Raw genomic sequence first — 129,130 nt, forward strand, 5'->3', positions numbered from 1 at the left:
GCATCTGCGATGAGTGCAGCCTGAACCAAGTCAAGGTGCAGGTCCTGACAAAAGGTCCTTCATCAAATTAGACTCTGCACACATGTCAAGTCTACGCCGGGGCCGCAGAGTATCCCAGGGACGTTGCTTATTTCTCGGTGGCAGCCCATCTTCAAAGACAGGGCATGGATCTTGGCGCCAGAGAGGCCTGGGTTTGAATCCTGGCTTTGCCATTCACTCTGTGAACTTAGGCAACTCACTATTGAGTTCCCTGATCCTGACATGGAGATAAAAGAGTTTCAGAAAATAAAACTGCTGTGTGGATTGAATGGGGAGTAACAAATACCCAGCCCAGAGCCTGTCCCTAAGTAGATATTCCATAAAGGGTATGATTCATCATTATTCCTGTCATTAGTAACTAATGACAACATTTAAAGGAGCTAGAAGAGGAGTTCCTATTATGGTAACAAACACAACTGGTATCCATGAGGATTCGGATGAATCCCTGGCCTTGCTCAGTGGGTTAGGATCTGGCGTCTCCATGAGCTGTGGTGTAGGTCGGCAGCTGCAGCTCCAATTCAACCCCTAGCCCGGGAACTTCCATGTGCTGCAGGTGCGGCCCTAAAAAAAAAACAAAAAGAGTTCCCTGGTGGTGCAGCAGGTTAAGAATCTGGCGTTGCCACCGCTGTGGCTCATGCGGCTGCTACAGCATGGGTTCAATCCCTGGCCTGGGAACTTCCACATGTTTTGGGCAAAGCCAAAACTAACAAGAACCACAACAGTTATTTTCATATTCTTAAGCATTAGCTTCTTTATGTAAAAAAAAAACAACAACAACAAACACCCTCCCAATTGATTGATTGATAGATGAACACATATCTACAATGGAAAACTATAAAGCCACTAAAAGGAATGAGGTAGCTCTCTAAGTGTGGCTATAGGAGGATCTTCAGGATACAGTGTTAAAAAAGCAACATGTAGAATAATTTGATTCCACCTGGGAACAACAACCAAAAAAAGGTGGTAGGTATAATATCTGTGCACAAATGTATAGAATTCCTCTGGAAAGATACCCAAGAAATGGGAAAGCAGAAGCTGTGCCCAGATTAAAGTGGGCAACCAGGGCCAGGGGGAGACAAAACTGCATGTTCCGCTGTTGGAGCCCCAGGACCCTATATTCACGGCTTACCTGAATGTCTTCCCTAATTGTCCTCACGCCCCTAAGGGCCACTAGGTCCCAAGCGGCCCAGAGCATCTTCCCTCTCCTGTTCCCCCTTCTTCCTCCTGGTTCCCCAGCGGGAACGACTCGTGTCCCCTGTTTCGGGGTCAGGGTTCTGGCTGTTGTACCTTCACCTCTGCCATCGCCGGCACCCCCCCTCGCATCCCCGGCCCCACCCCCCTCCTCTCTGGTCCCAGGGTCCTGGCCTCCTGCTCCGGCATCCTCTTCCCCAGCCCCCAGCAGCCTCTCCCGGCTCAACTCTCCCCCCACGGGCCCCAGAGGGGTCTTTCGGACACCCAGATCTGACCCTGCCCCTCGCCTCGCGCGCGACCCTTGGGTGAAAGTTCCCAGCCCGGCCTTCCCCGCGCGGGGGGACCTGGCCCCGCCCACCGCCTCGGCTGCTTCTTCCAGGCTCCTTGGCTCGCGTCCTCCTGGGCTCTCGTCGGCCTTGACTGCTGGGCTCTTCTCCCAGAATCGCCCCTCGCCCCTGCTTTCCTGCCTTTGAGCCTCAGCTTAGGCTGTGCGCTCTGCCCGGAACGCCGTTACTGCTGTCTGTCTGCCTGTCTGTCTGTCTCTCAACGATTCAGATCTAACGTCTCCCGCGTCTTGGAGGTCACGCCACAACCACCGCCTTCTCCGGAGGTCCTTTCGGCTGTCTCCAGCAGAAAGGATTCCTTCCACCCCCGGGCTCCCACGGCCGCTGGTCTCTCCCTCTGTCATACCCCGGTCGCCCCGGATTGGAACTGTCTGCATCTGGGGCCGTCTCCTCCATCAGACCGAGAGCTCCGTCTGCAAGGGCAGATACGGGTCTGATTCACCTTTGAGTCCCCGATGGGTGGGTGGGTGGAGAGACCCAAGCGTAGGGAGGAGAAGGAGGCTGGGAGAGCTGAAAAGGGGGTGGGGGGGGGCGAGGAGCAGACCCTGATGGGGGTGGGAGCGATGTAAGGAGAAGGAGAGAGGCGCGCAGCCCGAGTCGGAGAGCGAGGTGAACGTCCGGGGCCAGGAGGAGGCAGGCGGGCAGAGAGAAGGCAAGGGAGGCGAGGTGGAGGGGACGAGAGAAAGCAGAGAGAGAAGAGGGAGAGACGCGGCCCCGGCCCCGGGAGGAGGAGGGAGGGAGGGAGGGAGGAGTGGGAGCGCCGCCCGGCCCTGCCGCCTCCCGGCCCCTTTTGTCCCTTCCCTCCTCCCTGCGTCACGCTCCCCGGCCCGGCCTCCCCTCCCGGCTCCCTCCCCCGCCCCGCTCCTCCTCCCCGGGGCTGGATGGAATTTTTTCCCCTGGACCGGGGCCAGCTCCGGGGTAGGGGTGAGGGGGAAGCCAGGCCGGACTGGGCCGGGCGGTGGGGAGGGGCCGGGGCGGGGGCCCCCTGGGGAGGGGGCTGGTCCGGCGGGGTCCCGGGCGGGGGAGCCGGGCCCGCGGAGCCGCAAGGAGGCGCAGGCCGGAGGGAGTCGGGGTGGAGGGAAGGAGGATGGCGGGGACGCCGGGAGGAAGGGGAGAGGCCGTCGGGCGGCGGAGGCGGGGAGAGGATGGAGAGCTGGCGGCGGCGGCGGGGCCCGGCTCAGCCCGGCCCGTGGGGCTGCCCACCGAGACCCCTTCCCCTCGACGCGGGAGCGGCGGAGCCGTGAGTCTGCGGAGAGGGAGCGGGATGGGACCCGGGGCCCGGACTCCGGGGTCCCTAGGGTTGGAGGCAGCCCGGGGCCTGAATTGCTGGGTTCTCGGAGGAGGAGGGGGTTGGGAACCCAGACTCCTGAATCCTGGGAGGAGGGGACTGTGGGCCTGGATTCCGGGGTCCAGGAGGAGGAGCGGGCAGGGAACACCTCCTGAGTTCCACTGGGAGGAGAGAGGTGGGGCTGGGGTAGCTCGGTTCGGAGCTGGCAACTAAGGCTAGATGCCCTCCTGCGCCCTCAGGGGAGGTGGAGGGAGAGAGTCTGGCTTTGGAGGTGCCGCTGGCGGCGGAAGGGTTAAAGTCTGGCTAGAGGGGAGGGGGAGGGGCAGGGAAGGGGCTGCGGGGCTTTGAGGGGTCAAGGGTGAGCCGTGCAAGTGGGAGGGGGCCGCAGAGGAGGGGGGAGGTTGTCTGGGCTGCCAGACAGGCCAGGGTCAGCGGCGGGGGCAGGGGATGTCTGGCGGAGGAGAGGCCCAGCATCCAGGCTCCCTTGGGGACCCGGGATTCCAGGCCCCTGCGCCGCTCCTCCCTTAGACCTGGGAGTCCGCAACCCAGCCCCCTCCCCCAGAATTCCAGAATATGAACCCCTAGCCCTCTAAGGTCTAGGACCCAGGAGTCCCGGCCCCCAGCCTCGTCTGCCCTCAGACCTGGGGGACCACATTCCGGCCCCCCACTCTCCACGAAACCCCGGAGTTCGGGCCCTTAGCCCCTTCCTCCCCCGAACCCAGGAGTCCCCACCTCCTCTTTAGCCCCAGCTGGAGTCTAACCCTCTGGGGGCGGGGCCAGCTGGTTGCCATGGTGCCAGACTGTTTGGGTCTGCTCTCTGACCCTTGGGGGCTCCCCAGGGTCTGCAGTGAGGGGGAGGGGGCCCCAGACCTGGGGGAAGTCCAGCGCCAACCTTGTCCCCAAATCGGGCCTATGGGCGTCTCCACCCAAGGCCTTGTCCAGTGACCTTGAATAAGTCCTGACCCTTCTCCCTGGGTCTCAGTTTCCCCGAGGAGAAATTTACTGGCCGACTGGGGAGATGCTCAGGTCCTGCAAATCTTTAAGATTCTCCGCTTCCCCTCTCCTCTCACCCCCCTCCTCAGGCCCCAGGCAGCCCCGGGGCATGCTGGGAACCCAGCCTGGGCTCTGGGCCAGGTTGTTGGGGGGGCGGGGGCAGCCTCCTCCCTTCCCCTTCCTCCCCACCTTGGCCTGACTCTCGCCCCCGCCTGAGGGTCTGGGAGGTTGGGAAGGAGGGAAGGCGGATGAGAGCTGGGACCGTAGACCCGTCTCTGGCCCCCTCCCCCCCATTCAACCCCCACTCCCCCGCGCGCCTCCTCCGCCCCCTTCCCGCCTCTCCTCCCCCTCCTCAGCAGGTCGCTACCCCAGCCGTGGGCCCCTTCTCGAACCACCCCCACCCCACCCCCAGCTCCAGACCTGGCTCCGAGCTGCTGCGAGGGGGAGGGAGAGAGGGAAGGAGAAAAAGGGAAGGGGGGGGGAGGAGACCTGGGAGGGAGGGAAGGAGAGAGAAGGAGAAAAAAGGAGAGAGATCGAGAGATGGGGGGGAGAAGGAGAGCGACAGAAAAAAGGGCGAGTGGAGAGGGAGACGGGGAAATTGAGGGAGAGAGAGGAGAGGGACAAAGACGGAGGGAGGGGGGAGGAGAAGGCGAGGGTGCAAGACGGAAGGGAGAGGAAAAGAAGGAGAGAAGAGAGAGGAGAGGAAACCAGGAGATGGGGGAGAGGAGAGAGGGGTGGACTGGGAAAGGCAGCGCTCAGGAGGAGGCCGAGCGGAGGGCGCCGATGGGCAGGGCAGAGCCGGGGACCGGCTCACCGAGGCTGGAGGAGCTTGGAGCGGCCGCAGGAAGAGACAGCAGGCCGGGCAGAGAAGCAGAAAGATGGAGCTGGAGCGCTGGACTGAGGCGGAGGCTCTCAGGTGCATCGACCCAGCCCCGGGTGGGGTAGGGGACCGGCTGCCGCCCTGCAGGCCCGGCCCCTCCCACTCCGCGGCTGCCCCCGGGTGCGCGGGGGGGCTCAGCCTTCCTAGCTGCAAAATGGGGGTGCTAGCGGCCCCTGGCGCTCCTGCCTGCGAGATGTCAGAGGCCTGGGATGGGATGGTAGCCGTCAGGGCTGCCACTGGTGAGAGGCCGAAAGAAGGGTGGAGAAGGAAGGGGTCATGACCCAGGAAGGCTCTAAAGATTTTGCCTCCCCTGGGCGGCCTCCACCCAGGTCCTGGATTTCCGAACCTGACAGGTAGGTAGGGAGTCAAACTCCCAAACAAGTGAGGTTCCCTCTGACCCAGAGCCGGGGAAGCCAGGCTGGGCCCTCCCCAGGGAGGCAGGCCTGGCTGGACTCCCGGCTCTGAGGGAGGGGGCTGGGGGCTTGGCCTCCCTGGTTCCCTGTGGACCTGGACTTCTGAGTCTGAGGCAGGACGGGGCCTGGATCCCGGGGCCCTTGGGGGAGGAAGGGCCGAGGGCCTGATTCCTGGGTTCCCTGGGGAGGAGGGGGCCGGGGGCCCGGATTCCTGGGTCCTGGCACCCACCCGTAGAACCGACCTTGCGGGGCCTTCGCCGCACACAAGCTCGTGTCTGTGGGTCCGTGTCGGGGGCTCTCCATCGCGGCTGGGGCCTCCCCGGCCCTCCCCGCCCACCCTGGCCCCCTGTCTGTCCGTCTGTCTGTCCACCTGCCGCGCGCCCCGGGCTGAGGTAGGAGGTTGTATAGTTGAGGAGGACACCCACGGAGATCACTATACGGCCTCCTAGCTTTCCCCAGGCTGCGCCCTGCACGGGACGGCCCGGCGGGGACCCCCGGCCCCTGTCGCCGCCCCACCCCGCCGGGCTCAGGGGGCTGCTGGGAGGAGAAGCCGGGCTGTCCCTCCTGACCTCGTCCCTGCCTGCCTTCCTTCCTCCCCTTCCCTCAAAAAGTTTCTCTCCCAGCTAGAAATCTGGCTTTTTTCCTGTTCTTCTCTCTGTCTCTCCATCTCTGTCCCCGAGTCTCTGCACAGCGGCTGCTCAGACCCTGACTCCATCAGTCTCTTATGGTGCCTTCTGGGTCTCTGGCTCAGTTGCTGTCTTTCGGGCCCTCGCAGGGTCTATGTCCCTTTGTGCCGCAGCCCCCCAGGGCCTGGCGGGGGGTTCCCCCCACACCACACTGCCGGCCTCTGAGTCCCTGAGACCCTTTAACCTGTGAGGACGTCCAGGGTCACAGGTGAGGTTCTTGGGAGCCTGGCGTCCGGCCCAACCACCAGCCTGGGGACTGTCGGCCCAATGACCCCACACACCCTTCCTCCCCTGAAAACCCTAGAGCCTGACATTTGACGGGGGACACTGAAACCTGACCTCTGACCTCTGTCTCATGGGCCCCTCCCCCTCCCCACGGTGACCTCACAAAAGTCACTAGCTTCTCTCCAGGCTGAGAGCCTCCGTGATGGCCCTGCTGGTCCCAGCGAGCACCGTCTCGTCCGCCCTGGTGGCCCTCTCCGTCTTCGGGGCCTCCGCCTGGGCCTGTCTCCTCTGCTTCACGTCGTACAATGAGCGCCTCCAGATCTGCCAGATCTTCGACGGCCTGGAGAGGCCGGCCCTGGGGGAGTGTGAGGAGGCCTTCGCGGAGGCCTTTAAGGGCCTCCTGGACACTGAGATCCGTGAGGAGACCCCCCCATCCTCCAGCACCCCCCCAGGGCTGTGTGGAGGGAGGGACCAGAGAGGCCTGGAGAGACGGAGGGGGTCAGAGACTCAGGACACTGGGGACGTGGTGCTGGGGGGATCCGCGTCCCCCAGCTCCTGCCTCCCACCCCCAGACTACGATGAGAGAAGCCACCTGCACGATGCCTTCACCCAGATGACCCACTCCCTCCAGGAGGTGGCCGCCGCCCAGGGTGAGTGGTGCAGGGACGGCAGCGCTGGGAGGTGGGGGTGCGGAGTCCCCAGGAGATGGATGCTGGTGAGGGGAAGGCCCCGAACTTGACAGTGATCTCGGAGGAGGTGATCTGGGGAGCCACGTGAGCGGGGTGACCTTGTCAGGCAGAAGAGTCGGGCAGAGGCTGGTGCGGAGGTGAAGGTAGCGTAGAAATAACTGGGAGTCTGCAGCCAGCTGGGGTCAGGGCGATGGGGCTTCTGGCCATGGTCGCGGCCCCTACCCTGGGCCTCAGCTGACCCAGCCTGAGTGATGGGACGGCTGCCTTGCCTCGCAGGATGGGCTTGGAGCTCAGGGCGAGGGAGCCCCCCTGCCCCAGTGAGACTGGCCTCAGGAGGAGAGCTTCCTCCTGGGTAAAACGCACGTGTTCCCTATCGATCTAGTGATGCCGCGTTTTTGCCACGCGAGGCTGTGGGAGGCAGGAAGACAAGAGCAGGGAGAGGGCATCATTCAGGTGACCAGCATGGGCGAGGCGGGCCCGCGTGACAGCCTTGGGGTGGGGAGGGCACACGCTGAAGACACATAGGCACGTGACAGCGTGGAGGGGCGTCAGGGCTGGGGTGACCCTCACGGCCAAGGGGGCAGCCTGAGCAGTAGTCACGCCATGACACAGGACCCTTGCCCCCCCATGCGCTGGAGGCTGGAATTGGGAGGGAGGCCTGAGCGCTCCATCTTTTGCGGCCTAACCTCCACCGTCCAGGGCCTCAGGCGTCATTTCTGCACCTTCATTCTGTTACTTCTGCTCCCGGCTGTTGCCCACCGAGCTTTTTGACAAAGAGCCCCAAAGATGAGGAGTTCCCATCCATTCAGGGGACCAGCGTGGGGAAGACGTAGCTGGGGAGCCTCCCCAGAGGGAGAGGAATTCAGCTGGTTGGGGTGGAGAAGGGGGGGCAGCTCCTGACCTCAGGAGACACCCCTTCTTCCCCACGTAGGCCACTCTGCCACAGAAGGCTTTGAAAAGATGAGAAACAAGTCCAGCTCTGGGTGTAGGCAACCCTTGAGGGCTGTGTGTGAGACGGGGGAGGCTGGGAGGCCTGGGTGAAGGCTGTGGTGAAGGAGGCCTGAGCTGGGGTGACGGGGATTAGAAAGGTGGAGAAGGGAGCTCCCCGTCGTGGCTCAGTGGTTAACGACCCCGACTAGGATCCATGAGGACACGGGTTCGACCCCTGCCCTCACTCAGTGGTTTAGGAATCCGGCATTGCCGTGAGCTGTGGTGTAGGTCACAGATGCGGCTTGGATCCCACGTTGCTGTGGCTGTGGCGTAGGCCGGCGGCTACAGCTGTGATTGGACCCCTAGCCTGGGAACCTCCATATGTTGTGGGTGCGGCCCTAAGAAAACAAAAAAACCAAAAAAAAAAAAAAGGAAAGAAGGAAGAAAAGTAGAGAAGAGGGGATGGGGTGGAGAGAGTCAAGGGCAGGAGGACCTTGGGTTGGATAAGCTGTTCAGGGAGAAGGAAGAGGGTTGGGGACAGCGTTCAGGGTCTGGGTCCAGGCCTGCATGGGCAGTGGCTCGTCCTGAGATGGGGATCTGAGAAGGAAGAGCAGGCGTGGGGGGCAGATGGCCAGCTGGCCTCTGAAATGGTGACTGCAAGGGGCCCGGGAACATCCAGGGGGCAGCCTGAGCCACAGGTCCAGGGCTCAGCTGGTCTGTCCCGAAGGAGCAGGGCTGTGAGCCGGGGAAGGGCAGGGTCAGCTCTCGGTGTGGGAAGTGCCTCTGGGGCCGTAAGGAGGCCGGCCAGGAGGGAGAGGCTGGAAGCTGGGAGAAGCTGGTGCAATGCATTCCGTGGATATTTATTGAATGTGGCAAATTCAGGGAAACGCTGTGACCCAAACGCCAAGCCACCTGCCCTCAGATTGCTTCTCCGGGGGTAGGGGAGGACAGACAATAGACAAATCAGCGAAATGCTAGAGTGTATCAGTTGGTGAGCCCTGCTGTGGAGGGAAACGGAAGGAGAAGGGAGCAGGGCGGCCAGTGGGGCGATCATTTTAAATAGGTTGATCGGGGAGGCGCAAATGAGAAGGTCCGATGGAGCAAAGACCTGAACCAGGGGAGAGTGAGAGCCATGCAGATAATCCAGGGAGAGCCCTTCCAGGCAGAGGGAAGAGCCAGTGCAAAGGCCCTGGGGCCAGTGGGGCTGGAGTGGACCTGGTAGGCCAGTGCTTCCCCAGCCCCACAGTGTATGTCAGAATCTTCTGGGAGCCTATGAAAATGCAGACCCCTGGGCCCCACTCTCCGTTCCTGACCAGTAAGTCTGAGGTGGGGCCCAGCACCTGACATTTCCAGGTTCCCAGGGGCCAGGGCTGCTGTTGCAGGAACATACTTTTGAACCCCTGTGGGGGGCCCTCAGACCATCTTCAACCAAGGTGCCCCCTCTTTCCAGCTTCTACCCAGGGATCATCGCTTCGGCCAGTCTCTTTGGCTTTTGCCCGTGATATGGGGAAGCCATTGGAGGATTTTAAAGGAAGGGGGTGGTCGTGGATCCTACTAAGGCCTTATGGGTCAAGGGCAGAAGCAGAGAGACCAACAAGGAGGTTATCAGTGGTGGCTGGGACCAGTGGCAGTGGTTCAGGTGAGCCAAGATGAACCTGCCCCAAACATGGAAGATGCTCGGTCTGCAGAGAGCTGTTTATGTTCATTATCTGCCTGAAAGATATCTTTATACCAACCCTATAAAATGTGTGTGTGTGGCAGGGAGGGGTTATAGCCCCATTTTCCAGATGGGCAAGTTGGGACTCAGCTGGACAGGGAGAACAGGCCAGGAGATAATCTGGATCAGATGTATGTGGCGTGAGGATGCCTCGGTCTCTCCTGATTGGAGAACCCAAGAAATGGACATGCTGACTCAGAGCAGTCGGTGGTGGCAGCAGATACTGTGAGTGTCTCTTAACCATGGAGTGGATGGTGTGGTTTACAGGGAAGTGTGTGTACCACAGGTGGTGATCTCTCGTGGAGGCTCTGGAGTTTGGCCGCCTGGGTTCAAGTCTAGCTGTTTGACCTCGGGCCACCTTCTCACACTTGTGGATGGTTAACACTCGTAGTTGACCCTTTTGTAACCCTGTGTGCCAGGCACCGTTCGAAGGCATTACCCCAGCGATCGCTAAGTGGTACCCGGCACACAGTTTAGGAGGGGATGCTTTTCTGTCGTATGACAGTAAATCCTCCCTCTCATCCCCGCAAGGCAGACCCTGATATTGTCCCCATTTTATGAATGAGGAAACTGAGGATCAGGAAGGTGAAATACGTGGCCGGGGTCCCATGGGGAGGAGGACGTGAGATGGCTGGCTCAGGTGTGAGACAGATGTGCTCAGAGCTGGAAGAGCCAGGGCTGAAACCCAGCTGATCAGAAACAGTTGAAAGTCCTAATGGAGCATGTTTGGGGGGAGACTTTATAACATCCGCCCGCGCCCCCTTGTGGTTCACTTGATATAACCCCTGCCCCTTGGCCTCGCTGGACATTTCACTCCCATCCCTATTCCACTCTGTGGTTTCCTAGTTACGTGACATTCTCCCCCTGCCCTGTGGCTGACTTGGTATATCCCACAGTCACCGTCTCCTCCGTGAGTCGTTTGGTTTGGCCCATGGATATCCCTTGGATACCTCTTCCAACATCCTGGCCCTTCATTTGAGCATCCCACTCTGACCACATCCTCCTGACCCATCCTGCCATCTCCAGACCACATGCCCGCCTTGCGGCCAGGGAGATGCCTCTAAGTCCTTTACCCCTCATTTTGAACCCACTTCCTGGCTTCAGTGCCCCCTCTCTCCAGCGTCTACCCAGTGATCATCACTTTAACCAGCCTCTTCGATGCCCTCCCTTTTTGTATGGTTTTAAATTGCAGAGGAACCTGCCATGGCTTAAGCAAGCTAGGAGTTAGAAGTTAATTTCATCCATATCAAATAAGGCTAGTATGGCAGCTCCATTTTCCTGGGGGCCCAAGCCCCTTCCAGCTTTCTGCCTTACCATTCCAGGGTAACCTTCTTATCCTCATGGCCCTATATAACTGCTAGAGCACCAGCCATCAAATCTAAGTTTCAAGCAATAGGATGTAAGAAGGGGAAAGGGATCAATAAATGGCACCATTTCTCTTGTGAGGCTACCTTCTGTAGCTCACACATGACACTTGTGCTTACATCTCCATGATCAGAAATTGGTCATATGAGCACAGCCAGCTGCAAAGGAGGCTGGGAAATGTAGTCTTTTAGTTGGGGCGGGGCGGGGGGGCTATTGCTTTTCCAGCTGAAATGCAGGGTTATGTTACTAAAGAGAAAAGAGATTATTTTGAGGCAACTAGAAATCCTTGTGTATGTTTGCTAAGACTGCTGTAACAAAATACCATAGACCGGGTGGCTTAAATAACAGCAATTTCTTTGTTCACAATTCTGGAGGCTGGAAGTCCGAGATGAAGGTGTCACTGTTTGCAGGGCTCGTTTCTTCTGAGGCCTCTCTCCTTGGCTGTTGACCATCTTCCCTCTGTGTGTGCCTCTGTCTAAATTTTCTCCTCTTGTGAGGAAGTCAGTTATGTTCGATTTAGGCCCACCCTAATGACCTCATTTTAACTTAACTACCCCCTTGACACTCTATGTCCAGGGAGTTCCCCTTGCAGCTCAGTAGTTAATGAATCCGACTAGGAACATGAGGTTGCAGGTTCGATCCCTGGCCTCGCTCAGTGGGTTAAGGATCTGGCGTTGCCGTGAGCTGTGGTGTAGGTTGCAGACACAACTCGGATCCCGCGTTGCGGTGGCTGTGGTGTAGGCCAGTGGCTACATCTCCGATTCAACCCCTAGCCTGGGAACCTCCATGTGCCGCAGGAGCAGCCCTAGAAAAGGCAAAAGGAAAAAAAAAAAGACTCTATGTCCAAGTACAGTTATATTCGGAAGGACTAGGGGTTAGGACTTCAACATATGAACTTGGGAAGGACGCAGTTCAGCCCATCGCACCCTGCCACATTCCTGCTTTCCAGAACCAACTCTACCTGTAAATCATTCGAGCCACCTGCTTTGAAAAGGCCACAAAACCTTATAGTTTGGAGGCCATTACAATGGTCAAAACTCAAACATCCATAAGGACAGAGAACATCAAAACAATGAAAGGGGGATAGAAATGAAGAGGCTGGAGAATGGAAAATTTGTGGGTGTGTGCCCTGTCTAAAAGGAACTGTGGAGTTCCCTGGTGGCTCCACAGTGGGTTGAGGATCCAGTGTTGTCACTGCTCTGGCACAGGTTCAGTTCCTGGCCTGGGAACCTCCACATGCCAAAAAATAAAAAATATGAATAAATAGGTAGATAGCTAAATGAAAGGGGTGGCTGCTGTTCAGCTCCAGCTAATTGCTGCCTTGTGGACATAGTCTCTAAGTTTCTTAAAGGGATGCCAAACATTTTATGTGATTTTCCCCAGTTTTACATGATGGCAACTGATTCCTTTTTCAAAATACTTTCCAGGCCAAATGTAACACATTCAAAGGACGTGAACTGGGGCCACAGGCCTCCAGTTGTGATCTGCATTCCAGCTGGATCCTGGAATTCATTCTACACATACTTAGTGAGCACTTTCTAAGACTCAGAGCCCTACCGCTAAAGCAAGACATGTTTGCTTACTTAAGAGGCAGCCGTAAATGATGACGACGTATATTTAAATTATGTAATTGCAGACTGGCGATAGCTATGAATGGGCTGAATGGGGCACAGATTAGAGACAAACATGGACTGGATTAGATTAGATTTGCGGTCAGAGAAAAACCTCTAAGGAGGTGGCTCGAGCTATGACATGAAGGATGAGTAGGATTAGGGGGAAAGATGAACTTGAGACAGAAACCAGCATGTGCAAAGACCCTGAGATGCTAGCAACTATGGTTCTTTTCCTGTTGGGGGAAGCGAAAGGTGGGTAACAGGGATGGAATAGAGAGGGAGAGGAAACTAGGCCAGACCGCGTAGGGGCCTCGCGGGCCTTGGGAGAAATTTGGTCTTTATCCTCCCCTTCCCCAACAAGATAACACAGATGATGCCGAGGGGTTCCATCAGAGACAGGCCAGAGGCAGTGGAAGGAAGGAGACTTGGGGTTGTGTCAACCTTGGGGTGGACAGGCTAGGAGGAGGTGAGAAGCAGGGGTGGGTAGTATATACCAGGGACATGGGGGTGGAGAGGGGCTGGGGAAGGGGCGCAGACACGTGGCAGCGAGTCTTGCCAGGCTCCGCCCACCTTGGGGAAGGGTCTTTACTCCAAGAACTGCCTCCACTCCAGGGTCCTTTCGGGTTGCCTTCCCTCTTGCCGCCAGGAAAATGCGCAAGGTTATATCACAGCTTAAAGAAGGTAAAACAGACCGTCTCCTTCCCTGGGGCCCAGACAGAAAAACGCCACTCCCGAGACCCCCTTCCGCTCCCTGCAGCCCAATCCCCTGGCCAGATCTCTCAGCTGAGCTTCCCTAGGTGGGTCGCTCCTGACCCAAACTCTTAACTGTTCCCACTACTCTCCCGCGCCTTGGACGGAAGGTTTCTTCTAGCTAGGACCGCCGCTTAGCACGGTCCTGACCCAGATGAGCCTGGGCCTCTTCCTGGATCTCTGTGTCTAGCTTTGCGCCCTCTGTTCCTGATTTCCAGCCGGGACCCCTTAGTGGGCTACTTCTAGCCTGACAACACCTCTACCTGGGCTTCCCAATTAGGCCCTGTCTTCTCCGAGGATCGCCCGATCTAGGCCACCAGAGCTGGCTCGGTCTCCTGCTCTTGCGAGCCGCGGGCCTGCCGCCCTTCCCCACCACCCCGCCTTACATGCTAGCTGCAGACCTGTGGCTGACCTCTTAAAGGAATGCTGCAGGTCTGGCTGGGTCCCCAGGTGGAAGCCGGCAAGCCTGGCCCCGCCTACAGGTGGAATGCTGCGGGCTTGGCCCCGCCCCCTAGGTGGGCTGCGGCCGCGGGACGCCGTCCCCTCGAAGGAATGCATCCGGGGCAGTAACAGTTCCTCGAAGGGAACTTCAGGTGGGCGCCTGCCGCGATTTACAGGGTAGTAACGCTTCCTCTCTCTCCACAGTCCCGGCCTGCGTCCCTCCCTGCGGTAAGCACTTTATTCAAAGCTCAGAATTGCGGGGGAAGGGAGGTGGTGGGGCCGAAACCTGGGACTTGGAGTGGGAGAGCAGGAGTGAACCTCTGATCGGAGGGGGCCAAGAAGAGCCCCGGAGAAAAGTAAGTACACCAGGTATTATTCACACACCTGATAAAAGGCGGGTCCGAAAATCAATGCAAGCCAATGGGAATCCTAGAGGCCTGGAGAGTGGTGAGAGCCAGCCAATGAACGCAGGGAAGGCGGGACCCAGATTTTGTCTGGATGTTAGAACTCAGCTTAAACAGACCTTCAGATGACCGAAGGGTTGCGGACAGGGGGAAACGGATGGAGCCCAGGTCCAGCATTCCCGTCCCATAGGACTCCAGGAGGTCGCCCGGCGTTTCCACTGTCGCGGGTGCTACTCCACCGTCTGCGACCTCCCGTTGGACTGCCCAGGTGAGGGGCGTGGCCTTGAAGGGCTTGAAACCTGAAAAACTGGAGGAGTTGACCAAGGAGGGGGCGGGGCCGGACGTGTGCGGGCCCAGGTGGTAAGGTGGACCTGTCTTTTAGTTCAGGACGTGACGGTGACTCGGGGTCATCAGGCTATGTTCTCCTGCACTGTGAACTTCCAGCTGCCCAAGGAAGAGATCACCTATTCCTGGAAGTTCGCTGGAGGTGTGAGTCGGGGCGGAGCCAGCGTGAAGGGTCTGGGAGGCGGCTTTTGCTTCTCTAGAGGATGCGGAGTCAGGGCGCAGAAAGTGGGACTCGGGGAGCTCGGTCTAGATTCTTGATTCACGAAGCAAGGGGAGGGTCCAGGTATTTAGGGGAAAGGGTGAAAACTCACTGCAGGGCCAGAGCTCAGGGGCTGGTTAACCCGCAGGCGTTTTGGGCGGGAGAACGAACGCTAGGCCCACGGGGCGGAGTCAAGACTTAGGAGGCGGGGCTATAGGTGGAGGATCGGCGAATAAGGGCTAAGGGTGGGGCCAGGCTCGAGAAGGCGTGGTCTATCTCTGGGGTGGGGCTTGCACTCGGAGGTTGGGCGAGGCAGGCGGAGAGTCTGACTTGGGCAAGGGCGAGGCCCCCCTCCTGCCGCCTCAGTCCGGGCGTCGCGCAGCTCCGGACTCAGGACGTGTCCTACTTCCGAGACATTCCGCGGGCCGAAGGATACCTGGCGCGCATCCGGCCGGTGCAGCCCAAGCACCGCGGGACCTTCTCCTGCGTGATCACACACGACCAGCGCCCCCTGGCGCGGCTCTACTTCTTTCTTAACGGTGCGGGAGGGCTGGACTGCGCGACGGGAGGGCGGGGCTACGTGAGGGGTGGGGCTCACGCCTGGCCGACGTGCGCGCCCCCACAGTGACGGGTCCGCCGCCGCGCGGGGAGACTGAGCTCCAGCTCACTTTTCGGGAGGTCTTGCGCTGGGCGCCGCGGGAGGCGGAGATGATTGAACCCTGGAGCCCGAGCCTGGGCGAGTTGCTGGCCAGCCCCGAGGCTCTGACGTCGGGCAATCAGTGCCTGCTCGCGGCCCTTGTGGCCTTAGTATCAGTCTGTGTGACCGTGCTGGCGTGGTGAGTCCCCGGGACCCGGAGTCCCAGCGTCCGTCTTTCCCCTTCCCCAGATCCGCGATTCTGAATTCCCAGACTGTCCTCCCTCAGACCCAGAAGTCTGGGTCCCCCGCCTCCTATTCAGAAGTCCAGCCCCTACTCCCTCGGGTCCAAGAATCCAAGTCTTATCACCCACCTGTGGGACCCAGGCTCCAGGAACCAGATTCCTGGTCCCTAGCCTCCCCTACCCCCCAAACACCTCCTTGTTTTCCCCAGGATGTTCTTTCGATGGTACTTCAGCGGCAGCTAACAAAGGTATCTTTTCCTTCCTTATCCTACTTCCATCCCTAAAATAAAGAATATATTCCAAGAGTTCCCGTTGTGGCTCAGTGGTCAACAAATCCGACTAGGAACCATGAGGTTTCGGGTTCGATCCCTGGCCTTGCTCAGTGGGTTAAGGATCCGGCGTTGCCGTGAGCTGTGGTGTAGGTTGCAGATGCCGCTCGGATCCCATGTTGCTGTGGCTCTGGCGTAGGCCTGTGGCTACAGCTCCGATTTGACCCATAGCCTGGATATCTCCATGTGCCACAGGAGCAGGCCTAGAAAAGGCAAAAGACAAAAAAAAAAAAAAAAGAATATATTTCCGCTCTCTAGATTCCTTCATCTTTGAAGATGGTCACTAGTAATTTAAGTAAGAGGAAGAGCAGCATATGCCCAGGTGAGCAGGCCCCCATAAGGATGGTAGTAGACACAGCTGCTGTGCTGAGGGCTTTAGGTGCAAGCCCAGACCCCTCCCCAGATACCTGGCAGCATCGTGAACGTTTACACCTGCAGATGACACCCTGAAAGAGTCCTTGGTATCACTCTGTCAGCCTGTTCCTCCCTGACACTTTCCTGCTGTCGTAAAAGGCACCACGATCCATCCAGCTGCTCAACCAGAAACCTAAGTTGCTTTTAATTCCTCCTCCATGTCCAGTCTATTTCCAGGGCTCTGCTCTTGCAGTTCCTAAATCTCTCACGGAGTTGCTCCATCTGTGGTCCAACACCGTCTCTTGCCTGGGTCACTGCAGCAGTGTCCGCTCGGGCCTCCCTGGCTCCCCTAAGCCTTGTCCCACTGCAGTCCCTTCTTCCCAAAGCAGCCAGAGTGATATTTTGAAACGTGTCAGATCTGGTCACTTCTCTGCTCAAAATCCTTCAGTGGCTCCCCAGTGGCATTAGAATAAAATCCAGTTCTCTGTCAAGGCCTCCAAAGCACCCCCCTCTCCCGGCCCTTCAAAGTTCCCACCCCATGCTTACCTGAGCTTTTCCTGCCCTGCAGTTTCTCTGGTCTTTGCTCATGCCTTGTATTCATCTTGATCCTTATTCTCTCCAAGACCTGGGTACATGCTGTTTTCTGCCTTGAAGAGTATTTGTCCCTTTTTTGTTGTTTGTTTTTGTTTAGTTATTATTTGTTTTTTTAATAATATATTTTTTTATTACACAAATGAATTGATCACATCTATAGTTGTATAATGATCATCACAATCCAATTTCACAGGGTTTCCATCCCACAACCCAAGCACATCTCCCCACCCCCCAAACTGTCTCCTCCGGAGGCCATAAGTTTGTCAATGTCTGTGAGCCTTTTTTTTTTTTTTTTTTTGTCTAGCTAACTCAGTCATGGTTTCCCCGGAACAGCCCTTGCATGCATCGACTCTCCACAACTCTGTGAGAGCTGGCACTGTATTTGTGTGGCTGACTCCACCTCCCTTTCCTCTCCCTGTTTACTCTCTAGTCCCACGAGCCTTTTTTTTTTTTTTTTTTTGGCTGTGGCATGCAGAACTGCTGGGGACAGAGATGCAGAGATAGAACCTGTGCCATAGCAGTGACAACAGCAGATCCTTAACCCACTGAGCCACCAGGGAACTCCAGGCCTCTTTTTGTCGCTCTGAACATGCAAAGCTCAGTTCTGTCTCCGGGCCTTCGCACCTGCTATTCCTACTTGAAGTGACTTTACCTTGAACCTCACGAAGCCACCTCCCTCTCAAGGCACAGGTCCCAGCTCAGATGTCACCTTCTCCGCCTACATCCCTCCTCCCACGTACATCCCCCCATATTAGCTTGTGCATAACACACATTCAGACCTAATGTAAACTTATTTTTTAAAGCATGGTGTTGTGTCTTCCCCACGTAACAAGTAATCTTCTTCACATTCTTGTTCACTGATTTGTCCCCTTCGCTGGCTCATTCAATTGGCAAATATTTACTGAGCACTTACTATGTCCCAGGCATTTTCTCTCTTTTTTTGGGTGTGTGTGTGTGTGTGTGTGTGTGTGTGTGTCTTTTCCAGGGCCGCACCTGCAGCGTATGGAAGTTCCCAGGCTAGGGGTCGAATCGGAGCTGTGGCCGCCTGCCTACACCACAGCCACAGCAACGTGGGGTCCGAGCTGCATCTGTGACCTACACCACAGCTCATGGCAACACCGGATCCTTAACCCACTGAGCGAGGCCAGGAATCCCACCTGCAACCTCGTGGTTCCTAGTCGGATTCATTAACCACTGCGCCACGATGGGAACTCCTGTGCCAGGAATTTTCAAGTCACCGTAGAAATACCAGTGGAGGCATTCCCGACGTGGCTCAGCGGAAACAAATCTGACTAGCATCCAGGAGGATGCAGGTTTTTTTTGTTTTGCTTTGTTTTTGTTTTTGTTTTGTCTTTTTGCCTTTTCTAGGGCCGCTCCCACGGCATATGGAGGTTCCCAGGCTAGGGGTCGAATCGGAGCTGTAGCTGCCAGCCTACGCCAGAGCCACAGCAACGCGGGATCTGAGCCGCGTCTGCAACCCTACACCCCAGCTCACGGCAACACCGGATCCTTAACCCACTGAGCAAGGGCAGGGATCGAACCCGCAACCTCATGGTTCCTAGTCGGATTCATTAACCACTGCGCCACGATGGGAACTCCCCATAGTAACTTTAAGTGGAGTATAGTCTATGAAAATATTGAATCCCTGTGTTGTACACCTAGACATATGATATTGTACGTCAACTGTGCTTCAGTTGAAAAAAAATCTGCACCCTCATGGAGTTTGATTCCTGTCAAACAATGAACAAGAAAATTAAGCGAAAATAGGCACCAAGTCGTATGATAATACATGTGATAGAGAAAACAAAACAGAGAAACGGGTGGGTTGCCGAGGGGAGAGGGGTAGCAATAGGATCTTTGGTGATGGCGACACTGAAGTAAGACTTGGAGGGGGGAGTTCCCATCGTGGCTCAGTGGTAACAAACTTGACTAGTGCCCATGAGGACGCAGGTTCGATTCCTGGCCTCCTTAAGTGGATTAGGGATCTTGCATTGCTGTGAGCTGTGGTGTAGGTCGCAGAGACAGCTCAGATCCTCTGTTGCTGTGGCTGTGGTGTAGGCTGGCAGCTAAGGCTCCAAATGAGCCCCTAGCCTGGGAACCTCCATATGCCACAGGTGTGGCCCTAAAAAGAGTTGAAGGGGATGAATTATGAGCCAGGTGGATATTTCTGCTGTGGTGTTGGCACAGGTTGCAACTGCGGTGGCGTGGGTTCCATCCCTGGCCTGGGGAGTGTCCACATGCTGCAGGTCCAGCCCCAAACAAGTGCAAAAGAAACAGCAGGGGCCAAGGCCCAGAGGCAGGACTGTGCCTGGTGTGTGGAGAACAGCCAGGATGTCAGTACACCCAGAGCAAGGCTTTAGGAAAGGAGCCTGCGGCCAGGCGAGGTCACAGAGAACCCAGGAACCAGTTCATGCAGGACCTTGGCCACCATGAGGTCTTGGTTTTCCTTTGTATGAGATCATGGCCCGTCTTGAGCCAAGGAAGGTCATGATCTGACTTGACTGGCACAGCTCCTGCCTGAATCGCGGACCGTATCAAGGGAGGGGTGGGAGCAGGCATCACTGCGAGGTGATAATCTGGGCAATAATCTGGGCATGAGATAGCAGCTTCTTTTTTGGTCTTTTTAGGGCCACACCGCAACTTATGGAGGTTCCCAGGCTAGGGGTCCAATCGAAGCTACAGCTGCCGGCCCGCACCACAGCCATAGCAGCTCGGGATCCGAGCTGCATCTGCGACCTACCCCACAGCTCATGGCAGTACCAGATCCTTAACCCACTGAGTGAGGCCAGGGCTCGAACCTGTGTCCTCAGGAATACTAGTCAGATTTTGTTTCCCCTGAGCCACGACGGGAACACAGAGCAACTTGAATCAAGGAAAGACGTGCAGCTCAGGGACAAAGTGGTGATAGCGACAGTGAGGAGGGGGGTCCGAGATCTGACGTGAAGGTAGAACCAAAGGCATTTGCAGACTGTTGGGTAAGGAAGAAAAGAGAAGAGTTAGGAATCAGTAGTCAGGACAGAGGCAGTGGCTCGTGCCCTCTGCCTTAATGGAAGTGTTCTAGATCTGCCCTGTCCAATATGGAAGCCACCAGCCTTACATGGCCATGAAGCACGTGGAATGTGGCCAGAGCAATGAGGAACTGAACTTAATCTTATGTAGCTGTAATGACTTAAATCTGTATCGTCCCACCTCTGTGACAACAGAAGTCACGGAGGCGTATGTCTGGGTGTCCTTAACTGTGGGTCGCAGGCTCTTTGCTCAATTGGAGCCCCTGGAAGGCAGACTCTGCCTCGGTTGTTTGCAAACCTGGCAAAGCGTGTGGAATTCAGCAAGAACTTGGTAAGTGCTTTTGTGACTGATTGACTGAATCAAAAGATGAATGCAATGCAAAAAAAAAAGTAGTCCTATGTGGTAATGGCTACTATTGTTGATAAAGCTACTGTTGATATATACACGTAACTGAGTCACTTTGCAGTTGATAAAGCTGCTCTGGCTTTTTTTTTTTTTTTTTTTTGGCTGTGCCTGTGGCATATAGTAGTTGCCAGGCCAGGGATTGGACCCACACCACAGCAGTAACCAGAGCCACAGGAGTGACAACACCAGATCTTTACCCACTGGGCCACCAGGGAACTCCCTGCTCTAGGATTTTTGGGCCTGAACAGGTGGAAGGATGGAGTTATGTTTAATGAGATAAGGGAGGCAGTTGGAGGAGCAGGATTCACGGGGGTTAAAGAGGAGGAAAGGGAGGGCATGTTCGGAGTTGGATCTAGTTATTCGGTATCCAGGTGGAAACTTTTTGGAGGCAGTTGGGTATGGAAGTCTGGAATATAGGGAGAAGGTCTGATCTAAAGATAAGAGCTTTCAAGCCTTCTTCCAAAAGCCAAGTGAAGAAAGCATTTCAAGGAGAGAGGGGTCAACTGTCCCAGATGCTGTCAACTCATAGAATAGGCCTGAGAATTGGCCATTGGTTTTGTCAATGTGAATACCACTGGTGAACTTGACATGAGCAAGTTCTGTGGAGTAGTGGAGATGACCATCTGATTGGCCCATTGACCAATGGGAGTCATTGGTCATTAGAAAAATGCAAATCAAAACCACAGTGAGATGCAATCTCACAGCCACTAACTAGGATGGCTATAGTCAAAAAGTCAATAACAGGCAGTTCCTGTTTCAGTGCAGTGGAAACAAATCCAGCTAGTGTCCATGAGAATTCAGGTTCGATCCCCAGCCTCACTCCGTGGGTCAGGGATCCAGCGTTGCCGTGAACTGTGGTGTAGGTCTAAGAGTCGGCTTGGGTCCTGCATTGCTGTGGCTGTGGCATAGGCCGGCAGCTGTAGCTCCGATTCAACCCCTAGCCTGGGAACTTTTCTATATGTCGTGAGAGCGGCCCTAAAAAGCAAAAATAAATAAATAAATAATTCAACAGGTACACACTACTGTGTATAAAATAGATAACAAAGATGTACTGGATAGCACAGGGAACTATATTCAATATCTTGTAATAAACCTTTAATTGAAAAGAATCTGGGAGTTCCCGTTGTGGCTCAGTGGTTAATAAATCCGACTAGAAACCATGAGGTTGCAGGTTCGGTCCCTGGCCTTGCTCAGTGGGTTAAGGATCCGGCGTTGCTATGAGCTGTGGTGTAGGGTGCAGACGCCACTCGGATCCCGCGTTGCTGTGGCTCTGGCGTAGGCTGGTGGCTACAGCTCGGATTCAACCCCTAGCCTGGGAACCTCCATATGCCTCGGGAGCGGCCCCAGAAATAGCAAAAGAAGAAAAAGAAGAATCTGAAAAAGCATATATATATGTATATACATGTGTGCATATATACATAGCTGAATATATACACATAACTGAGTCACTTTGCTGTACACCTGAAAGGTTGTAAATGAACTATACTTCCATTTTAAAAATGTTTCTGAGCAATAACAAATGTTGGTGAGGATGTAGAGGGTTCAGAACCCTCCTGCTTTGCTGGTGGGAATGGAAAATGATGCAGCCACTGTGGAAAACCATCGGGCAGTTCCTCAATAAATTAAAGATACAATTGCCATATGACCCAGCAGTTCCACTCCTAGAGAATTCCACCCCAGGGAACTAAGCCTACATCCACACAAAAATTTGTATGTGAGCAGTCACAGCACTATTCACAATAGTTAAAAAATAAGAACGGGAGTTCCTGTCCTGGCTCAGCAGAAACGGAACTGACTAGCATCCATGAAGACACAGGTTTGATCCCTGGCCTCGCCCAGTGGCTTAAGGATCTGGCATTGCTGTGAGCTGTGGTGTAGGTCACAGATGTGGCTTGGATCCTGCATTGCTGGGGCTATGAGCTCCAATTTGACCCCTAGCCTGAGAACTTCCATATGCCACAGGTGTGGCCCTAAAAAGATAAAATAATAATACTGATAAAATAAAAACATCCCAAATGTCCATTAACGATGATAAATGGGTAAAATGTGCCACATCCCTAAAATGGTATATTACTTGGCAATGAAAAGGAGCCCATGGTACATGGATGAACCTTGAAAATATGCCAAATGAAAGAAATCAGTCAGGAAAAATGCACATACCACATGAATCCATTTAGGTGAAATGTCCAGAATAGGCAAATCTATGGAGACAAAAAGTAGGTCATGGTTGCCGTGGGGGTGAGGGGAGGGGTGAGGAATGAGAGTGACTGCCAATGGGTATGGGATTGCTGGGGGCGGGGGTGGTGGGGGTGAAAGTGTTCTAAAATTAGATTATGGTGATGGCTGCAGAGATCTATAAACTTGCTAAAGATTATGAAGCTACACACATTAAATGGGTGAACTTTTGGGGAGAGAAACTGCAGACAAATACAGACAGCTCTCAGGGAGTTTTGCTGTTAGAAATGGGACAGCCGCTCAGGGAGAAACAGGCTAAGACAGGGCATTTTAAAAATCAAAGAAGGGGAGTTCTCTCTGTGGCTCAGCAGTTGATGAACCCCACTAGGATCCACGAGGATATGGGTTCGATCCCTGGCCTCGCTCAGTGGATTAAGGATCTGGCCTGGCTGTGGCTGTGGTGTAGGCTGGTGGCTATAGCTCCGATTGGACCCCTAGCCTGGGAATTTGCATATGCCTCGGGTGCAGCCCCAAAATAGCAAAATAAAATACCAAAGAAGGGCTTTTGGAAGAAGGCTTGAAAGCTCTTATCTTCAGATCAGACTTTGTTCCTAAATTCTAGGCTTCTATACCCAAGCACCTCCGAGAAGTTTCCACCTGGATACCTAATAACTAGACCCAGTTACCAACCTGCCCTCCCTTTCCTCCTCCTGTTCCTGTCGTGGCTCAGCGGAAACAACTTGACTAGCATCCATGAGGATGTGGGTTTCCATCCTTGGCCCCGCTCAGTGGGTTGGGGATTTGGCGTGGCTGTGGCTGTGGGGCTGGCAGCTGCAGCTCTGATTTGACCCCTAGTCTGGGAACCTCCATAGGCCATGGGTGTGGCCTTAAAGGAAAAAAAAAAAAAAAAAGGCAAAGGACCATATATATATATATACACGTTTGGAGGCTGATGGGAAAGACCTCACTGGGAGGGAAGACTTGATGATGGAGGAGCTGGTGGGGTCTTGGAGACCAGAGGACTTGAGGTCTGGTGCCAAGTGGAAGGGGTTGGTGTTGGCTGGGAGCACCGGCAGTTCGCTTGCAGTGATGGGGGAAGGTGACCGTATGGGGACCGCTGCAGGGGAGTGGGAAGGAGGGAGGGGCTCTGAGTTTTCTTAGCACTTCTGTTTTCTCAGTGAGATGGAGGGCAAGCTCAGGGGGAGGTGCTGGGGGCTTATAGAGAGAGCCTCTATGTTACTTTTCTTCAGGAATAGATCAGGAAAACTCCCTCCACACTGCCCAACGTGCCCCCATGTAGCAAGTGTTCCATAAGGCTCTGAAGAGTTGAGAAATTCCACCCTCACGACAGCCCTGACCCATGGGATTCATAGACCTGTTTCCCAAAGAGGGAATCAACGGGAGTTCCCTGTGTGGCTCAGTGGTTAACAACCCTGACTAGCATCCATGAGGATGTGGGTTCAATCCCTCAACCCTCAGTGGGTTGAGGGCCCAGCGTTGCGGTGAACTGTGATGTAGGTTGCACAGGGGCTCGGATCTGGCATTGCTGTGGCGTGGTGTAGGCCAGGGGCTACAGCTCCAAGTCGACCCCTAAGGGCCTGGGAACTTCCATATGCCACTGGTGCGGCCCTAAAAAGCAAAAAAAAAAAAAGGGGGGGGGTTAAGGCTCGGAAGAAGGAGGTTATCCTGACTAGTTTCAGACATCTGGCATCCAGCACTAAGTCCCCAGTTCCCAACCATGAAACCCCCTTAGTTCTCAAATAAAGGGGGGGAGGCTCAGAAAATAAAATTCTTTATTATATCCTAATCACACAGTACAAATGGAGATTAAATAAGAACAGGGAGAAATCGGGAGCCCCAGGACAGCATGTGGGGGCCCCTTTCACCTCTGCCCCCCAGAATCCAGACCCTGATCAATAAATACCCCTCCCCAGAGAGAAGTCCCAGCTATGCCCCCCTCCAAAGAGTCCTGGCTGAAGAGTCTTGAGTCGACCCCCTCCCTCGCTTCACAGAGGAGGGTAACCAAGGCCCAGAGCAATCATCCAGCAAGTTCGTGGCTCCGGGGACCCCCCTCCCCCGGTAGGTCTCCTCTGGTGGCTCCCAGAGCCCCCTGAGCGGGCAGTCCGCACGCCCGGACTCACACTTGGACGCGGTAGCCCCCCGCCCGCCGCCGGCAGAGCCTCCGCACGCCCACCCAGTACAGGGTCAGCATGATCGCCCAGTAGCCCAGGTAGGCGCCGGCCCCCACGGCCAGGTGACGGGCCTCTGCAGCCCGGGAGGGGCCGCTCCAGTCGGCCCGGGCCTCGTGGACCACGCTGCGGACCAGCCCCCCGAGCAGCAGCAGCGCCCAGAGGGCCAGCGGCAGCACCGGGACGTAGTTGGCGGCCAGCTGGCGGCGGCCCGACGTGCCCCAGCCGCTCTGGTTCATGGTGGCGAGTGCCAGGAACTTGGCCGGCAGGAGGCCGCCCATGTAGAGGGGCGCGTAGAGCGAGAGCAGCAGCATCCGCAGGCAGCCCCGCAGCCAGGCCGCGAAGGCCGCCTTGGCCAGCGCCACGCCCTGCACGCACAGCAGCACCCAGAGCAGCGCCCACGGGCGGCCCGCGTAGAAGAGCCGCAGCACGGTGGCCGCCACGAAGAAGGGGAAGAGGCCTGAGACCACCGCCTCGTAGGTCATCCACGCGTGGTGCCGGTGCCACCACAGCGCGTTGTACAGCCACTCGCGGAAGTACGACTTGGACCAGCGCGTCTGCTGGCTCAGCCAGCGCAGGAAGGACGAGGGCGTCTCCGAGTAGCAGCGGGACCGCGAGGTGTACCTGACCGGGTGGGAGGAGACAGAGCCATTAGGATGCACGGGAATCGGGAGCCAGGAATGGCCACCGGGGGAAAGTTTTCTCAACTTCTCTGGCCCTCGGGGTTCTTGATAGGGACCCAGGTCCCCGGACTTTTTAAGCAACAGAAAGTGAAGAAGCCAGACAAGAAATTCAGGCAAGGCTTTAAGCGGTCCTCCTGCAAGTAACAGGCTCCCTGGCGCGCTCTATGAAGGTGGGTGAGCTGGTTCCTTAAATGGAGCGAGGGCAGGGGGTCCCGATCGGCGGGCGGGCTGGAGGCGTGGCTTAGGCAGCCTGCCAACCCCTTGGTTTTGCTCCCAGCAAAGTGGCCGCTGCCTTTGGGCCTTTTTGTATCTTATTTATAATTTGCCCCAACGGCAGGCGCGCAGTTATTTTTAGTCCCTTATAGTTGTGTATTCTGTCGCTGGGGGAGACATCTGTCCAGGTGCCAACACTGCAGTAAAAGGTCCCGAGTCCCCGCCTTTCTCATTCTCCTACATAAAATGGGGTCTATACTGGTTCCTACCTAATAGATGAGGATTGAATGAGGATTAAACGCCAAGCGCTGAGGACCAGTGTATAGAACTTGCTCAACAGATGGGAGCTGCTACTGCTATCTTTGCTATGACTAATGCAACTAGTGGCATTACTAATATCATTGCCCTGAGTGATGCTATTAGTAATACTATCAGAACTCTATTACGAATACGATTGCACTTACTCATTGGCAGGCCCGGTGGGGAGGAGTAAGCCAGGCATGCTTCTTACCTAGGGTAGCCCATGTGTTAGAGCTTCTCAAGGGAACCATTAAGCGCCCTTCCTGGAGCCCTAGCAGACATTACTAATCCATCCCTCCCCGACTGGCCGGAATCCCTCGTGTGGAAGGTCATTAGGTGGCCTCCCGCAGTTAATCTGAAACTGTTCTATTGCCACGGGCATTACTTGACAGTGTCCGGCCTCCTTCCCCTCTGTCATGTGGCCTCCTCCATGACCTCCCTGCTAATCCTCTTCCTCCCGGAGTCTGTACCCAAAAGAGCCGGGAGGGATCCTGTTACAATGACATGCCACCCCTCTGCTACCCCCCCCACACACACCATGGCTCCCTCATCTTAGTTCACATTCTCGCTGTGGCCCACACGGCTTTCATGCGTGGACCCTGATTCACTCTGTCGTCTCCTGACACTCTCTCCCTTGCTACTGGTCCAGCTGTACTGTTTTCAGCCGCCATCCCTCTTGGCCTCAGGCATCCTAATTTGACATTTCACTCCCTACCTGTAAGCTTCCTATCCTTCCTGGCCTTGCTTATCTCCTTGGCCTCTATCATTCCCTAACATGTGATATGTTCTGCTCACCTATCTTTTATCGTCTGTCTCCCCAATCAATGTAAACATGAATTTGCATCTCTTGTTTGCTTCTGCATCCCCAGAGCTTAAAAACACCAGAGGCACTTGGAGAATATTCCTCAAGTGAATGAATGCATGGGTTCCCTTGATAACTTCGTTTTTTGTTTTTGTTTTTCCACGGCATATGGAGGTTCCCAGGCTAGGGGTCTAATCGGAGCTGTAGCCGCCAGCCTACACCAGAGTCACAGCAACACAGGATCCGAGCCGCATCTGGACCCACACCACAGCTCACGGCAACGCCAGATCCTTAACCCACTGATTGAGGCCAGGGATGGAACCTGCAACCTCATGGTTCCTAGTTGGATTCATTAACCACTGAGCCACCACAGGAACTCCTCCCTTGATAACTCTGTAGAAATCCCTTTCCCCTGAACTTCAGCTGGTCTAGCCCATGCCCTTCCATGACATCCTTTCTTCCGAAAGCACTTACTAGAGTTTTCGTGCTCTCCTCTCCTCCCACGTGAACCTTCTCACTCACCCTCTGACTAGTTAGACCTCAATCTATTTCTCTCTTTCTCTCCCACCTCACTTGGAGTAGTTTGTGCTCCCTGTGGTAGAGCCATCTCACCCCATCTCATGCTGGAATTACCCCCCTCATCTTGCCCTGCTTGGTAGAGTCCATTGAGTCACGTGGTTCAATGCAAATACCACCACCCCACTGCGCGCGCCTATGATATCTTCCGCTTTCCTTTAACTTCTCACTTGGTATAGCCCATTGATTCAATGCAAATCCTCCTTTTGTTTCTTTGGGCCCATTGCCCTATAATTTACTTTAGGTTTGGAGAATTCCCCAAACACACACACACACACACACTCGCTGGGATCCTCACTGGCCTCTGCACACCCCCAAGCCCTTGGTCCCTTCCGCTTACTTGGTGGCGTAGCCCATGCTGAGCATGCGGTTGGTGAGGTGGCGGTCATCCCCAAAGGTACAGTGGGTGCCCAGGAACTTCTGATTGTACCAGGCCTCAAGGAATTGCTGCAGGAGGTTGTTCCTGTACAGACCTAGGTGGGGGGAGGGCGTACAGGACCAATAGCCTCTGCTTTTGTCAACACCATCCCCAATCCTACTTCCAACCCAACTCATCTCCAATCTCCAAATCCAACCCCATCTTTAACCATCTCAGGCCCATTCTCAGCTCTGTCTCCAATGACAACTCTAGCCCCGATCCTGTTCTCAACCTCAAATCCTTCCTCAACCCCACACCCATCCCACACCTGCCCCAGTCCTGTTTCTGACCCATATCCACCTGGACTGCAAACCCGTCCCCAACCTCACATCCATTCTCAGCACCATTCCCTACCCGTCCTCATCCAAAAGCCCATCTCCAACCCTGACCTTGACTCCAAATCCATCTCATCCTCTTTCCCAAGCCCTCCCCTATCCCCAGTCCCGATCCCCACACCAAACACTATCCCCACCTCCAAGTGCCAGTCTTGTCCCTGTTTCCAATTCCTGTCCCAGCCCCATGTTTATCTCCACTTCCAATCACATCTTCAGCCAACTCTGGCTCTCTTCTCCCTTCCCTCTCCGCCCTGTCCATCACCCTCCTAAGCCCTACCCCTGCTCACCTAGGGGACCACTGATGCAGGACACGCAGTGGAAGTAGCTCTGACAAGCCCGCTCCACATTGAAGGCCACCCAGTACCGCAGGCTGCTGAGGAAGCTGACCCAAGAGTCCAGAGGGTTAAGGATCCGCACGTCGCCCCCCACAGCCCCTACCCGGGGGTCCTCGTCCAGTACCCGCACCAGCTCCAGCAGCGCCAAAGGGTCCAGCCGTGTGTCTGAGTCACAGACCTGTCAGGTGGGTGGAAGGGGCAGGTGAGATTGCTGGTAATCCAGGGGAGGGCACCAAGGGGTGGGGGGAAGAGCTGGGCCAGTCTGCAGCCAATGCGAACATAACTTTGAATTGTTTAGTCATTTTCAACATCTAATCACATATTAAGATGACCTTCCCCCCAACATCCATGGTCTCTTCTGGGGTGTGGGCAAGAGCCATAATTTGCTTCCTACCAACAGAACATGGAAAAAGTGGTGACATATAACTCCCATGATGTATTATCTTATATGGCAATCGTGAAGGAGTTCTGCAATATAATTAAGGTCCCTAGTCTGTTGGTTTTAAGGTAAACACAGGCGGATTATCCTGGGTGGGCCGGACCTAATCAGGTGAGCCCTTTCAAAGAAGGTCTAGAAGTCAGAGACCTTCTCGTGAAGAGACAAGCTGTCATGAGTTCTCTGCCTGCAAAGAAACAAATTCTGCTTGGAAGAGGCCCTTGAGCCTTAGATAAGCCCCAGCTCCAGCTGACAGCATGACCGCAACCTCATGAGACCCTGGACAGAGGATCCAGTTAAGCTTTGTCCAGACTCCTGACCGATGGAAACTATGAGATAATAACTGTGTTTGCTTCAAGCTGCCAAATGTGTGGAAATTTGTTATGCAGAATAGACAGCTAATGCAATGCGTGAATGAATGAATCACTATGTCGAATGGATGAATGGATGACTAAATGCAGACATAGACCTCTATACTGATGAGATTGGTAAGTGGACGAATAAATGAGCAAGAAAATCCAATGCATGACGACAGGAAGGATCGGAAAGACCCAATCTCTACATTTAAGGAGTAAGTGAATAAAGGAATGTGTGGTCTCCATATTGGATGATAGATGGATGCATGAATGAATGAGTGATGGAAAGAGATTCTACACTGGATGAAAAAAGGATGGAGTCTCTACACTGAATGGACGAATAAAAGGAAGGAATGATTTCTTTTTTTTTTTTTTTGTCTTTTTGCTATTTCTTTGGGCCGCTCCTGCGGCATATGGAGGTTCCCAGGCTAGGGGTCGAATAGGAGCTGTAGCCACTGGCCTACGCCAGAGCCACAGCAACGCGGGATCCGAGCCGCGTCTGCAACCTACACCACAGCTCACGGCAACGCCGGATCGTTAACCCACTGAGCAAGGGCAGGGACCGAACTCGCAACCTCATGGTTCCTAGTCGGTTTACGTTAACCACTGCGCCACCACGGGAACTCCCGAAGGAATGATTTCTATTGGATGAAGAGATGGCTGCATGTGGAAAAGACTACAAGGAGAGAAAGAAGGGAAGGAGAGAGAAATTCTACACTGAAGGGATGAATAAATCCCTTTATGTGGAAAGGATGGATAGATGGATGGATGAGCGAACGAGTTCGTTAAGGACACAGCTTCAGTATCAACTGGATGCATGAATGAAGAAAGGACGAAATCCCTACCCTGCACAGATAAATGAAGGAGTAAAGTGAGTGCGCGACCTCCATCGTGGAGAGGTGGACGGATGGAGGTACGATGACTGAGGGAAGGAAAGACTCTCTCCATGAAATGGACGAGTGAATACAGGAAGAAAAGAAGTTCCTCCCCATCTCCAGACTGCGTCAAGGCTCCGAAGGAAGGGCGGTTCCGGGGGACGGGGTCACGGAGGGGGCGGGGGCGCCTTACGCTCACCTGCACGTAGTCCACCGAGTCGCCGAGCGCCTTGAAGGCGGTGTACATGACCTCGCGCTTGCCGCCCCAGCGCTGCGCCACGCACACGCACCGGCGCGTCCGCACCAGCGCCTCCACCGCCAGCCGCCCGGGGTCCTCTGCCTCCACCTCCCGGTAGGCGCCCGCCGCGCCCGCCGCCGCGGGTTCCCAGGGCTGGTGGTAGTTGCCGTCCCACACGTAGGTGGCGGGGTCCTCGTCGGCGAAGACCTCGCGGAACATGTCCACCATGTAGAGGTCCTCGGCGCGGTTGCCGTCCACCACCATGACGACGCGCAGCCGCGCGCGCGGGTACAGCAGGGCGCGGGCGGACACCAGGCACTGGCGCAGGTACGCGGGGTCCTCCTGGTACGCGGAGATGGTCAGTGCCACTCTGCGCGCCGTGGCCGCGTCCGGGGGGCCTCGCGCCGCCGCCCGCCGCGCCGCCGCCGCCACCCGCCGGTGCTCCAGGTACGCGAAGAGGCTCTGCGCCACCAGGTGCGCCGAGAGGAAGGCCCCATAGAGGCCGAAGGCGAGGAGGCCGTAGCGATCGGAGGCCAGGGGCACCCCGGCGGCGTAGGCCCAGGTCATGAGGCCCAGGATGAGCAGCGCGAAGGCGATGGTCAGCACCCGCCGGGCCAGGCCGGAGCAGTGGCGGGCTGCGGGGCTGGGCTTGGGCACGTCCTGCTGGAGCTGAGATAGGAAGGAAAAAAAAGAGTCCCGAAAGGCTCCTCCGGGAAGGGAAGCCCTCCTGGGTTTCATTCCCAGGCCCATGCTAATATCCCCCTTTTGTACAGCAAATCCTCTGGGCGCTGCACAGTTATTTTCATGAATGAAGAGAAATGGGGCAAACAGGGCTGAATGCCTGCTTCTGTTGATGCTAATAGATTTTTTTTTCCACGTTGTAACAGCTCTTAAATCCGTGAGGATTACACTCAGTGGAGTATCCCGGTTTAATTAAGAGGTTTCCCCGCCTCCTTTTTAATGGTACAAAAAAATAATGATTCATCTGACGGTCAAACATTCCTTAGTGTTGAGAATTATAATAACAATATACATCTAAAGAATGCAAGATGATACATGCCAGGCACTGCTCGAAGCCTCTTAAAACTTATTTTTTTAGTTTATTGTATTGAGGTGTAGTTGATTTACAATGCTGTGTTCATTCTACCGCACAGCAAAGTGATTCAGTTATACACATATTCTTTTTTTCTCTTAATATGGTTTTACTAACTCCAAACAATAATATCATTTTGGTCGTTTTGATCTTTTTTTATTCAAGCATAGTTGATTGAAAGCAATTCAGGTGTTCAGGAAGGTGATTCATTTTCAGATGTTTTATATATCTATTATATATATAATAGATATAGTTCCCTGTGCCATACAGCAGGTCTTTTTACTATTCTTTTCCGTTATGGTTTCTCACAGGATACTGAAGATAGTTCCCTGTGCTCTATAGTGGGACCTTGCTGTTTGTCCTTCTCTATATAATAGTTGGCATCTGCTCATCCCCAGCTTCCAAGTCATCCATCCCCCCACCCCCTACCCTTGGTACCCACAAGTCTAAGAACCTCTTTTAATCCTCACAACAGCCCTATGAATTAGGTACTTTTATCATCATCCCCATTTTACAGATGAGGGAACCGAGTCACACAGAGATGCCACCACCCGCCCAAGGTCTGCCTGGAACGTGCAGAAGCCAAGATTTGAACCCTGAATATCCAGTCACTAAACCACAACCTTGTATCCCGGCTTGACTCCTCAGGAGCCCCTGGCGGACAGGTAATGTTTACTGCCCCCACCATAGAGATGGCAAAATCCAGGACTGATGAGCCAGGAGGAGTGGCTGGTAGGGCCTGATGATGCCCAGTACATGCTGCTGGCAAAGCTTGGAATCAGAGGGGAAAGGGTGGGTTGCCTCTCTTTTCTCGTCTGTAAAATGGACGTTTAGCCCTTTCCATGTGCCAAGCGCTGGGGAGGTGGGTACTGTTACTCTCTCCTGTTAGAGATGGGGAAACTGAGGCACAGGGGGATATAGTCTCTCACTCAGGGTCACTCAGGCTCCATCATCCTCTGTGCTAAACTGCCTTCTCCATCACCAATAAGCTTGGAAGAGGCTCTTGAGCCTTAGATAAGCCCCAGCTCCAGCTGGCAGCATGACTGCAACTTCATGAGACCCTGAACGGAGGATACAGTTAACCTTTGATGAGTAAAATGAACCTCTAAGACACAGATCTGCACTACCCAGTACGGGAGCCACTGGCCACATGTGGCTAGAGAACACTTGAAATGCAGCCTTTACGACCGAAGAACTGACTTTTTAATTTTATTCAATGTAAATGTTTAATTTGGGGTTGTTTGTTTCTTTTTTGGCCATGCCAGAGGCCTGTGGATGTTCCCGGGGCAGGGATTGAACCTGTGCGACAGCAGGGACCCTGAGCCGCTGCACTGACAATGCTGGATCCTTAACCCACTGAGCCACAAGAGAACTCCTCCATGTAAATGTTTAAATTTAGAAACTGGTCCTTGATTCAGTCATTGGAAGGCTTTTAAACATGTCTGGAACGAGTAGGATCTGTGAAGCTTCAACTATAAATTTTACGAACTCTAAAAATACAGGTCCAGTGTCTCTAATGAAAAGATATTGTCTGCATGAGATGAGCTGCACATCTGGATTATGAAGCCTGAGTGCAGAAAAATGACAGGAAGATATCTCCTTACTATCTTTGCATTGATCACATACTGAAATGATAATATTTTTGATAATAGAGCTGCGGGTTGGCATACACGGGCCCCTTGGGCTGAAGCCTGGCTCCTTTTTCACTATAGCCCCACAAGCTAAGATTCGTTTTTAGTTTTTATTTTTGGTCTTTTTAGGGCCGCATCCATGGCATATGGACGTTCCCAGGCGAGGGGTCAAATTGGAGCTGTAGCTGCCGGCCTACACCACAGCTCATGGCAACCCCGGATCCTCAACCCACTAAGCAAGGCCAGGGATCGAACCTGCATCCTCATGGATACGAGTCGGTTTTGTTAACCACTGAGCCAGGATGGGAACTTCAGTTTTTTCGAAGTTCGAAAAAAAAAAAAAATCAAAAGAAAACGACTATTTTGTGGCATATGAAAACTGGATGAAGTTCACATTTTTGCATTCCTACATCATTTTCTCGGCATCCACACTCATCTGGTTACATACTGACCACAGCTGATTTCACACTATGCCAAGGAATAGAGACCATATGTCCCTCTAAACCCCTTTCTGGCCTTGTACAGAAAAAAACTGCTGACTCCCGACACACTGGGTTAAAGAAAATATTAATAAAGTTAATCACACCTGTTTCTCTTTCTGTAATGTGGCTACCAGAAATTTTTAATTTTTAAAATTTCTAAATTTTTTTTAAATTAAAAATTTTTTTTTTCGTTTTTTAGGGCTGCACCCTCAGCATATGGAAGTTCCCAGGCTAGGGGTCTAATCAGAGCAACAGCTGCCAGCCTACACCACAGCCACAGCAATGCGGGATCCAAGCCGTGTCTGTGACCTACACCATAGCTCATGGTAATGCCAGATCCCTGACCCATTGAAGGCCAGGGATCGAACCTGCAACCTCAGGGATATCAGTCGGATTTGTTTCCACTGTACTACAATGGGAACTCCTAGAAAAATTGAAATTATATATGTGGCTCATGTTATGTTTCTTGAGGGCAGAGCTAAGGTACAGCTTTTAGCCTGGTGCGAGCACTTGCTCAAAATTAACAATTATTATTATTTCTTCTGGACTCTTCCTTCTCTGTCCCTTTGCCCCAAACCTAGCCCTACCTGAGTTTCTGGGGGTGGCCCAATGCATGCTGGGGATCAGAGATGGCTGGGCATCCAGAGAGTTCTAATCCTGTCACTCAGGATCACATGTGTCGCCATGGACACACAACCCAAGACAGCCGATCCCAGACACCTGCCCTTGGAATTCAGTGATCCTGAGGCACATGCCCCCCCCACCCCAATAGCCACTCAGGTGAACCTGGAGATAGTTCACCTTCATCGGGAAGGAACACCACCACTGGCCGTGAACACACAGACACCCATTGGAGGGTCTGGAGCAACGGGACAGATGCAAGTTTCAGAAAAAACAAACAAACAAAAAACAGTTGAGATGGAACCATATGAAATTGCCGTTTTTACAGGTCAGAAGTGACCACAGAGTGGCGATTTCATTTGGTTCAACTTAATACTGACGACGTGAAAGTAGAAATCCAGACCCACAGGTCAAGCCCGGGGGGCACACACGGATTTACAGCCAGGTCAACAAGGCCACAAGGTTATGTCACATCTCACATAGGTACACACCCGATGGCACACACACTCACAAGGTCGCTGTCGCGCACAGACGGTCGCCTGTCATGCACAGGAGTGTACGTGACCACCCCAGCACTGGAGGTTCCCGCGCACACGTGGTCACACCTGGGCTGGCGGTCCCCCTACCCGGCCACAGTCATGCACACACCTGTCTCATCGCTGTGGGTCCGGCGGGCCTCGCTCCTCTCCTGCTCGCTGCTCAGCGCCTCTCTGTGGCCCGAGAGCTTGGGGGGGGGGGGTGATTTGAAGAGCAGCGCCAGGCGGGGGCGGGAGGAGGAGCTGACGTCAGGGCTGAGCTGGGCCAGGGGCTCTGAGGTCACGGCCGGCCGAGAGCCGGGCAGCCCCACCCGCTTCCCGCCATCACCCCCGCCTCCCCGCTCCAGACGGGCCTCCCTGCCCAGCTCCCCCTTTGCACCTGCCCTGCGTCCCTGCCGCCCTTCCTCCTCCCCTGAACCCCCCCCCCCCAATCGCAGCCCCTTCTTGCCCCGTCTCTCCCTCTACTTCTCCTCTCCCGGCGCTCGCTGCGGCATGTCTGCACTTCGCTCCATCCCTTCTTTCTCCCCACCTCCCTCGGCCTCTCGTCACGTCTCCTTCCCCCTCTCTCCCCTCCCCTGCCCGCTTCTTTCTCTTCCTCCCATTCCCAAGTCTCCTCGCCCCCCTCTTCGGCCCCAGCCCTGTGTCCCCCCCGCCCCCCCGCATCCCGCCCTTCCCCTCCCCTCCCCTTCTAGCCCTGGAATCCAGATGGGATTCCCTGGGGACCGGCCACTGGCAGATGGATTAAAGAGCACACACGTGCGTGCATGTGGGTGTGACTGTGTGTGCCCTGGCCCGGGAGGCCGGCTGTCTGGGAACAGGAGGGGACGTCTGTCGGCTCAGCGCCTAATTGCTTGGGGTCCACGTATGTGTGCTTGCGTGTGTGTGTGTGTGTGTCTGGGTGCGCGCGTGCATGCGTCTGTGCCAGGGTCCGGGGAGGGAGTGGAGCCCTGGGATTGGCCCCCCGGTGGGGGGGTGAGCTCAGAGTTATTGGTCAGCCGCCCCCAAGGAGTCTGGGAAACTGAGTCAGCGCAAAGGCGGAAGTGGGCCGAAGAGATGGGGTCCTGGCGTGTCCGCCTCCTCAGCCCCTCAGGACCAGAAGACTCCGTGATAAAGGTCATTGTTTCCCTGCCTTTTTTTTTTTTTTTTTTTAATCTTTTGTCTTTTCTAGGGCCGCACCGTGGCATATGGAGGTTCCCAGGCTAGGAATCGGAGCTATAGGCGCCGGGCTACACCACAGCCACAGCAACGCAGAATCCGAGCTGTGTCTGCAACCTACACCACAGGTCGTGGCCACACCGGATCCTTAACCCACTGAGCAAGGCCAGGGGTCGAACCTGCAACCTCATGGTTCCTAGTCGGATTCGTTTTCGCTGCGCCAGGACGGGAACTCGGCCTTCCTTTTCTTGATTTCAAAGCCCCAAATCTCTCTCCACAGCTTTGTCTCTGCTCTTCTTATTGACTCTCTTACTCTGCTTCTCTTTCCCTGACCCCTGCATCCTTTCTCTGTCTCGTGGTCCGTCCTTCCGTCTCTGGGTTTCTCTGCTGGTGTCTGTCTCCCAGTTTTTCTTTCTCTGCCTGTTTCTCCCTGTTCCCCTCCGTGGCTGCCTGTGCCTCCTTTCTCTGCTTCTGTCTGTTTGTCCGTGTCTCTCAATCTCTACCCTCTCTTGTTCTCTGCATCCCTGTGTATCTCCGAGGCTCTATTCTGTGTGTGTTTTTCTCTCATTCTGTTTCACTCTGTTTTTCTAAGTCCTCGTTTCCCACTGCTGCTGCATCTCATCCAGCCAAATCTTTACCCCCTGGGTGTCCCCGGAGAAGCATCGTGTGTGTGTGTGTGTGTGTGGGGGGGCAATGCCAGATTGGGCCTTTGCCAAAGCCTGGCTGTCAGGGAGAGGAGGCTAGTGCAAAGGCCCACGTCAGGGCACCCCGCCCACCTCACCAGGGCAAGGCTGGCTGTTTCTGAGACTCTGACACGCTGTTGCCAGGAGCCTGGGCCGCCGCCTGGTGTCTGACTGTGTCAGGATGATGGCTCCTCCGGGGGGAGCCAAGCCCAGAGCAGGAGGGAAGGGTGATTCCTCTACCCCAGGGTGGGGGTGCTGGGCAGCCCAGGCTCCACTCAGAAGCGGGGCATTTGGCTGCCCAGCCCCCACCCCGCCCTGCCGGGTGGAGCAGCTGTATAAAACCAAATGTTGCTAAAACCAGAGTGTGGATGAGGAAGGAGGGATCAGGCCTTTAAACCCCAAGGATTTCTTCCCCCAGGACCCAGGAGTCTGGGCCCCCAGCCCTTCCTCCCCCAGGACCCAGGATCCAGCCCCCAGCCCCTCCTTCCCCAGACCCAGGATCCAGGCCCCCAGCGCCCCCTCCCTCAGACCCAGGATCCAACCCCCAGCCCTCCTCCCTCAGACCCAGGATCCAGCCCCCAGCCCCTCCTCTCTCAGACCCAGGGGTCCAAGGCCCCAGTCCCCTCCTCCCTCGGACCAGGAATCCAGGACCCTAAGCCCCCCTCCCTCAGACCCAGATGTCCAGTCTCCCAGAATTCCTTGCAGGGAGAGATGACCAAGGCTGGGAGCAGCCAAGACAGGAGCTGAAAGACAAGGGCGGACCAAGCCGGGCACTTCCCTAGGAGGCAGGAACTGGTCATGGTAGGACCACCTCCGGCTCCCCTCACTAACAGCCATCTGTCCCAGAATCCTCTGCTCCAGTAGTGCCCAGTCTCGGGTCCCACCCTGGGTCCAGAGTGACCCTCCCAAGATTTCCGTCATCATCGCAAAACCTCAGGGTGTGGTTTACGGAACACAGGACAGAAGGAGCAACAGTGGGGAGATCATAAGGCCGAAATGGAGAGAAGTCAGGAGAAAGAACATTTATTCACCCTAGGGATATCTCCTCTGCGCTGGCGGGCTGGGCTCACAGCTGGGTGCTGCCGGGCACACAGAAATGACTCAGACCGCAGCCCTGCCCTTGAGGAGATGCCAATCTGCTGGAGGAGACAGCTGGGTAAACAGAGGATGGACCACCGACCAGTGCAAGGATGCCTGAGCCTGGCAGGAGAGTCCCGGAGGGCTTCCTGGAGGAGGTGATATCCCAAAGGAGCTGAGTTCTGCATGGTGAGGAGTCAGGATCCGGGAGGCAGGGCTGAGGGGTGAAAGGTGAAACTGAAAGGGCAGCCAAGGCAGGGAAGGGTTTCCTGACCCATCAGGAAAGTTCCGGGGAGTGGATGTTGTGGAAGCTTAAGGGGCAAAGCACAGGCGTGGCATGGGCTGCACAGCAGGGCCCACCCCAGGCAGGGTTTTGAATGCCAGATTCAGAGGCTGGGATTTTATCCTGGGCACAGGGAGGGCTGGGAGCAGGCGAGGGGCAGGGTCCGCCCCAGAGGTCTGATAGGGAGACCCTGGGGTCAGGGGGAGAGATGCGGGGGGTTCACATCAGGGTCTTTGCGGGGAGCAAGAGCAGACAGCATGAGCCTGGAGGCAGGCGGCAGCCGGGGACGGGAAGGGCGCTGGGGTCTGGGCACAGGGAGGCGGCGCAGGGCCTGTGAGGAGACCCTGGGTGTTGAGGGGCAGGAGGGGGACAGCAGACATGGGGGGAACCCCTGAGGCTTGCCTGACTTGATCGCGTATATTTACCTCCTCCCGGGTAGGTACCCACCTTCGTGAATGCTGGCTTCCTGGGGAACTAGGCCAGGTGAAGGGCCCTCCCGGGGAAGTCACTGGACGAAGCCTGCCTTTGGTTAAGGGCCTGAGTCCAGATGAGTGATTTCTCTGCCCAGCATCCTGGGTGGGAGGGATGTGCTTTGGGAGTCTCGAGACACGGAGAGTCAGGGGAGGGAGAAAAGGAGGAAGAGGATGGGGTTCCCCTTGTGCCTCAGCGTTTAGGAACCCGGCTAGTATCCATGAGGATGCAGGTTTGATCCCTGGCCTCACTCAGTGGGTTCAAGATCTGGCATTGCTGTGACTGTGGCCGCAGGTGCATGTGGAAAAAAAGAGAAAGTGGGGAAGGGGCAGGTAGGGAAGAGGGGTTGGGGGGGAGGAGGGAACAGAGGAGGAGGAGGAGTGGGAGCGGGAAGGATGGAGGAGGGGGGCGGAATAGGGCGGAAGATGGAGGTGGGAGGGAGAGAGGGAGCCCGAGCTGGGACCCCCCCCCCCCAGTCCTTCCCTGGAGCATGGGAGATTGGGGTGAGGGGTTCCCAGGGAGGTGGGACCCTCGGCGAGGCTTCCCAGGATCAGCTGAGATCTCACATCTGGAAGCAGATCGCCTCTGAACTTCTAGGAATTCCAGGAAGTTGGCTGCAGTTGGCTACAAGGGGCCATTCCCCCCCCCCACGTGTTCCGGAAAACTATGCCTCCAGATTCTGCCGAATCCTGGGGGGGAGGGAGGCAATGACTGTATGGGCAACTTGTGCCTTGGGGAGGGGGCTGGGGGGCATCTGAGGCCAGGAGGAGAGGACCGGCCCGTCTGGCCCTAAGCCCGAGGGAGGCAGAGCCAGAGCCAGGGAGAGACTTCCCTTTCAGCAGCTTTCTCCTCTCCCAGGGAAGCCAGAGAGAGGATCCCATTTCCAGAGAGGGAAACTGAGGCTGGAGAAGAGCTGTTTCCTGGCCAGAGTGATGCAGCACGGGGGCCCCAGGGGCAGGTAAGAAGGTCACTGTGGGAGGAGGGGGGAGGGGGCCTGGACCCCTGGGTCTGAGGGGGGAGGGGCTGGGGGCTGGATCCTGGGTCCTGGGGGAGGAGAAGCTGGGGCTGGATCCTGAGCCAGAGGGAGGAGGAGCTGGGGGCTGGATCCTGGGTCCGAGGGAAGAGGGGCTGGGGGCCTGGACTCCTGGTCTGAGGGAGGAGGCGTCTTTGATCTGCACCCCTGTGTGCTTAAGAGGAAGCCTGGCCCCTATAGATGCGGGTCCATCAGCTTCTCAGCTTTGACAGAAAAATGGTTCAAGACCAGGCTCCTCTTGCTTACGTGGCTCTGACTCCGTGCCTCTCCCACATCCTTCCCGAAGGTCTTGTCCACATTGAGTCCTGGGTCTGCCTCCACCTCAGACCAGGGCCTGAAGAGCCTCTGAGGGAGGAAGACGACTCTGAGTCAGAAGACAGATGGATAAGAGGTTGACGGGGAGCCAGAGGGCCGGGCTGGGCCGCAGGTGGGAGCCAGTTGCTTGCGTGTTCTTGTTCCCTTGAGGCTGTTTCCTCATCTGGAAAATGGGACTGTCTCAAGGTGTCCCTCACAGGGTCACCCTGCAGATTCGGAGAGAGTGGCGTTCCCGTTGTGGCTTGGCGGTAATGAACCTGACTAGCATCCCTGTGCGGATATGGGTTTGATCCCTGGCCTCTTTAGGGCCACACCTACAGCATATGGAAGTTCTCAAGCTAGGGCTTGAATCAGAGCTGCAGCTGCCGGCCTACACCACAGCCACAGCCACACAGAATCTGAGCCGTATCTGTGACCTACACCACAGCTCACCGCATCGTCAGATCCTTAACCCACAGAGCAAGGCTAGGGACCAAACCCGTGTCCTCATGGATACGGGTCAGGTTCATTTATCCCTGAGCCACAACGGGAACTCCAAATGGGACTTGTTCAATTGTAACTTTTTATGATTTTTTTTTTTGTCTTTTTGCTATTTCTTTGGGCTGCTCTTGCGGCATATGGAGGTTCCCAGGCTAGGGGTCTAATCGGAGCTATAGCCACTGGCCTACGCCAGAGCCACAGCAACTCGGGATCCGAGCCGCGTCTGCAACCTACACCACAGCTCACGGCAACGCCGGATTGTTAACCCACTGAGCGAGGGCAGGGACCGAACCCGCAACCTCCTGGTTCCTAGTCGGATTCGTTAACCACTGCGCCACGACGGGAACTCCTTTATGATTTTTTAAAGGGGAGTATAGTTGATTTACGACGCTGTGTGAGTTTCTGCCGCACAACAAAGTGATTCAGTGACACGTCTACCCACGTACCATTTTTCATATTCTTTTCCACTATGGTTTATTACAAGATACTGAATGTGTTCCCTGTGCTGTAAGGTAAGATCTTATGATCTGTTTTATTTATGTATATATTTATTTTTTAAAGTTATAATCCAAACTTTGTTTATTTATTTACTTTGTCGTTTTGCCTCCTTCCGGGGCTGCTCCCGTGGCATATGGAGGTTCCCAGGCTAGGGGTGAAATTGGAGCTATAGCTGCTGGCCTACACCACAGCCACAGCCACACCGGATCTGAGCCACATCTGCGACCTTCACCACAGCGCATGGCTTCACCCACTGAGCAAGGCCAGGGATCGAACCTGCAACCTCATGGTTCCTAGTCGGATTCGTTAACCACTGTGCCACAACGGGAACTCCCTATCTGTTTTATGTATAGTTGTTTCTATCTGCTAATCCAAGAAGACTCCTAATTTTTCGCTCCCCCACCCCCTTTCCCCTTTGGTAACCATAAATCTGTTTGGTGTGGCTGTGAGTCTGTTTCTGTTTGTTAATAAGTTCATCTGTATCATTTTTTTGATGCCACGTATAAGTGATATCATATGGTATTTGTCTTTCCTATTTCCAAGATATAAGTCCCCCCCCCCCCCCGCCCCCTGACACAGGCAATTCTCAGACACCAGCTGAGTGTTCCACAGTTCACTTTTTTTTCCTTTTTCTTTTTAGGGCCACACCCTCGGTGTATGGAAGTTCCCAGGCTAGGGGGCAAATTGGAGCTACAGCTGCAGCCACAGCAGCGCCGGATACCCACCCCACTGAGCGAGGCCAGGGATCGAACCTGCATCCTCGTGGACACTAGTTGTATTTGTTTCTGCTGCACCATAATGGGGACTCCTGCAATTCACTTCTGACACTCTTTGCTCAGACACAGCCAAAGGTTAAGGGCTCAGCCCCATAAGACTCACCACCCACTTCAGGTGTCAGTCTCCAGTCCAGGTCGTCACCTGTGCTTCTGACCAAGCGACTATAAATCAAAGGTTCCCATGACATCCCCTCCTTGGGTTTGATTAACGTGCTAGAGTGGCTCACAAAACTCAGGAGACCCGTGTATTCACTGCATTACTGGGTTATTACAAAGGATATTGAGGATGTGAAGCAAAAGCTAGGGACGCACAGGGCGAGCCCCTGAACAAAGGCTCTTCTGTCCTGTTAGACAACCAAAATTCAATTGAGTAATTTAAAGATCAAGTTGGCTTTATTGAACGATTCATGAGTCAGGCAACAGCTCATCCAGCAAATGGAGAAGAGCTTCAGGAGCTGCAGGAAAAGTTTCTAAAGGCGGAAGGTGACGGGGCGGGGGTGGGGGGTGGGGGGTTGGGGATTCTTAGGGAAGAATGCATTGTTTCCACAAGGTCACCCCCCAAGGGGAACAAAAAGGGTCTATCAGTGGATTACTTCCTGGTCCTGGGCAGAAAATTTTAGGCTGGCTGGTTAAGTGTCTTATATCCCTGTGTGTGGGGTGTGTATGTGTGTCTGTGTCTGTGTTGGGGGGGGTATGATAGGTCGAAACTGCAGTTAGGTTAGGTGTTAAGTCTTGGTTTGCTGGCCTAAGTGACTCCATTTGGATAGCCCGCTATCTCCTTTTTCACAAACTCAAGTTCCTGTTTTCCTCAACCTCCATCCTCTACAGGATGCAGAAGGTCAACCCTCTCAACATCAAGAGGTAAAGAATCTGAGTATCCAGGTCATCCATGTCCCATTCTCGCCCAAGGAATTAGGACAAAGAAAGAGGTGACTGTGGAGGTGAGAAGAATCAGAGATAATAATGAAAGGCAGGCGTTCCCTTGCCGCTCAGTGGGTTAAGGGCCTGGCATTGTTGCTCCTGAGGCCCTGGTGATGCTGTGGCATGGGTTTGATCCCTGGCTTGGGTACTTCTGCATGAAAGAAAGGAAGGGAGTGAGGAAGGGAGGGAGGGAGGCAGAGATGGGGATGGGAGGGACAGGAACCACAAAGAGAGCGTGCTCCCAGAGGGGAGGTGGGGGAGCAGCCAGTGGGACAAGACACTCCCCACCCAACCCTCCCCCCAAGATTAATTCCATCATCCTCTGCTCCTATGGAGGCTCACTAGTAGGTGTCTAGCCCAAAGAGGTGGCAGTCTTTCTGAAATTTCAAGAAAGTATCATCCAAAGGTATCAGGGTGATATGGGGAATTATGGGACAACAGAGGCAGGAGTAAGGGCAGTCATCCTTAGAACACTATTCCCAAGGTCTTGCATCCATTAGGGTGGCTTCAGTGGTGAGTCATTTGCAGTTTACAATGAAACCCAACCGTGGTTTAAGCCAAAACAACATTGATGGTTTACTTTACAAGAATTTTGGAGATGGGCAGTACTAGCTTAGGGTGTGTCGGAATAATACCATCAAAACCACATGTATTTTAATCCTTCCTCTTTCTCATCCCCCATATGGTGGCTTCCTTCCTGGAGATGGTTACCTCTTGGCTGCCAAAGAGCTGTCCTAGCTCCTGCCTTCGCACTAGAGATCCCAAGCCGAGAGGATGTGGACACAATGAGGAACCACTCTCAGAGGTGAGACGTTTTCAGATTTGTGTTTTGGAAAACTGCCTTTGGGGTCACCTATAGAAGACACCTTGTTAGAAGGTTCCCAAGAGAGGGAGGCTAACAAAGGCGGGGCAACCAAGAGTGGAAACCAAACTCTTTTGGGGAATTAAACTGAAGAGAATGGCAGCGGGTGCTACGATGCACAGAGGAGAAGGACCCAGATGCTGGGAGCAAATAAGAGACCCAGAACCCCCAGAGAGTAACTGTCAGACAAATTTCCAGATCTTTTGTGAAAGTGGGCTTCTTGTCATGCTCCTGCCTGTTTCCTACAAGCCCTCTATACTGAAGCTTAAACAGGGAGGAGAAGGAACGTCTCAAAGGGACTCCCGTCCCCCCCTTTTTTTTTTTGTCTTTTTGAGGGCTGCTCCCACAGCATATGGAGGTTCCCAGGCTAGGGGTCCAATCGGAGCTGTAGATGCCAAACCTATGCCAGAACCGCAGCAACACTGGATCTGAGCCGTGTCTGCGAACTAGACCACAGCTCACGGCAACGCCGGATCCTTAACCCACTGAGCAAGGCCAGGATCGAACCTGCAACCTCATGGTTCCTAGTCGGATTCATTAACCACTGCGCCACGACAGGAACTCCAGGACTCCCATCCCTGAGTGGCCCTATTGCCTAGTTTGGACAAAGTCAGAGGGGAAGTGACATTGGAGTTGACCTGGGTAGGGCAGAGTCCTGCCTGTGCTGCAGAACTGCACCAGGGAAGCCAATTGAGTCCTGGGCTTTCTTTCCGAGAAGGCTTTGGATGACGGGTTCGATCTCATCAGTAGTTACTGGACTCTTCAGTTTCTCTGATTCCTCTCCTGTCCGTTTTGGGGGACGGGGCTGTGACTTTCCAGGATTTTAGCCATGTCATCAAAACTGGCAGATGAATTGGCATGAAACATATAACCACTGTGTGTATCCCTTGGTGAGGTTTCCTTCACACAATGGTGACATAAGCTCTCTGAGGGCAGAGATTTTGATCTGTATTCTTCACTGATGGATCCCTGGACCCTAGGTTGTAAAATAATGCCTGATGTGTGATAGACAGTCAATAAATGGCTATTGACTTAATGAATCAGTGAACAATGGTATCACCTAGGTGTCAAGTGAGAACCTTTCATGTCTAGCTAAAACCATCTCTGACCCTCGTATCATGAATTAGGCCATGTCCAGCGAACACGCACCCCATGCCCACAAGTTTTACAAATTCTCCTGTGGTCTCCCTATTTAAGAACACCTCTGGCTTTAAATCTTGGCTTCAAGTGAAGTACCCTGGGCGAACTTGTTGCCTGATGACTTTGTTTCAAAATAAATCCGTCTACAAAAGCCCTCAGCCTTATTCCCCTGCTTTCTGCAAATAAGCACTCACAGATGGCCCTTCATCGGGTAATATACATTCCAGCTCCTGCACTGGCAAAAAAAGAATGCAAAATGAGTACGGCCTGGCCTTGTCATCAAGTCCTTCACCCGTTCCACTGTGCTTATTCAATGCTCCTTTTTCTCCCTCTCCCCCATGTCACCCCTGAAGTCTTTGCAGTTCCAATGCGGAGACATTTATGCGTTGCAGTTGCGCCCTTGACGCCTAGAGGTGCTTTCTAGTTCCCAAGAAGTGTACACTCTTCGATGCCCAGCCAAGATGTGGCCATGGCAAATATGGGACAAGCAATGAAGGCAAGAGGGCAAGGCCAGGAGCTCTGAAAGACGGTGTCCGTCCTCTAGGTAGGAGAACCAGTGCTTCTGAGGTGACTGCCCGGGCAGGGAATTCTTCCTGTTGCGGCCACTGGCCTTGGTTGATTGCAGCAGAAGAGCACCTACTACATCCTGTCCAGTTTTCTGTTCTTCATGGAAAGTTTTCTTTTTCTTTTTCTTTTCCTTTGTCTTTTTAGGGCTGCACCTGCAGCATATGGAGGTTCCTAGGCTAGGAGTTGAATCAGAACCGTAGCCACTGGCCTACGCCAGAGCCACAGCAACGGGGGACCCGAGCCACGTCTGCAACCTACACCACAGCTCACAGCAAGGCCAGAACCTTAACCCACTGAGCGAGGCCGTGGATCGAACCCACAACCTCACGGCTCCGAGCTGGATTCGTTTCCACTGCGCCATGACAGGAACTGCCATGGAAAGTTTTCATTGTGGATGCCCTGCTCGCCTTGGTATCCACTGGTATAACCCATGGTATTCGAGTCTCTGAGGATTCTAAGTTTATGGAAGGGTCACCACAAACGCTTCTAGACCTACTTTGGGGCTGTGGCCCTTGGGAAGAATGAGACTTTTTTCTTTCTTCATCCCTCCCTCCCTTCTTCTTCTTCTTTTTTGTTTTTGTTTTTGTTTTTAGGGCCACACTCACAGCATATGGAGGCTCCCAGGGTATGGGTGGAATCTGAGCTGCAGCCGCCATCCTATACCACAACCACAGCAACGTGAGATCAGAGCCACATCTGCAACCTACACCACAGCTCCCGGCAACGCCTGATCCTAAACCCTCTGAGTGAGGCCAGGGATCGAACCCGCATCCGCATGGATACTGGTCAGGTTCACAACCCGCTGAGCCACCATGGGAACTCCCAGGATGGGACTGCTTCTCTTTTGGGGAGGAGAGAGTACAGGATTGTTGAGGAGACAAAGGAACATAAGGTGGTGGAGACTGCCAGCTTCCCACTCAATATTCATGCCCCTCCTTCGTGGCCAAAAACGAGTGGAAATTCCGCTGTCTAAACAATCCTTTTCTCAACGCTCCTTCCAGCTAGATGAGAGCAAGCCCGGAGGTGCCACCGGTTGTATCACAGAGGACGGGGCGGTGCGGGGAGCTGAGGGGGCAACAAGCAGCAGCAGGGAACGGTCCTGGCTTCACTGGCTCAGGATCATTCCGTTGGGTGCAACCGCCGAGGAAAACGAACTCGTTGGGAATCGAGCTCCACCTCGCGGCTGCGAACGCGCACTGCAAGGAGGTGGGCGTCCTGCCTCGCCCTCCGCGGTGACGTCCCTGGGAGAACCGCTGGGAGAGCTTGAGTCGCTTCGTGCAAGCTTCCCCAGAGTGAATTGCTAAGTGCATCTGCACCAAGAGCTTTTTTCCCCCTTTCCATCATGGTTTATTATAGGATATTGAATATAGTTCTCTGTGCGATACAACAGGACCTTGTTTATCTAGGGATTTTTTTTTTTAAATCTTTTTAGGGCCGCACCTGCGGCACATGGAGGTTCCCAGGTGAGGGGTCGAATCGGAGGTGTAGCTGCCGGCCTACGCCACAGCCACAGCAAGGCAGGATCCGAGCCGCGTCTGTGACCTACACCACAGCTCAGGGCAATGCCGGATCCTCAACCCAATGATCGAGGCCAAGGATCGAACCTGCAACCTCGTGGTTCCTCCTAGTCTGATTCGTTTCCACTGCACCACAGCGGGAACTCTGGAATTATTGTTATTATTTTAATCCAGGAAGTCCCCTTTATTCCAGAGACTGCAGTCTGGAGATCTCTCCTGTATCCCATCCCACCCTAACACCTAGGAATTACCTCTGCTACTAGATAAAGAAAAGCCATGTAAATGTTTCATAACCTTGGGGCGCTGCGGAGGGGTCAACTGTGCTTTTTCCTCACATTCCCACATCGCATGCCTCTCCCAGCTCCAAATACCATCTAGGTTACTGTTTGCCAAATGCTGATCTACAGCTGAGGGTGTTCTTGCAGAATCACGTGGAGAGGTATTTTTTAAAATACAGGTTAGGGGAGTTCCCGTCGTGGCGCAGTGGTTAACGAATCCGACTAGGAACCAGGAGGTTGCGGGTTGGGTCCCTGCCCTTGCTCAGTGGGTTAACGATCTGGCGTTGCCGTGAGCTGTGGTGTAGGTTGCAGACGCGGCTCGGATCCCGCGTTGCTGTGGCTCTGGCATAGGCCAGTGGCTGCAGCTCCGATTCGACCCCTAGCCTGGGAACCTCCATGTGCCGAGGGAGCGGCCCAAGAAATAGCAAAAAAAAAAAAAGACAAAAAACAAAACAAAACAAAACAAAATACAGGTTAGGTTGGAGTTCCCATTGTGGCACACTGGAAACGAATCCGACTAGGAACCAGGAGGTTGCGGTTTGGATCCCTGGTCTCACTCAGTGGGTTAAGGATCCAGCGTTGCCATGAGCTCTGGTGTAGGTTGCAGACTTGGCTTGGATCCTATATTGCTGTGGCCTGGCTCTGGCATAGGCTGGCGGCTGTAGCTCCAATTGCGCCCCTAGCCTGGGAACTTCCCTATGCTTTGCGCCTGCAGCTCTAAAAATAAAGTATTGGTTAGGTCTCCGTAGCATCGAGGCATGTGATTAGTAAAATCTGGTGCAGAATGCGGGTATCTGTATTTATTCACAAAAGCCCCTGGTGATTTTCATGTACAGGCAGATTCTTCTGATTATTAGCAGTTGAATAAATGCTCTCTTAACCCTAGAATAGAGACTAATAGTAGATCTTGGAAACCCAGATATGTCTTTATAGCCCATGCCCAAGAACAAAAGCTCTTTTTCATATGGGATTCGGAGGGCAATGTGGGCAGAAGTTGGGTTAGCAAAATAAATCTTGACAGAAAGGCTATTGTCCCCATCTTGTTCAAGGCCCTTTGGAATTCCCTGGCCTTTTTTTTTTTTTTTTTTTTTTCTTTTTTGGCCAACCCACAGCACATGAGCTGCAGCTGATCTTTCACCCACTGCCGGGCTGGGGATTGAACCTGCATCCCAGCGCTCCAGAGACGCTACTGATTCCCTTGCGCCACAGCGGGAGCTCAGCTCCTCTGGTCTTGAAGTGGCCAATGGGAGCAAGTTCAGCTGTCAGTATACCATTCTTCAGAAAGAAGAGGTTCTCAGAACAGTTTCCAGAATTACTAATTGATCAGAAGGGGAGTTGCCTTTGTGACTCACTGGTAACGAATCCAACTAATATCCACGAGGATGTGGGTTCGATCCCTGGCCTTGCTCAGTGGGTTAAGTATCTGGTGTGAAGAAAAAAAAAAAAAAAGAGCCAAAAGCCAATGAAAAGTCAAATCAGAACACAATTTCCACCTAGTGGTTGCTTAGCAGCTAAGACACAATTAACTTGCTTTGTTTCCTTGTTGGCTTCTCTAGAGTGAGTTTTCGGGGTCCCAGAATAAATAACCATCCAAGAAATCTGGGATAGCCTCATCCACTCAGAATATGTGTCCCAGAGGCTCGCCCTCACCTCACCCCTCAATTGCTACTAGGCAGCAAAACATCGTTTTTATATTTGCTATGGTGATCTGTGATGTGGTGATCTACTCTTGTCCGCTTGAATTATGACTTGAAGTCTCAGGTGCTTGTTAGCATGTTTTAGTGAAAAAGCATTTTTTAACTGAAATATAGTTGATTTAAAACATTGTGTTAGTTTTGAGTTCCCGTGGTGGCGCAGTGGAAACGCATCTCACTAGGAACCATGAGGTTGCGGGTCCGATCCCTGGCCTCGCTCAGTGGGTTAAGGATCTGGCGTTGCCATGAACTGTGGTGTAGGTTGCAGATATGGCTCGGATCTGCTGTGGCTGTGGCGTAGGCCGGCAGCTGTAGCTCCAATTGGACCCTTAGCCTGGGAACTTCCATATGCCGCAGGTGTGGCCCTAAAAAGAAAAAAAAAAAAAAAAAAAGGCCCAAAAAACATTGTGTTAGTTTCGGTATACAACAAAATGATTCAGTTGTATTTATTTTTTCAGGTTAGCAAAAAAGCATTTTTTTCAAAAAATTTTATGGCCGTATTTGCAGCACAGAAGTTCCTGGGCCAGGGATAGAACCCATGCCACAGCTGTGACCAGAGCCACAGCAGTGACAACACCAGATCCTTAACCTCCTTAAAAGTTTTGTTTTATTGAATTATAGTTGATTTTTTTTTTCTTTTTGCCATTTCTTGGGCCGCTCCCGAGGCATATGGCGGTTCCCAGGCTAGGGGTCGAATTGGCTGGCCTACACCACAGCCACAGCAACTCGGTATCCAAGCTGTGTGTGCGACCTAGACCAGAGCTCACAGCAATGCTGGACCCTCAACTCACTGAGCAAGGCCAGGGATCTAACCTGCAACCTCATGGTTCCTAGTCGGGTTCGTTAACCACTGAGCCACGACGGGAACTCCAGAATTATTGTTGATTTTCAATGTTGTGTTAATTTCTACTTCCAGCAAAGTGATTCAGTTATACATACATATATATATTCTTTTTCATATTCTTTCCCATTGAATATAGTCTTCTGTGCTGTACAGTAGGAGCTTATTGTTTATCCATCTATAGATGTTTGTATCTGCTAATCCCAAACCCCCAATCCCTCCCCCACCTCCCCTTGCCCTTGGCAATCGCAAGGCTGTTCTCTATGTTGGTGAGTCTGTTTTCTGTTTTGTAGATAAGTTCATTTGTAGCACATTTTAGATTCTGCTTTTAAATGATATTGTATGGTATTTGTCTTTCTCTTCCTGACTTACTTCGCTTAGTAGAATCTCTAGGTCCATCCATGTTGGGGCAAATGGTATAATTTCTTCTTTTTTTATGACTGAGTAGTATTCCATTGTGTATGTGTACCACGTCTTCTTTATCCATTCATCCATTGATGGACACTTAGGTTGTTTCCATAAACATCCATTCTTAGCAACATCCAAAGTTATGCAATAACTTTATATTTCTTCATGAAAAGAGAAATACTTTTTTTGTGTGTGTTTTTGCCATTTCTAGGGCCGCTCCCATGGCATATGGAGGTTCCCAGGCTAGGGGTCGAATCGGAGCTGTAGCTGCTAGCCCTACACCACAGCCACAGCAACTCGGGATCCGAGCCACGTCTGCAACCTACACCACAGCTCACAGCAATGCCGGATCCTTAACCCACTGAGCAAGGGCAGGGACCGAACCCACAACCTCATGGTTCCTAGTTGGATTCGTTAACCACTGAGCCACGACAGGAACTCCCGAAAAGAGAACTACTTTAGAACACTTTAATTCAGGGATACTTCTTGTGATTTATATGCAGCTGTTGTCATATTGTTCAATGCTATGTGATCTAAAAAACTCAAAGCAACAGGAGTTCCCTTGTGGTGCAGCGGGTGAAGAATCCTGTGTTGTCACCGTAGCAGCCCTGGCTGATATTACAGTGTGGGTTCAATCCCTGGCCAGGGAACTTCCAAGAGGCATGGGCATGGCCAAAAAAAACCCCAAAAAACGGAAAACAAGAAACTCAACGTGATGATTTTTGCTTTGTGTAGTCAGTCATCTCAAATTTACACACTTGTTTACTAGAGTGATAGAGTAAATGAAGGTGAAAATACAGTGTGTTAATTGATTAATTTCTGTGAATTACATATGGTCTTCCCACAGGCTTGGCCATGTGACTTTGTCAAGAGAGGGAATGGGGAGGGCACGTGGAAAGCAGGCCTCCTCCTCCTCCTCAGCTTGCTCAACACGAAGGATGAAGACTTTTCGGACGATTCACTTCCGCTTAATGAATTGTAAGTAGTCATCATGCCGTGTGGTTAATAAACTTAACTGTAGTGCATGTGGGTCCTTGTGTGAAAATCAAATAACTGTGTTTGAGGACGATATGAGATTGTGAGTGGTTTTTTGGTTTGTTTTTGTCTAGGGCCACACCTGTGGCAGGCAGAAGTTCCCAGGCTGGGGGTCGCATCCGAGCTGCAGTTGCCAGCTTACACCACAGCCACAGCCACACAGGGATCCGAGCCGAGTCTGTGACCTACACCACAGCATATGGCAGTGCCAGATCAGAACCCACTGAGCGAGGTCGGGGATCAAACCCACATCCTGTTCAGTTTGTTACCTTTGAGCCACAGTGGGAACTCCTATAGGAGACGTTTTTGTCCTCACCGTTATCATTGCCTAAGTATTCATCACGTGGCACATCATGGGCAAGACTCAGATTGAAGCGGATGGCCTGTCTTTATATAGGCACTAGGTGAATGATGTTAATACAAAATTAATAATATCTTAGCTTTCTTTTTTTTAAATGTTAATTAGTCCGTAATCATTTTTTTTCTTTTTTTTTTAAATTTTTCCAATGCAGTTTTTTTTCCTACTGTACAGCGTGGTGACCCAGTTACACACACATGTACACATTCTATTTTCGCACCTAATCATGCTCCATTGTAAGTGACTAGACAGAGTTCCCAGGGCTACACAGCAGGGAGTCATTGCTAATCCATTGCAAAGGCAAGAGTTTGCATCTATTAACCCCGAGCTCCCCATCCAGCCCACTCCCTCCCCCTCCCCCTCAGCAACCACAAGTCTAGTCTCCAAGTCCATGATTTTCTTTTTGATGGAAAGGTTCCTTTGTGCTGTTTATTAGATTCCAGATATAAGTGATATCATATGGGATTTGTCTTTCTTTTTCTGACTTACTTCACTCAGCATGAAAGCTTTATTAGTGTTTTAGAGCTTCGCTTTCAAAGAATTACATTACTGTACGATATGCCTCTCTCATAATTGGAAAATGCGTGTATCAGCCTATCATCACAGGTAAGTGCTTCTTAAAAATATGTAACAATATTTCCAATACTGTCTTATGAATATGACTGTAGCACTGTATGCCATAAATTTTTTTTTTGGCTTTTTAGGGCTGTACCCATAGCATATGGCTCAGCAGTTAATGAACCCGACCAGCATCCATGAGGACACAGGTTCGATCCCTGGCCTCGCTCATTGGGTTAAGGATCTGGCATTGCCATGAGCTGTGGTGTGCGTCATAGATGTGGCTCGGATCTGGCGTTGCTGTGGCTGTGGCGTAGACCAGTGGCTACAGCTCCGATTGGACCCCTAGCCTGGGAATCTCCATATGCCGCGGGAGCGGCCCTGAAAAGACAAATAAAATGGACAGGGTCAACTGTACTAGGAGTTTTGGATAAATTATGTATCCCCTCCAAAAATCAGGTATGTCCAAATCCTAACCTCTAGTACATCAGAAGGCGAATGTATTTGGAAATAAAAGTAGTTGCAGAGGGAGTTAGTTGAGAAAAGGGCACACTGGAGTAGGGTGGGCCCCTAAACCAATGATTCTTCTTCTTTTTTTTTTTTTTTGCTTTTTAGGGCCACACTCGTGGCATGTGAAGTTTCCCAGGCTAGGGGTCCAATTGGAGCTGCAGCTGCTGGCCTACAGCACAGCCACAGCAGTGCAGGATCTGAGCTGCATCTGTGGCCCACACCACAGCTCATGGCAATGCCAGATCCTTACCCCACTGAGCAAGGCCAGGGATTAACCTTATGGTTCCTAGTCAGATTTGTTTCTGCTGCGCCATGACAGGAACTCCACCAGTCACTATTCTTAAAAGAGGGCCATGTGGGATTTCCCGTTGTGGCTCAGCAGTAATGAACCTGACTGGTATCCATGAGGATGAGGGTTTGGTCCCTGGACATGCTCAGTGTGTTAGAGATGCCTCGTGGTGAGCTGTGGTGTCAGTTGCAGACTAGTTTGGGAGCTTCCATATGCGGCCCTAAAAAAAAAAAAAAAAAAGAAAAGATGGCCATGTGGAGGGAGTTCCCATTGTGGCTCAGTGGGTTAAGAACCTGACACAGTGTCTGTGAGGGCGTGGGTTCGATCCCTGGCCTTGCTCAGTGGGTTAAGGAGCCGGTGTTCCCACAAGCTGTGGTGTAAGTTGCACATGCAGCTCAGATCCTGCATTGCTGTGGCTGTGGCGTAGGCTGGTAGCTGCAGCTCTGATTCGACCCCTAGCCTGGGAACCTCCATACACTGCACGTGTGGCCATAAAAAGAAAGAAAGAAAAAAAAGATTGTCATATGCAGACACAGGGGCACAAAGGGAGCATGCTCTGAGATGACAGAGATTGGAGTCATGCAGCTGCAGGTTAAAGAAAGTCAAAAGCTGTCTTCAGATCACCAGAAGCTGGAAAGAGGCAGACAGGGATTCTTCAACAGGGTTCAGAGGGCACATGGCCTTGATGACACCTTGACTTTGGACTTCCGGTCTCCAGAACTGAGACAATAATAAATTGCTGTTGTTTTAAGCCAGTCAGTTTATAGTACTTGTAAAGCAGCCCTGGAAACTCATAAACTAGGGTTTATGGAGCAGAGCAGTGGGAAGCATATCTGGCTCTAAGTCTCTGTCACATTTATTTCCCATTTGAGCAGTGCCACCAGGAAAAGTGACATTTTAGTCTTCATTTCTTTGGCAAGTAGCAGCTGCTTCCAGTTTTTCAGAACTCTTCTGGGGACAGAAGAGTTATGACTACTTATCGCTCTTAAACCTCAATATTTGTCATGGGTGTTTTTTCTCAGTGACAACCAGAAGGCAATTTGTTGTAAAAAAAAAAAAAAGTGTCATTCCAAAGGGCTGAAGATTAGTACCAGATTCATTTATAATACAGTAAACAGAAACCAAAACCAAAGAGGTGTAAATGGTGTACAGTCTTTTAAATCTTAAAAGTTTAAACTTTTTTTTTTTTGTCTTTTTAGGGCATATGGAGGTTCCCAGGCTGGGGGTCAAATCAGAGCTGTAGCTGCTGGCCTACACCACAGCCACAGCAACACCAGATCTGAGCCAAGTCTGTGACCTACACCACAGCTCACAGCAATGCCAGATCCTTAACCCACTGAGTGAGGCCAGAGATTGAATCTGCATCCTCATGGATGCTAGTCAGATTCGTTTCCACTGAGCCACGATGGGAACTCCTAAAGTTTAATCCTAAACTGAATGACTTAGTGATTTGTGTATTTCACAATTTGTATATTTTTTGGTAGATACTACCTATACCTATTGGATTAAGAATTTCATGGTACACAACTTTATGTTGTGAAATTTGAAAATCCTTATATACATGTGCTTCAAAAATACTCAGACTCAAAGCAAATACATACATCTGGGACCTTTTTTTGATTTACAGCTTTGACTGTACAATATATTCAGACAGGAAACAAAGTGTCCTTTGGCATGCTCAAGTTATCTGCTCTTCATAACTAGCGTTACATTCTTTATAAATATATGCTAATGTGACACGATCAGAATTCTTACCATAAAGTTGTTTATATGGGAACAACTTTTCCCTCTCTCATTACACTATACTAATTCTCCTTATTAAATATTATCTGATGCACAACAAATTCAGACTTCATACCAGAGGCATCCCTTGTGACAACTCTTCAGTCATCTGTATTCTTTGGTATGAAAACTCATTTGTTTGAAAAGCATTCAAGAATTCACAGCACTTGTGAGATATTTTTCCTTGGTGAAAACTGACCACTTTATGATGATCTACCCAAAACATTTGTTGTACTCAAAGGTTTCATTTCTATGTGATGTATAATGGGATTTATTTTCTCAAGAAAAGATTTCAACTCATTCATATGGCCTTTTTGAAATATGAGGCTACATTGGTAGCAGATAATTTTCCTGTATCCACTGCATGTACAAGATTTCTCATCTGGATAAGTTTCCTGAAACTTACAAAGGCCAAAATGAATGCAAAATGTCCTTTCTCTACATTCACAGGGTGACTCTTGTGTGAATTCTCTTGCATTTGGTGAGATCCGGCATTTCACTACAGTCCTCCCAGCTCTCACTGTGTTCCGGAGATTTCTTTCAAGCATGAATTTCTTCATGAGAAGTGAGCAAGAATTTGACAGAGAACGTTTTCCCACATACATTACATGGATAAGGTTTCTGGCCTGCATGACTTCTCTGATGGACACTGAGGTATGATTTCTCAAAAAAGGCTTTCTCACATTGAGTGCACTGATATGGTTTCTCTCCCATGTGACGTCTTTGATGTCTAATGAGCTATGATTTTTGGTTGAAGATCTGTCCACATGGAATACACCCATACGGTTTCTCTCCAGTATGGCATCGTTGATGGATAATAAGATGACTTTTTTGGCGGAAAGCTTTCCCACATTCGTTGCATCCATGGGGTTTCTCTCCTGTATGAATCAACTGATGTCTGCTAAGCATTGCCATACTGCTAAAGGCTTTTTGGCATTCAAGACATGCAAAGGGGGTTAACGATCCGGCGTTGCCGTGAGCTGTGGTGTAGGTTGCAGACGCGGCTCGGATCCCACGTTGCTGTGGCTCTGGCGTAGGCCAGTGGCTACAGCTCCGATTGGACCCCTAGCCTGGGAACCTCCATATGCCGCGGGAGCGGCCCAAAGAAATAGCAAAAAGCCAAAAAAAAAAAAAAAGACATGCAAAGGGTTTCTCTCCTGTATGTGTCCTCTGATGGACAATGAGCATTGCCTTTCATATGAAAGCTTTTCCACACTCAGTGCATTCATAGGGTCTCTCTCCTGTATGAGTTCTCTGATGGACAAGGAGATGTGACTTGTCTATAAAAGCTTTTCCACATTCACTGCATTCATAAGGTTTTTCTCCTGTATGGATCCTCTGATGTGTTATGAGGGATGACTTTTTATTAAAGGCTTTTCCACATTCCTTGCATTCATAAGGTTTCTCTCCTGTATGAGTTCTTGTGTGAACAATTAGCTGAAACTTATCTATAAAAGCTTTCCCACATTCACTGCATTCATAAGGCTTCTCTCCCGTATGAATCCTCTGATGGGTAATGAAGTGTGACTTTTTATTAAAGGCTTTCCCACATCCTTTGCATTCATGAGGTTTTCTTTCTGTATGATTTCCCTGATGTAGAATGAGCTGTGATGTGTGTACAAAAGCTTTTTCACATTCACTGCACTCATAAGGTTTCTCTGTTATATGAATTTTCTCATGTGTTGGGAGGTGCGAGTTTTTTTTGAAGGCTTTCCCACATTGCCTGTACTCGTAGGATTTTTCTCCTGTACGGATTCGCTGGTGAACAACAAGTTGAGACTTACTATAGAAGGCCTTCCCACATTCTTTACATTCATAGGGTTTCTCTCCTGTATGGATTCTTTGATGGATAATCAGGTTTGACTTCTGCATAAAACCCTTCCCACAATCACTACACTTGAAAGGTCTCTCTCCTGTATGTGTTCTGTAATGTAATCTGAGCTTTGTCTTTTCCCTGTAGGCTTTTCCACATTCTTTACATTCATAGGGTTTCTCTCCTGTATGAGTCCTATGGTGTAGAATGAGATGATATTTTGTTCTAAAGGATTTCTGACACTCAGTGCATTCATACGGTTTCTCTCCTGTATGAGTTTGCTGGTGCAGACTCAGATGACATTTTGTACTGAAACCTTTCTGACATTCACTGCATCTGTATGGCTTCTCTCCTGTATGAGTCCTCTGGTGTATTATGAGCTTGGACTTATACCTGAAGGATCTGGGACATTCACTGCATTCATAAGGTTTCCCTACTGTGTGAATTCTATGATAGCTTTTAAGATTTGTTACCGTGCTGGAGTTCCCGTCGTGGTGCAGTGGTTAATGAATCTGACTAGGAACCATGAGGTTTCAGGTTCGATCCCTGCCCTTGCTCAGTGGGTTAACGATCCGGCGTTGCCATGAGCTGTGGTGTAGGTCGCAGATGCGGCTCGGATCCCGCGTTGCTGTGGCTCTGGCATAGGCTGGCAGCTACAGCTCCGATTCGACCCCTAGCCTGGGAACCTCCATATGCCGCAGGAGCGGCCCAAGAAATGGCAAAAAGACAAAAAAAAAAAAAGATTTGTTACCGTGCTGAAAGACCTCACACTTAAATTATGTTCATAGTACTTCGCTAGAGTAAGGCAGGATTCATGCAGAGTATGGCAAAGTGACTTCCCATGACCATTTATCTCAATAGAGTTCATTTCTGCAGAAGTTCTACTCTGAAAACTTGAATCTGGATTGTCTTTCAAACTTATTCTTCTTGAGACACACTTATGGGGTCCTTCTATAAATGGAACAATGTTTTTGCTCAAAGAAAATATTTTTCCCATTATATTCATGATCTCTCTCCACAGGTCCATCCTTCCCATTATCTTCCTGAAGTCAGTCATAAACTCGCCACATTACATCTAGAAAAAAAATCAATAAATATGACCACTGTCATGAAAAGGAGAGGGATGAAATCTCAAGTTAATATCCAAAGAGATGGAGAAGTGATACAGCAGGTGCACAATATAAGTCTGAGGTATTCAATAAAAGAAACAATACTAAGCAATGAACTGAAAGACATGGGTGTCATCAAACATTGGAACAAATCTATGAATATTTGAAAGCATTTAATAGAAGAGGTATATGAATATGGTTAAAAGGTAAAGGAGGCTGATTGTGTCTAACAAGCTATGATAGAAAAACAACTTAGCAAAAAAGGAAGGACCAAATGAAAAAGGCAAAGATCTGGCAGTTCCCATTATGGCTCAGCAGTAACGAATCCGACTAGTTTCCATGAGGATGTGGGTTCCACTCCTGGCGTCACTCAGTGGATTAAGGATCTAGCATTGCCATGAGCTGTGGTATAGGTTGCATATGCAGCTCAGATCTGGTGTTGCTGTGGCTGTGGCATAGGCCGGCAGCTACAGCTCTGATTTAGACCATAGCCTGGGAACTTCCATATGCAGCAGGTATGGTCCTAAAAAGACAAAAAAAAAAAAAAAACCCAAAAGCCCATAGACAACAAGGACCTGTTAGACAGCATAGAGAACTAAATTCAGTGTCTTGCGCTAACAATGGAAAAGAATCTGAAAAAGAATATATGCACACATATACAACTGAATGACTTTGCTGTATACCTGAAACTAATTAACACTGTAAATGAACTATACTTCAATTAAAAAATATACTAAAATAACAAAGGTCTCAACCCAACAGTACCAACAGTTACGCTGCTTCTATGAACTCCTCCTGCATTGGTTTCACTCACCTGGACTACACTGATTTGAAAATTCCCTCTCGACTGTTCCTTGTTGCTTTCCTTTCTCCAAGTGCACCACTGCTTCTGGCTTGGTCGCTTGATGACCTGTCAGGGGTAATCAAAGAGAACCGGGGCAGTATTAGGGCTTGTGAGGGAAAGTTCTATGTCAGGGAACGTATGGCTTAACTCTCAGAACAATAGAAGCTTTTTAATTGGAAAATGAAATTAAGTACAGTCCCTGTAAGATAATAAAATAAGCTCTGTCACCTACCAGTACTAGTCCAAGTTCAAAATCATTGAGGGCGTCCGAGTACCCAGAGATTGTAGCAATGGAAAAAAGACAGGCAACTAATGGGCATACACTGCAGTTATTAGGAAAGTTGTCTTTACCCAGGGACATGAGGTTGCTGTAATTTTCCAGCATCACATCCCGGTAGAGGTCCTTCTGAACGGTGTCTAGAAGCTGCCACTCTTCCCAGGTGAAATCCACAGCCACATCACTGAATGACAATAAGCCCTGTTGCAACATAATCTTTTTTAATATGGAGTTAATATAATAGAGCAAAATAGTAGAGATCTATAGGATATTATTCTGATTATTTTTACTATAAAATGTATAAACACTTTTTTCTGTATCTAGTTTTGACTTACATTTTGTGGTCTACATTCATTAAAGCTATCCTTTCTTCACAAATTCTTTTTTTTTTATTTAGCTGCACCTGCAGCATGTGAAAGTGCTCAGATCAGGGACTAAACCTGTGCCACAGCAGTGACAATGCTGGATCCTTAACCACAGAGCCACCAGAGAACTCCTTTTTTGCTTGTTTGGCTGTGCCCGCGGCATATGAAAGTTCTCTGGCCAGGTATTGAACCTGTGTCACTGCATTGACCAGAGCCTCTGCAGTGACAACACCAGATCCTTAACCTCCTGAGCCACAGGGAACTTCCTGTGCATTTTTTTCTCTCTCTCTCTTTTTTTTTTTTAGGGCCGTACTGTGGCACATGGAAGTTTCCAGGCTAAGGGTTAAGTCAGAGTTGTAGCTGCTGGCCTGTGCCACAGCCACAGCAATGCAGGATCAGAGCCACGTCTGCTAACTGCACTGAAGCTTGTGGCAATGCAGGATCCTTGACTCACTAAGCAAGGCCAAGAACTGAACCTGTGTCCTTATGGATACTAATCGGGTTCATTACCACTGAGCAACAGTGGAAACTCCCTGTGCATTCTTCATTCACTTCTTCACTCATTCATTTACCCAATGTAAAATATCAGTTAAACTTTAAACTATCTAGGAGTTTCTTTGTGGTGCAGCAGGTTAAGGATCCAGCGTTGTCACTGCAGCAGTTTGTGTTGTAGCTGCGGCGTGGGTTTGATCCCTCGCCCAGAAACTTTCACACACCGAGTGCTCAGCTGGAAAAAAAAAAAAAAGGACTGCTTATTAGAAGCTGGACTACATATTAAATCATGATATTCAAAAAAGCCAACACAGAGCTCTCACTATGTGCCACGTATCATTCTAAACATCTTACATGTAGTAACACCATGATTTGTACAATAACCCTTATGTAAGCGAACTGTTATCTTCTCATAGATCAGAGATTTTTTTTTTTTTGTCTTTTTGCCTTTTCTGGGGCCGCTCCGGCGGCATATGGAGATTCCCAGGCTAGGGGTCTAATCGGAACTGTAGCCACCGGCCTACGCCAGAGCCACAGCGATGCGGGATCCAAGCCGCATCTGCAACCTAGACCACAGCTCATGGCAACGCCGGATCCTTAACCCACTGAGCAAGGCCAGGGATCGAACCCACAACCTCATGGTTTCTAGTCGGGTTTGTTAATCACTGCGCCATGACGGGAACTCCTAGATCAGAGATTTTTTAAGTTTTAAGCTGTGCCTGTTCTATTTCCCACATTTCCTGAGGAAGATGAGTCTTCACTGGGTCCACTATCTGGAGGACCCACACACTTAATGGCCAGGAAATATTTGCTGATCTTAAGGAATTTATGTTGCTTCCTCCTTATATACAAAGTAGATCTTAAAACATGTCTTTAGGAGTTCCCGTCGTGGCACAATGGAAGTGAATCCAACTAGGAATCACAAGGTTGTGGGTTCAATCCCTGGCCTCGCTCAGAGGTGAGAAAACCACATTCACTAATAGGAAGAAAACTGAATATAAGAAAACCAAATATAGGAAGAATCTTACAATGCACAGATGACTTTATTCCAGGAATTCATGAATGGTGTAGTAGAACAATTTAATGATCTCAACAGATGAAGAAAGACATGTAATAAGATATAGGGCATGAAGACAGAGTCCTCCCATGACGTAGAAATCACTAAGTTTGCCTGGGAAAACTGAGATTAACAGAACTTGGTACCTTACCCAAAGTCACACAAACAATTGGCAAACTGACATAAAAAGCTAGAATTAACCTGATTTCAAGCGTATACAAACACATGGACACTGGCTCTCTCTCACACACACACACACACAAACTCTACGTATTTATGGCACGATTTTAACACGCCATGGATCTCGGTGGCAGGTACATAGCAGAACATTTTACTATTCTTTCGACTTTTCTGTATGGTTGAAAAATTTCAGATGAAACCTTGGGAAATAGAATACTCCAATGCTTAGCACAGACCCAAGTGTCTATCGACTTGAGGCCCCTGTATGTTCCAACCCCCTCAACCTCTCCCAAGGAGTCCCACACAGCCCCCCACCCTGCCCTTCGCTGTCGCGCCCATTCGCAGTTCCCCACACACCTATTTTCACCCGGACCACGGGCCCTTCCGACGCTCAGATTCCGACCACAGGAATCCCAGATGGCTAAGCCCCAGCCCTAGCCTCACCAACCGTATCCAGATGAGTCCCTTAGTCATGGGCTCTTCCAACGCCTCCCTCCACCTCCCGGGGGGCGATCCGGAGCCAACCTGTCACTGTCAACACCAATAGTTTCTTCCTACGGCCACTCCTCAACACTGATGGAGGTCCGAGCCACCCACAAGGCCCCCCAAACTCGGAGGCTGCCGTAAACAACAATCCACCACGAGTACCCACCACAAACCACATCTTAAGTCCTGGAATTCCCACCACGCGGGATTCTTAAAGCCGCTCGCGGAAATCTAAAACCAATATTGTGACCTCAAGTCCGGGGAAGCCAAGCTTCCTACGCCACTTCCGCTGACGTCGGGGACAGGCCACCTCCACACCTCAGATTCAAGGCCCCTTGGGAAGTGAGCATTAGATTCAGGTGCCTGGCGGAATGATTGCCGTACAACATGGCCGCGCCAACGTCGTTTCTTTAGGTTGGGAGTGGCCATCTTGGACCTTGCGCCGCCATTTTGGATCATGCGCCGCTGGGAGAGTGAGGTGGCCATTCCGGCTGACGAAGCCGAAAAGGTGCGGATTCGATGACTTCTCTTCAAGATTTTTCTTCTCCGGCTCTTCCATCTCCTCAGCTGCTGCCAGCACCGTCGCGCCTGCTCAGGAGCATTTCAGCGCTCTAGCCCCCAGCCTTCCGACCTGACTGGGGAGCGAAACCCACCACAGAGCTGGCCTGAGCGGAGGCCGGCCGCGCCGTCTCGTCGCCTCTGGATGTGCTTCGCGAGGAGAGACGGCGGCGAGCGGGTAAGGGGCTCACATTTATTGTACCAGGGGCCCGGCGAGCGCTGCCAGGCAGCGCTCCCGCTTCTCCAGGGGGCGGCGTCGCGGTGGTCCCCGCCGCGGCAGCCCGGGGGCCGGGTCCCGGAGGCCGGCCTGAGCATCCTGAGGGCCGCCTGGGTCCCCGGGTGATGACATCTGGGCGGGGGTCTGGGGATGTGGCCCCGAGGGCGCTGCCCCCTGAGATCTGCCCCTCCGGCCGGGCTTGGGCACTGGAGCCGGACCCTGGCGGGGTGCTGGACAGTCACGATCAGCGCTGCGGGCAGCGGGAGATCTTGAAAGAGGGGCGGCGAATGACAAAACACACAAGACTCTTTTACAGGAAGAAAGTGGGCGACCAGGAGGCCCTTTGTTCCACAGAACAGAGGCGCCTAGGCTTTAGTCCTCATGACTTGTATTAGGGAAGGTGACGTAGGTTCCTGAGCAAAATCAGGTGCAGGCAATGACAAAGCCATCTCTGAGTGAATAACGGAGGAAAAGACTAGCAACTAGTGACAGGTGCATCCCTCTAGGGCGTCGTGCAGCTGCTCCTGGTTCAGGTATGACTCCCTTATCTTGCCTTTGAAGGAGACCCTGTACCTGAGAACTCTGCGTCAGCAATCCTTAGCTTGCTGTGCTTTTGCACGTGCGCCAAGTTTGCCTTCTGCAGAGTTTGGCAGTTCAGTCGTCTCCAGCACTGGACCAGTTCCCATTGAAATAGAGTTTTAACTAAAGAACAACCCCCCTTGGCTAAGAAGGCAGCTGCAGGCCTTTCCAGCTATGCTCGTCACTATACCACCCTTCTTGTAATAATGTAACAACTATGTGCTCTCTGTCCAAGCCAGCAGCCCTGCTAATCAGGTACCCAGCATTGCTTATCAGTTCTGCTTCTGTAACCTTGCTTGCTCAGTTTCTTAGGGAGGAACACTGTCTGCTTGGGGATGGGGGAGGTCCGGGATGCTTACATGGGAAAATCAAGACCTTGTAGTACATAAAAGTTACTGAGAACAAAGACCTGGTGCTCAGACTCTGAAGGTGACTCCTCTGAGCCCGCACCGGTGCTGAATAAACCTTGCTTTTCCATATCTCCGAGTGCTGTTTGTCTCCTTCCGTTGCCACGGTTTTTGCGGTTTCCGCAACACCATCAGGGTGACTGGCCAGCTCAGGGGCACCCTCCTCCTAGTCAAGGCCTGGACCTCTGAGGGTGAAAGCTGATGCTTGTGGCCTTTGAGAATATTACACCTTGAACAAGGAACGGCGGGGTAACGATGTCACTTTGCTTATGGGGTTTGTTGCTTAAAAATGGGAAGGAGGGAGTTCCCTTGTGGCACAGTGGGTTAAGGACCTGGTGTTGTCACTGCGGTGGCTCCTGTCGCTGCTATGGTGCTATTTCAGTCCCTGATCCAGGAACTTCTGCATGCTGTGGGTTGGGCTTAAAAAAAAAAGAGAGAGAAAAGAAAAGGAAAAAAGAAGAATACAAGGAGGCAATGGGGAGAGAAATGAATACCTCCCCTCCCCTTTCTTGTGTAATTCTCAAGGCTGTGACCTTTAAGAATATTACTCCTTGAAGTAAAAAGCAGCAGGACAGAGAATAATATTTGTTTTGATGGAGGGTTACAGGAACATTGTGACCTGACCTACCAGGACAGCTGCAAGAACAAAGGATGTGACCAAGAAGTTTGCAACAACTGATCACGCCTCTCCCTCACCTTTCCTATAAAAGGGCTTTGCTAAAAGCCTGACGGAAGTTCAGGGTATTTAGGACATGAGCCACCTTTCTCCTTGCATGGCCCTGCAGTAAACCAAACTCCGGCATTTAGACGTCTCGGCTTCACTGTGCTTCGGATATGTTTTATGGAGGAGACATTGGCAACCACATCCATGCCAAAAGACTCTCACTTGTATCTCACGAGACAAGATAAATTGAGATACACTGAAGAAGGATCTTCTGCATCCTGAATAGTCACAGACGCCCATTTGTTTTTGCGAATTTTGTGATACAGGAGTCACCTTTTTTTTCCTCCGTATAATTATCCCAACAGCTTTATTTATTTATTTATTTAGCCTTTTAGGGCCACACCCGCGGCATATGGAGGTTCCCAGGCTAGGGATTGAGTCAGAATTACAGCTGCTGGCCTACACGACAGCCACAGCAATGCCAGATCTGAGACCTACATCACAGCTCACGGCAATGCTGGATCTTTAACACACTGAGCGAGGTCAGGGATCAAACCCGAAACCTCATGATTCCTAGTTGAATTCATATCTGCTGCACCATGATGGGAACTCCTAGGTTGTTGGTCTTTTCCGTCTGTTGTCTGTCCCTGGACCAGTACTGTTCTGTTTTAGCTATGGGATCTTTCCTAAAGTCTCAGGAAATAAAATTCATACTTTATGGCAAAACAAAAATTTAAACAGTGACATTTCTCTGCCTTTTGGCCGCCTCTACCTCCCACCACAACCATCACTGTGCATTTCGGATCTGTGTTAGATATGGACCAAACCTTCCCCATCGGCAGAAATACCTGCTCAGCCACTGAAGAGCAGTATTCTTCTAGCATCAATAGGACGAGTCCTTAAAGATGACATTCCTTCTTGTTCTCATAAGGGGTCACATAGCACTTAGATGTGGATTATGTAAACTGTCATTAATGCATCATTTAATGCGTAGCTCTCTGTCTCAAAACTAATGTAACTGTGTTTTGACTTCTAATGGGTGGAACAGTTCTCAGAGCTTTCTAAGCTGCATTTCCTGGGTTATAGTCCTCAGATTTGGCTCGAATAAAATTTTCCATTTCTGGGAGTTCTCACTGTGGCACAATGCGTTAATAATCCACCTGTAGTGGATCAGGTCAATTTAGAGGTTGGTTCAGTCCCTGGCCCAGTGGTGTGGGTTAAGGATCTGGCATTGCAGATGTGGCGTAAGGTCATAGCTGTGGCTCAGATTCAATCCCTGGCTAGAGAACTTTCATATGGCTGCAGGTTCAGCCATTAAAAAAAAATTCCTTTTTCTTCTTTGATTGACTGATTAATTTTTCCTCAGCAGTCTTATGATCTGATAAAGTAAGGTCACAAATCCCATTCTTTTTTTAAATGAGTGTCTTTGATCTTTTGGTCTTGTAAATTTTCAAATAAAATTTTACCTCACTTTGTCAACTTCCACCAAAAAAAAAAAAAAGAAAAGGAGAGGGGCTGGACTTTGTACTGGAATTTCATTGAATATATAAATATTTTTTGAGTAATGACATCTTTAAAGTCTTAAAATTTATGGACAGCGCGTATCACTTGATTAATTTAGTTCTTTATTTTTTATTTATTTATTTATTTATTTCCTTTTTGCCATTTCTTGGGCCGCTCCTGCGGCATATGGGAGGTTCCCAGACTAGGGGTCGAATCGGAACTGTAGCTGCCAGCCTGCGTCAGAGCCACAGCAATGTGGGATCTGAGCCGATCTGCGACCTACACCACAGCTCACAGCAACGCCGGATCCTTAACCCACTGAGTGAGGCCGGGAACTGAACCCACAACCTCATGGTTCCTAGTCGGATTCGTTAACCACTGCGCCACGACGGGAACTCCCCCATCATTTAGTTCTTTAATGTCTCTGAAAAAAGTTGATGTTTCTTACAGAAGTCTTGTACATTTTTATTAGATTTGTTTCATGATACTTGAAATTTTCAATACTCTTGTAAATGGTATTTTATAATTTCATTAGCTCTTTGTTGGTGATATATAGAAATACAATTAACTTGTATATTGGTATTATACCAAGCAAACTTGATAAACTGTCTTATTAATTCTGATAGCTTTTGTGCAGATCATTGTATCGTAAAGTTTAAGACTTCATGTTTCCCTCTGTCTTAACATCCCCACAAGCCTTTTCTTCTTTTCTTTTCTTTTTTTTGGCTGCAGGCACAGGGATCAGACCCAAGACACAGCAGTGACAACACCGAATCCTTCGCCCACTAGCTGCATATGGAAGTTCCTGGGCCAGGGATCAAATATGAGCCACGGCAGCCACCTGTGCCACACCTGTGGCAATGCCGGATCCTTAACCCACTGTGTCAGGCTGGGGATCGAACTTGCAACTCTGCAGTGATCCAAGCTGTTGCCATCGGATCCTTAACCCACTGCATCACAACAGGAGATCCTCCCAAACATTATTTTTACTATGCTTTCTGCGTGGTACGCTTTATAATATGATTTTTTAAATAATAGCATGTACTCCGTTGGTACACAGCTGGCAGTCAGGTAGAATGAATGGCTCTTAGTTGTAGGCAACTATTGCCTTCACTCCTCTCCTACTCCCCACCCCTGACTTATTTCCTTCTCTTTTTCCCCAATACTCTTTGGATCTTTGGTGGTCAGTTCAGCAGTTAGTTCTTTTGTGAATACTTCATGAAACCCAATAGCTTAAACATCCCCAAAGAAAAGATTATGTTGGAGTTCCCGTCGTGGCGCAGTGGTTAACGAATCCCGACTAGGAACCATGAGGTGGCGGGTTCAGTCCCTGGCCTTGCTCAGTGGGTTAAGGATCCGGCATTGCCATGAGCCGTGGTGTAGGTTGCAGACGTGGCTTGAATCCCAAGTTACTGTGCCTCTGGCGTAGGCCGGTGGCGACAGCTCTGATTCGACCCCTAGCCTGGGAACATCCATATGCTGCAGGGAGCGGCCCTAGAAAAGGCAAAAAGACAAAAAAGAAAAGAAAAGATTATGTTCAGCCAGCCCAGTGCCTTGTCCAAGAGCCAAGAAACTCGTGTGAAAAGAGCACTATCCTAAGATCGACCATTTTTCCTCCTTCTCTCTTAGCTGCCGGGTCTTGAGTGATTAACTCAGTTGTTTTAGGATTTTTACAGAGGCCTTAGAGGACTTCAGTCTAAATTTGGTTGACCTGAAGGATCATGATTGTCTAGTCCTGAGACCATGTGGAAGCTTATGTAGTAGAGCCCTGATCTTGAACCTGGTCATATGATTTTTGCAAAGAAAGTGACGGCTCTGTTGCTGCCTTATATAGTATATTTGGCTTTTGGGCTTCCTAGATTGAGGAAATTTCACTGTGGCTTTTTTCCTTAAAACTTTCATCGAAGCCTGGTCTCTCTTTTTCAGCTTGCTGGTGGTCTCCAGTATCTGGGCCTCATTCTTCCCAAATACCACACTCTGAAAGGACCGGCCTCATGGAGACCTTGTTGCTTGTAGGAGAATATCTTTATTATTAGGAGGTTTAAACTGAGGTATTTGGAGCTAAAGGCTCTTGATGTCTGCAGTTGACTTTCAAATAGTTCAGCCAAAAGAAATAAATTGGGTAGAAGATAGAGGGAGATGAGTGGATAGATGATAGTTAGAAAAATATATACATAAATAAGACAAATATGACAAAATTTAACATTTGTTGAATCTGTGAGGTAGATAAAGATATCCACTATACTATGAGTTTTTATGTATCTGTGAACATTTTTTATTTTTATTTTTTTATTTTTTGTTTTTGTCTTTTAGGGCCACACTGGCAGCATATGGAGGTTCCCAGGCTAGGGGTTGAATCAGAGCTGTAGCCGCTGGCCTACACCACAGCCACAGCAATGCTGGATCCGAGCCGAGTCTGAGGCCTACACCACAGCTCATGGCAACGCCGGATCCTTAACCCACTGAGCAAGGCCAGGGATCGAACCTGCATCCTCATGGATGCTAGTCGGGTTTGTTAACCACTGAGCCATGACAGGAACTCTGAACATTTTTTTTTTGTCCTTTTTTTTGTCCTTTTGCCTTTTCTTGAGCCACTCCTGCGGCATATGGAGGTTCCCAGGCTAGGGGTCGAATCGGAACTGCAGCCACTGGCCTCACCACAGCCACAGCAACACGGGATCCGAGCCGCGTCTTCGACCTACACCACAGCTCACGGCAACGCCAGATCCTTAACTCACAGAGCAAGGCCAGGGATCAAACCCGCAACCTCACTATTCCTAGTCGGATTCGTTAACCACTGCGCCACGATGGGAACTCCTGAACATGTTTTAGTTATAAAAAAACCACTAGTAACTGATTTTGGAGAATATGCAACTGATGCTTAGGTTGCTTGTTTTTTGTGTGGCAGGAAGTTGGAGCAGAAAATGGAAGTGCCGGCTGTCGTATCTGAGATCACTGCAGAAATGTTCTTAGCAGTCATCTACTAAGAACCTATTTCATACCCATCTCTGGGAAAAGCCAGTTTCCTGAGATTAAAGCCTGTGAGGAAGGTAATAATTTTTTGCTGTTCAGAGTTTGTTGACCTGATTGTGTCTGTAGATTGTCTTCATCAAGTTTGGAAGTTTGCATCATTATTTCTTCAAATATTCTTCATGCCCCTTTTTTCTCTCTCCTCTCCTTCTAGGACTTCCATCAAGCTTATGTTAGGATGCTTGAGTGTGTACCATAGATCTCTGAGGCTCTGTTTCTCAGTTTTTTTCTGCTTCCATTTTTCTTTGGCTCACACTGGAAAATCCTTATTGACCTATCTGCATGTTTGCTGTGAAGCCCCTCTAGTAAATTCTTTTTAAAATCTTTTGTTGATATCCTCTCTTTGGTGAAACATCGTTGTCATACTTTCTTTCAGTTCCTTCACAGATGGTTTTAGTTCCTCCACCATAATTATAATGGCTGATTTAATGTCTTTGTGTCGTAAGTGTGACATGTAAGACCTCTCAGGGACGGTTTCTCTGGACTGCATTTTTTCCTGTGTAAAGGTCACACCTTCCTGATTCTTTGTGTATCAAAATATTTTTGTTGAAGCTAGTAATTTTTTTTCCTTTTGGGCCTGCACCTGTGGCATATTTAAGTTCCCAAGCTTGGCGTCGAATCAGAGCTGCAGCTGTCAGCCTACACCGCAGCCACAGCAACACCAGATCTGAGCCATGTTTGGGACCTGTGCTACAGCTTGTGGCAACACTGGATCCTTAACCCACTGAGCAAGGCCAGGGATCAAACCCGCATCCTCATGAATACTAGTCAGATTTTTTTGGTCTTTTTAGGGCAACACCTGTGGCATATGGAGGTTCCCAGGCTAAGGGGTGGAATCAGAGCTGAAGGTGCCAGCCTACACAACAATGTGCGAGCCTACACAGCAATGCGGGATCCGAGCCCCATCTCCAACCTACACCACAGCTCAAAGCAACGCTGGACCCTTAACCCACTGAGCGAGGCCAGGGATGGAACCTGTGTCCTCATGGATCCTAGTCAGACTCATTCACCACTGAGCCATGACGGGAACTCCCTGGTCAGGTTCTTAACCCACTGAGCCACAACAGGGACTCTGAAGCTAGACACTTTAGACAATATAATGTGCCTATTGGACTCCCTGTCTCCTCAGAATTTGTTGCTGTTGCTGCAACTGTTGTTGCAGTTTGTTCTGTGACATTCCGAGATTGACACTGTTAGGTCTCTCTGCCCCGTAAGGTGCCGCCACTGACGTCTTTGCTAGTTAGCTAATAATTGATCAGAGGGTACCTTAGTTGCCTTGAGTCAGTGAGTCCTCTCCCCCGTGCCAAGGGAACTTTGTGCTTTCATGCTGTACTACTACTTTATTTTTTAATTTTTAAAACATTTATAGTTGCTTCACAGTCCTGTGTTCGTTTCAGGTATGCAGCTTCAGATTGTTTTCCATTTAGGTTATTACAAGACACCGAATACAGGTTCCTGTGCTTCACAGTGAATCCTATTCCTCTGTTTTATAGACGGTGGTATGTTTCTGTTAATCCCATACTCCTCTTCCCTCCACGACCACTTTAATGCTCAGTCTGCGGGTCTGCCTTAGCCTTCTCTTTCTGCTGCAGGATATCAAGGTCAGCCAGAGGCGAATATCCAGTGACCTTCAGGGTCCCCAGTACCTGTCCCTGTGTATGTATGTATGTATGTGGCCTTTTATTTAATTAATTAATTTATTTTGTCTTTCCAGGGCCACACCCACGGCATATGGAGATTCCCAGGCTAGGGGTCTAATCGCAGCTGTAGCCCCTGGTCTATGCCAGAGCCACAGCAACATGGGATCCGAGCTGAGCCACATCTGCAACCTACACCACAGCTCACGGCAATGCCGGACCCTCAGCCCACTGAGTAAGGCCAGGGATGGAACTCAAAACCTCATGATTCTTGGTCGGATTCGTTTCTGATGCGCCACGACGGGAGCTCCATATGTGGCCTTTTAGATCCTTGGCAGTGTGTCAGACTATTTAGAAGCTCCTTGTGGACATCTTATTTTTCAGATGCTCTTTTTTTTTTTTTTTTTTTTGGTCTTTTTGCCGTTTCTTGGGCTGCTCCTGCGGCATATGGAGGTTCCCAGGCTAGGGGTCCAATCGGAGCTGTAGCCGCCGGCCTACGCCAGAGCCACAGCAACGCGGGATCTGAGCCGCGTCTGCAACCTACATCACAGCTCACGGCAATGCCGGATTGTCAACCCACTGAGCAAGGGCAGGGACCGAACCCGCAACCTCGTGGTTCCTAGTCGGATTCGTTAACCACTGCGCCACGACGGGAACTCCTTTTAAAACTTTTGACTGGGCTTTTGTTTACCCCAACTCATAATGCAGCCTTAAGCCAGTATAGTGTTAAATAACTGAAACTCATCAGGTTTCTTTCTTTCTCTTTTGGCCACGCCCAGAGCTTGTGGAAGTTCCTGGGCCAAGGATCGAACCCTTGACCCTGTTGTGACCTGTACCACAGCTATAGCAACACAGGATCCTTAACCTGCGGTGCCACCAGGAAACTTCTAAAACTGGTCGTTTCTGACAAATGGTTTTCAGGGCTACTGGAGCTGTGAGGCTGCTGTTTTTCTAAGCCAAGTGCAGAGGTGGGGAGAGGGGGCTGGGAGTAAACAAAGTTAAAACTCCACAAACCCCACTGTATTTACTGGAGGTTCAAATTTTTTTCTTGAATGAAAATGCTCTTCAGGTTATTGTAAGCCTTTGGTTAATTTCTGGGATCATAAAAATTTGACTTTAACAATTTTGCCAGTATTTATGTTGCTTTTATAAATCAGTGGATTTACCCAGGCCCTCACTCGATTATTTTGGAAGATCTGTTCATCATCTCATTTATTTTCCACAATAATCTAACAGGATACAATTTATAGGTAGAGACCCTAAATCATAAAATGATTAAACAGCATCCCATGAATTACAATTGTTGTTGGCACACAAAGCCAGCACTGCTTTTCAATACACAATATTGCATCCAATTTAGTAACTGCCCTAATAAGCCATTAAAATTTCTGATATGTCCCCAAATTATCTCTGTTCAACTTCCGTGCTTCCATCGATCACAAAGCATCAGGATGGGGAGGTCTCTGGCAGCGCAGCGGGTTAAGGATCCGGCATTGTCACTGCCGCAGCCCAAGTTGCTGCTATGGCCTGGGTTTGACTCCTTGCCCCAGAAGTTCTGCATGCCGTGGTGCAGCCAAAAAGAAAAAAAAAGCATCAGGGTAATATTAATACTTCTGCATTACTGTATTTATTTGATTGTCTGCCTTCTGTGTGAAGCTGAAAGCCTCTCTGTGGCGAAGTCAACGTCATACAAATCTTTCCATCATCAGTATCTTGGGTGAATGTCTGTCCTGTTCCAGACATCTGTATATCCTTGCTCGAACAAGTGAATAACCAGATTCTTAGAAGAAAAGAGAAACTGTTGTGAGTGGGCCATTGGTCATTGGGGATTTTTTTTTTTCTCACCGTCTAAGAGCAGAATCTTGGTGCTTGGAGATCTTGAAGCAGCAGTATCAGGGGGCTAAGGGTGGGGTAACATGCCAGGAAGGCAGACGTGTACTGCACCCAGAGGTGAGATTTGAAAAAGACATTATAAATCGTAAGCCTAGAGCTGGTGATGTAAAACGGAAGGCGCTTGCTCAAAGCAGGATGGTGTGAGTGGCTTTTGCCTCTGGAGAGAATCTCTGGGAGTTTCTGAGGGTGTGCATATGTGTCTGTGGGGGAAGAGGACCATGTAAACACGGGGCCCCGTCGTGAGTCCCCTGAACACAACATCTGGGAAAGTCACGATAATTGTGTATGTGCAGCCCTAGGCGTCTCAGGCTTTTTAGAACACCGTCCATAATCCCGTCACTTGGTTGAATTGCGAATATGCTGATGAGCCTCTCAATTTATAGGGACAAAGATGTTGATCAGCAGGCTGGAGATCTAGCACAGGAAGCAGGAAGAAGGGATGCTCTTCCAAGCTCTGTCCTTGAGCCGCAGCCACCCCCCAGTTCTGGGACTGATGGTGATGGCCTGAAAGATGCTCAGGAGGCAGGCGGTGCAGAGAGAAAGGCCTCGGGCTAGTCTGTGGATGCAGGAGGCAAGTTTACAGCCAGTGTTGCCCAGGATGTGTGTCACTCCCCAGAAAGATGTCATCTGGGGGATCCCCTTGAAGAGAAGTTGGCCACAGCCATGTTGGGGAGAATCAGGTGCGTGGGCTTCAGGCATGGCCAGTGCAGGATGTGGAAGCGCAGGTCCAGAGAAGAAAGGGGTTCCCCAGGATCCCACGCCCGGTCTGGACGAGGAAAAGTAGCCTCAGGATCAAGTCACCAAGAATCATTCTTGTGGGATTGCAGGAAGCAGCAATCTAGAAAAGAAGCTGAAGGTCATGAAGATAAAACTCAAGAGGGGGCAGCATCAGTCACAGATTTGCCCCAGCAGTCCCAGCTCTGATAGGGACTCTCGGGCTCTTCGTAACTCCTCTTTCTGAGGGTAGAAATTTCATTTCTGGGGAGGGGACTCCACACCAGTGAACTCACAATTGCTCCTCAGAATAGCCCTCTTGGCGTGCTTCTGTTTATGCTCATACACCATGCAGGATAGTTCTTTTTTTAGTCTCTTTCTCAAATCTTTCAGTGTGCATGCCCAGGACGTAAGCTCCAAGGTATAAAGCCTCATCTTTCTTTCTTTTTTTTTTCACGGCCATACCTGCGGCATATGGAGACTCCCAGGCTAGGGGTCGAATCGGAGCTATAGCTGCTGGCCTACACCACAGCCACAGCAGCACCAGATCTGAGCTGCATCTGCGACCTACACCACAGCTCACGGCAACGCCAGATCCTTAACCCACTGAGCGAGGCCAGGGATTGAACCCGCAACCTCATGGTTCCCAGTTGGATTCGTTTCCACTGCGTCACGTTGGGAACTCCTTATCTTTCAGTTCAAAAATTCTTCTTAAACATCTACTCTGTGCCAGGACAGGTTGTCTGGACTCATATATGCAAAGATTAATTGACCTGGATCATTGTTCCTAAGGGCTGAGAGCCAGATGTGGGAGACACGCAAAATATGACAGAATAAAATAGAAACCACGCTGTGAATGAAGAATATACATGATATTGTGGAAACGTGTCAGAGATTCTAGCACTTCGGGGTTCTGTGATAATATATAGACATTTAAATTTTCATTAATTTAGTAAATTGTTCTCCCAAATTATTGAATTAATAATGTGCATACTATATTAAGGAATAAAATAATATAAAGGTATGTAGAGGAGAAAGTTCATCTGCATCCTCCGTCATTTCTAGTCTTAGTCCTCTCTTCCCGAGATAACCATATATTTCAGGTGTGCATTTTTTCACAATTTTCTTTCTGTTCTTAGAAAATGTGTGTGTGAGCAATCAGCAATATTATAGGATTAAATGTGCTGCTTATGCTTATAAATTTAAAGCATTCTTTCTCATAAAACATGGGTCAAATAAATCATACTGAAAACAGTATGACATTAAGAAAACACAGCAGAGTTCCCATCGTGGCTCAGCGGAAGCGAACCTGACTAGTATCCATGAGGATCCAGGTTCGATCCCTGGCCTCACTCAGGGGGTTAAGGGTCTGGCATTGCTGTGCCTGTGGCGTAGGCTGGCAGCTGTGATTCCAATTCAGTCCCTAGCTTGGGAACTTGCATATGCCTCCAGTGTGGCCTTAAGAAAAAGTTCAGAAAACAATATACTATATAGCCTTGTGGGACCAGGAATGCAAGGAATTTTATTAATAAAATTCAGGAGTTCCCGTCGTGGCGCAGTGGTTGACGAATCCGACTAGGAACCAGGAGGTTGCGGGTTCGGTCCCTGCCCTTGCTCAGTGGGTTAACGATCCGGCATTGCCGTGAACTGTGGTGTAGGTTGCAGACGCGGCTCGGATCCCGCATTGCTGTGGCTCTGGCGTGGGCCAGTGGCTACAGCTCCGATTCAACCCCTAGTCTGGGAACCTCCATATGCCGCAGGATCGGCCCAAGAAATAGCAGCAACAACAACAACAACAAAAAAGACAAAAAGACAAAAAAAATAAAAAATAAAATAAAATAAAATTCACCTTATATATCTTGATACTATAAAATTCACTTGATATATCTAGGAAGAAAATGCTTATAGCTCTCTTCATTGATGCTAAAAAAGCCTTTGACAGAAATCAACAGCATGGGAGTCCTTGTCGTGGTGCAGTGGTTAACGAATCCGACTAGGAACCATGAGGTTGCGGGTTCGATCCCTGGCCTTACTCAGTGGGTTAAGGATCTGGTGTTGCTGTGAGCTGTGGTATAGGTTGCAGACGCGGCTTGGATCCCACATTGCTGTGGCTGTGGCGTAGGCCGGCGGCTACAGCTCTGATTAGACCCCTAGCCTGGGAATCTCCATATGCCGAGGGAAGCAGCCCTAGAAAAGGCAAAAAGACAAAAAAAAAAAATCAACAGCATGGTTTTTTTTGGAGGACTGCTGCGCCCATGGCATATAAAAATTCCCAGACCAAAGATTGAACCTGCACCACAGCAGCAACCCGAGCTACTGCAGTGACAATGCCTGATCATTGACCCGCTGCACCATGAAGGAACGTCAACAACATGGTTTTTTAAAAACCCCTCAAGGATATAGGAGTTTATGTACATCCTGTGCATGATTCTGTATTTATGTACTAGGGGAAATATTGCAGGAACAAAGCAAGTAGGACCACTATTTCAGTTAATAATATTGTCCTCTAAGTATGAGTCAGTGTAATTACACAAGAGAAAACAAGCATAAAAATTCAATAAGTAAGATTATATTTGCAGCTGCTATAATGGTATGGCAGGGAACCCCTAGAGAATCAATGTTAAAAGTAGCAAGATATGAAATTAACATATATAAAATCATATACACAAATGATGATCAGAATATATAAGGAAGACAAAATTCTATTTACAAAACCAACCAAAAGTTATCATTTTTAGTAATAAATGTAAGAGGGAGCTCCCTGGTGGCTCAGCGGTTTAAGGACCTGGTGTCACTGCTGTGGCTTGGGTTTAATCCCTGGTCCAGTCCCCTGCCCCCCCCCTCCCCCGCAAAAGGGAATACTTAAGAAAAACATAACAAAGTTTGATGGGAAAAGAATTGTAAACACTCCACTAGGCTTCAGTGTAGTCCTGTCGAGTAAAAGGACATACTTTGCTTTGAGGTAGGCTATCTGAACAGTATAAAGACATCAGTCTTCCATAAGATAATTTTAAAGTTTCAAGAAAAACAGAAAAAGCACAACACATATATTGAAGTTCCTGTCGTAGCGCAGCACAGTGGAAATGAATCCAACTAGGAACCATGAGGTTTTGGGTTTGATCCCTGGCCTTGCTCAGTGGGTTAAGGATCTGGCATTGCCATGAGCTGTGGTTTAGGTCACAGATTCAGCTCGGATCTGGCGTTGCTGTGGCTCTGGTGTAGGCTGGGGCTACAGCTTTGATTTAACCCCTAGCCTGGGAACCTCCATATGCTGTAGGTGCAACCCTAAAAAGAAAAAAAAAAGTAAAAGATTAATGGACCTAGTAAAAATAACATGGTTTTTTTTTCTGAAATCAGATGAGTTAATTTTTTTTAAATTACAGGGAAAGTAACATGTAGGCTTAGGTAGGAAAAGCATAAAAAAAGTGCAGTGAGCTATGGAGTAGTTCTGTCAGCATTAAAACATGCTTCAGAGTCTATACTGAAATGTGTTGTACTTGCATAAAGGTAGATAAACAACAGGTGAGAGTGAAAGGCATCTAAAGCTTTTACAATGAAACCCTCCATGTGAGTTTTACAAGAAATCATGGATGAATTCCTCTATGACCTGGGTATGGGGAAAGGCTTTCTAACTGTTACTTAATATCAAAAGGCAATAAAATATGGATAAAGTGGAGCTCCCTTGAGGCTCAGAGGGTTAAGGATCTGGCATTGTCTCTACCGTGGCTTTGGTTACAAGCTATGGCTCGAGTTTGATACCTGGTCTAGGAACTTGCACATGCCATGAGCATGGCCAAGAATATATTATACACACACACACACACACACACACACACACACACACACACACACACACACGCCAACCACATAAAAGTTAAAAAGAAAAAAAGTTTCCATGAAACCCTAGAAATAAAAGAGGACAGCTTCTGCTTCTGGTGATAGCCGAGCAAATCCTCACTGAACCAACTCTCCTGCAAATAACCACCATGACTCTAGACAATGTTTATTGTCTAGGCGTTCCTGTCGTGGTGCAGTGGTTAACGAATCCGACTAGGAACCACGAGGTTGCAGGTTTGATCCCTGGCCTCGATCAGCGGGTTAAGGATCTGGTGTTGCCGCAAGTGCGTCCCTAAAAAGACAAAAGTTAAAAAAAAAAAAAAAAATCACTAAACATACAAAGAAACAGGAAAATGTAACCCAAAGTCAGGATAAAAAATAATTAGTGGAGACTAAGTCCAACATAATGTAGATGTTGGAATTAGCAAACAATGATTTTAAAGCAGACTTTAGAACTGTGATCAAGAGAATAAGGAAAAATAGATGAAGAGAAGTAGCAACTATTTAAGGAACCAAATGAAAATTCTAGAAGTGAATAATGCAACATCCAAAATTTAAAAATCTCAACTATATTTCAATAAAGCTTAAAACAAAAATTAAAATAAAAACCCCACAAATTGCCCACAAGTGCATAATAAGATTCTCAACCTGACTAATCATCAGGGAATGTTTAACAATCATATTATTTCTCTAGATTCTATATTAAAATAAAAATACTATTTTCTCTAGATTCTATATTGAAAGTGCTTTTATTTCCAGTGTAATATTTTTAAGTATTTCTTAAAAAAGAACTTGTCATCAATTAATTTATTTAATAAATTATTTCCTAAAATTAAAAAAAAACAAAATTTAAAAATCACTGAATATGGCAGAAAAGTCATTGGACTTGGAAAGCAGTCAATAGAAATTGACCCCTTGAAAAAGAGAAGAAAGATGTTGAGGGAAATAGAGTGGAAAGTACTTGTGAGAAAATATTTTTAAAGTATAAAACAAATAAATGGATTTTCTCACAGATAAAAACTTATAAAAACCAGATAAAACATTTAAAAACAACTATTTTGGAGTTTCTGCCATGGCGCAGCTGAAATGAATCCGACTAGGAACCATAAGGTTGAGGGTTGGATCCCTGGCCTTGCACAGTGGGTTAAGGATCCGGCATTGCCCTGAACTGTGGTGTAGGTCACAAACTTGGCTTGGATCCTGCATTGCTGTGGCTGTGGTGTAGGCCGGTGGCTACAGCTCCGATTCGACCCCTGGCCTGGGAACCTCCATATGCCGAGGGAGCGGCCCTAAAAAGCAAATAAAATAAAATAAAATATAAGCAACTATTTTGAGGAATCGGAAAGCATTCCTGTTAAACATATAGAAATGGAAGGAAAGTCCGCTTGTGCTTGATAAAGTATAACCACAAAGATTTATGGCCTGAAGTTGTGGTAGCAGAAGCTTTTTTTTCCCCCGCTTGGCTTGACCAAAGACATGCAGAAGTTCCTGGGCCAGGGACTGAACCCGCACAACCGCTGTAAGCAGAGCCACAGCCATGACAGTGCTGGATTCTTAACCAGCTGAGCCAGCACTGAACTCCTGCGAATTTCTTCTTAACCTATTTTTGTAGCCACATTGATTTGCTCCTTATTTTCTCATTTTTCTTGCTTGTGTATGTGAAAGCTAATGGTTATCATCTCTTACCCCTTAACTGAACAATTGCATTGCTATTCATATTTTTTTTTTTTTTTTTTTTTTGCCATCTGTCTTTTTAAGGTCACACCCGCAGCATATGGAGGTTCCCAGGCTAGGGGTCTAAACGGAGCTGTAGCTGCCAGCCTACACCACAGCCACAGCAACGCCAGATCCGAGCTGCGTCTGCCACCTTTACCACAGCTCATGGCAACACCGGATACTTGACCCACTGAGTGAGGCCAGGGGTCGAGCCGGCAACCTCATGGTTCCTAGTCAGATTTGTTTTTGCTGCACCACAATGGGAACTCCTGATTCTCTTGGACAATCATACAGCGCTGTTCCGTTATCGGCAAAGAGTAACCATGCTGTATCCTTTCTCTCATTAATTTTTTTTATTTTTTAGGATTTAATATAATCCTGTTTTATTTTATTATAGTAGATTTACAGTCTTCTGCCAATTCCTGCTGCACAGCAAAGTGACCCAGTTGTACACATATATATAATATATATATGTTCTTTTTCTCACATTATCCTCCATCCTGTTCATCATAAGCGACTAGATACGGTTCCCTGTGCTGTACGGCAGGATCTCATTGCTGATCCGCTTCAAATGCAATAGTTTGCATCTACTAACCCCAGACTCCCAGTCTTTCTCCCCTTTAGACCTGGCTGCACCCTTGTTTTCCTCCAGTGCCTGCTCCAAAGCAAGCAGACTGGTCACATTTCACAGCCAGCTTGTATCACAGCCCTCCCCTGGATAAGCTTTGACTGGCTTCATGGATTATTTAGGAAAAAGGACAAAACTCCTTCTCCAGGTCCTACCTTCCTGGCCTTACCCTCCACCCCTCCTCGCCTCACCAGGATGCAGCCATTACGCAGGTGTTCTTTTGATAACGGGTTTTCAAGCGGGTTCCGACATCAGGAACACCCAACATTCTCTTCTCTGCCTGCAGCTTTTCCGCAGTCTGTATACCAGCATGACTCTTAGCCAGTATTTTGGTCTCAGCAAACATCACTCTGAAAGGCCGTCTCTAACCCTTTATTCTAAATTGGGTACTGTTGTGGAGTTCCTCCGTAGTGGAATGGGATCAGCGGTGTCTCTGTAGCACCAGGACGCAGGTTCGATCCCCAGCTGGCACAGTGGGTTAAAGAGTCTGGCATAGGGGCTGCAACTGTGGCTGGAATCTGATCCCTGGCCCCGGAACCCCATATGCTGTGGGGCAGCCAAAAAATTTTTGGGTACCATCAGTTATTTTCTTTTAAAGCAAAAATCCTTTAGCTCTCTCTTTTGAAAACAAATTTAATTAAAATTTTTTTGTTGTTGTTCATGCTAGCAACACGCAGAAGTTCCAGGGCCAGAGATTGAACCTTTGCCACATTAGATACCACAGCAGTGAGAACCGCCGGATCCTTAATGTGATGAGCCACCATGGAACTCCTGACTCAATTTTTAACATAGGTTTTTTTTCCTAGTTTAAATACACACACACACACACACATACACACACGGCTTAAAATAACCCTGGAGGTGAATTTAATACCATCTTTACTAACAAACAAGAATGTTTTCCAAAAATAGTCAATAAGTAGCAAATATCTCCAGAGTTCTGCTTTTTCCATTTTAATGTGCATATCATATACCAGGGACAAAGACAGTCATATATAAGAATAAGCTCTCATGTGGTGTAGGTCACAGATGCGGCTCAGATCCTGTGTTGCTGTGGCTGTGGTGTAGGCCAGCAGCTACAGCTCTGATTCAACCCCTGGGAACCCCATATGCCGCAGGTGCGGCCCTAAAAAAGACAAAACAAAAGAATAAGCCCTTACAACAAAACAAATCACAGTTTTGTGTGAATATCATGAGAGACTCCACATACGAAGGGGAAAGTGTCTCTACAAGTAAAGAAAGCAGCTGGGCCTAAAGAATAAAAGTCGGGAGTTTCCGTCGTGGAGCGGCAGAAACGAATCTGACCAGGAACCATGAGGCTGCAAGTTCAATCCCTGGCCTTGCTCAGTGGGTTAACGGTCCAGCGTTGCCCTGAGCTGTGGTGTGGGTTGCAGACGTGTGACCTATTTCTGTCTTCTTTCTAATGTTTCTCTTTCAGCACAAATTGTAACAGGACCCACTCCCACGTCTGTCCTGAGGAGACTTTTCTGTAGCATAACAGTGTTGGCTCCATACAGAGACCTAAAGATTGCATTGCTGAACTCCTGCAAAAATCCCTCTTGGAGTTCCTTGCTAGTCTAGCGGTTAAGGATTCAGCATCACCACCTCTGGCTCAGGTTCCATCCCTGACCCGGGAACATCTATAAGCCCTGGGTGCATTGAGAAAAAAAAAAATCCCTCTGCCACTGACCTTAGCATGACCCCTCTCATTTCCTGTAACAGTGAGGGTACTGCCGGGGTCACACACTCTAAAACATGACAGACAATGACAGTGGGTTGCAGAGCACATCAGGGCAGGGTTAGTTAGTGTTTCCTTTCGTGTTAACTCTCAGACTGATGACACGTGGGCCTGATGCATCGAATGCCACCAAATCCCAGCCCTGCTCCAGGCTCACCATGCAGGGAAAATGTTCTGAGTATTAACCCCATGCCAGGCGCTGCTCTCAGGGTTTATTTATTTATTTATTTATTTTTAAGTGTTTATGGGTATTTAATAAATAATTTAGTCAATAGGAAAATTAGTAAAATAATACATGAAAGTGAGTAAACACGATCACTGCTTTTTAAGTCTTGGTAATTTTGGTATGTGTACCATTAGTGGTTCTGTGCATCTTAAGCATTTTTTTCTTTTATTTTCCCACTGTACAGCAAGGGGATCAAGTTATCCTTACATGTATACTTTTTTTTCCCCCCACCCTTTGTTCTGTTGCAACATGAGTATCTAGACATAGTTCTCAATGCTACTCAGCAGGATCTCCTTGTAAATCTATTCTAAGTTGTGTCTGATAAGCCCAAGCTCCCGATCCCTCCCACTCCCTCCCTCTCCCATTAGGCAGCCACAAGTCTATTTTCCAAGTCCATGATTTTCTTTTCTGTGGAGATGTTCCTTTGTGCTGGATATTAGATTCCAGTTATAAGTGATATCGTATGGTGTTTGTCTGTCTTTCTGGCTCATTTCACTCAGTATGAGATTCTCTAGTTCCATCCCTGTTGCTGCAAATGGCATTATGTCATTCTTTTTTATGGCTGAGTAGTATTCCATTGTGTATGTATACCATATCTTCCTAATCCAATCATCTGTTGATGGACATTTGGGTTGTATCCATGTCCTGGATATTGTGAATAGTGCTGCAATGAACACGCGGGTGCATGTGTCTCTTTTAAGTTGAAATTTGCCCAAGAGTGGGATTGTGGGGTCATATGGAAGTTCTATGTATAGATTTCTAAGGTATCTCCAAACTGTTCTCCATAGTGGCTGTACCAGTTTACATTCCCACCAACAGTGCAGGAGGGTTCCCTTTTCTCTACCCCCCCTCCAGCACTTGTTATTTGTGGACTTCTTAATGATGGCCATTCTGACTGGTGTGAGGTGGTATCTCATGGTGGTTTTGATTTGCATTTCTCTTATAATCAGCGATGCTGAGCATTTTTTCATGTGTTTGCTGGCCGTCTGTATCTCTTCCTTGGAGAAATGTCTATTCAGGTCTTTTGCCCGTTTTTCCATTGATTGATTGGCTTTTTTGCTGTTGGGTTGTATAAGTTGCTTATATATTCTAGAGATTAAGCCCTTGTCCGTTGCATCATTTGACACTATTTTCTCCTATTCTGTAAGTTGTCTTTTTGTTTTCTTTTTGGTTTCCTTTGCTGTGCAAAAGCTTTTCAGTTTGATTAGGTTCCATGGGTTTATTTTTGCTCTTATTTCTATTGCTTTGGGAGACTGACCTGAGAAAATATTCATGATGTTGATGTCAGAGAGTGTTTTGCCTCAGGGTTTTTAAATACACTAATTAATGAGTTCCTGTCGTGACTCAGTGGTAATGAACCTGACTAGTATCCATGAGGACGCAAGTTCAATTCCTGGCCTTGCTCAGTGGTTAAGGATCCAGCGTTGCTGCGAGCTGTGGTGTAGGTGCAGACGTGGCTTGGATCTGGCGTTGCTATGGCTGTGGTGTAGGCTGGCAGTTGTGGCTTCCATTTGACCCCTAGCCTGGGAACTACCATATGCCGTGCATTCAGCCCTTAAAAAAAAATACTAATTGATTTTAAAAAAATACTAATTCATTTAATCCCCAGATAACCAGATGAACTGAATACAATTCTCTTCTCACTTGGCAGGTGATAACAATGAAAGCCAGAGAGGCAAAATGTCCTGCCCAAAGTCACACAGCTAGTTAATAGCAGCAGTTCAGGTTCCTAGGGATCCTGTCTTTATTCATTTTGTTTTACTACAGATGAAAAGTTTCTGCAATAGGACCCAAGGTGTCTGCTGAATTTATCTTTTCCACTAGGGGCTTGGTGCTTCATGGCTTCTCTTTGTGAAAAAAAGAATAAATTAAACTGACAGCAGGGACCAGGGAAAAGATCTTGAGTATTCTAAATGCCATGGAGGCAAGCATCAGGCAGAAATAAATATGAAAATGGAATTGCGAAGATAAGTCAAGTACTGGTGAATCAGACGCAGTTAGACTTGCCATTTGGAGCCAGGGCAGTGATGTTTGAGAAAGCTCTTGGCTGCAGGAGTGCTGGAAATAAATCCAGTATCTTCCAGGAGACTGGTTTGAAGACCATTAAAAAAAAAAAAAAAAAAAGAGGAAGAATGGCCTTGGAAGAGGCCTATTCATCTAAGGGGGAATTAATCCTTATGAGAGAGATGAGAAATGTAATTAGAAAGGTAGAAATACAGGTAAAGAGTGAAATTAGAACAGAGCTACCAATTTCCGTATTTTTTTCTTTTTTGATCTTTTTGAGATTTCTTGGGCCACTCCAGCGGCATATTGAGGTTCCCAGGCTAGGGGTCCAGTCAGAGCTGTAGCCACAGGTCTACACCAGGGCCACAGCAACTCGGGATCCGAGCCACGTCTGCAACCTACACCACAGCTCACGGCAACGCCGGATCCTTAACCCACTGAGTGAGGCCAGGGATCGAACCCGCAGCTTCATGGTTCCCAGTTGGATTTGTTAACCACTGAGCCACAACGGGAACTTCTCAATTTCTGTATTTCTAACCCACTTCCCAGTAAGTGGCTCACAGGCTGTTCAGGGAAAATACCAGGAGATACAATTTATTGATGACTTTTGCATGGAGGGGTAGGCATACAGGACCTTCATATAAGTTAATATGGAATGTTCAGTGTCAAAGAGTACTTTTTTTTTTTTTTTAATGGCCGCACCCCCTGAGCCACAATGGGAACTCCTCAAAAAAATATTCTTAATCCATTTTACATGGATGGAAAATGAGGCTGAGAGATTTTTTTTTTTACCCTTCTCAAGGTCATTCAGTTCCAGTAAATGGCAGCCTAGGTCTGATCAAATCCAAGGTATGTACTGCCTTATTTTTTTGAGACAAAATTAATTTGTTCCTTAGCCTTGAAAGCAGAGTGGCTTCTCTTTTGTTACTAGATTAAAGGTTATTCGATATGTAATTTTGCCATTTCTTGGGCTGCTCCCGCGGCATATGGAGGCTCCCAGGCTAGGGGATCGAATCGGAGCTATAGCTGCCGGCCTGTGCCAGAGCCACAGCAACGCAGGATCCGAGCTGTGTCTGCGACCTACACCACAGCTCATGGCAACGCCAGATCCCTAACCCACTGAGCAAGGCCAGGGATGGAACCCGAAACCTCATGGTTCCTAGTCGGATTCATTAACCACTGCGCCACAACGGGAACTCCAAGGGAGTCTTTTATTTTTATTTTTTTGTAAGTCAGTTTAGATGATATTTACCTCCCTCCCTAGGCTAAATGATGAAGTCAATGTTCTTACATTAACTTTCACCTTCTTTCCCCATTTCTATCCCAGTTTTTTTAGTTTTCTTCTTCCTTCCTTCCTTTGGTGGCACCTTTGGCATGTGGAAATTCCTGGGCCAAGAATCAAACCCCCTGTCACAGCTGCAGCAGCACTGGATCCTTAACCCGCTGCGTGCACCACACAGGAACTTCCTTATTTTATCATTTCTGTTGTCAGTTTTTAGCACTTACATTATGTTCTGTAACTGAAACTTCCACAAACTTTTTTTTTTTTTTTTTTTGCTATTTCTTGGGCCGCTCCTGCGGCATATGGAGTTTCCCAGGCTAGGGGTCTAATCGGAGCTGTAGCTGCCGGCCTACGCCAGAGCCACAGCAACTCGGGATCCGAGCCGCGTCTGCAACCTACACCACAGCTCACGGCAACGCCTTGATCATTAACCCACTGAGCAAGGGCAGGGACTGAACCCGAAACCTCATGGTTCCTAGTCGGATTCGTTAACCACTGCGCCGCAACGGGAATTCCTCCACAAACTTCTAAAGGGTGGTATCCATGGTTAAGGACTCGATGCTTATTCTGTTCTTTTGCCATTGTTTATCTGTTTGTTTCTTATGGGCGCAATTCCTGTTTTAGTAATTTAACAAGTTCATGCATGTTCAACAATTTCTGTCTTCATCTTGATACTTAAAAGACTTTTTTTTGGAGTTCCCATCGTGGCTCAGTGGTTAACGAATCCGACTAGGAACCATGAGGTTGCGGGTTCGGTCCCTGCCCTTGCTCAGTGGGTTAACGATCCGGCGTTACCGTGAGCTGTGGTGTAGGTTGCAGACGCGGCTCGGATCCCGAGTTGCTGTGGCTCTGGCATAGGCTGGCAGCTACAGCTCCGATTGGACCCCTAACCTGGGAACCTCCATATGCTGCGGGAGCGGCCCAAGAAATAGCAAAATGACAAAAAAAAAAAAAAAAGACTTTTTTTTGGAGGCAAACAGATATCTTTGTGATACTGATTCTTTCCATTTAATGGCCAATGTAGGAGTTCCCTGGTGGCTCAGTGGGTTAAGGACCTGGTGTTGTCACTGCTGTGGCTCAGGTCGATGCTGTGGCATGGGTTTGATCCCTGGCCCAGGGACTTCTGTATGCCATAGGTGGGGCCAAAAAAAAAAAAAAAAAGCCAATCTACCTCTTCCTTTATTTTAAAGGAAAAACACCTTTAAGATAGGTCATCTTAAAGATCTTTCAGTACAGTTGGTATAAATCTTTCAAAGTCTGTCATAATTTTTATTGTGAACAGAGAACTTTTCAAAAGTCTCCTGATGATTGCTGGTGCCTAGCACTCCACTGAAGTTGCATGTGGACCAAGTATCCAGAGAACTCTACTGGACCCTTTTTTTCTTTCAAATTGAAGTATAATTGATTTATGATGTTAATTTCTGCTGCACAGCAAAGTGATTCAGTTATACATAATATACATACATTCTTTTTCATTATGGTTTATCCCAGCATATTGAATATAGTTCCCTGTGCTATCCAGTGGTCTGTCTTTTTGTTTGTTTGTGTTTGTTTTTTTTGTCTTTTTGCCTTTTCTAGGGCCGCACCCGCAGCACATGGAGGTCCCAGGCTAGGGGTCTAATTGGAATTGTAGCCGCCGGCCTATGCCAGAGCCACAGCAACATGGGATCCAAGCCGCATCTGCGACCTACACCACAGCTCACGGCAACGCCAGATCCTAACCAGTGGCCTGTCTTATTATTCTATGTGGTTTCCCATGGGCTCTTGTCTTTCCACGTAGGCAGTCACATCATCTGCAAATAAGGACAATTTTGTTTGTTTCCAAATTTTAAACCCTTTAGTGGTACTTACTGTCATACTGTGTTAGGACCACCAGCAGGTATTTAGCAGAAATGGAGGCAGCAGACTTGTGTACGTCATTAGCAAACAACTAGGGGACATCTTCAAAGTTTCATCATTAACTGTGATATTAGTTATAAAGTTTTGGTAGCTAAACCCTATTTAGTTAAAGAAGATATTAAAAAAATTTCACATGGGGAGTTCCCGTTGTGGCTCAGTGGGTTAAGAACCCAACTAATATCCATGAGGATGTGGGTTCGATCCCTGGCCTTGTTCAGTGGGCTAAGAGTTAACTGTTTTTTGGTTTTTTTTTGTCTTTTTGCCGTTTCTTGGGCCGCTCCCGCGGCATATGGAGGTTCCCAGGCTAGGGGTCTAATCGGAGCCGTAGCTGCCAGCCTATACCACAGCCACAGCAACGCAGGATCTGAGCCGCGTCTGCGACCCACAGTACAGCTCACGGCAATGCCGGATCGTTAACCCACTGAGCAAGGGCAGGGATCGAACCCGCAACCTCGTGGTTCCTAGTCGGATTCGTTAACCACTGCGCCACGATGGGAACTCCCAAGAGTTAACTGTTGACACAAGCTGTGGTGTAGGTCGCAGGCACGGCTTGGATCCTGAGTTGCTGCAGCTCGCATTGGACCCCTATGAACTCACATGCCACAGGGTTGGCCCTAAAAAAAGCAAAAAAAAAAAGAAAGAAAAATCCCATGTGGCACAGCAGGTTAAGGATTTGTTGCCATAGCTGTGGGTGCAGGCTGCAGCTGTGATTCCCAGGCCCAGGTGACTTTCATAGGTTGCAAGCAAAGCCAAATAAAAAAAGAGAGAGAGAGATATTTACATCTGTTTTGCTAAGCAGGTTTTTTTCATAAGTAACTTGTTTTTAACCTTCATTTTTAGTGCCAGGATCCTTGCAATGTCATTCTTTTAAAATATACTTTATTGATGTAAAAATTCACAAAATACAGGGAGTTCCCATCATGGCTCAGCAGTAACGGACCGACTACTATCCATAAGGATGCGGGTTCGATCCCTGGCCTCCCTCAGTGCGTTAAGGATCCAGCATTGCTGTGAGCTGTGGCATAGGCTGACAGCTGCAGTTCTGATTTGACCCCTAGCCTGGGGACTTCAATATGCTGTGGGTATATCCCTAAAAAGACAAAAAAAAAAAAAAAGAGTGGAATCCCTGGTTCATGTGGCAATTCTGTAAGTTTAACTTTTTAGAGGGACCACCAATTTTTTTCCATTGCAGTGGAACCATCTTACATTCCAAAAATGTTCAAGAGTTCCAATTTCTGCAGTATTACTCTTAATATTGTGAAATCCCAGGATTTTAGGAAATGCTAAGATTAGAGGAAATGTTTGTCATGCCCAAGGACATGTTATAATGATTACAAAGTTCCTGCTTGACACAGAACTATGAACATTTGCATGTGAACTAACCACATGTAACCCCATCTTTTGCTCTTCTTCATCTCATGTGCTGCTTGTTTTTTAGTATTTTATGGAGATATTTTCATCATCTTTAGACATTTCAAAAATAAGGCTCTAGAAAAATGTAAGCTTTACAGTTGTAAATGTAGCATCACAGTTGGCAGAATTATTACAAAAGACAGTAAAAATAAGGACCAAAGATGTGGTGTCATTCTTTAGACTTCTTCTTAATGAGTCAGTTACACATTAGAATTTTTTAAAATGATTTTTATTTTTTCCATTCTAGTTGGTTTACAGTGCTCAGTCAATTTTCTACTGCACAGCAAAGTGACCTAGTCACACATACATATATACGTTCTTTTTTTTTTGTCTTTTGTCTTTTGTCTTTTTTAGGGCTGCACCCATGGCATATGGAGGTTCCCAGGCTAGGGATCTAATCGGAGCTACAGCTGCCGGCCTACACCACAGCCATAGCAATGAAGGATCTGAGCCTCACCTGCGACCTACACCACAGCTCACAGCAATGCTGGATCCTCAACCCACTGATTGAGGCCAGGGATCGAACCTGAAACCTCATGGTTCCTAGTCAGATTCGTTTCTACTGCGCCACAACGGGAACTCCCCCATGTATACATTGTTTTTCTCACAGTATAATGCTCCATCATAAGTGACTACATACATTTCCCAGTGCTATACAGCAGGATCTCATTGCTTATCCATTGCAAAGGCAATAGTTTGCATCTGTTAACCCCAAACTCCCATCCCACACCCTCCTGCTCCCCCTTGGTAACCACAAGTCTGTTCTCCAAGTCCATGAGTTTCTTTTCTGTGGAAAGGTTTATTTGTGCCATCCATTAGGTTTCAGATATAAGTGATATCATATGGTATTTGTCTTTCTCTTTCTGACTTACACCACTTAGTATGAGAGTCTCTATTTCCATTCACGTTGCTGCAAATGGCATTATTTTGTTCTTTTTTAATGGCTGAGTAGTAGTCCATTGTGTATATGGACCACATCTTCCTAATCCATTCATCTGTCGATGGACATTTAGGTTGTTTCCATGTCTTGGCTATCGTGAATAGTGGTGCAGTGCACTTAGGGGCGCATGTATCTTTTTCAAGAAAAGTTTTGTCTGGATATATGCCCAAGAGTGGGATTGCTGGGTCATATGACAGTTCTATACTTAGTTTTCTGAGGTACCTCCAAACTGTTTTCCATAGCGGTTGTACCAATTTACATTCCCACCAACAGTGCAGGAGGGTTCCCTTTTCTCCACACCCTCCAGCATTTTTTTTTTTAACTTGTTAATGATGGCCATTCTGACTGGTGTGAGGTGGTACCTCACAGTAGTTTTGACTTGCATTTTTCCAATAATCAGTGATATTGAGCATTTTCTCATGTGCCTGTTGGCCATCTGTTTGTCTTCTTTGGAGAAATGTCTATTCAGGTCTTTTGCCCATTTTTTAGTTGGGTTGTTGGGTTTTTTTTGCTGTTGAGTTGTATAAATTGTTCGTATATTTTAGAGATTAAGCCCTTGTCGGTTTCATCATTTGAAACTATTTTCTTCCCATTCTGTAGGTTGTCTTTTTTTTTATTGTTTCCTTTGCTGTGCAAAAGCTTGTTAGTTTGATGAGGACCATTGACATGTAGAAGAATTTTGATAAGGGAATAGAACATTTCTATCAGATTATATTACTCAATATTCCGTGCCTATGCTTAGAATTGATTAAACCCTAAAAATTACATTCCTTCATGTAATTTCAAAAATAAAAAATAAAATTAAATACATAAAGTCCATATTATGTGGTATAGTTCACACCATAACCCCTACAAACCTTGGTTGATATTCAACTGATCTTATGTTCTGATTTTTTAATATATTCAAAGAGCATTATATTTATAGTGAAAATGTCCAATATTTGTAGTAGAATATTCCCTGGAAACCTGTCTAAAACAATTTTGTTAAACCCTTATAATATTTTAAAAGTTATTTATTTATGTTTTCTGCTGTACAGCATGGGGACCAAGTTACATATACATGTATACATACTTTTTCTTCCCATTGTTGTGTTGCAATGTAAGTATCTAGACCTAAGTTCTCATTGCTACACAGCAGGATCTCATTGTAAATCCATTCCAAGAGCAATAGTTTGCTTCCGTTAACCCCAAGCTCCCGATCCCTCCCGCTCCCTTCCTCTTCCCCTTGGGCAGGCACAAGCCTGTTCTCCAAGTCTGTGATTTTCTTTTCTGTGGAAAAGTTCATTTGTGCTGTATGTTAGATTCCAGATATAAGTGATATCATATGGGATTTGTCTTTCTCTTTCTGACTTACTTCACTCAGTATGAGAGTCTCTAGTTCCATCCATGTTGCTGCAAATGGCATTGTTTTGTTCTTTTTTATGGCTGAGTAGTATTCCATTGTGTATATATACACCACATCTTCCTAATCCAGTCATCTCTCAATGGACATTTGGGTTGTTTCCAGCTCTTTATTTTACTGTGAATAGAGCTGCAATGAACATGAGGGTGCATGTGTCTTTTTTAAGGAAAGTTTTGTCTGGATATATGCCCAAGAGTGGGACTGCTGGATGATATGGTAGTTCCATGTATAGATTTCTGAGGTACCTCCATACTGTACTCCGTAGTGGCTGTACCAGCTTACATTCCCACCAACAGTGCAGAAGGGCTCCCTTTTCTCCACACCTGCTCCAGCACTTGTTATTTGTGGACTTCTTAATGATGGCCATTCTGACTGGTGTGAGGTGGTATGTTGTGGTAGTTTTGATTTGCATTTCTCTAATAATCAGGGATGTCAAGCATTTTCTCATGTGCTTGTTGGCCGTCTGTATCTCTTCCTTGGACAAATGTCTATTCAGGTCTTTTGCCCATTTTTCTTTTTTTTTTGTGGCTTCTTTTATTCTTTCTTTCTTTTTAATTAATTAATTTATTTTTTATTACTCAAATGAATTTATCACATCTGTAGTTGTATAATTATCATCACAATCCAATTTCACAGGATTTCCATCCCATAACCCAAGCACATCCCCCCACCCCCCAAACTATCTCCTCTGGAGACCATAAGGTTTTCAATGTCTGTGAGTCAGCATTTGTTCTGCAAAGAAGTTCAGTCATTGGCAAGCATAATGTCCTCACAAGTATCTTCTAAACTTTGGAGTTGTTTCTTTTTACTTCTACTTCTTCTTTCAGCTCTGTGATTCTACTTGTATTCTGTGCAAATTTGTTTATCTTTTGTTGATCTTTAAAAGTAATATCGACAACTTCCACAGCCGCCTTCTGCATTGTGGCCGCCACCCTGGGACTCCAGATTTCTATTTGGAAGAGTTTATGGTGCTTAATGATATCCAGTCGTACACAGAAGGCATTTTCAGTGACTTAAAATCACAGTATTTCTGTAACATATGAGTTTACTGGAATAAACGAGAGATATGACTCCTTAAGGATTCCATACCTTCATAGAATCTAGAAAAAAAAATAGAAGCTCTGATTCAACCTCCATGTGCTGCGGGTACGGTCCTAAAAAGCAAAAAAAAAAAAAGGCTTTCCACATGCCCTGTTTTAAAAAGACTTACTATACGAATTCGTGGATGATCAGTGAGCTCTGACATCCAGATGAAGGATGTGCTACACCCACTACGTTAACTGGGCTTCCCTCCTCCTGTGTGGGCTTGTCAGTGTAAGGGAGCTCTGTATCAACGGGGAAGACTTTACCTCGTTCATCACATTTACAGAATCTCTCTCCTAGACGAGATGTTTTGACTTTCTAGAGAATGCTATCATTATCACCACATCCCTGAACTTCTATTTTTAATGTATAATGAGATGTAGCTTTCCTTAGCTTTCCCGCATTCACTGCCACCGGTGGGTCCCTCTCCTGAATGAATACCCTCACATATAACAAATGTTACTTGAAAAAGAATAATTACCCCCTTTCCCTGCATCCACAGGTTGCCACCTCCTAAATGCATAGCCTGTAATGTTCAGATAAAGTCTTTTTTCTTTTCTTTCTTCCTTCCTCCCCTCCTCTTTTGCTTTTAAGGCCATACCAGTGGCACATGGAGGTTCCCAGGCTAGGGGTGGAATTGGAGCTACAGCTGCCGGCCCACACCACAGCCACAGCAGTGCGGGATCCAAGCCACCTCTGTGATCTACACCACAGCTCACGGCAAACCAGATCCCCAATCCACTGATGGAGACCAGGGATCAAACCGGCATCCTCATGGATACTAGTCAGATTCATTTTTGCTGCGCCACAATGGGAACTCCCAGATAAAGTCTTTTGACAATTGCTGCATATATATATATATATATATATATATTTTTGTCTTTTTGCCATTTCTTGGGCCGCTCACATGGCATATGGAGATTCCCAGGCTAGGGGTCTAATCAGAGCTGTAGCCACTGGCCTACGCCAGAGCCACAGCAACGCAGGATCCGAGCTGTGTCTGTGAACTACACCGCAGCTCACGGCAGCACCAGATCCTTAACCCACTGAGCAAGGCCAGGGATCGAACCCGAAACCTCATGGTTCCTAGTCGGATTCGTTAACTACTGAGCCACAACGGGAACTGCTATGTTTCTTTTTTGTTGAGACCCCAAAGGTATAACGAGGGGATGTCTTCAGATGGAAGATGTACAACTTTCATTCTACATATAAGATTTCTTTCCTCTAGGAGTTCCAGAAGGGTCTATATCATCAGCCTTCATGGCATTTCTCTCCTGTGTGAGTTCTCTGAGTAGGTTAGATCAATCAAAAGAGCTTTCTCACGTTCTCACTGTCATTGCGTGGCAGATTTTCCTCTCTGCCGAGTTTGCTTATGATTAACAAGAGCGGCCTTCCGAAAGAAGGCTTTGTGACACTCATTGCATCCGTAGGGCCTCTCCCCCGTGGGAGTCCTCCGGTGACCAGCGAGAGCTGACAGCGAAGCAAGTGCTTTCTTACGGCTGTAGCGTGCATGTGGTTTCTCTTCTGCATGAATTCTCTGATGTACAGTGAGATAGGATTTAGCTGTGAAGCCTTTACCATATTGCATTTGAACAGCCTCTCACCTCTCTGGGTCCTCTGATGAATAATGCGATTTGACTTACAGGACAGAACCTTCCCACACTCACCGCATCCATACGATTTCCCTCTGGCGTGACAACTTTGCAGATGGTTTGTGAGACCTGACTTCGGGATGAAAGTGTGTTGACATTCATGACATCCCCAAGGCCTCTCTCCTGTGTGAACTTGCTGGTGAATCACAAGGTGTGCCTTCGTGGAGAAGGCTCTCTCACAATCCGAGCAGCCATACGGTCTCTCTCCTGTGTGAATTCTCTCCTGTACAATGAGATGGGCCTTGGATGTGAAGGCTTTATCACCAGCACTGCATGTGAAGGGCTTCTCACCTGTGCGGGGGCTTCTCTGATGTACGAGGAGAGTTGACTTACAGGACAGAACCATCCCACATTCACTGCATTGGTGGGATTTCCCTGCTGCATGATGAGTTTTCTTACGACTCCTGAGATCTGACTTCTGGATAAAGGCTTGCGGACACTCATTGCATCCATATGGTCTGTCTCCTGTGTGAGTTCGCTGGTGAATCAGGAGCTGGGCCTTTTTTGAGAAGGCTTTCTCACAGTCTGAGCATTTGTAAGGCTTCTCTCCTGTGTGAGTTCTCTGATGCACAGTGAGATGTGTCCTAACCCTGAGGCTTTATCACATACCCTGCATCTGAAAGGTCTCTCTCCTGAGTGAGTCGGTTGATATAAAGTGAGTTTCGACTTCCAGGGAAAAGCTTTCCCACATTTGCTGCATCCATAGGATTTCCCTTCTCTGCAATGGGTTTTCTGATGATACGTGAAAGCTGACTTTGTAACAAAGGCTTTCTGGCATTGATGGCATCCAAGTGGTTTCTCTCCCGTGTGAGTTTGCTGATGAGTAATTAGCTTTAACTTCATGGGAAAGGTTTTCTTGCAATCACAGCACTCATGGGCTTTCTTTCCCGTGTGAGTTCTCCGAGGCATGGTCACGAGTGGTTTACAAGAACTTGCTGCACCGTCATTGCTTCCGTATGGTTTCTTGCCTAAAGAAGCTGCATGAGTCATAATTAGCAAGCTCTGACTTCCAGATTAAAGCCAGAGTCCCCACGACAGAAAGAGAAAGATGACAAGGGGAGGTCTAGAAAAGGGTCTTCAGTTTCATGTACTATAAAAATATTAGTAAGACAATCAGTAAAATTTGAGTAAGCTCTGTAGACTGGATAATAGTTCCGTATCGATATCAATATTCTGATGTTGATAACGTACTGCATTTGTTTGAAAAATGACCTTGTTTCTAGAGAATACACACTTAAGTATTTAGGGGTTAAGAGTTCAGGAAAACAGTATGTATTGGCGTGTGTGTGTGTGTGTAATGGCAGATAGACTATGATAAAGAAAATGTGGTGAAATATTACTGAAAAGGCCAGTAGAAGGAAAATCCCCCTTGTCCGGACTCGGAAGAGGCGACACCCCAAATCACATCACGAGAAGCGGTCTTGATGCAAACAGCAAGAAGATTTTTATTCCAAGTGCGCTGGGGCCCAAAGTCGTACGCCACGCAGGGGTGGAGGACTGCGGCCCCGAGTGCGGAATCGGGACAGCTTTTATGGGGTTCACAACAAAGCCCGCGCTTCGCAAACCAATCATTTTAAAACATCGAGAGCCCGCGCTCCATGGGCCAATCATTTTAAAACATCGAGAGCCCGCGCTCCGTGGGCCAATCATTTTAAAACATCGAGAGCCCGCGCTCCGTGGGCCAATCATTTTAAAACATCTCCGGAGGTCCGCATTTGCGCGGGGTCCTGGGCAGAGTGACAGATTGCAGTTGAGATAGGTCACCAGGGCTTTCAATGTGTTAATCATTTCTTCTGTGGCGCCAGCAGTCTTACAGAATCCACATAAGCGATTAGTCAGCTCATTTCCTGTTATCTTACTTAGGCCAGGATCACGCATTCAAGGGCCTATTTTACGTCCTTTCACCTAGTTTCATACAGAGAGCAGGCCCTGGAACAGCAAGAAGTGTGACCTTCTACCTATTTATTGGCAGGGAGCAGGGTCTGGAATTCGGGGGCATCTAGGGTTTTTTAGGAAGCTGGAGTTAGGGCTCTTTACTACCTTCTTGGGGTCTTGGAGGGTTAGGCTGCATTTTCATCCTTTCATTACCACTTAAGGAAATCTGCAAAACAATGTACATGAAATTTGTGTACAACTTTGGGATTTCACACTAAGTCTAAACTATTTAGAAATAAATATTTTCAAAAGGAAAAAAAAATCTGAAAATAAAGGAGGACATTTACATGATGCTACATAGGAGCATTACCCATAATTGCCATTTTATACTCACACAGCGGCATCCTGCATAATACGCTGGTATTCTTGATCTAGAGAGCGGTTACACAGTGGGCCGAATGTGAAAATTACCTCAGCTGTATCCTTACGTGTGTATACTTTTCTGTGTTATCCTTCAAATGGTTTTACCCAAAGAAGTAAACAAAAATGTAGGCAGGAGTCAGGAACCGCTCACATGTAAGAGGATCTTGGGAGGAACGTGGATGTTATCCTGATAATAATGGGATGCATTCAAGGTAATAGTAGGAGAGAGATGACGTGTCCTAATTTTCACTCTAAAAATGTCAGTTTTGTGTATCAGTTATCACACTGACAAAGTCTTTTTTATTACTCAATGAATTTACTACATTTGTAGTTGTACAGTGATCATCACAATCCAATTTTATAGGATTTCCATCCCACAACCCCAGCACATCCCCCCACCCCCCAAACTGTCTCCTTTGGAGACCATGTGTTTTTCAATGTCTGTGAGTCAGCATCTGTTCTGCAAAGAAGTTCATTGTGTCCTTTTTTCAGATTCCACATGTCAGTGAAAGCATTTGATGTTGGTGTCTCATTGTATGGCTGACTTCACTTAGTATGATAATTTCTAGGTCCATCCATGTTGCTAAAAATCCTGGTATTTTGTTCCTTTTAATGGCTGAGTAATGTTCCATTGTGTATATGTACCACATCTTCTTGATCCACTCCTCTGTCCAAAGTCTTAAATATTGTGACATAAATACTATTTTTATTTATTTATTTTTATTTTTTGTCTTTTCAGGGCTGCACCAGCGGCATATGGAAGTTCCAAGGCTAGGGGTTGAATAGGAGCTATAGCTGCCGGCCTACAGCCACAGCAATGCAAGATCTGTGCCGTGTCTGCGACCTACACCACAGCTCACGGTAACCCCAGATCCTTAACCCACTGAGTGAGGCCGGGGATCAAACCCGCATCCTCATGGATACTAGTCCGTTTTGTTTCTGCTGAGCCATGATGGGGAACTCCCAGTGCTATTTTTAAGCCTGTGGATTGTAGTTGTGAAAATTTGTAGTGGTCTGTTTTGTCATATAGCATTTTTCATATAGATCTTTCCTTCTACCTTCCCCGGATGCAGAAGATTGTCCTTTCTATATGGTGGTTTATCTTCTATACCCCATCTTTCCCACCCAGTTAACTGTCAAAACCTTACATCTTTAGAAATCCAGATGTTTCTGAAGCTTATTTTTATGTTCATGACCTCTGGGGGGTTAGGAGCTGGAAACACTGACTTTCCCTACTTACTTTTTACAAATAAATAAAAATAGTAAAATAAAAAAAATCATCTAGCTGTTATGTGGTGACCAGAGAGAAGGTTAAAGAAGTGAGATTATTTTCAAGAAAACTATAATAATTTTGGCAAAAAATAATGGACATTGAAGCATGAGTGAAAACAATAGTTACAGAAAAGAGCGGAGGCTGTTGGGATATAGTGAGAGTAAGACTAGTCTTGCTAATGGGTTGAATTTGTGGCATGAGTGAAAAGAGGGACCAAAATTGACGTGAAGTTTGGCTATTACATCTTCAAGTGCAGAAACAAAATGTCCAGGTGACTCTATGAGGATAAGGGAAGCTTTGGCCTGTAGATAGAAATTTGGGGGTCATCAGCATATCACAGATATCGTTGGAGTTCCCGTCGTGACTCAGTGGTTTAGGAACCTGACTAGTATTCATGAGGGTTTGATCCCTGGCCTGAGCCTCAGTGGGTTAAGGATTTGGTGTTGCTGTGGCTGTGGTGTAGGCTGGCAGCTGTAGCTCCAAATCGACCCCTAGCCTGGGAACCTCCATATGCTGTGGGTGCAGCCCTAAAAAGACAGAAGACAATAAATAAATAAATAGTATTGTTAAGGTCATGAAATTTAATGAAATCATACTGGGAGCAAATGATGGAAACAGGCAAGGATGAAGCTTCACACTTTGCAGCTCTGAAGACTTTAGAAGATGCCCAGAGAATGGAGAAAGTCCATCCATCAGGCACAAACAATGACTACAAATGAAAGATGCCAGCTTATGTCTTGAACAGATATTTGGGGAAGCAGGTTAGAATGAAGGATTCTTAGCTTCTCACTTAAAAGATGAGTATAGGGGTTCCTGTTGTGGCTCAGCAGTAATGAACTCAACCAGCGTCCATGAGGGTGTGGGTTAGAGTATGTGGAATACAGGTGGCCAAACCCAACTCACTGCCTATTTTTGTAAATTAAGTTTAATAGGACATAGCCGCTTGTTGACATGTCTAAGGATGCTTTCATTTTCACTACAGAAGGTCATGGACCAGTTGTGATAGAGACGGTATTCCTTGCAAAAGTGAAAATATTTACCATCTGGCCCCTTATTGCTGTAGAAAAAACAAATCACACTGTAAGGTGGGTTTATGTCAGTTAAAAAAAAAACCTAAAAGGTAGGATAACAATAGCTTAAAGGACAGGGAGTGGACCTTAATAGAATTATACTGCCATAAGGTTATCAAATTTTTTGAAATCTATGGCGTTTCCATCATGGCTCAGCAGAAATGGATCTGACTAGCATCCATGAGGACACAGGTTCGATTCCTGGCCTCGTTCAGTGGGTTAAGGATCCAGCACTGCTGTGAGTTGTGGGGTCGGCCATCGGCTACAGCTGTGATTCAACCCCTAGCCTGGGAACCTCCATATGCCATGAGGGCAGCCCTAAAAAGCAAAAAAAAAAAAAAAAAAAAAAAAGAAAGAAAGAGTTCCACTGGTGAGGTGGGGTTAAGAATCCCACTACAGCAGCTTGAGTTGCTGTGGAGGTGTGCATTCGGTCCCCAGCCTGGTGCAGTGGGTCAAAGGATCGGTTGTTGCCACAGCTGTGGCTTGGATTCAATTCCTGGCCTGGAAACGCTCATATGCCATGGGTGCAGCCATTGGAAAAAAAAAAAGTACAAGTAGGAAGGGTAAGGTGTCAGATGTGAAATGAGTAGTGCAAATGGCACAATGTCAATTCTAAGTCAACCCTAATAAAGACACCATATTATCAGACCCATAGCAACCACTAAAATAATCATAAAATCAATAATAATAAAAAGGGACACTATTCAACCCAGTACTCTCTGCCTTCTGGCATCGAAATTCACAGCCACTCTGTACAAAATAGACCTTTCCCTTTGGATTGAGAATAAGACAAAGATGCCTACTCATACACTCTACATCACACGAGTGGATCTCCAGTGCAATAAGACATGAAAAATAAGCCTAATTATCAGAAAAGAAGTAAATATTGTTATTTGCAGATAATGTAATTGTGTATAAAGAAAACCCAAGAAAGCCTACAGAAAATTACAGGCATAACTCCCTATCTCACTCCATATACTTAAGTGCCAGGAAATAATCATTTCCTTTGAGGCACTAGTCTAATTTCTCCTTATAATCAACACCTATCAATAACTTTTTTTTTCCGTCTTTTCAGGGCCGCACCCGTGGCATATGGAGTTTCCCAGGCTAGGGGTCGAATTGGAGCTGTAGCTGCTGTCCTACACCACAGCTCATGGCAACACCAGATCCTTAACCCACTGAGTGAGGTCAGGGATCAAAACAAACCTGCGTCCTCAGAGATGCCAATCGGGTTCGCTAACTGCTGAGCCACAATGGGAACTCCCTGTCAATATCTTCTAGTGTTTCTCATGCTATTATTTGTATGAGGTGGGATTCTAAAAATGCCCCTCAAGATTCCTGCCCCTTAATTGTTCAAACGTGAATTTTGGGATCGCTGTGAAGGGAGTTTGGAGATGCAATTAAGGTAACCGCCCTTAATTGTTCAAACGTGAATTTTGGGATCGCTGTGAAGGGAGTTTGGAGATGCAATTAAGGTAACCGATAACCCGACCAAAAGATAGATTAAACCTGAATTATCTGAGTGGATGCAACGTAATCACACAAGCAGTTTAAACAGAAGAGGAAGGCAGAGACAGGCATTAGCAGGAAGGGAAGCTGAAGAGATCTGGATCATGAGAGGAGCTCAGTCATTGCGGGAGGGGACCACGTAGAAAGCATCAGAAGGTAAGTAGGCGGCCTGTAGGAGAGAAGATCGAGCCCCAGCTGACTGGCAGCAAAGAAACAGGGGTCTCAGTCTTACAGTCCAGTAGGTTCTACCAGCAACCTGCATAAGCTTGGAGACGAATCCTTCCCAGAGCCCCCCGGGCCCACACTTTGATTTCAGTCTTATGAAAAACTGAGCAGAGACACCAGGCAAGCTCCCCCAGACTTCTGACATAAGGGACTGTGAAATAATAAATTCGCAGTGTCTGAAGCTGCTAAAAGTTGGCGAGAACTGTTCTGGCACAAATGGAAAACTGACACATTATTGGTACCAAAAACATAAAAAACAACTTGTAATTCAATGTAAGTATATCATGAATATGAAAGATATTTATCCACCAGTATTCCTTTATTTGAACTCTATGGCCTAAAATTCCCCATTCTACCTTTGTCTTAATCTCAATTTTATGGTTTAATGTTTCTCAATTTCTGAATTTAGAAATGTGCATGTTTCCATTTAATGGTTATTTTTATAAGCCTCCCCAAATCCAGGAGGATGAAAGGCAAAATAGAGAAACAGAAAAACTCACCAGGGCCTTGGTCAGTTTCTTCTGTTTTTAGGAAAAGGCCAGTGTTTTTGGGTCTGGTCTAGTCTGTTGTCTTTTCTGATTGTGAACATCTGACAAAAGATCTCTGATCAGGGGAATGAAGACATTTCTGAAAGGGATCTAGCTTTTAGGATTTTGACAATTGGGAGTTCCCGTTGTGGCTCACTGGTTAACGAATCTGACTAGGAACCGTGAGGTTACAGGTTTGATCCCTGGCCTTGCTCAGTGGGTTAAGGATCTGGCGTTGCTGTGAGCTGTGGTGTAGGTCGCAGATGCGGCTGGGATCTGGCGTTGCTGTGGCTCTGATGTAGGCCAGCATCTACAGCTCTGATTCGACCCCTAGCCTGGGAACCTCCATATGCTGCGGGTGCGACCCCCAGAAAAAGACAAAAAAAAAAAGAATTTTGATTGCCCAACTACTCTCCTTTTGATGAAGGACAAATTCTTTTTTTCTTTTTTTTTTTTTAATGACTACACCTGCAGCATATGAAAGTTCCCAGGCTAGGGGTTGAATCAGAGCTGCAGCTTCTGGTCTACACCACAGCCACAGCAACTCAGGATACTTAACCCATTGTGCAAGGCCAGGGATTGAACCTGCATCCTCGTGGACACTATGTCAGCTTCTTAACCCACTGAACCACAGTGGGAACTCCGATGAAGGACAAATTCTTAAAGAACAATGCTGGGATTGACAAAAGGAGCCCTCAGAGATCGGGCTAAATAGCCCATTTACAATCTAGGGATTTCTAGTTCTCCACCCCTGGCCCCTAAACAGAGATACAAACACAGAGAAACCTGGAGTAACTGCTCCCTTGAACAAGATCAGTACCGGGCAACTTGTGATCGAGTGGCTGACTCTGGATTTCTCTAGGGTCTCACAGGTTCTAGAATCTAGAAGCCTACATTCTAGACGAAATCAAGACCGAGGGGGTGAAATATGTTAATCTGAACTCCAAGGTTGTAGATTCTGAAGTGTTCGAATCAGATTTCTTTTTGCCTAAATCACCTTCCCATTCATAACAATACTACTACTTAAAAGTTGCTCACTTGGTTCCCAAGGCACTGCATGGCAGCCATTGTTCTAGAAGTTTTCTGTTCCTGGTGACAGAGCTGGTAAGAAACGGGCCAGGCCAGGCCAGGCCAGCCCATAAGACACTCTCAAATTCTCCTCTCAGGCCCCCAACACAGGATTCACTGCATCCCCCTCAGGAGAAATTATGGCAAAGATGTCCCACAAAACAAACGAGTTTCCTGGAGCCATTTGCCTTCCAGGCCACACAGAGGACAGACCCACCACGATCCTACCCAGCCAGAACTTCGTGTCCCTGAAACCACTGCGGCACCGTAACAGCCAAGACACACCAGCCTCTAACTAGGAAGACAATGCACCCTGGACTGTGCCTCTTAGAGCAGCAGCCCAGCAAAGGAGCCTGTTCCCAGGAAAAGAGGGACAGTCAAAGGCTGAATCACACTCCCCAAATTCAGCTGGGCTTGGTTCTCCTGTTCATGGGTCCTGGTCCTCACTGAGGGCAGAAGCCTCTTTCCGGCTCCTTTCTGGGAGGCTGATCCTCTTGGGGACAGGGGCTCAAGCACCTAGACTGGGCCTCATCTGCCCCTTGCCTCATGTGGTTATAATGAGTATAATCCACTTGACAGGATTCTTGCGCATACAGAATATTTATAATAGAATTAACAAAATGATATTAAAACAGCTATCACCTGTGTCATTCCTAGGTCTTCATTTATTTTTTGTTTATTTTTACTTTCTCCCCTTTTTATTTATTTTTTAATTCTTTTGGTTTTTCATTGTAATTGTTTTTTACATTCTTTTCTTAAAATTTATTTTTTATTAGGGTATAGCTGATTTACAGCGTTGATCAATTTCTGCTGTATAGCATAGTGACCCAATCATACATATACATATTCTTTTTCTCATATTTTCTTCCATCATGGTCTATCCCAGGGGACTGGATGTAGTTCCCTGTGCTATACAGGTACATGTACACATCGGAATACTACTCAGCCATGAAAAGGAACAAAATAATACCATTTGCAGCAACATAGATGCAACTGGAGATTCTCATACTAAGGGATGTCAGAAAGAGAAGGCCTATTATTTTTTAAAATATTATTTTCCATCATGATCTGTTCCAGGAGATTGGATATAATTCCCTGTGCTCTACAGTAGGACCTTGTTGTCTATCCATTCTAAATGTTATTCTTTTCATCTATTAACCCCAAACTCCCAGTCCATCTCCCTCCCCCCACCTTGGTAACCCCAAGTCTGTTCTCCACGTCTGTGAGTCTGTTTCTGTTTTGCATATTTTAGATTTCACATATAAGTGATATTATATGGTATCTGTCTTTCTTATTTCATTTAGTAATATAATCTCTAGCTGCATCCACTATTTTAAAATTGTTTTTCTTAATTTTTTCTTTTTTTTTTGTTTTTCCAGGTCTCTATCAACTGTCCTTGTTTATGGATCCTGTTTTCCTGCTTCTCTGCACACCTGGGTAGGTGCTGATTAGATACCAGATGTCATGAATTTTATTTATTTTTAAGGCCACACCTGCAGCATATAGAAGTTCCTGGGCTAACAGTTACATTGGAGCTTCAGCTGCTGGCCTACACCACAGCCATAGCAACACCAGATCTGAGCTGCATCAGCAACCTACAACCACAGCTCACGGCAACACGGGATCCTTAGCCCACTGAGCGAGGCCAGTGATCAAACCCACATCCTCATGGGCACTGTTTCGGGTTCTTAACCTGCTGTGCCACAACGGGAACTCCAGATGTCATGAATTTTACATTACCAGTTTCCTATTCCTTTGAATAGTACTGGGCTGTTTTGGGAAGCAGTTACATTACTTAGAAACAGTTCGGCTTTTTAGGGGTTTGCCTTTATGCTCTGGTAGGAGAGTTCAGAGGAGCCTTTAGTCTTGATCCAATTAGAGCCTCCCCCACCCCCCCCTCCCCGAGGCAATGCTCTTCTCAGGTTCCACTGTGATTCTCCAAACGAGAGGACGTGTTGCCATTCCAGTGGGTGGAAGCCCAGGTTATTCCTGACTGCGAAAGCTCCAAGGATGGTTCTGCCTGTCCATTGCCACTGGTTCTTTCTCCAGCCTAGGGAGCTTCCTCACATAAAGGTGCTGATCACAACTTTAAAACTTGTGGGGGAACTCTACAGAATTCTAGAACTTTCTCTCACTGAATGCAGCTCTCCTGTAATCTGCCCCCTGGATTTGAGCCACTCTGCATTCTCCGAACTCTAAACTCCATCTCAATTCAGGGAGACTGGTGTTCCCATTGTGGCTCAGGGGTTAAAAAACCTGACTGGTGTCCATGAGGCCTCAGGTTCAATCCCTGGCCTTGCTCGGTGGGTTAAGGGTCCAGCGTTGCCGTGAGCTGCGCTGTAGGTCTGAGGCGGCTGGGATCTGCCATTGTTGTGGCTGTGGCACAGGCCGGCAGCTGCAGGTCCGATTCAGTCCCTAGCCTGGGAACCTCCATATGCCGCGGGAGTGGCCCAAGAAATGGCAAAAAGACAAAAAAAAAAAGAAAGAAAACCATCCATTCACATGTTTTCTCTGTTTTTTTTTAGTTATTTAAGGTGAGAAGATATGTATATTATTCTGTTGAAGAAAAAGGAATTGTTGGAATTGGCTATAAAAAATATTGGTCAGTATTTAAGTGCAGTATGATATTCATGGATATATTAATTTATATAATCAGAATAGATACAAACTTATGTTTGGCAGCATTTCCAGTAGCATAAATCTCACATTCCTTTAGGACATTTGAGCTCTTTTCCAAGGCTGATAATTTGATTTTTACGTTTCAAGAGCATTCATGGAATTATATCTAAAAATCAGTGTAAGATTTTCTTACTAAAGAAAAAAGTATTGGAGTTCCTGTCGTGGAGCAGTGGAAATGAATCTGACTAGGAACCATTAGGTTGCAGGTTCAATCCCTGGCCTCGCTTAGTGGGTTAAGGATCTGGCGTTGCTGTGAGCTGTAGTGTAGGTCACAGACTTGGCTCGGATCCTGTGTTGCTGTGTCTGTGGTGTAGGCTGGCAGCTGTAGCTCTGATTCGACCTTTAGCCTGGATTCGACTCCATATGCCGCCAGTGCGGCCCTAAAAAAAAAAAAAAAGACACACACACACACACAAAAGAAAAAAGTATTAATGTACTTGGATAGTTACTTTAGATAATTACTTCTCTGGGAATATGCTTTTCCAAGTTTATTTAAGGGCTAGGTAGGAATTTATTGAAATTCTCTGAAATTAATGTTTTTATGGTAGGCAAAATAATGGCAAATCCCAAAGAGTTTCATGTCCGGTTCCCCCGAATCTGTAAATGCGTCACACTGCATGGTAAAGGGGAATTAAGATAGAAGATGGAATTAAGTATTTTAGGACCATAGAAATTGTTTCTAGAGTTTAAAAGGTTCATAGAGAGAAATGTGCCTCAAGATGGATTATACCCAGAGCCTCACCAATACTAGACTGATCGATTGATCGATTATTTGATTTATCTTTTTTTTAACATCATTTAGGCATTTATTCTTACAATTGTCTAAGCAGATTTAATTTTTAATTTTCCAGTAAAATAGCTGGTTAGGCACTAATGCTGGAATTTAAAACTTGGCCATTGAATCCCACACTCCACTTACTAACAGCTTTGCTCTACTTCCCAAATTTAAAAATGGAATACTTTTGATCATATTCCAAATATATTCTAATTATAGGTATTCTAAAAATGTAATACTTGACATCCGGCAAATCATGAAGCCTCGCTGGATCTTAGTTGCTCCATGTTTAAAATAGTGATGGTTGGGAGTTCCCTGGTGGCCTAGTGGTTAAGGACTTGGCATTGTCAATGCTGTGGTTTGTAGTCACTGCTGTGGTTTGTAGTCACTGCTGTGACTGGGGTTTGACCGGTGACCTGGGAATTTCCCCATGTGGCTGTTATGGCCAGAATAAAACATAAAATGGTGATTATTTTATTTTCCTGTGATATCACACATTTGTATGATGTTATCTCTTGCCGTCACAATCAGCTCTAATATAGTCTCACTGTGCCCAGTTAGTATTTGGCAGCTTATTCCAACTTCTTTATTACTTTGTCTCTGGTGCAAGTTGCTTAACTTTCCTGTCTATAAACTGGGGGCAACAGCAGAAATTGCATATTAGAGTTAAAGGAATGAAATGAGTTAATTCATGTAAAGCTATGCCTGACTCATGTTAAATGTTAGCTATTACTCTTGTTGTTTTAATTGTTATTAAAACTACTTTCAGGAGTTCCCGTCGTGGCACAGTGGTTAACGAATCCGACTAGGAACCATGAGGTTGCGGGTTCGGTCCCTGCCCTTGCTCAGTGGGTTAACGATCCGGCGTTGCCCTGAGCTGTGGTGTAGGTTGCAGACGTGGCTCGGATCCCGAGTTGCTGTGGCTCTGGCGTAGGCCGGTGGCTACAGCTCCGATTGGACCCCTAGCCTGGGAACCTCCATATGCCGCGGGAGCGGCCCAAGAAATAGCAACAACAACAACAACAAAAAGACAAAACAAACAAACAAACAAACAAAAACTACTTTCACATACTTACATGTTCCTGCGTGATCTTCCCAGTGTTGCTGAGGGTATAGACAGGGTAGATTTCATTAAATCCCTTTTATATTAGAGAGGATCAAGAATTCGAGAGGTAAGGGACTTACCCAAGGTCACGGGAGCTCTCATGTGGCCGAGGAGAATAGGAACAGTAGGTCTGTTTAACCCCATCTTTTATGCATATACATGAGAGAAATAACCAGGTCTGTCAGTCATCAGAAAACCCAATTCTAGATTTAACAAATACAGTAGAAAATAAATTCAGCTGCAGATAATTTATAGACTGCTTCCTCTCCAAGTGAAAATTTCACTGTAAGATTTTCCTAAATAATAAATTCCCCCTAAATAGTTAAAACAAGATCCAACTTAGAAGAAAACTCTTTCCCTGCAGGGCATATTTATACTAACTTTTCCCACCTGAGCTTTGTGCCAAAGCAGCATGGGAGGACATTAGCTGTTCAATAGGCATAGCTGCAGTGGGAAGGAGCCTGGGTCTAGAGTCAGGAACCAGGAGACACGGACTCCCCACCTCAGTGGTCTTGAGAGTCATCTGGTCACAGTGCTGTGTGGCTTTAGAGTTTATAAAATGCTTCCACATTGCGAGATTCAACTGAGGGAAGAGTTTGGACCTGACCATCTCTTCAGTATCTATTTCTAAAAGGTAATTCTCCAAAAAGTTTTAGAAGAAGTTTCTTATATATCAGTGTTGTAGATCTAAAAAAGGTAGAAAGAACTAAGTTTGGCAACTACGGCGTTGTGCAAAAAATAAAAACAAAAATGCATGTCATCTCCGGGCTACTTTCTGTCGGGCAGTTTATTGCCTTGTTTCTAGCCTGGCTAATTATAGATTTTCTAAATACCATGTGGATTAACATGCTCTATGCTTACAAGTACATAAGGTGTACACTGAGCAAAACAGTGGACTTCCAAAGTGGGCGGGGAATGTACCTCAGGGATTCTGGCAGGACCGTCATTAGAATCTCAGTCTGTCACAGACACTGGGGCATTAGGCATGTGGGACAAGTCCCCTCATCTAGGTTTTAGAGGGCTAGTTTTGACAGGAGGGCATGTAGCAGCCTGACAAGGTCTCATCCACACCTTTGTTTGAGAGAAGGAGGGATTATGGGGGATGGAAGGGTAGGAGCAGCTCCTAGGTGTGTGGTTGGTTTCCTCAGCAAATGTAAATATTGAATGCTTGCTACGTGTTAGGCGCTGTGCTGGGTTAAGGGGAAAACAAAGATGGATTATACCCAGAGCCTCACCAATACTAGACTGATTGATCTATTTGATTGATTTATCTTTTTAGGGCTGCACCTGCAGCATATGGAAGTTCCCAGGCTGGGAGCTGCATCAGAGCTGTAGCTGCTGGCCTGCACCACAGCCACAGCCGTGCAGAATCAGAGCCTCATCTGGAACCTACACCACAGCTCATGGCAATGCTGGATCGGTAACCCACTGAGTGAGGCTAGGGATTGAACCCACATCCTCATGGTTACTAGTCAGATTCTGAGCCACAGCGGAACTCCCGATATTAGACTTAGATGATGAGATTTGACACTCCTGGGCTGATGAGTTTTAGGTAAGGTTTTTTTTGGGGGGGGGTGTTATTTTTGTTTGGCTGCATCAGCAGCATGCAAAAATCCCCAGGCCAGGGATCAAACCTTCGCCATAGTAGTGACCCAAGTCACACCAGTGACAATGCCAGATCCGTAACTGCCAAGCAACCAGGAAACTCCTAGGTGAGATTTGAGACTTTGAGTTGGTGCTGTAATGGGTTGAGACATTTGGAGATGTCAGAATAGGATGAATGCATTTTGGTTTGGGATGGACATGACTCACTGGGTGCCAAAGGGTTGTCTCTGGTAGGCAGAATAATGGCTTCCCAAAGATGTCTCCATCCTAATCTCCAGGACCTCTGAATATATTTTATTATAAGGCAAAGGGGACATCAGGTGGTAAATAGAGTTTAAGTGGCTAATTAGCTTATTTTAAGATAGGAGATTATCCTGGACTATCTGGGTGGGCCCAATATAATCACAAGGATCTGTAAACATGGAAGGAAGAGGTAGGAAAATGAGTGTTGGAGTGAATGAAAGAGAGGACCAGCCATTGCTGGCTTTTAGAAAGGAAAGGGGCTGCAAGCCATGGAATTTGGGCAGCTTCTAGAAGTTGGAAAAGCAGAGAGACAGATTCTCCTCTAGAGCCTCCAAAAAGAAATGCAACCTTGCCAACAAGCTTATTTTTAGCCCAGAGAGATGCATTTTGGGCTTCAGGCTTGCAGAATAATAAATTGTGTTGTGGAAACTGGTGACAGCAGCCATAAGAAACTAATACAGCTGTACTTCTATATTCATTATATTCTTAGGTTTTCACTGCATAATGTAATTCCTGGTGTCCAAGGTTTCCCCCTTTTTTTCTTTTTCTTTTTTCTTTTTTTTTTTTTTTTTTTGTCTTTCAGGACCATACCCACAGCATATGTTTAAGTTCCCAGGCTAGGGGTCGAATCAGAGCTATAGCTGCCAGCCTACATCACAGCCACAGCTGAGCTGCGTGTTTGACCTATACCTCAGCTCATGGCAACACCGGGTCCTTAACCCACTGAGTGAGGCCAGGGATTGAACCCGCATCCTCAGGGATAATAGTTAGATGTTACCACTGAGCCATGACAGGAACTTCCAAGAAGGTTAACTTTATTAGAGAAGTCTTTCCCACTCTCCCAAGGTAAAATTGTGATACATGAGTTAGGCTGGTGATAGAATTTCCATTTTTTAAAAAATTGCTTTCAGGGGTTCTTCTTTCCTATGGGTTCTTCCATATCTACTAAACATGGTTTCCACATTCAGTGCCTCTAGGGGTGTCTTTCCATGCTTCTCTGACAAGTCATAAGGTACAATTATCATTGAAAAACCATCACATTCTTTCTCAAGGTTTTGGCCCTGTGGGAACTCTTTGCTATCAAGTACATTATCACCTGTAGGAAAAGGCTTCCCCCCAAGAGCTGCATTTCTGGTCTAATATGATTTCACTGATATTTACTAACTTCTCATGGCCATGTCCTCCACAATCACTACATCCATAGCATTTCTGTCCTAAGTGGGCTCTGAAACATAATGAAGGTGGGGAGGACTCTGGCTAAAGACTTTTCCCCATCTCTGGTATCAGAGGATTTTTTTTCCTACACAATGTCTGTAACATATAAGACATAATTACTGGAGGGGTTGTCATATCCACTGCATTTGCAAGGCTTATTCCCTGTGTAAGTTCCTGATTATCTAATGAAGCTTGGCTTTTCAGAAAAGCCCGGTCCACAGTCATTATGTTTCTGCCCCCGAGGAGCTCGCTGGTGTTTAATAAGGGCTGGGTTTCTGAAGAAGATGTTTCCACAGGCACTGTGTTCACAGGGTTCTGCTCTGGTATGAATTCATTCAGGCATAATGAGCTATGACTCCCTGAGGAAGGTTTCTCCAGCTTCAGTGAATCTACAGCTTTCTCCCTTGTGTGAATTTTCTTATGTTTAATAAGGACTGACATGTGGGCAAAGGCTTTGCTGCATTCACTGCAGGCATATGGTCTCTCGCCAGTATGAGTCCGCTGATGCTGGATGAGCTTGGACTTGCTTCTGAAGGCTTTTTCACAATCGCTGCATTCATATGGCTTCTCTCCTGTATGAATTCTCCGATGTTTGGTCAGGTCTGACTTAAAAAAGAAGGTCCTTCCACATTCGCTGCATTCGTAAGGCTTCTCTCCTGTGTGCAGTCTTTGGTGTGCAATGAGGTAAGCCTTCTGGGAAAAGGCTTTCCCACACACGCTGCATCCATAGAGCTTCTCTCCAGTGTGAGATCGCTGATGCCTATTGAGCCGGCACTTCCGGCTGAAGCCTTTTCCACATTCGCTGCATCTATAAGGTTTCTCTCCTGTATGAGTCCTCTGATGGACCATAAGCTGTGACTTTCTGGAAAAGGCTTTCCCACATTCATTGCATTCATGGGGTTTCTCTCCTGTATGAGTTCTCTGGTGTTCCGTGAGCTGAATCTTCCTCATGAATGTTTTTCCGCATTCACTGCATCCATGGGGTTTCTCTCCTCTTTCAGTTCTCTGATGTCGAATGAGCTGTGCCTTCCTGGAGAAGGTTTTCCCACACTCACTGCATTCATGTGGTTTCTTTCCTGGGTAAGTTTTCTGATGATCACTGAGCTGTGATTTAGTGCTACTGGGTTTAACACAACCATGGTATTTAATTCCCATAAGAGTGTTATCATGGTGGAGACAGAGAGATGATTTCCCACATCTACCAAACTCATCAGAATCCTTTACCGTATATCTTCTATTCTCAATAACAAAACCTAAAGGTGATTTCAAACTTTTATAATGTGAGCCAAACTTACTGGGTCTTTGTGTTAAAGGAACAAGGCTTTTGCATAAATCGAAATTATTTCCAAGTACATAGCTTTGCTGACAGCTTTCCAAAGTTTTAATCCTGTTTTGCTTTTCTGAGTGCCATTGCATAGGGTCAAGCTCCCATATTTCATCTAGGAAAAAGAACAATGAAAACATCCATGATCATTTTAGGGGGAAAAAGAGGGATACAAAATGGGATCTTATAAGATCCCGTTCTAAGAGAAACGTACCCTATGGAAATATAGCCTATGCTCTGTGAGAAAAATGAACATTATAAAATGGCAAAAGGAAAAACAGCTACTTTAGAAACAATGATGAATAGTCTCCAATGAATGTGGGCGTCTTCTTTCCAAATAGGACCTTGCAAAATGGGGGCAGAAGTAGAAATAGAACCACACTGTGATTGGAATACAACAAAAGAAGATGAAAGAGATGTATCCATTCATCCAACAAACACTGAATGGTTGGTGTTTGGGAATATATTAGAATAGTAGAATTAGTATGTCACTACAGTGTGATTAATATATCCTATCTCTCTGTATTCTAGGAACAGGAGGGGAAGAGAGCAAGAATCAAGAAGTAAGCAAAGAAGTAAGAAAATTACAGGACATGAAAAATGGTATGGAGGAAGTGATAGAGTAGCAGTAAGTCAATCTTTTTTTTTGTCTTTTTTTGTTGTTGTTGCTATTTCTTGGGCCGATCCCGAGGCATATGGAGGTTCCCAGGCTAGGGGTTGAATCGGAGCTGTAGCCACCGGCCTACGCCAGAGCCACAGCAACGCGGGATCCGAGCCGCGTCTGCAACCTACACCACAGCTCAGGGCAACGCCGGATCGTTAACCCACTGAGCAAGCGCAGGGATCGAACCCGCAACCTCATGGTTCCTAGTTGGATTCGTTAACCACTGTGCCACGACGGGAACTCCAAGTAGGTAAATCTTAAAGTAGTCGTCCACAAGGGAAAACAGTTAAACTGACACCACAGGATAAGAATGAGCAATGTTATGTAAATAACTAGATGGAGACTGTTGCAAGAAGAGGGAACAGCAAATGCAAAACCCAGAAAACTGATCAAGAAACATAAGGGAGGTTGGCATAACTGAACTCTCCTGAGTTTGAGTGCAATAGAAACAGCTAAGTTTGGAAAGGTAGGTAGAATCGAGAGCATAAAGATCTTTTAGATTTTCTTAAAGACTGGATTTTCTGCTAAGAACAATGGCAGTAAGCAATCAAAAATTTGGGGGGCAGAAATACAACATGTTTTGAATTGATATTTTCAAATGGTCACATGACTCATACAGAGAATGAATTGGAGAAATAAACTGTTGAGGCAATGGAAGAGTTTAGGCAAGAGATAACAATAACTTCAGCATGAATGACTGACTACCATGGAGACGGAAAAATGTACAAACACAAAGTACATAGTATGGAAGAGGAAAAGGCAGGTATAGAAGAGAGAAGATAAGCCCTGCCATCAGAAAGAATGCTGAAGGCATAAAAGGGAAGAATCAAGGATAGTTCCTCAATATGCGGCTTAAGCATGTATGTAGGAGCTCATGCCATTTAATAAGATGTGGAATAAGGACGTGGGTTCAGCATTTGTGGCGAATCAAGTGCTCCATTTTGAGGTATACATCAGGTGTGAAATGATAAATACATATTCAAGAGGGAATAGGAGGTATCCAGTTATGTCTATGAGTATGGAGAAAGTTCTGACTTAAGGTAACAATTTTAAGTCATGAGTATATAAATGAATGAGTAGAGAAAGAGGAGGGCCCAGGACAAAGGGATTCTAAGTTTTAGAGTTTGGGGACAGGGATATGCAGAGAACATGAAAAGCCCATCCAAAGACATCACACCATAACTACACTGATCAAACAAGGGAGCAACATGGATTTTAGTACAAAGGGTTGGAACTGGGAAATCAGAATGTAGGATTCATAGCATCCGATTCCAAGATTACCAAGTAAAAATTCAATAATCACCCACTAAATTTTTCTCCTCTCATTCCAACTACACACCAAAATTAAGCTTTCCTAAAACACCAATCACCTATTTAATACTGTAGTTAATACTCTCCTTTCTATGTAGGTGTGATAAAACCTCACATGATCCAATATATCCAAGAGAATTTTTTAAATTCATCCCTGGGCCATCTATCCATATGCCATATACTGATTGGGAGAAATATCCCCTTCTTCAGTCATAGTGTAACTGTACTGAGAGCTGCCCCATCAGGCTTTCGGCAGTGATGGAAATGTTCTACACTGGGTTTTCCAACATGGTGGCCACTAACCATGTACGTCTGCTGAGCACTTGAACATGGCTAGAAGGACTGCAGAAATAAATTTGTAATTTTCCTTAATATTAATTACATTTAAATTTAAGTAGCCCCCATGTGGCCAGTGGCCAACACACAGGTATAGACCATATCCTATAACTGCTATTATAATATATTTAATAAACTCATCTACAAATGTTCTACTTTCCACTAATGCCAGAGTCTTCCTTAAACTCTGTTCCTACATCATCTCTGGCACCCATCAGTGAAGAGATTCTGAAAAATCATTCCCTATCCAGGACTAAAATATTCATCTGCCTTATCTTCCATTCATTCTAGAACTCCAAGGTATATTTTCCTATCATTCTAATGTTACCACACAGCTATCAAGCAAAACTCTCCAGAACTAGCCAAGAAAAACAAGACAAAACCAAATCCACACTTTCTGAGCCAACAGTTAACGTAAGATCCAGTGTAATCAGCCATTTCCTTAGACAGTCTCCTACAGGCCGATCTATTAACAGTCTCCCACTTTGCTTTACTCATTTCCATCTCCAGAATCTTTTTATATTATTGTTGACCAACAAGGCCTTTTATCATTTTTATTTAAAACCCAGCTCTCTTGGAATTCCCTTGGTGGCTCAGTGGGTTAAGGATCTAGTGTTGTCACTGCAGCAGCTTGGGTTACTGGTGTGGCACAGGTTCGATCCCTGGCTTGGGAACTTCCACATGCTGATAGCACAGCCAAAAACAAAACAAAACAAAACAAACAAACAAAAACACTCCAGCTCTCTTTCTTGCAGAAATTACTTTATTATGCTCTCAAAAAATAAATAAATAAATAAATAAAACCCTACATTTTATCCTTTCTGTAACACTTTATCAAAGCTCAGTTTTCTCTGATTTTGTAAAAGTCTTTGTCTATGCCTCATAACCAAATGCTAAAAATTTTAGAATATTATGCACCTATGTCAACCCTTCCCAACAGAGGCTTGTACCCTTAGAAGGTGTTTCCATCTTACATTACATCTGAATCTCACTTGGGGCATATGAGAGTGGTGGTCCTTCAACTGCAGGGGTCAAAGCAGCATAGCCTGTCAAGCCTTTCAAAAACTTCATGGGCCCGAGGTCACTCCCCACACGTGGCAAATCAGAAGCTGAATCTCAAGAGACAAAGCCTAGAGTTGGAAAAGGCTCCCACATAGTTTACACATGTCCCTGATGAAAAAACAAAATTGAAACCCTAATGAGGAGTTCCCGTTGTTGCTCAGTGGTTAACAAACCCGACTAGCATTCATGAGGATGTGGGTTTGATCCCTGGCCTCGCTCAGTGGGTTAAGGATCCGGAGTTGCTGTGAGATGAGGTGTAGGTTGAAGACATGGCTCGGATCTGGCGTTGCTGTGGCTGTGGTGTATACAGGCTGGTGGCTACAGCTCTGATTGGACCCCTGGCCTGGGAAAGCCAAAAAAAAAAAAAAAAAGAATAAGATTCAGATCCTTTTCTCTATATGGAGAAAGCCTCATACCAACCAGGAAAACAATAAAATATATGGTCATGACTGAGTTAGTGCATGCAGATACAAAATAGATAGGAAGTCAGGAAACAGGGAGTTCTGAGTGTGCCCTGGAATTTCTTGGACAGGAAGGGAGAGTGTAAAAAAGTGAAAGAAGACAGTATCTGAATGTAAAAAAATGCAACGCAATCAAATGCCCAGATGCCCTCAGGTTGTTAGACACCATCTGTTGCGTTCAGTAAAACAGATCACTTCCTCCTTGGAATGATTCTGTCACTTATTTCCGGGACATCTTCTGACCCTTTTCCTACCATAACCCTGATACTTCTTTTTCTATTTGGCAGGGTTCTTATCTTCTCAACCTCAAAAAATAAATGTGCAGAGTTCCCTTGTGGTGCAGTGGGTTAAGAACCTGGCATTGTCACTGCAGTGGCTCGGGATTGCTGCTGCGGCTTGGGATCAGTCCCTGGCCCAGGAACTTTCACATGCCACAGGTGTGGTGAGAGAAAAACAAAAACAGAATCTGAAAGGTGGGAACACAGAGGGTGACTCAGTAGATGGGGTGCCCTGCGAGACGAGGTATGTGTGGTTTTCAGATGAACGAAGGTGAGCTGGGCTGCCAGGGAGGGCTACCGGCCTTTCAAAGGGGGCAGGGACATTCCAGAGGTAAGGAGAGCGCGAAGTGCAAAGCGCACTGTGTAGCTAGTGAGGGCATCTCACAGCAGGTAAGGTGGAGAACAGGAAGTGAGACCCCTGCAGAAGGAGACACGGGGAAGGCGTGACTGAACACACGGGAGGAATGGAACCGGGTTAAGACATCAAGGTCCTGGATGAGACCAACTGCAATCAGAGCTGGAAAATTCAAAAAAGAAAGACATCTAATGGCAGGCAAAGAAGAACAGCCCTAATGAAGAACACCAAGAAAGGTGTTCGGTTGCTGGTCACCAACTGGTGTAAGGAAAGTTCTCGAGACAACATTTCAAAAGTGTCAGCCTTTCACTGACCAGCTGGAATTTTTAGGTCATTTCTCCCCATTTTCTTGGTTTTCACTCACTCACCTGGGCAGGTGGGACTCTGGGCTGCTCCCTCCCTTCTCCAAGGGGGTTCTCCTTGCTCCAACTGGAAGAGTGCATCTGGTTTGGGAGCTTCGTAACCTGCAAATGGAAAATGACGGAATGCTTAGCACCAAGTATTGGAGCCTGAGGAATCTACCAAAACTAGAGAAAGCTTTATTTCAGGGACCACATCACGTATACTTTGGTAAAGTGAGGACCTTCAACTCGGTAGGGGAGCACGTATGTGCTAAGAGGACCTGTGATGCTGTGGGCCAAACCGGGAAGTGCTCCAGGAACCCTACAGAGGCCACCAAATGAGAAAGGGGAGGCAGCTGACTGTGATGCTGTTTGCGGGGCTGTGCCCCACAGGCCTGCAAGCCCTGTACTTGCCCAGCCTCAAGACTGAGGAAAGAGCCTGCAGGCAGCAACCGAGACATCAGTGGCTTGACAACTACTTCTCCATGTCTGAAGCAGAGCCCTAGAGGGACAGCCCACCATGTGCACAGACGGCAGGCAGGACATGGAGGCAGCCTTTGCTCCTGGAGGGGTCCAGGGAGGGTACCAGTTATGGGGGGAAATGGACATGAGGTTGGAACCCAGCAGAGAGGCACACCCCTCCTCGCCCCTTTGAGAAGCTCTCACAGTGGAGATGTCCTGTGTCACCGGGGTATCACCAGCTGGGCCTGGGGCAAGCCTGTGGCAAGGTCAGGCACGTGAGTAGGTGCAGGTGAGGCAGGCACTGGCCGAGCAGAGGGTGTACAGAGAACAAGAGAACAGCCATCTCGAGAGGCCTGACCGTACACCATCCTTACCTACTGACACTAGGCTGTGGCAGATCTCCAACGTGACCTCCCTATACAGGTCCTTCTGAAATGGATCCAGTAGCCGCCACTCCTCCAGGGTGAAACCCACAGCCACGTCCTCGAAGGACAAAGGTTTCTGTAATAACAAATTCCAGTGCTATGTGCAGTGGAATACATAACGTGGGAAGGGGGGCAGGAGGTAAATTACGCGCGCTGGGACTGGTTCACACCCTGTGGCCCACGTATCTTAGTCCACTGGGGGGCTGGAACGAAATACCACGGGCCAGGGAGCTTATATCAACAAATATATTTCTCGCAGTTGTGGAGGCTGGGAAGTCTGAGATCGGGGTGCCAGCAGGGCCGTATTCTGGCGAGGGCCTGCTTTCTGGTTCAAAGAGCACACCGTCTCGTGGTGCTCTCACAGAGAAGGGCGGGGGATCTAGGTGCAGCTGCTTTTAGAAGAACACGAATTCCATTCGTAAAGCCCTCACCCTTATAACCTACACCCCTCCAAGAGCCCCACCTCCTAATACCATCGTCTCTGGGGTTAGGATTTCAACATACGAATTTTGGGGGCACATAAACATTAAAATCACAGCCCTGTGGAATTCTACCAGTTAGTCCTTCCCAGCCTAAAAAAAAAAAAAAAAGTACCAAAATAATATTTGCATAGATATAAAAAACATTGTATAGTAAGAATGTCTTTGTTTATAAGAGTGAAAAATCTATCAGTAATTGAACTTTTTTTTGGCTGCACCCACAGCATGCAGAAGTTCCCAGGCCAGGGATCAGACTCATGCCACAGCAGTAACTTGAGCCATGGCAGCAACAATGCCAGATCCTTAACTGCTAAGCCACTAGGGAACTCCTGAAAATCTATCAATAATTTAAATGTCCATCAGAGAGGAAAGGAGGGTGTGCCACACCTCCGAGCTATGAAAAGCTATACAGACATTAAAATCCATGAGGCAGATTTAAACATTCAGGTATCAGTGATCTTCAAGGCATTCTCTCAAATGAAAAAAATCAAGCCCCCAAATAGCATATATATGGTATGACCCTAGGCATGTGAAAAATCAACTATACAATGCATAGGAGTTCCCGTCGTGGCCCAGCGGAAACGAATCCGATCATGAACCATGAGGTTGTGGGTTCGATCCCTGGCCTCACTCAGTGGGTTAAGGATCTGGTGTTGCCGTGAGCTGTGGTGTAGGCCGGCAGCTGTAGCTCCGATTAAACCCCTAGCCTGGGAACCTCTGTGTGCTGCAAGTGGAGCCCTAGGAAAAAAAAAAAAAAAGAATGCGTATCTATACATAGAGGAATGTATATATAAAATATATACGTAAGTTATATAAATATACATACATTTTACCACATGTCACTTGTAGAAGGAGAGCCAAACCATTAACATTTGTTACCCTTTGAGTTGGGGGTTGGGCAGGAAAAAGGTAACGGGATTGTTTCTTTCGGTACAAATACTTCTGTTTGCCTGACTCTCTTGCATGCAGATGTAGCTGTGTATCATTTGAGTTCCCAGAGTTTCTGCTCTGGCACAATGGGTTAAGAATCCAACTGCATTGGGTCAGGTTGCTGTGGAGGTGTGGGTTTGATCCCTGGCTCACTGCAGTGGGTTAAAGGATCCGGTGTTGCTGCAGCTTTAGCTAGGTTGCAGCTACAGCTCAGATTCAATCCCTGGCCCAGGAACTTCCATATGCCACGGGTGTGGCTATAAAAGCAAACAAACAAAAATCACACAAGGACCAAACCAAGAATGATTGGCTCATTTTTTTAACCCATGGTTTGTAGTGGCTTGATGTGGGATCTCAACTCCCAGACCAGGGACTGAATCTGGGCCGCAATGGTAAAAGGGCCAGATCCTAACCACTAGACCACCAGGGAACTCCCCTGACTTCATTCATTGGACCTGGGGTTAAGAAAGTATAAAGGGAGCATTTTTGTCAATATCTGTACAAAGAATGGGACTTTCAGCTGTCCCCTGCCAAATCAATGACAAAAATCTGGTTGAGGAGTTCCCCTCATGGCGCAGTGGTTAACAAATCCGACTAGGAACCATGAGGTTGCGGGTTCGGTCCCTGCCCTTGCTCAGTGGGTTAACGATCCGGCGTTGCCGGGAGCTTCGGTGTAGGTTGCAGACGCGGCTCGGATCCCGCGTTGCTATGGCTCTGGCGTAGGCCGGTGGCTACAGCTCCGATTCAACCCCTAGCCTGGGAACCTCCATATGCCGCTGGAGCGGCCCAAGAAATAGCAACAACAACAACAACAACAACAACAACAAAATCTGGTTGAGAGAATTCTTTATGAAGGACCACTCAGAGGCCATTCATTCTACTGGCTAATCCAGGCTTTATTCCTGTGTAAAGTCAGACTACCAGAAGGCTCTCCTGTCAAGGCACACTGCTTCTGAAGAATTCTGTCCACTTGAGTTCTGCTGTGGCTTGCCTAGTCCCGGGAACACAATAAGGAAAAGCCAAAGGAAGCACCTTATGCCTTTATTACAAAACTGATAATGAGGACACTGTCTACCACAAAACCTCCCTGAAGAGCCAGCAAAAAAAATTCTTAAGCTCCAAAAGCAAAGAAGCGTTTACTTCCCCTGAAGAATTGGTTTGTCTTCTCCTCACAGACAGTGCAAATCATGTGACATTTCACCTTTTTCCTGTGATAATGGCTGCTAAGAAAAGTGGCCTCAAGTTCCAAGGGAAAGCAGCCCAGAGGGTCTGACACAGTCTCTTCCTAGGCTCCAACCTTAAGAACTTTGTACAAACCCTCGGGCCCACATATGCCTCGATTTTAAGATTAGAGCCTAAATTTACTGTCCAACAGATTTATTTTATTTTATTTTATTTTATTTTGTCTTTTTGCCATTTCTTGAACCGCTCCCACGACATATGGAGGTTCCCAGGCTAGGGGTTGAATCGGAGCTGTAGCTGCTGGCCTACGCCAGAGCCACAGCAACGCGGGATCCGAGCCGCATCTGCAACCTACACCACAGCTCACGGCAACGCCGGATCCTTAACCCACTGAGCAAGGTCAGGGATCGAACATACAACCTCATGGTTCCTAGTCAGATTCATTAACCACTGCGCCACGACGGGAACTCCTGTCCAACAGATCTTGATTTTTATCAGCATTTGCAGTCTTCTTTCACCAGACTATTTTTTGTTTTATTTACTTATTTCATCTTTTTAGGGCTGCACCTGCGGCATATGGAAGTTCCCAGGGTAGGGGTTCAATCAGAGCTACCGCTGCTGGCCTACACCACAGCCACAGCCACGCCAGATCCAAGCCTCGCCTGTGACCTACACCACAGCTCACGGCAATGCCGGATCAAACCCCTGTCCTCAGGATACTAGTCAGGCTCATTACTGCTGAGCCACAACAGGAACTCCTGTTTTTTCAAAGCTTCCACAAATCCACTGGGAAACAAAGGATAAAAGAGATTAAAAAAACCTCACCTGGCCCTTGATCATCTCCTCCAGTTCTAAGGGCAGGCTTGTACCTCTAGGGCGGGCTCTGTCTTCTGTCTCTCTGGGCCTGACTTAGAACTATGAGACTGCGGGTTTGATCTCTGGCCTCGCTCAGTGGGTTAAGGATCTGGCATTGCTGTGAAAAAAGAAAAGAAAAGAAAGAGAGGAGTTCCCATCATGGCTCAGTGGTTAAGGAATCCGACTAGGAACCATGAGGTTGCGAGTTTGATCCCTGGCCTTGCTCAGTGGGTTAAAAGATACAGCGTTGCCGTGAGCTGTGGTGTTGGTCGCAGATGCAGCTCAGATGCCGTGTTGCTGTGGCCCTGGCATAGGCTGGTGGCTACAGCTCCAATTAGATCCCTAGCCTGGGAACCTCCATATGCCACAAGTGTGGCCCTAGAAAAAAAGACAAAAGACCCCCCCAAAAAAAAGAGAAAGAGAGAGAGAAAGAAAATTTTAAAGAGAGAGAAATTATAAATGAAAATAAAAAGCCTTTGAGGAAGTTCCCATTGTGGCTCAGTGGGTTAAGAACCCCACTAGAATCTGTGAGGATGGAGGTTCGATCCCTGGCCTCTGGGGGTTAAGGATCCAGTGTTGCAATGAGCTGTGGTGTAAATCTTGGATGGGGCTCAGATCTTGTGTGGCTGTGGCTGTGGTGTAGGCCAGCATCTGCAGCTCTGATTTGACCCTTAGCCTGGGGACTTCCATATGCCACAAGTGCAGCCCTAACAACAACAACACAAAGCCTTTGAGGGGAGAAAGGGAGGGATAAACTAGGAGTTTGGGATTAAAATATACACACTATCTTATTTAAAATAGATTACGAGCAAGGACCTATTGTATAGCACAGGGAACTATACTCGTATCTTGTAATAACCTATAATGGGAGAGAATAAAAAAAAATAATATGGGAGTTCCCATCATGGCTCAGTGGAAACGAATCTGACTAGGATCCATGAGGACCCAGGTTCGATCCCTGGCCTTGCTCAGTGGGTTAAGGATCCAGTGTTGCTGTGAGCTGTGGTGTAGATTGCTCAGATCTGGCGTGGCTGTGGTGTAGAATTGCGGCTACAGCTCTGATTCAGCACCTAGCCTGGGAACCTCCATATGCCTTGGGTGCAACCCTAAAAGACAAAACAAAATTTTTTTTTTGCTCTTGGCATTTCGTAAAATTAGACTAAAAGAAAGAGGGAGTGGGATCATGGAGGGGGGACACCATTTCAGTCACAACAAAAATGTAAACTACTTACAAATAAACATAAAAGACACAACGAAAATACACAAATACATTACAGCTGATTTAAGAACAAAAAGAAACAAAACAACACAGAAAACAAAACAAAACTTGAGTTAAAGGAAATCCATCACACGTTCCTGAAAGTGTAGTACTTACATATATGTTAGTTCTACACAAATTAAAACACCCACTGGTTGGAACATAAGTGTAACCGTTTTTTTAAAAAGAAAAGAAAACTTCCAAAGAGTTTCTAATGTCAAAATGATTATGACAGGATGTTGGATTAAAAATGTAAAAAGTTATGCCAATACCGACACACCTGATTCCAATACTGAAAATGAAATACACTAAATTTTAAAGAGAACTGTTTTCTGGAGGAGTATAGGATGTCATTATTTGGGTCAGGCTGTGTTTTCAGTTGGAATATGCAGTAAACACGGACGCAAGAGGACCAGAAACCCCATCTCTAAAATTAGACCCGCGAAAGCTGGCCCGGATGGGGACACGACGCCCAGTTCCCCCAACCGAAAACATTCCAAAGCCTACTCGGCAAGGGGACCTCCCAAGTTCTAGTCGCAACACAGAACCGCGTGAGCTCCCCTCCACGGGGAACTCTCAGCACAGAGCCCCCGACTGATCCACTAACACAGAACACCCCAGAGAGGATTACCGCTCGCTTCCCCACAACACGGACCCCCTGCTTGGTCCGGAACAACAAAAAACAGCCCCAACGCGCTCTCCCCGGCTCGGAAACACGCCCAGAACCTGACACTGATCTGATGGACGATCTCCGTCTCCACTGCCGGTGGCAAAGCATCGGACCACTGTTTGAAAACTTTACCCCACAATCGGTAGTCCAGCGACCAACCCCGGCAGCTGACAAGACCCCCAAAAGCTGCAAGAATGGAGGCCGACTTGGACCACCAACCGGGGTTCCGGAGACCCAGAGTCTGGCTCCTGGCGGCCCCTCTGTGACGTAATATTTCCGCGCCCCCCCCTCGGGCCGCTTTTCCGCGAGCCGCCGCCGCCGCCGTTTTCCCCCGTACGGCCGAATCGCGGGCGAGGTCTTCCTTTTCTGCCTTTCGCGGGAAGGTCAACAAACGGTGAGAAGCTATCGAAAACGACATGTTGTACCACATTTCCAGGCCACTTGACCCACGGGGACCTGACTTTGCAACATTCGTCGGGGGCGCTGCAAAAAGCTTAGCTTCTCGGAAACTCAGGCCTGCCTGTGTCTCTGAAGGATGGGCAGAGGTGGTTGTGGACTTAAAGACCCTTTGATGTAAGGGATAGAGAGAAGCTAAGTGAGCGCACCCATCTCTGAGCATTTCAACCGCGAGGGAATCCGAGCAAAGTAACAATAAGATACAACTAATATCCTAGGAATGCTGGTAAGAGGGGCGCGAAACTGGCCCTCTGTCCACCAGTGTCGAAACTCGGAGACAGTTTTGGGTGAAGAAGAAAAAAAATAGCTTTTTATTACTTTGCCAGGCAAAGGAGATCCTAGCAGGCTAATACCTTGGAGACTGTGCCCTCCCCTGGAGAAGAATTGCAGAGAGTGTTTATAGTCTAAAAGGAGAAAAAAAGGTTTCAGACAAGATCAGGGCTGGGTAATAAAGAAAAAGCATCAGGGTTGGGGCAAACATGCATTCTTCTTTGTTTTGGGGACTCGTAGTTATCGAAGCTGGTGTCTGGAGATCTCAGCGTGATCCTGGTGGTGGTCTTCTGAGTCATCACATCTTGACTTCCTAGAATAACAAGACCTGCGAAAAGGGCATGTTGATCAGAGATTAGAGCAAACTAGGGAAGGTCTTGAAAAACATCAGGTGTTTATAATCTCTAACTCACAGGTGCTTGTGTTCAGGGTTCCTAATCAAGTGAGAGAAGCGCAAGGAAAGGGCTCCAAGCTATTGGATTTTACACTGTCCATTTGCAGAAGGAGCATAAGGAATATAATCTTTTAGGTGTATGAGATGCCTATATCATTGTGTGTGTCCCTTGGGGGGGAATCAGGACACTGCCCCAAGGCTGCATTATTATTGCTTGACTATTCCTCCCTGGTCTCTGCACCCCCTCCCTTCCCTGATCATGTCTGAACCTGCCTCCCCCCCACCTTAGAACTCAGGGAAGGCCATTTCCTAAAAATAAGAATTGCCAGACACAGAAAGGCTTTTGTGCCTGGGATCCCTTCAGGGACCTGCTCAGTTTCAGGGGGCATTGAAGAAGCTGCATTTGAGGCCATTGTGGGCTGTAGAGAACCTCTGAGGAAGGCATTGTTCTGAGAGTAAAACAGAGGGATTATACAGCTCTTGTTATGACGTGTGGCAGAAAATGGGGAACATGGTTGATTAAGGGCCAGTAAAAGGGGCAGAGCCAGTGGAGAGGCATGGTTCACCCTTCTACCATGGGAGGACCCAAAAGCGGGGCTCGCTTTTCCTGCCACAAAGATGAGAAATACTTTGATTCAAAAGCCCTAGGACTTCTCTGGTGGCCTTGTGGTTAAAGATCCGGCATCGTCATTGCTGCAGCTCCAGTCACTGCTGTGGTGTGGGTTCACTATCTGGCCCAGGAACTTACACATGCCATGGACGCAGCCAAGGGGGGAAAAAAACTCTGAGAAAGGGAGGTGGTTCTATTTAATGTTGTGTCCCAGTTGATAAAACTTCATTTCCAGTAATTATGCAACCTGACTCAGCCTTCAAACTAAAGGGGTTAATCATTCATTTGTTGACCCAGCAGATGTTTTTAAAATGCCTACTATGTGGCAAATACAGAACCAGGTGCTGGAAATACAAAAATTACCCTTAGTTCCTGTCGTGGCTCAGTGGTAACAAACCTAACTGGCATTCCATGAGGACTTGGGTATGATCCCTGCCTTGCTTAATGGGTTAAGGAGCCCACGTTGCTGTGTCTGTGGTGTTGGCTGTCACCTATAGCTCCAATTACACCCCTAGCCTGGGACTTTCCATATGCCGTGGATGTGGCCCTAAAAATACAAAAACAAACAAAAAACCACCCAAGCCCTTTTTTATGGAGGTATACACTCTACTGTTATCAACCAGGGTTCTTGGATTTTTTAATCAGTAGAAATTGATAAGAGGCCAGGAGAGAAATTCAGGCAAGGCTTTATTGGGTCTTGGGCTGCAGTGCAAGGGATTGAAAACAAGTAACAGGTTCCCTTGCTCGCTCCCTGAAGTGGGGTGAGTTGGTCCCTGACATGGGGTGAGGGTAGGAGTCTGTCCAGGAGTCAGCTGGAGGGTGGCTTGGGTGGTCTGCCCATCCTCTTGGTAGTGCTGTGTGTCGGGCTCATGTGCTTTTGCTCCTGATACCGCAGAAATGGCAGGTGAGTTTCAAGTCTTTTTCTATCTTGTTGTTCATAATTTGCCCCAACCACAGGTGCATGCAGTTATTTTTAATCCCTTATAGTTTCCTTGTATTCTGTTGCTAGAGGAGATGTTTGTCCAGATGCAAGCGCTGCAGCAGAGTCCTAGGTCCCAGGTCCCAGCCTGTCTCTCTGCTGGTGCACAGAGTGTAAAAGCAAGCATTGCTGCTTTGATTTCTTCATGACAGCAAGAGTGTTATGATTCCAACCTACAGTGTGACCCATGATGCCTGGAGGGCAGAGCAGTGACCCCAAGATGATAGACTCAAGCCCTAAGATATAATGGAACTTGTTTCTCTAGGTTTTGGATTTGTTTAGGACCTGTCGCCCTTTTTTTCTTTATATTTGTCTCTTAGAATGGGAATGTCTATCCCACCCCTATCCCACTATTGTATTTTAGCTGGTTTCACGGAGCCAAAGCTGGAGAGGAGTTTGCCTGAGGATGAATTGTGCCTCAAGTCTTACCCATATCTGACTCGGATGAAAATCTTGAGGCTGTTGGGATGGAATGTGTGCATTTTGCATGCAAGAAGGATGTGAATCGGGAGGATGGGGCCAGTGGTGGATTATCGTGGACCGATTATTATTATCACCTCCGAGTCACATGTTGAAGCCCTAGAACCCAGTGTGGCTCTATTTAGAGATAGGGGCTCCTAAGGCAAGTAATTAAGGTTACATGAGGTTGTAGAGTTGGGGCTCTGATCCATTAAGTTTAGTGTCCTTATAAGAAGAGAAACAAGGAGTTCCCGTCGTGGTGCAGTGGTTAACGAATCCGACTAGGAACCATGAGGTTGTGGGTTCGGTCCCTGCCCTTGCTCAGTGGGTTAACGATCCGGCGTTGCCGTGAGCTGTGGTGTAGGTTGCAGACGCGGCTCGGATCCTGAGATGCTGTGGCTCTGGCGTAGGCCGGTGGCTACAGCTCCGATTCGACCCCTAGCCTGGGAACCTCCATATGCCGCGGATGCAGCCCAAGAAATAGCAACAACAACAACAGCAACAAAAAAAAAGACAAAAAAAAAGACAAAAAAAAGAAGAGAAACAAGAAGGAAGTATCTCAGGAAAAAAAAAAAAAAAAAGGAGTTCCCATCATGGCTCAGCAGTAAGCAACCCTACTGGTATCCAGGAAGATGCAGGTTCAGTTCCTGGCCTTGATCTGGCATTGTGGTGAGCTGTGGTATAGGTTGCAGACACGGCTCAGATCCCACATTGCTGTGTCTGTGGTGTAGGCTGGCAGCTACAGCTCTGATTCCACCCCTAGGCTCGGGAACTTCCATATGCCGCAGGCTTGGCCCTAAAAAGACCAAAAAACAACAAGACGCCCCTCCCCCCCCCAAAAAAAACAGTATCTCACCAGCAGTTGTATCTTCTGGAAACTTGATCTTCAAATTCTAGCCTCAAGAACTATGAGAGAATTCTGTTGTTTAAATAGCAACTCTGGGGTATTTTGTTATGGCTACCAGAGCAGTCTACTACAGTGGTGAATTACATTTTTATAAAATTAAACAAATTTTAACTGACTTTGCATTCTTTGGATAAACCCAGTGTAGTCATGAAGAATTTAGCTTTTTAATATATTGCTTATGTGTTCGGTAGGAAGCTGGGAAATATTCGTGGGATTGTGGTAGAAGGAATATGATTTTGGTTGAAGCAAATTCAGTGTGGGCTTACTATGAGTTGGTTCTGCTTTTCATGTGTGAGCTCAGTTAGAGTGGCTCTAACAATTTGGTTGGTTGACTGAAACCTGACTCAGAGGTGGGCTACACTAAAGTTTAAATGATTTTTTTTCCCATTATAGTTGGTTTACAGTGTTCTGTCAATTTTCTACTATACAGCAAAGTGACCCAGTCACACATACACATTCTTTTTCCTGAATTATTCTCCATCATGCTCCATCACAAGTGACTAGATATAGTTCCTAGTGCTATACAGCAGGATCTCATTGCCTATTCATTCCAAAGGCAATAGTGTGCATCTATTAACCCCAATCCATTCCACTCTCTCCCCCCCTCCCCTTGGCAACCACAAGTCTGTTCTCCAAATCCATGAGTTTCTTTTCTTACATTAAAGTTTAAATGCCAGGTATTCCTTGTTCCATATACTGTAAAATATTCAAAAGGACATGGAGTTAGGAATGCTAGTGTGGGTTTATCATGTAAAACCAACTTACCTATCCCCTAAATATATATCCCAGGAGCGTCCAGCAGACAGTCTCTTCAGTGAAGCTGATCTGGCTACAGAAAATGGAAGGATAATATAAGATTCTTTTATTATTATTTTTTTTGTATTTTTGCCATTTCTTGGGCCGCTTCCGTGGCATATGGAGGTTCCCAGGCTAGGGGTCGAATCGGAGCTGTAGCCACCGGTCTATGCCAGAGCCACAGCAACGCAGGATCCAAGCTGCGTCTGCAACCTGCACCACAGCTCACAGCAACGCTGAATCCTTAACCCACTGAGCAAGGCCAGGGATCGAACCTGCAACCTCATGGTTCCTAGTCGGATTCATTAACCACTGAGCCACAACGGGAACTCCAGGATAATATAAGATTCTGTTGCTATACACAAAGAAGTATATAATAATACCTGGACTTATAAGTTAATGATAAATGCTGTAAACTCTAAAGGAACCAGTTAAATAACAGAATTATGGGAGTTCCCATCATGGCTCAGTGGTAACGAACCCGACTAGTATCCATGAGGACACAGGTTTGATCCCTGGCCCCACTCAGTGGGTTAAGGATCTGGCGTTGCCAGGAGCTGTGGTGTAGATCACAGACATGGCTTAGATCTGGCATGACTATGACTGTGGCACAGGCCAGCATCTGCAGCTCAGATTCACCCCCTAGGCTGGGAACTTATGTATGCCACAGGTGTGGCCCTAAAAAGACCGAAAAAAAAAAAGTCAAAAAAAAGGAAGGAAGAAAAAATTATGGCTAATAAGGCAACAAAGGTGATAAAGATAAAACATAATCAGTTACTCCAAAAGATAGTAGGAAAAAAGGAGGAAAGGGGGAGCACGTAACAGTTGGGATGAATAGTAAATTGCCTCTTTTCAGTCTGAACCTAACCATGTTCTCACATTAAATATAACTGATATAAACATTCTGATAAAAAGACATGTCGTTGACTCTAAAAAAGCAAGGCCTACCTAATCTGCTGCCTACTAGAAAACCACTTTAAATATTAAGTGATAAATAGGTTAAAAGTAAACCATGTTAAACAGAAATATGAAAGATAAAAAAAGTAAGGCCCAGAGTTCCCATCAAGGTTCAGCAATTAACCAACCTGATTAGTATCCATGAGGACCCTGGTTCAATTCCTGGCCTCGCTCATTGGGTTAAGGATCCGTTGCTGTGAGCTGCGCTGTAGGTTGCAGATGTGGCTCAGATCTGGCGTTGCTGTGGCTGTGGTCGATCAGCTACAGCTCTGATTCGGCCCCTAGTCTGTGAACCACTATATGCCTCAGGTGCAGCCCCCCCCCCAAAAAAAGACCAAAAAAAAAAAAAGGCCCACATCAGATTTCTAGGAATTAAATATTACAATGAGATAAAACATCCACTGGATGGAATTAATGGCAATTAGACATTGCATAAGAGAAAATTAGTTAACTTGAAGACACAACAATAGGAACTATGCAAAATGAAATATAAGGGTGGAGTGGGGGGTGTGTCTTAAAAAGTATGAACAGTTTTTTATCCTATTTTGGTATGCAAATGAAAAGGTGAAGGTTGATGAAAAGGCCAAAGAAACTCAGGTACAACGAGAACAAAGCTAATCAGAACTCTTATTAAAAAGAGAAGGAAGTTCCCATCATGGCACAGTGGTAATGAACCCAACTAGTATCCATGAGGACTCGGGTTCAATCCCTGGCCCCTCTCAGTGGGTTAAGGATCCAGTGTTGCCACAAGTTGTGGTGTAGGTTGCAGGGGTGGCTTGGATCCAGCATTGCTGTGACTGTGGTGTAGCCGGCAGCTGCAGCTCTTATTTAGGGACCCCTAGCCTGGGAACCTCCATGTGTCGAGGGTGCAGCCCTAAAAGGACAAAAAAAAAAAAAAAAAAAAAGAGAGAAGCTCCCCCACCCTTCAAAAAAAAAAAAAAAAGAAAAAGAAAAAAAGAAAGAAATTAAAAAGAGAAAAGCCTTGGATTTTTAGCCAGTGGAGTAAGTTATTGTGAGGAGTGCCAAGTGCAAATCTTTTTTTTTTTCTTTTTTTGTCTTTTGTCTTTTGTTGTTGTTGTTGTTGCTATTTCTTGGGCCGCTCACGCGGCATATGGAGGTTCTCAGGCTAGGGGTCCAATCGGAGCTGTAGCCCTGTAGCCACCGGCCTACGCCAGAGCCACAGCAACGCAGGATCCGAGCTGCGTCTGCAACCTACACCACAGCTCATGGCAACGCCGGATCGTTAACCCACTGAGCAAGGGCAGGGACCGAACCCACAACCTCATGGTTCCTAGTCGGATTCGTTAACCACCGCGCCACGACGGGAACTCCCAAGTGCAAATCTTTTAAACTGCCCTCCATTGATCATGATAGAGAATGTAAAACAATATTATGGGAGGATTTATAAAATGTGAAGGCAAAATGTATGACATATCTTATAAACCCCGTAACATTATTATCATTAACGTGTTAATCATGTCTGTATCTTTTGGTCCAATGGAATACAGTTATAATTGTTTGTACAGTTATCATAATGTCCTTGTTTGCTCAATCTGGCATCATTGAACAAAGTCACTTGATTGATTTTTCTCCTCATTGGTTGGTTGGATGACAGACATTGTCAGTTATATGTGTTTGCACTCCTATAAATAGGTTTTTTTTTTTTTTTTTGGCTTTTTAGGGCCGCACCCATGGCATGTGGAGGTTCCCAATCTAGGAGTCAAATTAGAGCTGTAGCCACCAGCCTGTGCCACAGCCACAGCAACTTGGGAACCGAGCTGTCTGTGACCTACACCACAGCTCACAGCAATGCTGGACCCTTAACCCACTGAGTAAGGCCAGGGGTTGAACCTGCATACTCATGGTTACCAGTCAGATTTGTTTCCACTGCACCACAGTGGGAACTCCTGCACTCCTATAAATATTCTTCTTCTTCTTTTTTTTTTTTTTAATATTCTTGATGTTTGTTTTGAGATACATTAACGTTACCTAGAGACAGTTTGGTCTTTTCTGATCCTGCTTTAAGTCTCAGTTTAGCAAGACCCAGTTGTTTATTGGATGAGATTCAGCCAGTTAACAAGGAGTGCCTACTCTATGTCAGGCATTCCAGACATCTGGTTTATAGGGGTCAACAGAAGGTCCCTTAACAGCAGAAGTACTTTTTACTTCTTTGTGGAGCTCACAGTCTAACTTTTACAGACTATAACTTACATTCAAGACCTTATATTTGGGAGTTCCTGTTGTGGCTCAGCAGTAACGAACCCTACTGGGATCCATGAGGATGCGGGTTTGATCCCTGGCCCCCCTCACTGTAAGGATCTGGCGTTGCCTTGAGCTGTAGTGTAAATCACAGACACAGCTCAGATCCTGTGTTGCTGTGGTGTAGGCTGGCTACCGTAGCTCCAATTTGACCCCTAGCCTGGTGGCTTCCATATGCTGTGGGTGCAGCCCTAAACAAAACAAAACAAAACCCTTATATTTGAGCATAAACTCAGGAAATTGGTAGTTATAATGTGCTTTGTATTGAAACTGATACAGTAATGTTTATATATGACCCAAGATTTTCATCTATTCCATATATTATAAAATCCTTAAGGAGTTCTCTGGTGGCCTTGTGGTTAAGGATCTGGCATTGTCACTGCTGTGACTCCAGTGACTGGTGGCACAGGTTTGATCTCTGGCTCAGAGATCAAACTTCTGTATGCATGGGTGTGGCAAAAAAAAAAAAAAAAATCCTTAGCAATTTGAGGCTTTCTCTGCAAGTGATTCTGTTGGTTTTTACATCGTGTGTTAGTTTTTAAAAGTCATCTACAATGTCATTAAGCTATCTCATCTATTTACATGCTTCCACCCTTACCTTCTCCCTAAGGAACCTGACCTTGTGCCCTTCCTCAAAACCCAGTTTTCCATTAGTAGACTCAGTCTGAACCTTATGCTCTATTAGTTTTATGCCAGTCCCTACTGACATTACTCCTGGCTACAGCTCAATAATTATACAGATTCTGAAAACATTTGCCAGATTAAAGACTGTTAGTATTCCAGTCTAGACCTAGATTCAGCCCACTCTTCCAGAGCTCTTTGACCTATTCCCAATTTGATTCGGTCTCTCCAGGCCTGTGTACTATGAGATACAAGGACAAAGCTGATTCTGTGAAAATCTTTTTTCTTCCTCAAGTGATACCTAAACATGTAAGACTAAAGAGTGCCTCTGAGCTGAGCAGAAGTGGAACCACCCCATCATTCTTCCTGGCATCGATTTCCAATTCATCAGTGAAGCAAAGGGTAGAGCTAGACAGGCAACTACCTCCAGAGGGAAGAATGTAGCTGGATAGTTATTCACGAGTGTAGATCATATTTCCCAAGGTTCTGAGGGTAATTTGGATAATCAAAGAAAGGGGAGTTAGGGAAGTGGGAAGCAGGTAGAGCCATCTTGATTTGTGTTCAAATTGCCCATCTTTTTTGTTTTCAGAAAAAAATTGCCAAGAGCTGTGTTGGAATGTATTTTGTTATTTATTTATAGGTTGAAATTACTAATTGCCCTTGGGCTTTCAGTTCATTTTGCAAACCTGATTTCATTACCTTTTCAAGCCTAGAAAACTTTAAAAGTCATATTTATGGTGACCTTTATGGTATAATGCTTGGCCTTATTTATAAATATAAATTAGGAGTTCCCATTGTGGCTCAGTGGTTAATGAATCCGACTAGGAACCATGAGGTTGCAGGTTCGATCCCTGGCCTTGCTCAGTGGGTTAAGGATCCAGCGTTG

General features: G+C 47.8%; 5 protein-coding genes and 1 long non-coding RNA gene across 9 annotated transcripts; 2 read left to right on the forward strand and 4 right to left on the reverse strand.

Annotated features, from left to right (window-relative positions):
* Nucleotides 1–5,097: 5,097 nt before the first annotated feature.
* Nucleotides 5,098–15,696, forward strand: SPACA6 (sperm acrosome associated 6). 3 transcript variants are annotated; one of them, XM_047790357.1, is made up of 8 exons: nucleotides 5,098–6,475; nucleotides 6,632–6,709; nucleotides 12,986–13,054; nucleotides 13,769–13,792; nucleotides 14,159–14,236; nucleotides 14,351–14,457; nucleotides 14,895–15,051; nucleotides 15,138–15,696. In XM_047790357.1, the coding sequence occupies exons 1-8, from the start codon at nucleotides 6,262–6,264 to the stop codon at nucleotides 15,350–15,352; spliced, it is 942 nt and encodes a 313-aa protein (XP_047646313.1). In that variant the 5' UTR covers nucleotides 5,098–6,261; the 3' UTR covers nucleotides 15,353–15,696. The 3 variants fall into 3 exon arrangements, with proteins under 3 accessions (XP_047646313.1, XP_047646312.1, XP_047646311.1); XM_047790356.1 differs by having other exon boundaries at nucleotides 5,098–6,709; nucleotides 14,351–14,455; nucleotides 15,138–15,253; XM_047790355.1 differs by having other exon boundaries at nucleotides 5,098–6,709; nucleotides 14,351–14,455; nucleotides 14,895–15,281.
* Nucleotides 15,697–24,206: 8,510 nt separating this feature from the next.
* HAS1 (hyaluronan synthase 1) lies at nucleotides 24,207–30,715 on the reverse strand. Its single transcript, XM_047790369.1, has 4 exons — nucleotides 29,975–30,715; nucleotides 28,061–28,286; nucleotides 27,361–27,493; nucleotides 24,207–25,070 (listed from the first exon to the last, which is right to left on the reverse strand). Exons 1-4 carry the CDS (start codon nucleotides 30,578–30,580, stop codon nucleotides 24,395–24,397), a joined length of 1,641 nt encoding a protein of 546 aa, XP_047646325.1. The 5' UTR covers nucleotides 30,581–30,715; the 3' UTR covers nucleotides 24,207–24,394.
* A 24,330-nt stretch (nucleotides 30,716–55,045) lies between these two features.
* On the reverse strand, nucleotides 55,046–56,223 carry LOC125132713 (zinc finger protein 84-like; the record flags this gene model as incomplete). Its single annotated transcript, XM_047790359.1, has 1 exon — nucleotides 55,046–56,223. A coding segment is annotated over one exon (1,122 nt), but the record flags the coding sequence as incomplete, so codon positions are not given.
* Nucleotides 56,224–56,434: 211 nt separating this feature from the next.
* Nucleotides 56,435–60,786, reverse strand: LOC125132718 (zinc finger protein 350-like). Its single transcript, XM_047790363.1, has 4 exons — nucleotides 60,697–60,786; nucleotides 58,025–58,151; nucleotides 57,644–57,739; nucleotides 56,435–56,795 (listed from the first exon to the last, which is right to left on the reverse strand). Exons 1-4 carry the CDS (start codon nucleotides 60,706–60,708, stop codon nucleotides 56,770–56,772), a joined length of 261 nt encoding a protein of 86 aa, XP_047646319.1. The 5' UTR covers nucleotides 60,709–60,786; the 3' UTR covers nucleotides 56,435–56,769.
* LOC125132730 (uncharacterized) lies at nucleotides 59,718–109,116 on the forward strand. Of its 2 annotated transcripts, XR_007136309.1 has the most exons (4): nucleotides 59,718–61,266; nucleotides 67,367–67,508; nucleotides 100,902–100,959; nucleotides 109,000–109,116. It is a non-coding gene; the product is annotated as an uncharacterized LOC125132730 (long non-coding RNA). The 2 variants fall into 2 exon arrangements; XR_007136308.1 differs by lacking the exons at nucleotides 100,902–100,959; nucleotides 109,000–109,116 and adding an exon at nucleotides 67,643–67,812.
* LOC125132697 (zinc finger protein 577-like) lies at nucleotides 107,166–119,790 on the reverse strand. The gene is given in 6 exon segments (XM_047790335.1): nucleotides 107,166–107,271; nucleotides 107,274–108,583; nucleotides 113,304–113,399; nucleotides 114,113–114,239; nucleotides 117,580–117,727; nucleotides 119,594–119,790. Coding segments are annotated over 5 exon segments (1,590 nt in total). The 5' UTR covers nucleotides 117,595–117,727; nucleotides 119,594–119,790; the 3' UTR covers nucleotides 107,166–107,229.
* Between the last annotated feature and the right edge of the window lie 9,340 nt (nucleotides 119,791–129,130).

The sequence above is a fragment of the Phacochoerus africanus genome, chromosome 8 (genome assembly GCF_016906955.1).
Source record: "Phacochoerus africanus isolate WHEZ1 chromosome 8, ROS_Pafr_v1, whole genome shotgun sequence".
Classification (NCBI taxonomy): Eukaryota; Metazoa; Chordata; class Mammalia; order Artiodactyla; family Suidae; genus Phacochoerus; species Phacochoerus africanus.

Bases quoted from the DNA above. Each gene is read 5' to 3' on its own strand.
- HAS1 (XM_047790369.1), bottom strand. From the start codon at position 30,580: ATGACCTGGGCCTACGCCGCCGGGGTGCCCCTGGCCTCCGATCGCTAC. The intron at 27,494-28,060 runs GTGAGCAGGGGT...CCCCCCACCTAG, and splicing joins CTGCATCAGTGGTCCCCTAG to GTCTGTACAGGAACAACCTC. The intron at 25,071-27,360 runs GTAAGCGGAAGG...CCACCCGGTCAG, and splicing joins AGCATGGGCTACGCCACCAA to GTACACCTCGCGGTCCCGCT.
- SPACA6 (XM_047790357.1), top strand. From the start codon at position 6,262: ATGGCCCTGCTGGTCCCAGCGAGCACCGTCTCGTCCGCCCTGGTGGCC. The intron at 13,055-13,768 runs GTAAAACAGACC...CTCTCTCCACAG, and splicing joins TATATCACAGCTTAAAGAAG to TCCCGGCCTGCGTCCCTCCC. The intron at 15,052-15,137 runs GTGCGGGAGGGC...GCGCCCCCACAG, and splicing joins GCTCTACTTCTTTCTTAACG to TGACGGGTCCGCCGCCGCGC.
- LOC125132718 (XM_047790363.1), bottom strand. The intron at 57,740-58,024 runs GTAAAGACAACT...TACCCCTGACAG, and splicing joins CAGCAACCTCATGTCCCTGG to GTCATCAAGCGACCAAGCCA. The intron at 56,796-57,643 runs GTGAGTGAAACC...TTTTTTTTCTAG, and splicing joins TTCAAATCAGTGTAGTCCAG to ATGTAATGTGGCGAGTTTAT.